Below are 144179 nucleotides of genomic sequence, written 5' to 3'. Positions count from 1 at the left end.
GTGCTCCATACAGTATAATGAGCCCCATATAGTGCTCCATATGGTATAATGAGCCCATATATTGCTCCATACAGTATAATGAGCCCCATATATTGCTCCATACTGAACAATGGGCCCCATATAATGCTCCATACATAATAATGGACCTCATATATTGATCCATACAGAATAATTGACTCCATATAATGCCCCATACAGTGTAATGGCACCATATATTGCTCTATACAGTATAATGGGCCCCATGTAATGCTCCATACAGAATAATGGGCCTCATATAAAGCTGGACCATCATTGTAAATACATCATTGTAAATATACACCTGTACTTTGTATCTCCCCCACCTCATTGTAAATTGTAAGCTTTCACGAGCAGGGTTTTTTTATTTTGCTTTAATCATAATATTATTGTTAATGCTTTTACTTATGACTGTTGTGTTTGAAACTGTTTAACTGTAAAGCGCTGTGGAATATGTTGGTGCTATATAGATTATTATTATTATTATTATTAATGCACTATACAAAATAAAGGACCCCATATAATGCTCCATACAGAATAATGGACCCCATACAATGGTTCATACAGTATAATGGCCCCATATATTTCTCTATACAGTATAATGGGAACCATATAATGCTCCATGCAGAATGGTCTCAATATAATGCTCCACACAGAATAATGGGCCTCATATATTGCTACATACAGAATAATGGACTCCATATAATGTTCCATACAGAATGGACCCCATATAATACTCCATACAGAATGGGCCCCATATAATGCTCCATACTGAATGGGCCCCATATAATACTCCATACAGTATAAGGCTGTGTGCCCACGTTGAGTTCTTTATGCGTTTCTGCTGCGCTTTCTGCCTCAGCGGAATCGCTAAAAAACGCTTAAAAACACATTCCCATGCCATCCTATGGGATTCCGCAGTTGCTGTGCCCATGCTGCGGATTTTCCCGCTGCGGAATCACATAGTCGTAAAATCCGCAGCATGTTCATTATTTCTGCGGAATCGCAGTGATTCTGCAGCCATAGGATTGCATTGAAATGCTCACCTTACGCATGTGGCTATGCTGACCATGCGTAAAGTGAGCGCTTCATGTGCAGATGGTACCCAGGGTTTGGAGGAGAGGAGACTCCTCCAGGCTCTTGGTACAATATCCCTGTAAAAAAAAAGAATGAAAATAAAAAATAGGGATATACTTAACTTCTGATGGCCCCCGGAGTCCTCCCGGCTCTCAGCGGTGCACGCGGCGGCTTCCGTTCCCAGGGATGCTTTGCGCGAATCACCTGGGATGACGTCGCGGTCACGCGACCGTGACGTCACAAAGGTCCTTCGTGCAAAGCATCCCTGGGAACGGAACGTACCCGGAGTGCCGCTGAGGAGATTGGGGGCCGTTGGAGGGTGAGAATAACCATATTTTTTATTTTTTTAATTATTTTTAACATTCTATCTTTTACTCTTGATGCTGCATTGGCAGCATCAATAGTAAAAAGTTGGTCACACTTGTCAAGCACTATGCTTGACAAGTGTCACCAACCTGTCAATCACTTTTCCAAGCGATGCTTCAAATCGCTTGAAAAACGCAAGCATTCTGAAAGCTAAAAACGCTTGCTAAACGCTTGTGTTTTGTGGGAAAACTCATGCGAATTCCGCATGTGTTTAACCCGCGGCAGGGAGTTGCGGAAATGCTGCGGACATTTCCGCAGCATTTCTGCAATGTGGAGACATAGCCTAATAGCCCCACATCATACTCCATACAGAATGGGCCCCATATAATACTCCATACAGAATGGGCCCAATATAATCCTCCATACAATATAATGGGCCAATATAATGCTCCATAAATAAAAAAATAAATAATCAAATACTCACATCTCCGTGTTCTGATCTCCTCAACGTCTTATGACTATCTGCACTGGTCAGCAGAGGGCGCACTGTAGTGACATCATTGCGCTCTCTGTCCTGAGATGTCACAGAGAGTCATAAGATGTAAAAGAGACTGGAGCTGCTGAGGAACAGAGAGAGGTAACTATTTCAAACAGATTGAAGTACGATGGGGGCCCCAGCGCCAGAGCCCACACTGGCATCACGCCCCCCTGACTCACGGGCCCCATAGCATGCCAGTGTCCCTGACAGCGAGTGGGCCCCCAGCATTTGCCTGAGTACGCCAGGTGGTGACGCCGGCCTTGGGTTCAGCTACATATGTATATGTGAGCCATGTATAATCATTCTAATGAGGACTGTGAGCTTTTAGCCTTAAAATTAGCTCTAGAGCAGGGATAGGGAATCTTTTTTCTGCCACTTGCCATTTAGATATTTATACCACCCTTCGAGGCCGTACAAATTGAGTGCTAACTCTATCCACAAAGTATGTCCTGACACCAGTGCCAGCATCTTTTATTAAACGTGCCTCAGAGTTCAGTAGTAAATACTGTGCGCGCATGCTGACAGAGCAAGAACGAATGAATGGGCCGGCGGTCAACAAAATACAGCTGCCAGCGCAAGGACTGCGGTCTGCGGGAATCTGCCTGGGGAGCGGATAAAAGGTCATCGAGGGCCATTAACGACCTGCTGGCCTGAGGTTCCCCACTCCTGATCTAAAGGAATACGACATCTACTTAAAAGGGATAAGTTCCCTGTGATCATCTACACTGATATTAAAAATCTGGTTATTTTCAGTCAGTGTGTACGCTAAATCCCTGTCAAGCACAATGGTCTCTCTTTATATCACAGTTTCACCTACCATGCAGCTGAGAAAAATACACAGAGCTGATGGCGTCTCTAGGTTGGCATCACACATATTGTACCTGAAGCAGTAGCGTAGCTACCAGGGGGGCAGAGGGGGCGGTGGACCCGGGCCGCGCACTCTGAGGGGCCCACCCGAAGCTACGCTATGTAACTGTATCGGCGTGCAAAGCACGCCGATACAGTTACATTCTGCATAAGAATAGGGAGACACCATCTCCCTGCTCTGCTGCCCGGCCGCTGTGCAGCCCCTGAGGAGGTGGTGGGGGGCCCTGTGCCAGCAGTGGGCCCCCCGCCTGTCATCGCAGGGTCAGCTGTATCAGCTACAGCTGACCGCATTGATGAGCGAAGGAGCGAACTCTCCTACCATCATCCCCTTTTCAGCGTCTGACGTCACCGACACCAACACTAACAGGGGGTTGCGATGACGTCACTACCCAGCTCCACTGTCTGGAGATGAGCGGGTGCTCAGAGAACCGCGGGAACAACAAGGAGGAAGAGAGGTGAGTATTAGATTGTTTTTTCTTATCGGGTGCATTATACTGTACTGGCTGCCTAACGGGGGTGCATTATACTATACAGACTACCTATGGGGGTGTATTATACTATACAGACTGCCTAATGGGAGTGCGTTATACTATACAGACTGCCTAATGCCGGTACATTATACTATACAGACTGCCTAATGGGGGTGCATTATACTATACAGTCTGCCTAATGGGGGTGCATTATATTGTACTGGCTGCCTAATGGGTGCATTATACTGTAGGGCTGCCTAATGGGGGTGCATTATACTCTACTGGCTGTCTATGGGGGTACATTATATTGTACTGGCTGCCTAATGGGGGTGCATTATACTATACAGACTGCCTATTGGGGATGCATTATACTATACAGACTGCCTAATGGGGGTGCATTATACTATGCAGACTGCCTAATGGGGGTGCATTATATTATACAGGCTGCCTAATGGGTGCATTATACTGTACTGGCTGCCTAATGGGGGTGCATTATACTCTACTGGCTGTCTATGGGGGTACATTATATTGTACTGGCTGCCTAATGGGTGTGCATTATACTATACAGACTACCTATTGGGGATGCATTATACTATACAGACTGCCTAATGGGGGTGCATTATACTATACAGTCTGCCTAATGGGGGTGCTGTTGTGAATTCTGTGGCCAAGCTCCCTCCTGTAGTCGAGAGTGGTACTGCGGCTTCTGAGTTTCCTTCCTCAGGTGATGAGGTTAAGTCGTTAGGTGCTGCTCTATTTAACTCCACCTGGTGCTTTGATCCTGGCCTCCAGTCAATGTTCTAGTATTGGTCTTGCTTCCTCCTGGATCGTTCCTGTGGCCTGTCTATCCTGCATAAGCTAAGTTTTGCTTGTGTTATTTTTTGTTTGCTATTTTTTCTGTCCAGCTTGCTATATTGGTTTTTGCTTGCTTGCAGGAAGCTCTGAGACGCAGAGGGAGCACCTCCGTACCGTTAGTCGGTGCGGAGGGTCTTTTTGCCCCTCTGCGTGGTTGTTTGTAGGTTTTTGTGTTGACCGCAAAGCTATCTTTCCTATCCTCGGTCTATTCAGTAAGTCGGGCATCACTTTGCTAAATCTATTTCATCTCTGTGTTTGTATTTTCATCTTACTCACAGTCATTATATGTGGGGGGCTGCCTTTTCCTTTGGGGAATTTCTCTGAGGCAAGGTAGGCTTATTTTTCTATCTTCAGGGCTAGTTAGTTTCTCAGGCTGTGCCGAGTTGCATAGGGAGCGTTAGGCGCAATCCACGGCTACCTCTAGTGTGGTGTGTTAGGATTAGGGATTGCGGTCAGCAGAGTTTCCACGTCTCAGAGCTCGTCCTTTGTTTTTGGTAATTGTCAGGTCACTTTGTGTGCTCTGTACTTCTATGTCCATTGTGGTTCTGAATTACCTGTTCATAACAGGGTGCATTATATTGTACTGGCAGCCTAATGGGGGTGCATTACACTATACAGACTGCCTAATGGGGATGCATTATACTATACAGGCTGCCTAATGGGGGTGCATTGTACTGGCTGTCTATGGGGGTACATTATATTGTACTGGCTGCCTAATGGGGGTGCATTATACTATACAGGCTGCCTAATGGGGGTGCACTATATTGTACTGGCTGCCTAATGGGGGTGCATTATATTGTACTGGCTGTCTAATGGGGGTGCATTATACTATACAGTCTGCCTAATGGGGGTGCATTATATTGTACTGGCTGCTTAATGGGTGCATTATACTGTACTGGCTGCCTAATGGGGGTGCATTATACTCTACTGGCTGTCTATGGGGGTACATTATATTGTACTGGCTGCCTAATGGGGGTGCATTATACTATACAGACTGCCTATTGGGGATGCATTATACTATACAGACTGCCTAATGGGGGTGCATTATACTATGCAGACTGCCTAATGGGGGTGCATTATATTATACAGGCTGCCTAATGGGTGCATTATACTGTACTGGCTGCCTAATGGGGGTTCATTATACTCTACTGGCTGTCTATGGGGGTACATTATATTGTACTGGCTGCCTAATGGGGGTGCATTATACTATACAGACTACCTATTGGGGATGCATTGTACTATACAGACTGCCTAATGGGGGTGCATTATACTATACAGTCTGCCTAATGGGGGTGCATTATATTGTACTGGCAGCCTAATGGGGGTGCATTACACTATACAGACTGCCTAATGGGGATGCATTATACTATACAGGCTGCCTAATGGGGTGCATTATACTGTACTGGCTGTCTATGGGGGTACATTATATTGTACTGGCTGCCTAATGGGGGTGCATTATACTATACAGGCTGCCTAATGGGGGTGCACTATATTTTACTGGCTGCCTAATGGGGGTGCATTATATTGTACTGGCTGTCTAATGGGGGTGCATTATACTATACAGACTGCCTAATTGGGGTGCACTATACTATACAGACTGCCTAATGGGGGTGCATTATACTATACAGACTGCCAAATGGGGGTGCACTATACTATACAGACTGCCTAATGGGGGTGCATTATACTATACAGACTGCCAAATGGGGGTGTATTATACTGTATAATGGATAATAAAAATCATAAGAATGAATGTCCTTTCATAAATAGAATTATTCTTACATATGCACTTGATCCCGCTGATACAGCCTGGTTGCCCCCCCCACACACACACCCCTCTTTTGTTGGTCACATCAGTTTTGGAACTCTGTTAGATATTGGCGTGGGTTCCCCTTTTTCTCTTTCCCCCCCCTTTCCTTTTTGGGACATATGAAATGAAATAAAAGAAAATCTTTCCATTGCATGGGTGGTGTCAACACCCCTATCACAGGTCTAGGTTCCCCTTTTTACATTGTACATGGGGTTCGCTAAATAAATAGGGACTTGGTGTATCTTGGATTGGCTCGTATGGATTGGATATATTTTGCCCGCAAAAGAACTGTACCAAATGATCTGCACTAACAATATTTATCAGTGATGCGTCCTTATCGGTTATCTGTATAAGTATACTTCCTTTCATCAGGTTTGCATATTCTGCAATGTGGTTGGGGACATGAGCATGGCACAGGGTGACATTGTTACCTTTTACGCTGTTAGGCAAGACTTGTGTATTCACTTTCCGGACCCCAAGTGCTTTCTCTATGGTAATTTGGGCGCCTGCGCATGACAATTTGTGTATTATAATCTATGTGTCGTGTACATGCGGCGTGAATGAGGTGTAATACTGTTGTTTGTCCATATCTTGGGTAACGCTCTGTACTTTCATTATGTATGCCTGGGCATCCTCGCCATGGCAACTTGTGCGCCTGCGTATAAGCCCTAGGGCTTTTTGTAAACTAGATTAATGTCCATTTCATGGACTGTTGCAGTGCGTGCGCAGTAGAACATGGTATACCGTGGTGAGAAGACTGGTGCATCTCTACCACAGGTCCGAGTTCCCCTGGGGGCGATCACTGATATGGGCTTTATACCTGCGTCTCTGAACAGGCTTGCATATTTTGCAATCATGGTTGGGGACATGAGCGCGCATGTGTGGGCGTCCTCTCCATGGCAATCTGTGCGCCTGCGCAGAAGCCCTGGGGCCATCGCAGAGGAATCAGTGTCCATTCTATGGACTGATGCGGCGCTTGCGCAGTAGAACGCCATATATCTGAATAAGCAGGCTGGCGCACAGGTGCTCAGGGGTGTCCTCCGTTTGCGCATGACCGGAAGCTTCCCTCAGCGCCGCACGCCAGTAAGTCAGCACAATGCCGCCGTCAGCCTCACAGGTGATGTTAATTTTTGTTTAATTATGTCTTGCATTTAAGGGGCATGTTTGGGGAATTATCCTTACTACCTTCCCCTGACGAAGACGCTCTAGTAGCGTTGATACGCGTGGGGCCGCCATCCCCCCTCTTGGACCTCCTTTGTCTCGGGCTCACTCCCTTTACACCCCAGTTGCGCCTAGAGGCACACGTTCTTTTTGTGCCTGCTAGCCTCTATATCCTTCCTGAGGGCATATCTATCATTCCTTGCCAACAGCACACGGGCTCCTCAGTGGTTAGGATTCTGCTCCTTATTTGGTAACGTATAGAGTGGGGTGTCAGCATTAAGGAAGGCTGTAGGCCGGTTAAATTATCTATATGTGTGTGGTCTAGCATTTTATTGAGTCCCTTTGGACAACTGTATATACCTATTCCATGCCTGCTTGTTTGAATTAGGAGAGCCGGTTATATGTAGGATCTGGGACATTTGGGACTGGTTCAGCTGGCAGCACAGGGTATTAAGCATGTGTATTACTATTGTATTATCTTGCTGCTAGATTTGACGTCCTCTGCATACATTTTTCTGCACATATTTTGTGTACCAGTACATGGATCCTTGTTATTGTATCTTGGGGGATGAGGGTTGGTCCATTTAGTTTTTAGATGTTTTTAAATGTTTGTTTCCCCCTTTCTTGCCTCTATGTGTAGTGACATGTTATGCCTAAATAAAATTTATTACATATGGTTGATCCCATTGCGTGCATATCTTTTTCTTTTTGTTTTTTTTCTGGCATTCTATATATGCACGTGGCTGATCCCTGTTTCTATATTGTGTGCAGTGCCTGCCTTCTCTTGCTTTTGTAATATACTGTACTGACTGCTTATGGGGGTGCATTATATTGTATTGGCTGCCTAATGGGGGTGCATTATAATATACAGGCTGCCTAATGGGGGTGCATCATACTATACAGACTGCCTAATTGGGGTGCATTATACTATACAGGCTGCCTAATGGGGGTGCATTATACTATACAGGCTGCCTATGGGGGTGTATTATATTGTACTGGCTCCCTAATGGGGGTGCATCATACTATACAGACTGCCTAATGAGGGTGCATTATACTATACAGACTGCCTAATGGGGGTGCATTATACTATACAGGCTGCCTAATGGGGTGCATTATACTATACATGCTGCCTAATGGGGATGCACTATATTGTTCTGGCTGCCTAATAGGGGTGCATTATATTGTACTGGCTGCCTAATGGGGGTGCATTATACTAAACAGACTGCCTAATGGGAGTGCATTATACTGTACAGACTGCCTAATGGCGGTGCATTATACTATACAGAGTGTCTAATGGGGGTGCATTATACTATACAGACTGCCTAATGGGGGTGCTTTATACTATGCAGACTGCCTAATGGGGGTGCAGCATACTATACAGGCTGCCTATGGGGGTACATTATATTGTACTGGCTGCCTAATGGGGGTGCATCATACTATACAGACTGCCTAATGGGAGTCCATTATACTATACAGACTGCCTAATGGGGGTGCATTATACTGTACTGGCTGCCTATGGGGGTGCATTATACTATGCAGGCTGCCTATGGGGGTGCATTATATTGTACTGGCTGCCTATGGGGTGCACTATACTGTATTAGCTACCTGATGGGGTGCATTATATGTACAGGCCTATGGGGAGTGCATTATACTATACAGGGCTATAGGGAGTGCATTATACTATACAGGCCTATGGGGAGTGTATTATATTATACAGGCCTATGGGGAATGCATTATACTATACAGGCCTATGGGGAGTGCATTATACTATACAGGCCTATGGGGAGTGCATTATACTGTACAGGCCTATAGGGAGTGCATTATACTATACGGGCCTGTGGGGGGTGCATTATACTATACAGGCCTATGGGGAGAGCATTATACTATGCAGGCCTATGGGGGTGCATTATACTATACAAGCCTATAGGGAGTGCATTATACTTTACAGGACTATGGGGAGTGCATTATACTATACATGCCTATGGGGAATGCATTATATTATACAGGCCTATGGGGAGAGTATTATACTATACAGGCCTATAGGGAGTGCATTATACTATACAGGCCTTTGGGGAGTGCATTATACTATACAGGTACAGTAAGCTACTACACCGCATCAGGACACGTCTCATCTTTGAATCAAGCCTCCTGAGGAGCCCAATGGGGTGAAACGCTTAGAGGCGCCGTGGATCTGTATGGCAAATGGCAGGCAAAGGGAGATAAGTGCTTGGATCTAGTGCTTCTTATGCTGGATTATCTGTTGCATAGACATTTGAGAGTATGTGGGGTATTGAAATTGGCTCATCCATAACAAGTGTGATGGCCCTATGAATATTGGTGCCAATACTCCCTCGCCAGTATGCCAATATTTTGCCTTCTATATTCTACTTATGCTTATGTTTTTATGTGTAGGGATCTAGGGTTCCTTTAGTGTAGGAATATCTCTGTATAGTTACAGCGGTTTCCTTAGTCTGTGGGTAGTGGACTTTCCCAGGGGGATATAGGGCCCCTAGGGATAGCCACCGTGGAGTGGGGCACCATATCGTTTCCCCTCATAGGGTGCCAACCCCCGCAGGCAGGTAGGTGCGAGGATAGCACACATCAGGGACACCCAGGTACCCCATTTTTAAATTTAGTGTTTATATGTGAGCACAGTGTATGTTCAACATTTTTTGTCATTTTTTTGTGGTGTGAACCAATGTGTAGGTTCAGGATATCAATAAAGATTAATTCTTTTAGGGATTTGAATACGATAAAATAATTGAGACCCTGGATACAATTGATTTTCTTTAATATTGTGCTGATAGACACCATCAACCTGTTCCCAACATCTGTCCCAGAGTTAAGGTTTGGCTTTTCAATTAAAAACATTCTTTTCAAGACCTGTTGCAAAAGTTGGCTCTTAAATTCATAGGCACATTGCAAATTGATCAGCAAATTAATCTGGTCACTTTCCGTCTGAAGCTGCCACCCATGTTAAAAATTACAATGTCAAGCTAGTCCTGCAGCCAGTCCTGCTGCTCTCTGACTCCTTTCGGATATAGTTACGTTTGATGGAGGTGAGAGTGAATGAAAGTGTCAGGTGCAAGACTCGTGTGACATAACAATGTCACGCAAGCCACGTTATAGCAGGCACTGACATGATTGGAATGTTGTCGGCTCTGCAGACGAGTATAGCTGTTATTATTTTACATGGGGGATATATAGTGATTGAAAAGGGGGTGTCCATGTAGTGGACAATTTGTTTAATATTAGTATCTTATAAAATGTGTTCAAAAACATTTATATGCCTAGTTAGCGGCTGCAGTATTTCTAGGCTAAGAGGCTACATATACATCATGGAACACTGTAAAACTCCAAAATCAAAATTCACAAGACAGCCTTCCCGACATGTTTCACTATGAGAAATATTATAAGTTGGGGCGTAACTATAGTAAGGCGCAGAGTTTGCAGTCACACCTGGGCCATGAAAACTAAGGGGCTCAAACTGTCACTTTAGCCTACATGAAAATACTAATGCTATTATAGATGATGATATGTAGGGGCCTTGTTATTGATTTTGCATTAGGGCTCAAGAGTTTCAAGTTAAGCCACTGGTTATAGGGAGTGTGACAGGGTCACTGGCACTGTATGTGAGGGGAGATATGTGTCATGGAGATTGCTTTCCTCCGTGATCTAGAAACCCATACATTTCTTTTCAGCATGCTATGTTCTGAAGGAGTTAAGTGCCATGTTATGGGTGGGTTTTTAGGTGAGTAGGTAAGAGATGGGCGGGATGCCTACTCACCATATCTCCACCTCAAGGGTGTGGCTGGGGAAATAAATGTACAGCCAGTTTTTTTTCCTGTCTGTGTTGTATGGAGGCGAGGAAGTCTCCATACTGAAGCCCTTGAGAGCTGCTATATGTGTTGTCCCAGAAGTACTGGGCAGGACTCTGTTTGAACTGTTTACTTTCCTTTGAGCCAGAAAGGCTGTTTTACTGTTACCATTTAGGCTATGTGCACACAATGCGGATTTACTGCGGATCCGCAGCATTTTTTTCCGTGAAGAAACGCTGCAGATCCGCAAAGTGATTTACAGTACAATGTAAATCAACAGGAAAAAAAATGCTGTGCTGATGGTGCGGAAAATTCCGCATGGAAAATGCTGATCAACAGAAGGAGCATGTCATTTCTTTTGTGCGGATCTGCAGCGTTTCTGCACCCTTCCTTTATAGAAATCCGCAGGGGTAAAAAACGCATGAAATCCGCACAAAAAAACGCATGAAATCCGCACCTGCGTTTTCTGCCAGGAGATGCAAATTTTGTGCAGAAAATTCTGCACCCCAATCCGCAACGGGTGTGCACATAGCCTTTGGGTTTATGATGCAATAAACCACCGAGAAATTTTAACCCCACGTGTGCCTGTATCTACCTCGAGGAGCAGCTAAGTGAGCCGACCTTCCACAAGAGTTTAATGCCTCTTAAAGATAACTTGGCTCCTGTGTGAATGCAGCTTTGGACATATAGCAATGTCACTATATACCACTTTATTCCCAGTTATAAGCTACGTATAAATGGCTGCAAATATATATGGAAATAAAAGTGAAGGTGTCTGTTATGGCGGTGGGTGTGGAATCACTGCGCCACAGGCCAGTCTTACCCTGGAGGGGCATGGCTAAGTGACAACCTGGTTTTTGCTAGAAACTCTGTAGGTGAGGATAGGCTTGGCCACAGGTAATCACCAGGTGTCACTCCAGGGCAGTCCCTGCCTGGACCTGCAGCAGCTGACCACAGGTCAGTAACAGGAGAGATCAGACAAAACACTAGACTGAACGCTGGAGACGAACATGTTAGAATCTGTTTTGTTTTTGACCATCCTGCTGGTCTTTTTCCCCTGGTGCTGGGTTGCCTTAGGTCAGATGATTGTATTACCCTTTATTACCCAGCACCTGCCTCCCATTCCTTGCTGGACAACAGTGTTAATCCGCTAGAGTTCTGGCTAGGTGATTTGATAGCTTTCTGTGTTTGACATTGTGCAGTTCTGGAATCTCTGGTTCTGCTATCTTTAGTTTCTGTTTTCAGTTGGTTTCTGCAGCCGTCTCTGTGTTTTCTATTAGGAGGTAACCTGTTTTTATACCCAGTCCTTAGATCTTTCAGGGACCTCCTTCGCCCTATCTATAGGTTTTTGCTGAGATTATCCTAGGTTCGTTGGTGGGTCTATTCGCAAGGAATAGGTCGCCCACTCCATCGTAGGGTATCAGCCTAGTCTCAGTGCAGGGTCAGCTTTCCCCCTTCTATCCTAGTTCTGTGTTGCAGTTCTGTAACAGAACAGAGACAGAACCCTCTGGCAGAGAACAGGAGGAGGAGCAGCCTATTATAGCTCTTGCTAGCAGGGGATAGGCTAGTAGGATTCTTGTAGGATCTGGCAGCACCTCCCTTTAGCCAGCTGGAGACTACAGGAATAAGCAGCAGAGTTTAAAGTGCTGTATGAGGTACTCGGCAGGGCGGCCTGACACAGGGAGGAGCAGAGCATTAAATGCAGTCCAGCAATGTTTTACACCTGCCCACTTCAAGAAGGCTATTGCAAAGTTCTTAAGGACATGCAGGTCTCCAAACTCGACATCTCTTTTAATGTGTACATTGATTATTGTTTAGTGAGATTATTTTTTATTATGAGACATTTTAATATGCAAATATCCTCTTCAGAGAGGAAGTGTCATGAATGTGCCGCATGTGGGACCTGTGATACATCTGATGTTAGAAGAACACGGCATTTAGCTGAGCACAGATCCTCTTTAAATCTACATGGCCATTCATGAGTTAACAGGTTTCTTGTGGCATGGAAACTCGTTAGAGTTCCTCGTGGCCTACAGGCTGTGCTGCTTATTGGAACCAAATCCTTCCATTATAGAAACCTGTGTCTGGCTTCCTGTTGTGAATTCTGCTTTTGGGCTCCCTCCGGTGGTTGTAGGTGGTAATGCAGTTGTCCCTGGATTGCAGTCCTGGTCAGGTGTATCTGCTAATTGCAGTTCTGACTGGGGTATTTAGGTTTGCAGGATTCATTAGTCCTTGCCAGTTGTCCATGGTTGCTGGGAGGTTTTAGACCTCTGTCTGGTTCCTCCTGCCTTGCTGCCAAATCAGCAAAGATAAGTGTCTGGTTTTGTTTCTGTGGCACACAGGCTGTGTGCTTGATAATTCAGTGCTATTTATTTGTTTTTTTTCTTGTCCAGCTTAGATTGTGTCAGTATTTTCTCAGTCTTGTTGGATTCTCAGGAGTTGCAGATATACGTTCCACGTCTTTAGTTAGATGGTGGAATTTTTGTATTATCTGCTGTGGATATTTTTGGAAGGGTTTTAATACTGACCGCTTAGCATTCTGTCCTATCCTTTCCTTTTTAGCTAGAGTGGCCTCTTTTGCTAAATCCTGTTTTCTGCCTGCGTGTGTCTTTCCTCTCCTTCTCACAGTCAATATTTGTGGGGGGCTGCCTATACTTTGGGGTTCTGCTCTGAGGCAAGGTAGAATTCCTATTTCCATCTATAGGGGTATTTAGTCCTCCGGCTGTGTCGAGGTGTCTAGGGTTTGTTAGGCACACCCCACGGCTACTTCTTGTTGCGGTGTCAGTTCAGGATTTGCGGTCAGTACAGGTTCCACCTACTCCAGAGAAAGTTTCATGCGGCTCCAAGGTCACCGGATCATAACAGCTTCCCTCCATGCAAGCAATAGAATCTTCATTCTGTTCCTGGCTTCTGTGGAAAAAGTGTTCTGGAGAGTCGCTGTAGTTGTCTTGAGATTGTTGCATGTAGTTTTAGTTAATACTTCTATCTTACCCATCTGGTGTTCATTTGTGTTGCTTTTCTACTTCTTTTCTGTGTATCCATTTTCCCTTTGTATTTTATCCTGTGTGTCTGTTGTTTGATTGTTCCTTGTTTTCCCTGTCTGTCTTGCTGGTGTTACCCTTTTACTCCAGCACCTTTACTCTCTGGGGGGAAAGGAAGGAGTTGTGTAGGATTTTGTAGGAGCTTAGAGAGGTTAGAGACCTCTGCATCTCCACCTTCAGGTGTAAAATTGGGGTTAGGGATAGACTAGGGCCCCTCTAAATTAAGAGACAGTATAGGGTCCATCCTCCCCGTCTTTCCTATGGTCACAGAGTGACAGGAAGAGAACTTGAACTCTAGCACCAACTATTGGATGTAGCAATCTTAAAAGTCAATATTGACTCTTAAGGCCCCGTCACACATAGCGAGATCGCTAGCGAGATCGCTGCTGAGTCACAAGTTTTGTGACGCAACAGCGATCTCAGTAGCGATCTCGCTATGTGTGACACGTACCAGCGATCAGGCCCCTGCTGTGAGATCGCTGGTCGTGTCGGAATGGCCTGGGCCATTTTTTGATCGTTGAGGTCCCGCTGACATCGCTGAATCGGCGTGTGTGACGCCGATTCAGCGATGTCTTCGCTGGTAACCAGGGTAAACATCGGGTAACTAAGCGCAGGGCGGCACTTAGTAACCCGATGTTTACCCTGGTTACCATCCTAAAAGTAAAAAAACAAACGCTACATACTTACCTATCGCTGTCTGTCCTCGGTGCTCTGCTTCTCTGGTCTGGCTGTGAGCGCCGGTCAGCCGGAAAGCAGAGCGGTGACGTCACCACTCTGCTTTCCGGCCGCTGTGCTCACAGCCAGACCAGAGAAGCAGAGCGCCGAGGACAGACAGCGATAGGTAAGTATGTAGCGTTTGTTTTTTTTTTACTTTAACGATGGTAACCAGGGTAAACATCGGGTTACTAAGCGCGGCCCTGCGCTTAGTTACCCGATGTTTACCCTGGTTACCGGGGACCTCGGGATCGTTGGTCGCTGGAGAGCGGTCTGTGTGACAGCTCTCCAGCGACCAAACAGCGACGCTGCAGCGATCCGGATCGTTGTCGGTATCGCTGCAGCGTCGCTATGTGTGACGGTACCTTTAGGACAAGAACCTAAACCAAACACTCTATTTAATGGATTTATCTCAGATGCTGTGTAAATTAAAATTATCATACAGTACTTATATCATGAAGAACTAAGTTAAGTCCAGGTAAGATACTAAAAGCATCCCATAAAGTGATGCTAACAGTGGGATTTTCACAGAGGAGCTGATGTTTACACTATCTAAAGCTTCCCAGATCATAATTACAAATCTTTCTACTGTGCTGTGCTTGAAGGCGAAGACGCTTCACTCTACATATTGTGTATAGTGAACTACTGACACCTGCTGTTGAGTTATAGGAACTGTTAATAACACATCTACTATATAAAGCTGAATGTGTGTGTGTGTGTGTGTGTGTGTGTGTATGTCCGGGATTGGCATCTGCACCGTCGCAGCTACAGCCACAAAATTTTGCACAGTCACACGTCTGGACCCCGGGAGCGTCATAGGCTATGTTGTGAGGCGAAATTTTAACCCCGCGCGTTCCAATTCACCAAACAATTTTGCCCCTATCTACATAATGGGGAAAAAAGTGAAAGGAAAAGTGTTGGAAGCATCGCAGCTACAGCAACAAAATTTTGCACAGTCACACGTCTGGACCCTGAGAGCGTCATAGGCTACGTTGTGAGGTGAAATTTTAACCCCGCGCTTTCCAATTCACCAAACAATTTTGCCCCTATCTACATAATGGGGAAAAAAGTGAAAGGAAAAGTGTTGGAGGCGTCGCAGCTACAGAAACAAAATTATGCACAGTCACACGTCTGGACCCTGAGAGCGTCATAGGCTACGTTGTGAGGTGAAATTTTAACCCCGCGCTTTCCAATTCACCAAACCATTTTGCCCCTATCTACATAATGGGGAAAAAGTGAAATGAAAAGTGTTGGAGGCGTCGCAGCTACAGCCACAAAATTTTGCACAGTCACACGTCTGGACCCTGAGAGCGTCATAGGCTATGTTGTGAGGTGAAATTTTAACTCCGCGCTTTCCAATTCACCAAACAATTTTGCCCCTATCTACATAATGGGGAAAAGTGAAAGGAAAAGTGTAGGAGGCAAATTGACAGCTGCCAGATGTGAACAAGGGGGACTTAAAGAATGAGAGCGATGGCGCCAAAGAGTATATACCGTACAGTTGCTAAGGTGGGGCCCCGACATGAGATACTCACCACACATGGGGATATGAACACACACACAAAATGCGCCACACACTACCACGTGCTTGAACACATATACCACCCTCATCACACATTTCACCACACATACACCAACCTCGCCACATAAAAGTCGAAACACAAAAGTCGCCGCTCAAAACTCACCACGCGCAAAACTCGCCACATGCAAAAACTAGGCTCACGCAAAACGCGCCACAAGTGCAAAACTCACCTCATGGAAAACTCGCCAAACGCAAAACTTGCACACGCGGAAAAATTGCCACATGCACAAAATTTGCAACACATGCAAAAGTTGCCTCACACAAAACTTGCACATACTCAAACGGCACGAGACATAAAACTCACCACGCGCAAAACTTGCCATGCGCAAAACTTGCTGCACACAACTTGCTACCCTAACCTGTCACATGCAACTCGACACACAAAAAGTTGCTACACGCATGTTGCCACACAAAACTCATCTCACAAAACTCGCTACATGCATGTCGCCACACACAACTCAACACACACAACTTGACAAACGAAACTCTCCCTAAAACAAACACAAGTCTGGTATTAGCCTTCAAAAATAAAAATCTGATTAATAAGCAGACAAACTACAAGAGCAACAAATGTACCATATAGGAAATACGGCAGCTGTCAGTCACATGACCTGTCTATTATGTGTATGTGTGAGCTAATATATACTGCCAGGGGGGAGGGCTTCCTGTTGGCTGGGGATCAGGCTGCCAATTTATCTTACAAATACTGAGGTAAAAATACTGAGCAAATAACGTGTGAACGAGGTCTAACACAGGAGATCACACAGGTATATACTATATACAGGGGAGATGACACACAGATATATACTATATACAGGAGAGATGACACACAGGTATATACTATATAGAGGAGGAGATGACATACAGGTACATACTATATACAGGAGGAGATGACATACAGGTATATACTATATACAGGAGGAGATTACACACAGGTATATACTATATACAGGAGCAGATTACCTACAGGTATATACTATATACAGGAGGAGATGACATACAGGTATATGCTATATATAGAAAATGACATACAGGTATATACTATATACAGGAGGAGATGACACACAGATATATACTATATACAGGGGAGATGACACACAGGTATATACTATATACAGGAGGAGATGACATACAGGTATATACTATATATAGAAGGAGATGACATACAGGTATATACTATATATAGGAAGAGATGACATTCAGGTATATACTATATATAGGAGGAGATGACATACAGGTATATACTATATATAGGAGGAGATGACATACAGGTATATACTATATATAGGAGGAGATGACATACAGGTATATACTATATATAGGAGGAGATGACATACAGGTATATACTATATACAGGGGAGATGACACACAGCAGGTATATACTATATACAGGGGAGATGATATACAGGTATATACTATATACAGGAGATGACATACAGGTGTATACTATATATAAGGGAGATGACAAACATGTATATACTGAGGTGAAAATGAGAGGTGTGAGGTGAAAATGAAAAGGTGTGAGTGCAAAATGAGAGGAGTGAGGGAAAATAGTGTAGTGATCGGAAAATGACAGATGTGAGGTCGAAATGACAAGTGTTAGGCGGGAATGAGAGGAGTGAGGGAGAAAATGAGAGGTGTGAGGGAGAAAATGAGAGATGTGAGGGGGAAAATTAAAGATGTGATTGGGAAAATGAGAGGCGTGATGGGAAAATAAGAGAAGTGACGTGCTATAACTAACCACAGATATTTACTATGCCCAGGCAACGCCGGGCTCTTCAGCTAGTACCACATAAAGAAGTAAAGTGTTCTTGTTTTCAATGCTATGCATATATTCAACATTATAATCCTCAGTTATTATCTATCTATTGTGTCAATTACACAACCTAGGAAAAACAGTTTTAACAGTAGAAGTCAGCAAGGCAGAAGATTGGGCATTCACAAAAAGTAAATTGGCACTAACCATGTAACATAGTAAAAGAATCAGTTTATTTGTGAACTTCATATATAATTGGGTGGTATACACAAGGAAACCAATCGATAGCCTATGGCCATTTCACACACAAAATTCTTTCTCAAGGCGCCTTAAGAATGCTCATTGTGGGTGAAAAAGCCATGGGCTACCAACTGGTTTACTTGGTATACCACTAAACTATGTAATAAATTTACAAATAAACTGGTGCTTTTAATCTACATCTACATGGTGAGTGACAATTTACTTTTTTGGGAATAGATTATTGGACTCTGTCTTTATTGAGCACCTGTCACGCCGTAAACGGCGATATAAGGGCAGGACGGCGTATTGGGACCCGCACCTGTCACTGACTCTAATAAGGGGACCTGACTTGCCCTTATCTCAGGGGTAACTATAATGGTTATGAGGCCTGAGCCGCCAGCGTGTCGCTGTCTCCTGTGTAGACCCTATCAATGGCCTCCTCTCCCCCCCAGGAAGGAGGATTGCACAAAAATAGCAAAATGAGAAAATATACAGGGAATTCAGACAAGGTAACTTAAATAGCAAACACCCTGAAAGCTCACACAAGAGGAAACACTGAGTAGGAAAAAGGGGAGCAACAAAAAAAAGGAGAGTAAACAGGTTAAACATGCAATTAAATAAGCAGACAACAATCTAAGTAGATAAACTTCCAAGCTCCAACACTACGCTCCTTCACACTCCAAGCCAGGCAGCTGAACTGATCACTGACAACAGTTGTAGTCAAAGCTAGGTCTATATAGAGGATGAGATTACAAAATCCAATTCAGCTGAGAGACCAAGCTCTCAGCAACTTCAGCAACAAGGTTAACTCCTGCACTGCTGGCACAAGGCAGCCAGGTCAGAATTCAGGAGAAGAGCTTCTGTTTACGGTGTGTGAACGAGGCCCAGAGAACTGCAGTTCTCTGAAGCCTCTTAGTTGCGGTAGCCCCGTGACAGCACCATAAATGCGGAGACCACCATAATGCTTATGAATTGATCCAGTTTATATTAGCGGTGCCGACCAAATGTTCTATTTCTCTATTGTTGTTGCTCACTCATTGATTGTACAATGTAAATCGGAATTACCCGTATATACTAGAGTATAAGCCGACCCGAGAATAAGCCGAGGTGCCTACTTTTGCCACGGAAAACTGGGTAAGCTTATTGACTCGAGTATAAGCCGTGTATGCATTGTCCTCTCATCCCTGTCCTGCTATGCGTGGCTGCTCCGTCCTGTCCTGATATGTGGCTCCCTCGTCCTGTCCTGGTATGTGGCTCCCTCGTCCTGTCCTGGTATGTGGCTCCCCATGTCCTGTCCTGGTATGTGGCTCCCCATGTCCTGTCCTGGTATGTGTGGCTCCCCCTTTCCTGTCCTGGTATGCGTGGCTCCCACTGTCCTGTCCTGTCCTGGTATGCGTGGCTCCCCCTGTCCTGTCATGGTATGCATGGCTCCCCCTGTCCTGGTATGCGTGGCTTCCCCTGTCCTGGTATGTGGCTCCCCCCGTCCTGGTATGTGGCTCCCCCGTCCTGTCCTGGTATGCGTGGCTGCCCCGTCCTGTCCTGATATGTGGCTCCCCCATCCTGTCCTGGTATGTGGCTCCCCATGTGCTGTCCTGGTATGTGGCTCCCCATGTCCTGACCTGGTATGTGTGGCTCCCCCTGTCCTAGTATGTGGCTCCCCATCTTTTCCCGGTATGTGTGGCTCCCCCTGTTGTATGCATGGCTCCCCCAGTCCCGCATGGCTCAGCTCCCCTGGTCCGCATGGCTTGGCTCCCTCGGTCCCGCATGGCTCGGCTCCCCCGGTCAGCATGGCTCAGCTCCCACTGGTCACGCATAACTAGGCTCCCCTGGTCCCCCATGGCTCGGCTCCCCTTGTCCCATGGTTGTGTATGCATGGCTCACCTCCCACCTCCCCTGTCCTACTCACCCTCCGTGCGGCAGCTCTCCTGTGCTGAGCGGTCACGTAGTACCGCTCATTAAGGTAATGAATATGCGCTCCACGCCTATGAGAGTGGAGATGTGTACATATTCATTACCTTAATGAGCGGTACCATGTGACCGCTCAACACAGGAAAGGAAAGCTGCCGACACCGGGACAACGGAGATGCAGGCACGGAGATGCAGCGACGGAGTGTGAGTATGATGTCTTCTGTTAGCCGGCGGCTGCAGCTGTCACTGTGCCACAGCCGCCATCTCCTGCCACTGCTACGCCGTTCCCCCTCCCCCAGCGTTCTGGACAATTGACTCGTGTATGAGCCGAGGGGAGTGTTTTCAGCACAAACAAATGTTCAGAAAATCTCGGCTTACACGAGTATATACGGTACATGAACAAATAGAGTGAACAACTTGAGTGATAACATTATCCAAAATGAACAATTTCTTATATAATCAATGTGACATGTAACACTTGTCTGGCATTATGCACTGATCGTTTATTATTATCGAATCGCTAATAGTTTACATGATTATCTACTGGTCTAAATGAACCTTTAATCTTTCACCAAGTTACAGATTTCTTAGAACGTTAGAGGGGAAGAATTTTACAACCGTAATCAAACACTGATTGTGTAGAAAATAAAGCAAAGTGGGTACTAACTCCTACAAAATTTTTCACATTTTTAGGTTATTATCTAAACATGAGTGACTTTCCATGGAATTCCTTGGGTGTCACTGAAAGAGGGGAAGTGTCTTAAAGCTGCTTTGTAAGTTTAATAGAAAAAGTAACAATGTTCTAAAAAAAACAGTCCTGGTTCATTGGCACCACACGCAATTATGGCCGGGTTCACATTAGCATTTCTGTGCGCAGCGTATGATCCGCATACATCCGCATGCCTCATGCGTACATCTTTAACAAGATGCGGATGCGTTCGCATGCGGATGCGTACACATGCGTCATTTCGCACTGTGCGGCGGTATCCGGCGAACGCAACATGTTGCATTTTTTGAGGCCTAAAATATTGTGAAATTGTCCACATACAAACGATTGTGGATGATTGTTTAAAAAAAGCATTACTGTCTATGGGAACGCATTGGTACGCAAGTACATGCGTACGCATGCGTACTTCACAATAATCATGTCCAGGAAACTATGTTACCACCGGCAAAATCACTGATGTATAAAAGGGGGTTTGGAGGAGGTACCTGCTCTCTCGGATTTTTCAGATGGCGAAGAGGCCAGGGCCTCCACCCTTGCCTTATCTCCTGAGTTAGGCCTCCATCTGTTCTCTTCCGCCACCAAGGGGGAAGAGAAAATGTGGGACAAGATGGCACATGGGGCAGGATGGGAGTTCATATGCAGCAGGATGGGAAAACATATGGGGCAGGATGGGAGATCATATGTAGCAGGGTGGGTAAACATATGGGGCAGGATCAAGGCTGTGTAGTTGGAGCCCATTTTGGTGGAGCTGGAGTTGGTATAAAATGTACCGACTCCTAAAATATATAATAAATTGGGTACAGTAGATCAATCCAGTTTGTGGGGAATATTGTTTTTCATAAGAATTTGGGAAAGTTATGAAATGTCCTATAAATGTCTGTCTTATTCCTGATCTAAGGTCTAGACTTTTAGCTGAGATAAATCTGTGCTGCAGTTTATGTTCATGATAAGTAGTGAAGCTTCTCCTCTACAGATAATAACAAACACACAGGGAAGGAAAGCCTTACATTCATCTCAGAAGTTCTGGAGTGAACAGGAAAGCAGGATCTAAACTTTCAATAAACTGTGCATAAATGAATAGTTCAGTATATGTTGTCTCTGCATGCTTGATGTTTAAAGTTTGTTTTTCCTCTCAGCTCATGTTTGGAGAAATTAGATGCTTCGATGACTTATATACACTGTACATAGAATATAAGGGAAACACTGTTTTCTAACATCTCAAATTCGGAAATACAGTAACAGGATCGATGAGGATGTGTGTGTGTGTTCTGGAATATGATTCAGCACAAATATGCTCCCTCCCTCATCCCCTCTTCATAGACTGTGAAGAAATATGATGTGAAGCATTGTGAGCTGTACTCTGATACAAGCTTGTTCAGAGTAAAGCTAAAGGTACCACAAAACGCCACGCTTTTTGTGACGTAGCAACGATCCCGCTAACGATCTCGTTATGTGTGACAGCGACCAACGATCAGGCCCCTGCTGGGAGATCGTTGGTCGTTGGGGAATGATCAGGACCTTTTTTTAGTAACCCGATGTTTACCCTGGTTACTCGGGGACTTCGGCATCGTTGAAGACAGTTTCAACGATGCCGAAGTCTTTCCCCTGATCATTGGTCGCTGGAGAGAGTCCCAGCTACCACACAACGACTTACCAACGATCACGGCCAGGTCGTATCGCTGGTCGTGATCGTTGGAAAGTCGTTTAGTGTAACGGTACCTTTACAGCATATTTTACAAACTTAATACTTATCATGTGTTCTATTGATTTATGCAAAGATTGCTTTATTTCTATCCTAAATTATACAGTGCATGATTCCCTATTCTTGCAAGAAATACGATATAGCTTACTTTTTTTACAGGACAAAATTATTTTGAGAGCGAATTTACATAATTACAAAATGTCTAAGAAGCATCTTTTGAAGTCAGCTGTATTTGAGCATTTCACAGTGACTCAAGATAATAAACATTTTGTGTGTCACTGTATACAGTAAGTGACCCAGATGAAAACAAATGCTGTGATGCCAAAATCAGTGCATACTCAAGCAGTGGTAAAAATGCTCCCTCAAGAGCTTTCAATCTAAAAAGACATTTATAACGCTGCCACCCAGAAGTTTACAAAGCTGTAATTGAAAAAGACCACAGCAGCACCAAGACTGCTTATTAATTTGATAAACAGAGAAGGGCAAATACAAGTCGGACTCAAAACGGACAAAACGGACTCATCGCTAAAGGTCCCGTCAGTGACCGCCAGGCGAGCAAGCCGATGAGCTGTTATAAACCTTTACCTCCTCTACACTACCGCTGTGATGTAATAACAAGAATTATTATTTTTTTTTTTTTGTGGAATGTTTTAACAACCGTAGCGCAGTACATTCATGAGTATATGAACCCGGCACCTGAATTTAACCCCGAAGGTGTGGCCGGACGCTCCTTCCTATTTCTTCCCGTTGGTCAGTTGGGCATCCCAGTTATGACGTCACCTGGGGAGTAGTGGGAGGGGGAATTGGGCACTGCACAGAGTTTACTTCTAGCTTTAACCCTAAGGGCTCCACAGTCAGAGGCACATTCCTTAATCAATACCGTGCCTGCCAGACTGCAGAGACCCGTGTGTCGTAAACAGTGCCTTCTCCCCTTCCCACCAATCCCGTAATGAAACGCAGACAAGCCTGGATGGGTTGAACAGGTCGGTCACAGTTTATTTGATAAGCAGAGAAGGGCAATTACAAGTAATAACGGACTCATCGCTGAAGGCCCCCTCAGTGACCGCCAGGCGAGCAAGCCGATGAGCGGTTACAAACCTTTACCCCCTCTACACTACCGCCATGGAGGATCATGTGTATGACCTACACAGGACTCCAACCCCCACCCACCAACATTAGGGCCTGTTCAACTCCATCCTGCAAACCTGACAGAAATATGTTGAGACCAATGTCTGAGAGGTGAACGCCGTCCGGTCTCAGTAGAGCCGAGTTATTTCCTTCCAGCTAGTGGTGTCTTACAACGATGCTATCTTTCCCTTTTATAAATTTTGCCATCCCTGCGTTGATCCTTCTTCTTGTTTTCTCGGTGGCATTTGCCAATACCATATCCAGTAATAAACAGGTAAAATGCTCTATGTCTGCTTATATCACTGTACAGAGCTCAGCACCTTTCTACTTGCTCCGATCATTGTCTCCAGCATGTAACACTAATATCCCAGGCCATTTGGCCCTCTTATCGATGTTGATTATCTCCGGGAACACATGTTGCCATTGGAAACCTCTGATACCTCTCCAGTTGACCGTTAGTCCTGAGGAGCCTAGATCTTTTCCTCCCGGCCGAAGTTTGGCTCTTTTGCTCGCCCAGTAGACATAAGACTGGCTTAATGCCCGAATTGCGGGCTTACGGACACCTGTAAGTGACAAGATGTGTTACTCGGGCAAATTAGGTGATCTATCTGGCGAAACATGTGGATTTACGGCGCCCATTGTCTGCACTTCGGCCTCCGATAGCTTCGGCCGCGCTGCTTTTATTAGGAAAGAATGTGTCGTCTTCCTTTTGGATTGGTGACGGATTTTTTTTTGTGGCACTGTTTATAAGTTTGCTTGAAATTGATACTTGATAAGAGGGGACTTGCCTGTATGTAAGAGAAAAATCTGCTTGTATTTATTATTACCGCGTAGTGTTTGACTATTTTTAGCGGGCATATTGATCCATCGGATGAGTTAAATGGGACCCATGTGCCTCTACCAGCAAGATCGCATTTGGGTTTGAGAACGCAAATGCGCAAAGTGTTGCTGCAAATGACTAAGTCCTCGTTGATTAAACCACCTTCCGACGCTGTTTTTAGACCGCTGTAACAAATCACTAATGCGCAGTGTGCTAAAAACAAAGCGATAGCGAGGGCTGCTGATATGAGGATCGACCGATGTTGCGACTTGCCACTGATAAGGAGATTGTGATAATGTTGTGCAATAGTCTCAGTGATATAGGGCGAAGGCATTCCAGACTGGTTGACGCCTTCTCCAGCCTTTAACGGCTTGTTTGATAAAAGTGGATTTAGTAACGTTGGCCAAGCCCATTAAATTGAAATAAAAGGCTATTCTCGATAAATGCCTTTATCCGATCTGCCTCTTTTCCTGAGCTGGTTCAAATATTCTACGCACACCTTGTATCTCGCTCGATCACACTTATGGACCGGCCTACCTTGAATTAGAGAGCACCACTCTTCTCACACCTTACCGTAGACTTGCGAGGTAGCCGCTGTAACTGAAGCGCAGATTATGGGCATCAGTGATTGACCACTGTGTTCCATGGGGGTGGAGGACATTGAATACCTGAGGGTTGCGCCTTGGGGAGGACTTTGAAGGCCATCTACTCGGAAGATACATATGAGTTAACAAGATTATCGTCTATGTCCGACTTTACTCTGGCTCGACACCAGATGTTGAGATTCAAGCATAGTAGAGCTAGCTGGCGTCAGAGCCACTAAAGGTGGGAATGCAGAAGACATATTTTGTAAGGTGTTTTAGGTTCCAGGACCTTTTGTTAAAATCGGACATTTGTGTTTTCCAACAGAGTACCCCGTAGCTCTACTGAAGATACTATTGCAAAAATTTTCTAACAGGGCTGTATTTTGGCCCCGGCTTGCTGTTGCACATAATTACGGCTAGCAGCCTTTGTGACATTGGTTTTTGTAGATTGCTGCAAAACAGCTTTTGATACTTCCCCCTACCGTGAGTCCTAGGTCTTGGCGTGACGTTTCTTGTGCTGTGATGCAGGTATGGCCCTTGTAGGATTAAAGGAAACTAATGTTTTCCAGACTAGTAAGTCTGCTTTCAAGGAGCGAGTGACTCTAATTAATGACCTTCGTTGCCAGTGATAATCATGTAGAGAAGGCTCTGCCGAAAAATATAATTTAATTTATATATCTGCCTTTCACATTTGATCAGGGACTCCCCTATGAGACTACGAGAACTCACATCTCCACATTCATAGGCTGTTGCTTTAGCGAATATATTTTTTAGGTTATTTTTTAGGAATTATGTCTAATGGAGAGATTCTTAATATTTTTGAATGGCAATGATTGAAAAGGGGCCTACACTCTACCTAGTTAAACCGATTGTTTGATCTTTTGATGTAATATTTCGTGGAATTCACATGCAGAATTTAGGTTACTGGATATTTTTAGTGTTTGACTCAATTTGCAGTGGATGAAACAACCGTATGTAAAGCCGCAGTTTAATTGACGACTGCTATATTCTGGATAGAAATATGTGAAGCCCATTAAAATTCTCATTTTCCTGTCCTCTGAGCTCTCCCCAGGGACCTGTATTCCGCTGTCCGCTGAGTCTGCTTCAGGACCCCATATTCCACCATCCACTGAGCCCATCTCAGGGAATATGCTAAATAGAAAACACTCACGTCTATCTGATTCTGGCCGAGTAACTTCGGTTGATGGAACTCTGGCTCTTGTTGGACTGGCTCTGGTAGCCCTGGGTGAAGATTCACTCCGGCTGTCAGTGATGGAGCACGTGACGTCTGATCTCAGCCGTATGCCTGAGCCCGAGATGGTAGATGCTAATTCGCTCTATTTTCCATCCTATGCTGTGTATGGCGTGGCGCTCGCTGAATTCAAAACACTCACCGTTGTCAGACGCAGGCCGAGTGTCTCCCGGGGTGGAGGGACTCCGGCTCCCACCTTAGCGATCACTTGCTGATATCAAAACACTCGCCGTTGTCAGACGCAGGCTGAGTGTCTCCCGGGGATGGAGGGCCTCCGGCTCCTGCTGTAGCGATCACTTGCTGAATTCAAAACACTCACCGTTGACAGACGCAGGCCGAGTGTCTCCCAGGTATGGAGGGACTCTGGCTCCCGTTGTACTGATCACTTGATGTTGGCGAGGTGGAGGTGAGGCTCCCTGACCGGTAGCCAATGGCGCAGCACGTGGTTGTTGGAGACAGCTGTGTGCCTGGGCGAGAGTAACTCCTCAGGCGTCCATTGTAGTGGTGCTTCGGATATGGCCTGGGGAGATGAAGGTGAAACTCCCCAGCCGGCAGCCAAAGACGGTGCAAGGCCTCGTCGTGCGCCTGAGCCTGAGCGGTTACCGCAGATGGTGTCGCTCCGGCCCTGGTATGGTTGTCGACGTCAATGTGTCTTTGGGATCTTGGGGGCGTGGTCCTCTACGGTACCGCCTTTCTTGGCTCTCTGTACCGTCGGACCATCCTGATGTGGATGGGGAACGCCATCTAGCGAGTCGGCACCTATGTGTGCTGCGTTTGCGTCGATCGGGGGCATGGTGGGAATTAGAGGGACAGCGAACGTGATGTCGGGAGTCTTCGGAGGAGGATGGGAACGGTCTGCGGCGTATGAGCCTGCGACTGTCAGGGTTGGAAAATGTGTTGGGGGATTTATTTCTGGACTAAGGGGGGGAGGTTGCGCTGGCTGTGGGCCGTGACTTGGGGTGTGGGGTGTGATGATGGCGTTGGCGCTAAAGCGCCGAGACTAGCCACATGTGGTGTGCTTGAGTGGATGGGGGAGGGTGCATTAAAATGGACATCAATTTGAGTCTGAGTGTCTGGGGGTGTTGGCGGTGCACGGTTTATTACTGAAGTGTTAGTGTTGCGTGCGACTGTGCGCTTGTTTGTTTCATACTGAAATGGTTGTGGAGCGCACTGGTCAGTCAAGTTGGACCAGACAGTGCCCTCTGTGACCGCGTTGATGCTGTACCACCTGACGACACGGCCCCCCCGTGCAGGCATTGCATCTATGCCTGCATGAGGGACGTTGCGGGTCAGGTCGTGACTGACTGGAGGCCTACGCTGCTGGGGTGGTGGGTGGGATAGAGGGGGCTGGGACCTACGGGAGCTAGCTGTGGGGACTAGGGAGTTCGGAGGCCTTGAGTAGTGGGCTGGAAGTGGGCGGAGCCTTCCGAGGCCGCGCCGATCGGAGGGGGGCTCCCCGGGGCTGCTGGTGAGATGAGTGTGCAGATCGGTCACACAGGACTGACTAACGTGCTCTGCAGCAGCCTTGTGTTCTCTAAGTCCTGTCTCAGCATGGATGCGCCTGCAGAAGGGACGGTTTGGACTGTGACAGGGCTCATTAAGTTAGTGGTGTTTGGTGCAGTGACATTGTAACATGAGTGAAGCTGAAGAGCGCGCTCATCGGTCGGGTAGCACCTATCAGCGTGCTCTGCACCTCTATACAGCTTCCTGTCCCTGTCCCCCCTGCATGCAGTGAGGTTATGCCTGCATGAGGAACAGCACTGGACAGGCATAGGAAGTGATGTGAGAGATGTGGACGGGGCTTCACAATGACACGGTGGAAGTGGGCGAGGCCTTGCGATGGCGTGAAGTGAGTGGGCGGAGCCTCACGGTGATGCGGCAGAAGTGGGTGGAGCCTCACGGTGACGCAGCGAAGAGCAGGCCCAAGCCGGGGCCTAAATTTGAATGTTGCTGACACGAAGCCACCGCGTGGACCGCCTGTCCCCCCCCCCGCACCGAAAACAGTGGATGACAACGAGGGGCGACGTGCGGCCCGGGCATACCCATGCCGAGCAACAAGTCAGGTGGGTCAATGTGTGGGATCACAGAGGGGAGGAGGCGCGGGGTCTTGGGGACGCCAGGAATCCAGGCGCAGGGCAGGCCATCAGGGCCGTGGATAATTTCAGCCGATGGTGCCCCGGGGAGGAAGGCCAGCAGACGCACATATGGCAGGGGGTCAGGAGAGGGCACAGGGAGGTGAGCGCTGAGGCCAGTAATAAGGGCTTGAAGCCAGTCTCACCTTCCTGTGCTGCTCTTCGCCGCAGTGCATCGACCAGGGGATCCGACATAGCTGTAGGGGGCCGCAGGAAACAACAGCTTCCATTGTCAGCCGGGGAGAAAGAGGAAAACATTGACCCCGGCACCTGAATTTAACCCCCGAGGGTGTGGCCAGACGCTCCTACCTCTTTCTTCCCGTTGGTCAGTTGGGCGTCCCAATTATGGGGTCACCTGGGGAGTAGTGGGAGGGGGAATTGGGCACTGCCCAGAGTTTACTTCTAGCTTTAACCCTAAGGGCTCCGCAGTCAGAGGCACATTCATTAATCAGTACCGTGCCTGCCAGACTACAGACACCAGCACATCCCGCCAGGCAAAGTAGGAGGAAAGAGAGTCTCACACATCAGTTACACGATATTTTGTAAGTGACAAATTTACTGCAACAATGACAGTAGATGTGTTTAAAAGACAGCTCATCGAGCTTGTTGTGAAGGACGGTGTACCATTACCATTATTTGCAGGACCAGCTTTTACAGCTCTTAATGGAGAAATGGTCTGCAAACTTAGTGTTTCTCTGGAAAGAGAAAGTATTAGAAAATTAATGATTGAAGAAGCCCTTAACCAAAAGGAAGATCTTAAAAGGACTCTCAAGATACGCTTTGTGTTTCTTAAAATGGATGCTTGCACATGTCACAGAGTAAACTATTTTGTTATCAACGCTCAATATGTTTGTGACAACAAAAAAATTGTTACTAAGACGCTGGTAGTAAAAGATACTAATGCTTATCACAGCTGCCAGTTTCTCCAGACCTTAGTGGAAAAAGTCCTGCAAGATTATGAACTCAAAAAAGAACAAGTTCTTGCTATTGTAACTGATAATGCTTCAAACATGTTAAGTTAGATGATCTTGTTGAAGCTGCTTCACACCTCTTTCCTATTCATTACATGCGCTGTGTTGTGCACACGCTGTAGCTGGCAATAAGAGATAATCTGCAAGAGGGACATGCTGGAACTCTGATTAGCATAGTGAGGAAATTGGCTATTGCTGCCGGAACCCCTAAAATTGATTCCATCTTGAAAAGACATGCTGGAAAAGGGGCAATTGTGGATCAAGCCACTCGGTGGGGCAGCACCTATTTAATGATTGAGCAATTGGTTGAGCTGAAACCCTTCCTTGTAGATATGGCCAACCCTCAGGTAACACTACATGAAGGTCAATGGACACATTTGGCAGAATTGAAGGCATTGCTTCATCACTCATTTACAGTGACTAAAAAGTTATAAGCTGAGGATTTAACTTCTGGTATTTTTATGAAGGAGTGGAAGAACTTGTTGTTTAGCCTGTCCCAAAGAGGAGGTTTAATCGCAGATGGCATTGCTACTTCAATTAAACAGTGAGAGACACTGCTATTAGAAAATAAAATTCTTCTGGCAGCTGTTTATGTGGACCCGAGTCATCGTATATTGCTGGATGATCAACAGCTTACTAAAGGAAAAGAAGCTCTGATTGAGGTAGGTTAGGAAGAGTGGGCTACAGGACAACCAAGAGCAAGAGGACTTGGGCCAGTGCTGCTGCTGCCGTTTCTTCATCCTCATGAGATGATGAGTTTAATTTCGAAAAGTATTTGGACGACATGGACCAGGCAAAGCGTTGCCGCAGGGAAAAAGATTCCACTCCCATAGAAAACAGATTGACCATATTTCAGCAAAATTTTTCACCTGCTCTCAAAGAAGTAGAAGAGTTCAATCGTTCATAAAAACTAACTGTGCATGAGGCAATTCCTTTATACCCTGAAATTGATAGAGGTGCTGCCCATGTGGTTACTGCTTTGCCACCAACCCAAGTTAGTGTAGAGAGGTTGTTCTCTAGCCTTAAAATAATTACAGTGGGTCAGATTTGAGGTCATCTATGAAGGAGGATCTGATAGAGGCGATACTATTTCTCAGAACAAATTAATAGACTGCACAAATGTTATTCGGTATGTTCTCGTTGAAAACAGTTTTTTTTCCACTTACTGCATAGTGTATAATTTGTAAATATGCAAAAGTTTTTTGTTCTAAAGTTGTATTCCAAGAAATATATTTTATGTTCTATCTAAATGGCTTGATTATTGTATCATAATAATGATTAAAAGCCTGATGTTACCATTTTACTACAGTAAATTTATCACTTAAACTTAAACATGAGCCATGTATGAGGGAGTCGGATTCGTGGAGTCGGAGTCAGTGTCATGGAAATTGAGGAGTCAGCGGTTTTGCTTACTGGCTCAACAGCCCTGAGCATGATGGGAGAACATATGGGACAGGATGGGGACACATAGGGCAGGATAGATCATATTGTCACGGGGTTACAGCAACAGAGAGGAGCCAGAAGACCGCAGCGTCTGATTGCTCCTACTCCTGCTGTGATAACAGGCACTTCACCTTCTTTTTAAATTATGTTAATTTCTTTAGGCAAAACAGGACTTAATCGGCCATGTTGGGTGCTTTTTAAGAGTCTGAGCTCTCAGCTGAGTTTGGTTAGCCACTCCTATCCCATTTATAATTTGGGTCCTGATTGAAACACATTGTCAGATCTAGCTTATGCTGCATGGCTTGGAGGAGAGGTGTTTTGATGGTTATGAGAAGGAGTTTGGAGTTATCTGTGACTGTTGCATGGGTTTTTAAGTGTGATAATTCCCTTCCCTCCTCTTAGGCTATGTGCACACGTTGCAGATTTGACTGTGGAATTTTCTGTGCAGATTCTGCATTTCTTGGCAGAAAACTCAGGTCAGAATCTGCGCCTTTTTTTGGTATATGCACACGTTGCAGATTTTTGTGCGTATTTCTTTTTTTACCCCTGCAGATTTCTATTATGGAATGGGTGCAGAAATGCAGCAGATCTGCAAAAAAAGTGACATGGTCCTTTTTTTTGAATCTGCTGTGTTGTGCAGATTTTTCTGCACCATTAGCACAGCATTTTTTTTTGCCATTGATTTACATTGTACTGTAAATCACTTGCGGATCTGCAGCGTTTCTGCGCGGAAAAAAAGCTGCAGATCTGCAGGAAATCTGCAACGTGTGCACATAACCTTACTTTGGTTTTTCCCTGTCTTCCACTCTCCGATGCATTCCTCTGTTATATGTGAGTGAATATTTGTATGCCTGGTATTTTCAATTACCGTTGTTCATTGGGTTGGTATACTGTTGTGCATGACAACGCCCCTCCTCCCTTGGTGGGGGAAGAGAACAGATGGAGGATTGATGCAGGAGATAAGGCAAGAGTGGAGGCCACGTCATCTTCCCCTTCAGAAGTATCCAGGGAATAGGGCGAGCTAGGGCATCCCCTATAGTTAGGGACAGGGAAGGAGCCCCTGGTCCCAGTTCACCCGACAGCTGTGTCATGACACATATGGGGCGGGATGTGAAAACAAATGAGGCAGGATGGAGACACATGGGGCACAAAGAAGACATATGGGGCAAAATGGGAGATCATATGGGGCAGGATAGAGAACACACGGGCCAGGATGGAAACACAGGGGGCAGGATAGAGATACATGGTGCAGGATGGGAGAACACATGGGTCAGGATGGGGACATATGAGGCAGGATGGGAGATGGTATGGGGCAGGATAGATAATATAAGGGCAGGATGGGAAAACATATGGGGCAGGATGGAGACGCATGGGGCAGGATGGGAGAACACATGGGGCAGGATGGAGACAAATGGGGTAGGATGGGAGAACATAGGGGGCAGGATTGGAGAATATATGAGGCTGAATAGAGACACATGGGAGTAAGAAGGAAGAAGGAGAATATATGAGTCTGAATAGAGACACATGGGAGCAGGAAGGAAGAATATATGGGGCCAGGAATGAGATGCAAGGGGCCAGGATGGGGGACATAATTACAAGAAGGGGCCTGGATGCGGGACATTATTATTGTAGGGGTTAATTAATATTATTATTGCTGTGATGTATTTTATTTTTCATGGTACTGTTTTCAGTGGGGGGTCCTGTTACTGTACAGGGGGGTAGTATGTCGCTTTTTTTTCTTCATCTGGTGTGTTGTAGAAGTTGGGGAAAAATTGGGGAATGTGCTCTGGAAGCGAGCTCTAGATAGCCGTGTTATTTTCTGCAGAGATGAGTTCTGAGTGGAAGCAATTATGGCGTCAACTAGCGAAGTCACTAGTGAGCCAGTGCGTTCCCTGTATACTGACACTATACACTGTATACAGAGCTCCTGTGTATAATGTTACTTATAATAATTTTAACTACACAATGAAATCCATAGAAATGTGGGAGGGCACCAAAAACTAGATAGTTTATATGAATCACAACAAGAAAATGTAGTATAAGGTGCCAATAAAAATAATGTTTATTTAAATATAATTAAAAACCATGAAGTAACATACAAGGTTACTGCATTCCAAGCAGGAAAAAAACCATTACACAGAATGTAATCCCACATGTGCTTGCAGATAATAGTATAAATAAAGCCACTAAGAAGTAACACCTGTAAATTGTGGGATATACTGTTCCCTAGGAGGATCTGGCTATAATGACATAGTAATTCGCAGCACTTACATCAATGAGGAGTCTGTGTATGGTGTCCCCCGCTGCCCCAACGCACGTTTCGCTTTCTTCGTCAGGAGACGTGTGTTAGGAGAAGGTGGAAATGTATAAATAGTGTGTGTAGCCAATCAGAGATGGCGGTTATAGAGGTGTGTCGGTCATGTGTCTACTGTGCCGTGCGCATGGATAATGAATGTCGTAACCTGTTCCGCTATATAGCGCGCATGTGTTGCTGACATCATCCCTTCATGAGACGCATGGATTTGCGGCCCTGGAAAGCAAGTCAACATGGGCGGTCTGTGAGACGGTGCATGCGCCAGGGCTCCTGAGCGGCCACTCATCCAGCCGTCAAAGGGTGAGAGACCGTTTCATGCGTCACAACGGAGGTTAGAGATCTAACTGTTTTGCCATAGAGCGTGTGGACATTGGCTTGTGTTGGCAGTATGGGTGAATATGGTGCAAAAATGGTGCAGTGGATAAGAATGACTAATTATACTTAGTGATAAACTATAGTACTATGTATATAAACTGGCGTGTGTTGAGATGTGATCGCGCGCAGTGAGGTGCCAGAGAAAATATATAATCCAAAAGGATATGTTCTAATGACTGTGAAATTAGCATGTATTATGCTAATCAGGTGTATAAATATTAATTATTAGAATATTAAAATGTGACGTTTACAAATAAATTACTAGAATGAGTGTGAATTTTGAACACCGATGTCACATAGATACAAAAGTAATAAATATAAAAATAAACAATATAATTATTATTATTTATTATTATAGCGCCATTTATTCCATGGCGCTTTACATGTGAGGAGGGGTATACATAATAAAAACAAGTACAATAATCTTGAACAATACAAGTCACAACTGGTACAGGAGGAGAGAGGACCCTGCCCGCGAGGGCTCACAATCTACAAGGGATGGGTGAGGATACAGTAGGTGAGGATAGAGCTGGTCGCGCAGTGGTTTGGTCGATCGGTGGTTACTGCAGGTTGTAGGCTTGTCGGAAAAGGTGGGTCTTCAGGTTCTTTTTGAAGGTTTTGATGGTAGGCGAGAGTCTGATATGTTGTGGTAGAGAGTTCCAGAGTAGGGGTGATGCGCTAGAGAAATCTTGTATGCGATTGTGGGAAGAGGAGATAAGAGGGGAGTAGAGGAGATCTTGTGAGGATCGGAGGTTGTGTTTAGGTAAGTACCGGGAGACAAGGTCACAGATGTATGGAGGAGACAGGTTGTGGATGGCTTTGTATGTCATGGTTAGGCTTTTGTAATGGAGTCGCTGGGTAATGGTGAGCCAGTGAAGCGATTGACAGAGGGGAGAGGCCAGGGAATAGCGGGGGGACAGGTGGATTAGTGGGGCAGCTGAGTTTAGAATAGATTGGAGGGGTGCGAGATTGTTAGATATAATAAAATACTAAATTGTACACATATCGCTCTATTTGATTGTGGTTACCATAATGGGCACCCCATGGCAAAATAGATCTGCAGTTATTAGGAAAAAAAACTGGTACATAGCACTACAAAAATTCTTCTCCATGGCAAAAAGTTGTGCATGGGCCATCAACGCGGAACTTGATTACCTCTTGCAGGCCACAGAGGAGTTTAAATTGTCATTAGATCTTCATATAGATGTTTTGAATATTCATTATAGAGTTCTTTTATGGAGACCGTGTTTTGTCAATGGAAACACCGCAGTGGACGTTATCCGCCAAAACGATTATATCTCAGCCACAGGCACGGATCAGTACTAGTATACCGCAAGACAAACCAGTAGATGTATAATAATTTTAGTATTTTTTTTTTTTTTCAATTAATGATCGGTATTGTAGAATTCGGTCACTATGTGGTGGTATTATGGGGTCTGGTCATTGTGTGGTGGTATTTGTCCCTTGTATGTGATATTATTCAGTCACTATGTGGTGGTAATAAGTCATCTTGTCATGATATAGCGGTGCTTATCTCTGTATGTGGTATTACCTGGCCACTATGCAGTGGTAATATGTGGACTGGTCATAGTGTGGCGATATTTGTTCCTTGTATGTGGTATTATTCAGTCACTATATGGTGGTAATATGTAGTCCGGCCATGGTGTGACGGTATCTGTCCCTTGTATGTGATATTATTGGTCATTTAAAAAAGTGCGTAACACATTCCCTTACAGAAAAATATATCTAAAAAGAGTACTTGATCTTTTAAGAAATGTTTAAAAGAGTAGAATAGAGTAGGGCCTGGTCAAAAGGGTCTCCTTGTCATGGTGGCAGGCTGAAAAAATCTTTTGTCCAAAACAAAAGCTGCTGGCTATGTACAGTGCAGACCAAAAGTTTGGACACACCTTCTCACTCAAAGCTTTTTCTGTATTTTCATGACTATGAAAATTGTACATTCACACTGAAGGCATCAAAACTATGAATTAACACATGTGGAATTATATACTTAACAAAAAAGTGTGAAACAACTGAAAATATGTCTTATATTCTAGGTTCTTCAAAGTAGCCACCTTTTGCTTTGATTACTAATTTGCACACTCTTAGCATTCTCTTGAGGAGCTTCAAGAGGTAGACACCGGAAATAGTCTTCCAACAGTCTTGAAGGAGCTCCCAGAGATGCTTAGCACTTGTTGACCCTTTTGCTTTCACTCTGTGGTCCAGCTCACCCCAAACCATCGCGACTGGGTTCAGGTCTGGTGACTGTGGAGGCCAGGTCATCTGGCGTAGAACCTCATCACTCTCCTTCTTGGTCAAATAGCCCTTACACAACCTGGAGGTGTGTTTGGGGTCATTGTCTTGTGAAAAATAAATGATGGTCCAACTAAACGCAAACCGGATGGAATAGCATGCTGCTGCAAGATGCTGTGGTAGCCATGCTGGTTCAGTATGCCTTAAATTTTTAATAAATCCCCAACAGTGTCACCAGCAAAGCACCCCCACACCATCACACCTCCTCCTTCATGCTTCACGGTGGGAACCAGGCATGTAGAGTCCATCCGTTCACCTTTTATGCGTCACACAAAGACACGGTGGTTGGAACCAAAGATCTCAATTTTGGACTCATCAGACCAAAGCACAGATTTCCACTGTTCTAATGTCCATTCATTGTGTTCTTCAGCCCAAACAAGTCTCTTCTGCTTGTTGCCTGTCCTTAGCATTGGTTTCCTAGCAGCTATTTTACCATGAAGGCCTGCTGCACAAAGTCTCCTCTTAACAGTTGTTGTAGAGATGTGTCTGCAGCTAGAACTCTGTGTGGCATTGACCTGGTCTCTAATCTGAGCTGCTGTTAACCTGCGATTTCTGAGGCTGGTGACTCGGATAAACTTATCCTCAGAAGCAGAGGTGACTCTTGGTCTTCCTTTCCTGTTAGCGGTCCTCATGTGAGCCAGTTTCTTTGTAGCGCTTGATGGTTTTTGCCACTGCACTTGGGGACACTTTCAAAGTTTTCCCAAATTTTCGGACTGACTGACCTTCATTTCTTAAAGTAATGGTGGCCACTCGTTTTTCTTTACTTAGCTGTTTTTTTCTTGCCATAATACAAATTCTAACAGTCTGTTCAGTAGGACTATCAGCTGTGTATCCACCAGACTTCTGCACAACACAACTGATGGTCCCAACCCCATTTATAAGGCAAGAAATCACACTTATTAAACCTGACAAGGCACACCTGTGAAGTGAAAATCATTTCTGGTGACTACCTCTTGAAGCTCATTAAGAGAATGCCAAGAGTGTGCAAAGCAGTCACCAAAGCAAAAGGTGGCTACTTGGAAGAACCTAGAATATAATACATATTTTCTGTTGTTTCACACTTTTTTGTTAAGTATATAATTCCACATGTGTTAATTCATAGTTTTGATGCCTTCAGTGTGAATGTACAATTTTCTTAGTCATGAAAATAGAGAAAAATCTTTGAATGAGGTGTGTTAACAAACTTTTGGTCTGTACTGTATGTGTGATCTGGTGTTCGATGGGAACTGATAGGGTATGTTTCCACGTTAAGGATTCGTTCAGGATTTGCTGTTGATTGGACACTGCGTACAGCCGCAGCATCCAGATGTTACAGCATAGTGGAGGGGATTTTATGAAATCCTGTCTCCACTATCCGTGCGGCCCTGCGTAACTGGACATGCGGTGCATCTTTACAGACGGCATGTCTATTTATCTTGCAGAGATGCTCCGACTCCACAACATAAATAACAGTCTATGAATATGATGCGGTGATTCCGGATGTGTTCAATGAACACATCCGGAATCGCCGCGCATACAAAAGGGGTGGCGCTGTGTCCAAAGCTCAGAGATTACGCCCTGTGGAAACATAGACTTAATGTGTGATTGTGAGGATGTGGTGCAGAAGTGGAACTTTTCCAAGAGTGGGCGGTGGGACTGTGGAAAGTTCTAGGGGTGGTGGCAGTAGCGTAGCTACCAGGGGGGCAGAGGGTGCGGTCGCCCCAGGCCCCTTGCTCTGAGGGGGCCCACTCAGAGTTACTGCAGCTGTTAACTATGCCGGCTTATGCAGCACTCCGATGTAGTTCTCTCCACTGTAGTGTGGGGAAACATAATCTCCCTGCACTACCACTGTCTGTTCTATAGCACACTCCCCCATTGCACCCTGTGTGTCTGCACGAGAGACTGCACGAGAGACTGCACGAGAGCTCAGAGCACTGGCTGCTTCTTCCGGCTGGAGAGGAGCAAGACAAGGTGGTGCTGTGAGTATTTAGAGCTTGGGTTGCTGCGTGCAGGGGGGGTTGTGTCTGTGCAGTGAGGAGGGGGCAGGACGCTGCTCCCCTCCTTACAAGTCCTGGATTGTTTATTTTCTTGTAGTGGTCTTGTATCTGAGGCAGGGCACCATTGACAAAATAAAAAAAATAGTGTTTTAGTAGCCCATTGGGGCTCAGCCACATGTTGGTTCTACTGAGAACCATTATCCAGGAGAACCAAAACTGTTTTTTCATTTTTTTTGCTGCTACATTGAAGATCGGTAAATGCCTGGAATGTTTGGGTGTAGCAGCTGTATATTACACACTGTTTGCTAGTGCTGCTTTAAAGTCTCACTCTCTATCTATCTATCTATCTATCTATCTATCTATCTATCTATCATCTATCTCATATCTATCTATTATCTATCTATCTATCATCTATCTCATATCTATCTATTATCTATCTATCTATCTATCATCTATCTCATATCTATCTATTATCTATCTATCTATCATCTATCTCATATCTATCTATTATCTATCTATCTATCTATCTATCATCTATCTCATATCTATCTATTATCTATCTATCTATCATCTATCTCATATCTATCTATTATCTATCTATCTATCATCTATCTCATATCTATCTATTATCTATCTATCTATCATCTATCTCATATCTATTTATGTCTTACCGCTGTCTCTAACATTATGTCCTCCCTCTATCTGAAACTAAACCTGTCAAAAACTGAACTCCTCGTGTTCTCTCCCTCTACTAACCTACCTTTGCCTGACATTGCCATCTCCGTGTGCGGTTCCACCATTACTCCAAAGCAACATGCCCGCTGCCTTGGGGTCATCCTTGATTCTGACCTTTCATTCACCCCCTACATCCGATCACTGGCTCGCTCTTCTTATCTGCATCTCAAAAACATTTCTAGAATTCGCCCTTTTCTTACTTTCGACTCTGCAAAAACTCTGTTTCACTTATTCATTCTCGTCTGGACTATTGTAACTCTCTACTAATCGGCCTCCCTCTTGCAAAACTCTCCCCGCTCCAATCTGTCCTGAATGCTGCAGCCAGGATCATATTCCTCACCAACCGTTACACCGATGCCTCTACCCTGTGCCAGTCATTACACTGGTTACCCATCCACTCCAGAATCCAGTACAAAACTACTACCCTCATCCACAAAGCACTCCATGGCTCAGCACCACCCTACATCTCCTCCCTGGTATCAGTCTACCACCCTACCCGTGCCCTCCGCTCCGCTAATGACCTCAGGTTAGCATCCTCAATAATCAGAACCTCCCACTCCCGTCTCCAAGACTTTACACGTGCTGCGCCGATTCTTTGGAATGCACTACCTAGGTTAATACGATTAATCCCCAATTCCCACAGTTTTAAGCGTGCCCTAAAAACTCATTTGTTCAGACTGGCCTACCGCCTCAATGCATTAACCTAACGATCCCTGTGTGCCCTATTTATAATAATAAAAAAAAAGGTTCCTCGCATCATGTTCTCATTCACTTTATGCAGTATTAGCCCTCTGTGTCTGTACTGCTACATACTTAGGCAGTTAACTGGTTCATGCAGCTTTACATGAACACCTGAGCCTTACACTATAGCTGGTCCGAATAACTAAAGCAATTGTTACCATCCACCTTTCGTGTCTCCCCTTTTCCCCATAGTTTGTAAGCTTGCGAGCAGGGCCCTCACTCCTCCTGGTATCTGTTTTGAACTGTATTTCTGTTATGCTGTAATGTCTATTGTCTGTACAAGTCCCCTCTATAATTTGTAAAGCGCTGCGGAATATGTTGGCGCTATATAAATAAAAATTATTATTATATTATCTATCTCATATCTATCTATCATCTATCTATCTATCTCATATCTATCTATCTATCTATACACACACACCCTGTGACTTGGTCCTGTAGCCGGGGTGAGGGTCCTATCATCTCATATTGTAAATCCAGGGTGGCAAGCATGAAAACCCAATTATATAAGTTTTTATTAAAAAAAATAATCCCCACAAAGTTAAGGATGAATATATATATGATAAAAGAGCCAAATAGAAGAAAATACAAACAGTCAGTAGGTGCGTATAGATGATCACATATAGACCCCTGAACGTATACTCAGTCTGGACATCAAGACCCCCCCAAAGGCAGAAAAGGGAATAAAAGAGAAGACTTTCCACGAGTAATATTTTACCTCTCTCTCTTCTGATTCCCTCTTTCTTTCCGGTCCCCTCTTTGGGGTCTTGTCCAGACAATAGTATTTCTTTTAGGGTTACCTGGGTACATTAAGGGAGCTATTCACATATGCTGGCCTCTATACACACCCACTGGCTGTTTCTGTTTTCTTCTATTTAGCCCTTTGTCATATACGTCAGGACTGTGCAAGTTGTAGCCCACAAATAGGGACCGACAGAGACCAGAATCAAAGGCATGGGAGGTACAGCGGGGGCCATTATACAGTGTTAGAGCTAATTCGGGGGTCATTATACAGCGGATGAGCTAATGCGGGAGCCAGTATACAGCGTGAGAGCTAATGCATGGGTCATTATACAGTATGGGAGCTAATGTGGAGCCAGCATACAGCATGTTAGCTATTTTTGGGACCCATCATACAGTGTTAGAGCTAATTTGGAGGCCATTATACAGCAGATGAGCTAATGCGGGGGTCATTATACAGCATGGGAGGAAATGTAAGGGTCATTATACAGCATGGGATCTAATGCGGAGGCCATTATACAGTACAGTTTAAAGGGAACCTGTCACCCCCGTTTTTTGAGATTGAGCTATAAATACTGTTAAATAGGGCCTGCGCTGTGTGTTCCTATAGTGTATGTAGTGTACCCCGATTCCCCATGTATGCTGAGAAATAACTTACCAAAGTCGCCGTTTTCGCCTGTCAATCAGGCTGGTCAGGTCGGGAGGGCGTGGTGACATCGCTGGTTCTTCCCCAGCTTTACGTTGGTGGCGTAGTGGCGTAGTGGTGAACAAGCAGCGCGCGATCTGCGCTGTAATCCCTTGCATCGGTGGGGGCGGCCATCTTCCTGGGGCCGCGCGTGCGCAGATCGAGTGCTCTGCTGCACGGGGCTTCAGGAAAATGGCCGCGGGATGCCGCGCGTGCGCATTAGAGATCGCGGCGGCCATTTTCCCAAAGCCGAGATGCAAACTCGGCTTTGGGAAAATGGCCGCCCCGATCTCTAATGCGCACGCGCGGCATCCCGCGGCCATTTTCCTGAAGCCCCGTGCAGCAGAGCACTCGATCTGCGCACGCGCGGCCCCAGGAAGATGGCCGCCCCCACCGATGCAAGGGATTACAGCGCAGATCGTGCGCTGCTTGTTCACCACTACGCCACCAACGTAAAGCTGAGGAAGAACCAGCGATGTCACCACGCCCTCCCGACCTGACCAGCCTGATTGACAGGCGAAAACGGCGACTTTGGTAAGTTATTTCTCAGCATACATGGGGAATCGGGGTACACTACATACACTATAGGAACACACAGCGCAGGCCCTATTTAACAGTATTTATAGCTCAATCTCAAAAAACGGGGTGACAGGTTCCCTTTAAAGGCAACTGTGGGGGCCATCATACAGTATGGGGACCTATATACAGTGTGGGGGCTACTGTGAGGGCACAAAAGAGACATTCTACTTTGTAAATGTCCCAATGATGGCATTATTATGTGAGGCAATATGAGCAGCATTGCTTTTGTATCACACAGCAGGAGCAATAGTAGGGACACATGCAACAGCAGTGGCTCAGTATTGGGTTGAGTAGTTTGTGCAGGTTGGAGATAGATGGGTACTGGGCTGGAAATGTGAAAGAGGTCAAATGTGTCTTTGTTGTTATCTCTGCAGAGGAGTCCTGGCTGGAGAAGTCGTCATATTGGTCTGAGTAAGGTGTAAAAGTGAATGATTATCAAAAAGAACATCACCTGTAAGTTATTGTCTGTAACTGTATTGTAAACTCTTGTATATTCTGCAGCACTGGTATCCACCATTATGACGTCAACATATGGCGGTAATATCAGTATTGTTTTTTGTATAGAGATTTTTTCAGTTCCAGCACTGTAATCTGCTGAGGTTCTCCTATAACCACAAATAGAGTGCGCCACCTCAGTTGAAATCAGGGCTACTGGTTAGGGGCCCACTCAGATTTTTCGCCCCCCCTGAGCTGAACCCCTAGCTACGCCTCTGGGTGGTGGCGCTGCTGGGGTGGAGCATTACTGGAAACACGCAGCTTTCATTTGACCAGAGCAGCGTAAGAAATGAAAGCTGAGCTCTGATTGGTTGTTGTTGGCTTATGTCACCGTGAGAAAGAGCCCCTACATTTACCAACTACCCTAAACACACATCCTCCTCACGTTCTGAAGACCCTCAGGAGCAGGACATACTGTGGTGAGAGTATCTGCAATAGTTTGTTATAAGAGCATAGTATGCATAATGCAGGTAAAGTCGTCATATACTTTTTTACATTATGCCCTCGCACTGTGTGTTTTCCTGCATTCAAAGATGGACGTGCGCTGCCTTTCAGAAAGTTCGAGAGCCTCCCAGCTTCTCTCCGCCTCCTCCACGCCGCCAGCGGCTTCCTTTCTGTTAGCGCGCATGCGCAGTGGGTAGGGGCGGGTGGAGGAGGACAGTGCGTGCTGCACAGCTGAGTGTTCCATTGGAGCGTGACGTCACGGCGGCTGTAGAACAGGTCGGGACAGTGTTGAACATAAACAATAAGAAGCGCGGGCGGGCGGTGCAAACAGTCGCCTCTCGGAAGCGGGCGGGCTTGGTAAAAAAAAAAAATATACATACACTGTATATCCTCTCCAGCTGTGAGAAGACGGCGGCGGCGGCCACAGCCGGGTCCGGCATCAGAGCAGAGGCATGGAGAGTCCTTTCAGCCTGCGGGTGAGTGTGTCCTCGGACCAAGGCGGCAGGAAGTACATGGAGGACGTCACCCAGATCTTACTGGAGCCGGAGCCCGGAGAGGGCGAGCTGTCCTGGGAAGAGGAAGAAGACGAGGACTGTGCGGAGCGGACGGGCGCCCGGGCCAGCGGCAGGAGCGGCCGGTGTGTGGGCTTCTTCGCCGTCTTTGATGGGCACGGAGGCCGGGAAGCCGCTCACTTCGCCAGGGATCACCTATGGGGCTTCATCAGGAAGCAGAGGGGCTTCATGTCCCGGGACCCGGAGGAAGTGTGTGCCGCCATCCGCAAGGGCTTCGTCGCCTGCCACCATGCCATGTGGAAGAAGCTCCGTGAGTATGAGCTGCCAGCCCTGCCATGTAGGATGAGGGGGCAGGGGATTAATGGCCTTTGTTTTGGTAGGATATGCAGATTGGTGGTGCGGAGCAGGATTCAGCCAGTTCTGTGCCCATAGAGGTGGCAGGGGTGCCCCAAGCCGAGGGTGGCAGAAGGCTTGTCTTATTATACCCCAGTGTAGCTGGAGGTACCCAGGAAGCTGATGTGTGGCCCGCGGGGTGAGGTGCCGGCCATTGTTCCTGCTGTCAGGATATCTTTGGGACTGGGCTTCCCCTGACTGTCGGCGGTCCGGTCTGTCCTCCTGGTCCAGCCGCTACATGGCAATGTGCCCCCCTGGCTGGTGTCCTGTACCCTAACCCTTCAGCCTGGTCCTCTTTTGTCTGCTGATCTATTGACCTGCCTAAAACCTGTCCGACTTGGTCCTGACTGGTAGCAGTGGCCCGTGGGGTGAGGTGCCGGCCATTGTTCCTGCTGTCAGGATATCTTTGGGACTGGGCTTCCCCTGATTGCTGGCGGTCCCGTCTGTCCTCCTGGTCCAGCCGCTACATGGCGATGTGCCACCCCGGCTGGTGTCCTGTACCCTAACCCTTCAGCCTGGTCCTCTTTTGTCTGCTGATCTATTGACCTGCCTAAAACCTGTCCGACTTGGTCCTGACTGGTAGCAGTGGCCCGTGGGGTGAGGTGCCGGCCATTGTTCCTGCTGTCAGGATATCTTTGGGACTGGGCTTCCCCTGATTGCTGGCGGTCCCGTCTGTCCTCCTGGTCCAGCCGCTACATGGCAATGTGCCCCCCTGGCTGGTGTCCTGTACCCTAACCCTTCAGCCTGGTCCTCTTTTGTCTGCTGATCTATTGACCTGCCTAAAACCTGTCCGACTTGGTCCTGACTGGCGGCAGTGGCGCCCCAGAAATCAAGGAACCATTGCTGTCAGTAGTGGCGCTTGCTAGGTAGCATCCGCACTATACAATCTAATGTTTGTAATAATCAAGCACCTTTACCCCATAGACGAGATCTGGCCACGCTTTTGTTTTTGGGTTCAGATGTCTGTTTTTGGAGTATTTTGTTGCCGAGCGCTGCACCAGAAAGGATCCGTGTGAAACGCGTTGCTACCTTTTAGTATAAATACTTGCTGGTACCACCTGTAATCTGTATTCCCGGCCCTTAGTAAAACTTGTGAGTAATCCATGAGACACTTGCCCTTGTCACTTCCCAAGCAGAATCATTCATCTGGGTGTAGGCTATTGACGAAGTTCCTCCTATATGAACTAGCAGATGATGTGTTCTCCCTTTGATGCCTCATGAGTAGGTGCGTCTGTTCCCAAAGTGTACAGATTAGAAAATCCCACCCAGGCATGGAATGAATGCAAGGGGTGGCTCCTTCCATTAGCTTCTATGGGAGTTATGTAAACAGCGGAGCAAGCCTGGCAATACCACTCTCATAGATGAGAATCTGGGGTAAATGATTCATTCATGTGGCCTTTTTTCACTTTTTTTTTTTTTTGAGGACCAAATCTTGCTAAAAAGAAATATAGATGATGTTCGCCAATCCAGTGATCCAAGCTACAGATTAAAACTTGTCCATTCAAAAGTCGGGCACTACACACATAAGAGAGGCGATGTGCCACACAACACTGGCTGGCGTACTCCTCCCCATGCCCTTGCGTTCTCATGGTTGTAGGGAACCCAGTAGTTAGATCACCACTAATTATGAGTCCATAGCAGAACAGAAGTGTTATCTTGCATAAAAAAGCGTTTTCAGGGAGAAATGGGAATGATTGATTTATGCTTTGCTTGTATACCGCTACCTTATTCCGCAGCGCTTTAGACGTCATCGCTGTCCCCATTGGGGCTCACAATAGCTTCCCCATCAGTATGTCTTTGGAGTATAGGAGGAGACCCACACAAACATAGAGAGAACATACAAAGTCCTTGGAGATGAAACCTAGAGTAGCAGTACAAGCAATGGGATCCAAACTCTCAAGCAGATATAAAATGTATGGAAATACAAAATTGCATAATGCAATAAAATGGTGAACTTGGAGAGGTCACCAAAATGTACAGAAAAGAAGTAATGAACTGGAAACCGAAGCACGGGGATAAATGGTGCATCCTAAACAAGCATTCGTGAAAAAAAAAAAAACAACCCACTAAGTATACGTGTATACAGTCCATATGGCTAATATGCCTTTAAATATCACACACAATGTTATCGTGTAAATCATTAGGACAATAGCCTGTTGAAAAAATACTGTGTATATCAGAAATGCAGAGCCATATAAACATATTAGGGCTAGAATATTTGTATATGGAGGCAGGAACAAATTTATGACTATAATGGTCTCTGAAAAGCCTATGTATATAACCTCAAAGCCATCAGTGAAACACAAGTGATACCGAAGTAAAATACTTGTAGCTAATAGATTAAGCTGATGAGGCAGCAGGTAGGCGGTGAAACGTGCGTCGAGGTGTGCAGCATCCCTTCCCTCAAACCATGGCTACAGGTAACCATTACTCTATTACTGGTAGCTAAATTGTTACTTAGTTATCACTTGTGTTCCACTGATGGCTTTGAGGCTATATACACAGGCCATTAGTCATAAATTTGTTCCGGCCTCTGTATACAAGTACTCTATCCTTACTATGTTTATATGTCTACAGTTAAAGGGCCACTGTCACCCCCTCCAGCCGTTATAAACTAAAAGAGCCACCTTGTGCAGCAGTAATGCTGCATTCTAAACAAGGTGGCTCTTTTGGTTTTTGTTTCTGTTATTCCCACAATAAATGTATTTATAATTTCGCTGAAATAACTATCTTTGTCCATGGAGGCGGGACAGAAGCCTCCTCTTAGAAGCGCCCAACTGCCGTCAGTCATCTCTTGTGTAGATTTTCGCCGCCCCCCTCAGCGCTGTTATTGTGTGAATTCTGGCACCTGCGCTCTGCTCTTCTGCCTTGCGCAGGCGCATAGAGCATTTGCCGTCCTAGCGCTGGTGCCGGGTTCCGTTCTGCGCTTGTGCGGGCAGTGCGGCCACCCTGTTACTGAATCCCCGCCCCGGACTGTGTTATGCATTATGCACAGTGCGGGGCTGGGATTCCTGGGCATGCGCACTGCGCTTCTCAGACGCTCCCCAGGTCCCCCGCCTTTCAGCGTTGCCGGAATATACAGGTATCCTTGCCGGCGTTTGGAACAGCCGCACAGAACAATGCTGGAAGGCGGGGGATCTGTGGAGCGTCTGACAAGCGCAGTGCGCATGCCCAGGAATCCCAGCCCCGCACTGTGCATACTGCATAACACAGTGCGGGGCGGGGATTCAGTAACAGGCTGGCCGCACTGACCGCACAGGCGCAGAAAGGAACCCGGCACCAGCGCTCGGACGGATAATGCTCTATGCGTCTGCGCAAGGCAGAAGAGCACAGGCGCCGGACACAATAATAGCGCTGAGGGGGCGGCGAAAATCAACCCAACAGATGACTGACGGCAGTTGGGCGCTTCTAAGAAGAGGCTTCAGACCCGCCTCCATGGACAAAGATAGTTATTTTTGAAAAGTTTCTAAACGCTTTATTTTAGTAATACATGAACACAAAACTAAAAGAGCCACCTTGTTAGACTGCAGCATTACTGCTGCACAAGGTGGTTCTTTTAGTTTATAACGGCTGGAGGGGGGGTGACAGTGGCCCTTTAAGTCCATATATATTTGGACAGAGACAACATTTTTCTAATTTTGGTTCTAGACATTACCACAATGAATTTTAAACAAAACAATTCAGATGCAGTTGAAGTTCAGACTTTCAGCTTTCATTTGAGGGTATCCACATTAAAATTGGATGAAGGGTTTAGGAGTTTCAGCTCCTTAACATGTGCCACCCTGTTTTTAAGGCTATGTGCACATGTTTAGGATTTCTTGCATAAATTTCTTGAGCAAAACAGGACATTTTCTGCAAGAAATCCGTATGCGTTATTTTGCGCGTTTTTACCGTGTTTTTGGTGCGTTTGTTTGTGGATTTTTCCAGAGGTTCCCAATGCAATAATATAGTAAGAAATCTGCAAAATATCCACAAAATTAATGAACATGCTGTGTTTTTTACCGCAATGTTTTTTTTTCCGTGGTAAAAAACGCATCATGTGCACAAAAATTGCGGAATGCATTCTAAATGATGGGATGCATAATGTATGTGTTTTTTTTGCGTTTTTATATATAAAAAGATGAAATCTGCAACGTTTGCACACAGCCTAAAGGGACCAAAAGTAATTGGACAGATTAAATTTTAACCCCTTCATCCCCGGAGCTTTTTCATTTTCGTTTTTTGCTCCCCTCCTTCCCAGAGCCATAACGTTTTTATTTTTCCGTCAATATGGCCATGTGAGGGCTTATTTTTTGCGGGACGAGATGTACTTTTGAACGACACCATTGGTTTTACCGTGCCATGTAACAGAAAACGGGAAAAAAATTCCAAGTGGCAAAAAAAGTGCAATCTCACACTTGTTTTTTGTTTGGCTTTTTTGCTAGGTTCACCAAATGCTAAAACTAACCTGCCATTATGATTCTCCAGGTCATTACGAGTTCATAGACACCTAACATGTCTAGGTTTTTTTTTAACCCCTTTACCCCCAAGGGTGGTTTGCACGTTAATGACCGGGCCAATTTTTACAATTCTGACCACTGTCCCTTTATGAGGTTATAACTCTGGAACGCTTCAATGTATCCTGGTGATTCTGACATTGTTTTCTCGTGACACATTGTACTTCATGACAATGGTAAAAATTATTTGATAGTACCTGCGTTTATTTGTGAAAAAAACGGAAATTTGGCGAAAATTATGAAAATTTCGCAATTTTCCAACTTTGAATTTTTATGCAATTAAATCACAGAGATATGTCACACAAAATACTTAATAAGTAACATTTCCCACATGTCTACTTTACATCAGCACAATTTTGGAACCAAAATTTTTTTTTGTTAGGGAGTTATAAGGGTTAAAAGTTGACCAGCAATTTCTTATTTCTACAACACCATTTTATTTTAGGGACCACATCTCATTTGAAGTAATTTTGAGGGGTCTATATGATAGAAAATACCCAAGTGTGACACCATTCTAAAAACTACACCCCTCAAGGTGCTCAAAACCATATTCAAGAAGTTTATTAACCCTTCTGGTGCTTCACAGGAATTTTTTGAATGTTTAAATAAAAATGAACATTTAACTTTTTTTCACAAAAAATTTAATTCAGCTCCAATTTGTTTTATTTTACCAAGGGTAACAGGAGAAAATGGACCCCAAACATTGTTGTACAATTTGTCCTGAGTATGCCAATACCCCACATGTGGGGGTAAACCACTGTTTGGGCGCATGGCAGAGCTCGGAAGCGAAGGAGTGCCATTTGACTTTTCAAAGCAAAATTGACAGGAATTGAGATGGGACGCCATGTTGCGTTTGAAGAGCCACTGATGTGCCTAAACATTGAAACCCCCCACAAATGACACCATTTTGGAAAGTAGACCCCCTAAGGAACTTATCTAGAGGTGTGGTGAGCACTTTGACCCACCAAGTGCTTCACAGAAGTTTATAATGCAGAGCCGTAAAAATAAAACAAAATTTTTTTCCCACAAAAATTATTTTTTTAGCCCCCAGTTTTGTATTTTCCTGAGGGTAACAGGAGAAATTGGACCCCAAAATTTGTTGCCCAATTTGTCCTGAGTGCGATGATACACCATATGTGGGGGGGAACCACTGTTTGGGCACATGGGAGGGCTCAGAAGGGAAGGAGTGCCATTTGAATGCAGACTTAGATGGAATGGTCTGCAGACGTCACATTGCGTTTGCAGAACCCCTAATGTACCTAAACAGTAGAAACCCCCCACAAGTGACCCCATATTGGAAACTAGACCCCCCAGGGAACTAATCTAGATGTGTTGTGAGAACTTTGAACCCCCAAGTGTTTCACTACAGTTTATAACGCAGAGCCGTGAAAATAAAAAATCTTTTTTTTTTCCCACAAAAAATGTTTTAGCCCCGAGTTTTGTATTTTCCCAAGGGTAGCAGGAGAAATTGGACCCTAAAAGTTGTTGTCCTATTTGTCCTGAGTACGCTGATACCCCATATGTTGGGGTAAACCCCTGTTTGGGCACACGGGAGAGCTCGGAAGGGAAGAAGCACTGTTTTACTTTTTCAACGCAGAATTGGCTGGAATTGAGATCGGACGCCATGTCGCGTTTGGAGAGCCCCTGATGTGCCTAAACAGTGGAAACCCCCCAATTATAACTGAAACCCTAATCCAAACACATCCCTAACCCTAATCCCAACAGTAACCCTAACCACACCTCTAACCCTGACACACCCCTAACCCTAATCCCAACCCTATTCCCAACCGTAAATGTAATCTAAACCCTAACTGTAACTTTAGCCCCAACCCAAACTGTAGCCCTAGCCCTAGCCCTAACCCTAGCCCTAACCCTAGCCCTAACCCTAGCCCTAACCCTAGCCCTAACCCTAGCCCTAACTCTAACCCTAGCCCTAATGGGAAAATGGAAATAAATACATTTTTTTAATTTTTCCCTAACTAAGGGGGTGATGAAGGGGGGTTTGATTTACTTTTATAGCGGGTTTTTTAGCAGATTTTTATGATTGGCAGCCGTCACACACTGAAAGACGCTTTTTATTGCAAAAAATATTTTTTGCGTTACCACATTTTGAGAGCTATAATTTTTCTATATTTTGGTCCACAGAGTCATGTGAGGTCTTGTTTTTTGCGGGACGAGTTGATGTTTTTATTGGTAACATTTTCGGGCACGTGACATATTTTTTGATCGCTTTTTATTCCGATTTTTGTGAGGCAGAATGACCAAAAACCAGCTATTCATGAATTTCTTTTGGGGGAGGCGTTTATACCGTTCCGCGTTTGGTAAAATTGATGAAGCAGTTTTATTCTTCGGGTCAGTACGATTACAGCGACACCTCATTTATATCATTTTTTTATGTTTTGGCGCTTTTATATGATTAAAACTATTTTATAGAAAAAATAATTATTTTTGCATCGCTTTATTCTCAGGACTATAACTTTTTTATTTTTTTGCTGATGATGCTGTATGGCGGCTCGTTTTTTGCGGGACAAGATGGCGTTTTCAGCGGTACCATGGTTATTTATATCTGTCTTTTTGATCGCGTGTTATTCCACTTTTTGTTCGGCGGTATGATAATAAAGCGTTGTTTTTTGCCTCGTTTTTTTTTTTTTTTTCTTACGGTGTTTACTGAAGGGGTTAACTAGTGGGCCAGTTTTATAGGTCGGGCCGTTACGGACGCGGCGATACTAAATATGTGTACTTTTATTGTTTTTTATTTATTTAGATAAAGAAATGTATTTATGGGAATAATATATATATATTTTTTTTTCATTATTTTGGAATATTTTTTTTTATTTTTTTTTACACATTTGAAATTTTTTTTTTTTACTTTGTCCCAGGGGGGACATCACAGATCAGTGATCTGACAGTTTGCACAGCACTCTGTCAGATCACTGATCTGACATGCAGCGCTGCAGCCTTCACAGTGCCTGCTCTGAGCAGGCTCTGTGAAGCCACCTCCCTCCCTGCAGGACCCGGATCCGCGGCCATCTTGGATCCGGGGCTGGAGGGAGCAGGGAGGGAGGTGAGACCCTCGCAGCAACGCGATCACATCGCGTTGCTGCGGGGGGCTCAGGGAAGCCCGCAGGGAGCCCCCTCCCTGCGCGGTGCTTCCCTGCACCGCCGGCACATCGCGATCATCTTTGATCGCGGTGTGCCGGGGGTTAATGTGCCGGGGGCGGTCCGTGACCGCTCCTGGCACATAGTGCCGGATGTCAGCTGCGATAAACAGCTGACACCCGGCCGCGATCGGCGGCGCTCCCCCCGTGAGCGCTGCCGATCGCATATGACCTACTATTGCGTCCTTGGGAAGTAAAGCCCACCCCACATGGACGCAATAGTACGTCTAATGGCAGAAAGGGGTTAAGTGGTGAAAAAAAAACTCCAAAGTTCGCTTAAAAAAAAAAAAAAAAAAATTGCGCGATTTTCCGATACCCGTAGCGTTTCCAATTTTCGTGATCTGGGGTCAGGTGAGGGCTTATTTTTTGCGTGCCGAGCTGGCGTTTTTAATGATACCGTTTTGGTGTAGATACGTTCTTTTGATCGCCTGTTATTGCATTTCAATGCTATGTCGCGGCGACCAAAAAAAACGTAATTTTGGTGTTTTGATTTTTTTTTTCCTCGCTACGCCATTTAGCGGTCAGGTGAATCCTTTGTTTTTATTGATAGATCAGGCGATTCTGAACGCGGCGATACCAAATATGTGTATGTTTGATTTTTTTTTTTTTTAATTTTTTAAATTGTTTTATTTTGATTGGGGCGAAAGGGGGGCGATTTGAACTTTTATATATTTTTTTATTTTTCTTTATTTTTAATCACTTTTTTTTAACTTTTGGCATGCTTCAATAGCCTCCATAGGAGGCTAGAAGCATGCACAACTCGATCGGCTCTGCTATATAGAGGTGATGCACAGATCACCTCTATGTAGCAGAAATGCAGGGTTGCTTTGAATGCCGACCACAGGGTGGCGCTCAAAGCAATCGGCCATCAACAACCATAGAGGTCTCAAGGAGACCTCTGGTTGTTAAGGAAATGCACTGCTGACCCCCAATCATGTGACGGGGGTCAGTAGTGCGAGCACCTGCGGCCGGGAGCGCTAGTTAAATGCCGCTGTCAGCGCTTGACGGCGGCATTTAACTAGTTAATGGGCGCGGGCGGATCGCGATTCCGCTCGCGCTCATTGCGCGCACATGTCAGCTGTACAAAACAGCTGACATGTCGCGGCTTTGGGGTGGGCTCACCGCCGGAGCCCACCTCAAAGCAGGGGATCTGCCAGCTGATGTACTATTCCGTCAGCTGGCAGAAAGGGGTAAAATAAAATGTTCATTTTTAGTACTTGGTTGAAAACCCTTTGTTGGCAATGACTGCCTGAAGTCTTGAACTCATGGACATCACCAGACGCTGTGTTTCCTCCTTTTTGATGCTCTCCCAGGCCTTCACTGCGGTGGTTTTCAGTTGCTGTCTGTTTGTGGGCCTTTCTGTCTGAAGTTTAGTCTTTAACAAGTGAAATGCATGCTCAATTGGGTTGAGATCAGGTGACTGACTTGGCCACTCAAGAATATTCCACTTCTTTGCTTTAATAAACTTCTGGGTTGCTTTGGCTTTATGTTTTGGGTCATTGTCCATCTGTAGTATGAAACGACGACCAATCAGTTTGGCTGCATTTGGCTGGATCTGAGCACACAGTATGGCTCTGAAGACCTCAGAATTCATTCGGCTGCTTCTGTCCTGTGTCACATCATCAATAAACACTAGTGACCCAGTGCCCCTGGCAACCATGCATGCCCAAGCCATCACACTCCCTCCGCCGTGTTTTACAGATTATGTGGTATGCTTTGGATCATGAGCTGTACCCGCCTTCGCCATACTTTTCTCTTTCCATCATTCTGATAGAGGTTGATCTTTCATCTGTCCAAAGAATGTTCTTCCAGAACTTTGCTGGCTTTTTTAGATGTTTGTTAACAAAGTCCAGTCTCGCCTTTTTATTCTTGATGCTTATGAGTGGCTTGCACCGTGCAGTGAACCCTCTGTATTTACTTTCATGCAGTCTTCTCTTTATGGTAGATTTGGATATTGATACGCCGACCTCCTGGAGAGTGTTGTTCACTTGCTTGGCTGTTGTGAAGGGGTTTCTCTTCACCATAGAGATTATTCTGCGATCATCGACCACTGTTGTCTTCCGTGGGCGCCCAGGTCTTTTTGCATTGATGAGTTCACCAGTGCTTTCTTTCTTTCTCAGAATGTACCAGACTGTAGATTTTGCCACTCCTAATATTGTAGCAATTTTTCGGATGGGTTTTTTCTGTTTTCGCAGCTTAAGGATGGCTTGTGTCACCTGCATGGAGAGCTCCTTTGACCGCATGTTTACTTCACAGCAAAACCTTCCAAATGCAAGCACCACACCTCAAATCAACTCCAGGCCTTTTATCTGCTTAATTGAGAATGACATAACGAAGGGATTGCCCACACCTGTCCATGAAATAGCCTTGGAGTCAATTGTCCAATTACTTTTGGTCCCTTTAAAAACAGGGTGGCACATGTTAAGTAGCTGAAACTCCTAAACCCTTCATCCAATTTTAATGTGGATACCCTCAAATGAAAGCTGAAAGTCTGAACTTCAACTGCATCTGAATTGTTTTGTTTAAAATTCATTGTGGTAATGTCTGTAACCAAAATGAGAAAAATGTCATCTCTGTCCAAATATATATGGACTTAACTGTATATGGCTCTGCATTTCTGATATACACAGTTTTTTTTTTTCAACAGGCTATTGTCCTAACAATTTACACTATACTATTCTGTATGATATTTAAAGGCATATTAGCCATAGACTGTATACACTTAGTGCATTGTTAAAACGTGCACCCTAAACAAAAGTTTATTTTGTGCTTCTGTTTCCAGTATATTACTACTTTTGTGCACATTTTGGTGACCTCTCTATTTTCACCACTTTTATTGCAATATATAATTTTGTATTCCAATAAACTTTGGTATGTTTGAGATCTTGGATTACATTGCTGAGATGTATGTATGTGTGTTTCTAAACTGCTTGCAGATTTTGTCCTTGGTGGGATTTGAACACTGCTAACCACTGATCCACCATGATGTGGTGATTGGAATAAGTTTATATGTGTGCTGGAATTGCACCTTACAGCATAGCATTTGAGACCTGGGGAAAAACTGCTGTTTCTTTTCCAAAGACACAGGTGGTTTACAATGACGAACAGGAAAGTGTCTCTCATAGCAACCAATCACAGTACAGCTTTTATTATTCAAGAACACTGCAGGACATGCGAGCTGTGTAGTGATTGGTTGATACGGCGACAGTTCTCATAAAACTCTCACATTCTCTCACATTCTCTCTCACATTCTCTCTCACATTCTCTCTCTCTCTCTCTCACTCTCTCTCTCTCTCTGTCTCTCACTCTGTCTCTCACTCTGTCTCTCACTCTCTCTCTCACTCTCTCTCTCTCACTCTCTCTCACTCTCTCTCTCACTCTCTCTCTCTCACTCTCTCTCTCTCACTCTCTCTCTCACTCTCTCTCTCTCACTCTCTCTCTCTCACTCTCTCTCTCACTCTCTCTCTCACTCTCTCTCTCACTCTCTCTCTCACTCTCTCTCTCACTCTCTCTCTCACTCTCTCTCTCACTCTCTCTCTCACTCTCTCTCTCACTCTCTCTCTCACTCTCTCTCTCACTCTCTCTCTCACTCTCTCTCACTCTCTCTCTCACTCTCTCTCTCTCACTCTCTCTCTCACTCTCTCTCTCACTCTCTCTCTCACTCTCTCACTCACTCACTCTCTCTCTCACTCTCTCTCTCTCTCACTCTCTCTCTCTCTCTCACTCACTCTCTCTCTCTCACTCATAAAAAATCGTGATATTCTTACCTTCCAGCGTCACCAGCAGCGTTCCCGATGCTCCTGTTCCCAGTGATGCATTGCGGCAATGACCCCAGATGATGTAGTGGTCTCGCAACACCACTACATCATCGGGTTATTTTGCAAGGCATTACTGGGAGCGTCACGAGCATCGGGAAGGCTGCGGGTGACGCCGTAAGGTAAGAATAACACTTATTTTATTTTATTTTTTAACATGGATTATATGCATTTTATGTGTGTAACGCATACATTAACAGGTGCACATAGCCTCGACGGGTCTGTCAAAAAAAACCCTGTGCATATTGTAAAAACAGAAGTGTGAAAGAGGTCTTACATTGCTGGTTAGTCCCCTCCTGTGATAAGCAGCTCACTGTCTACGGATTTTCTACATAGTCTGGTGTGGGTGGGGTTAGCTTTCTCAGCTCTGCTTCATTCTAAATTTTAAAAGCTGTGTCAGAACTGCACCCAGTAATCTAAGTGATACATTGTTGGATTCAGGGTTTCTTTGCCTAAATCAGGCTGCTCTCAGATGAGGGAGCAAAAACCTGCTGACAGATTCCCTTTTAAGGGTCTCTGTCAGCACAGAATGACTACTCAAACCAAGTACAATTGCTCTGTGCTTCTTGGTGGGGCCAAACACTTAAAGGGAACCTGTCACCCCCAAAATCGATGGTGAGGTAAGCTCACCGTCATCAGGGGCTTATCTACAGCATTCTGTAATGCTGTAGATAAGCCCCCGATGTTACCTGAAAGAGGAAAAAAAGACGTTAGATTATACTCACCCAGGGGCGGTCCCGCTGCGGTCCGGTCAAATGGGTGTCTCAGGTCCGCTCCGGGGCCTCCCATTTTCATTCCATGACGTCCCCTTCTGGTCTTCACGCCGCGGCTCCGGCGCAGGTGTACTTTGTCTGCTCTGTTGAGGGCAGAGGAAAGTACTGCAGTGCGCAGGTGCCGGAAAGGTCAGAGAGGCCGGGCGCCTGCGCACTGCCGTACTTTGCCCTGCCCTCAACAGGGCAGACAAAGTATGCCTGTGCCAGAGCCGCGGCGTGAAGACCAGAAGAGGACGTCGTGGAATGAAGATAGGAGGTGCCGGAGCGGACCTGAGACACCCATTTGACCAGACCAGCAGCGGGACCGCCCCTGGGTGAGTATAATCTAACGTCTTTCTCCTCTTTCAGGTAAAGGCCCCTTCACATTTAGCGACGCTGCAGCGATACCGACAACGATCCGAATCGCTGCAGCGTCGCTGGAGAGCTGTCACACAGACCGCTCTCCAGCGACCAACGATGCCGGTAACCAGGGTAAACATCGGGTAACTAAGCGCAGGGCCGCGCTTAGTAACCCGATGTTTACCCTGGTTACCATGCTAAAAGTAAAAAAAAACAAACAGTACATACTTACCTACAGCAGTCTGTCCTCCAGCGCTGCGCTCTGCTTCTCTGCTCTCCTCCTGTACTGTCTGGGAGCCGGAAAGCAGAGCGGTGACGTCACCGCTCTGCTTTCCGGCTCACAGCCAGTACAGGAGGAGTGCAGAGCACAGCGCTGGAGGACAGACGGCTGTAGGTAAGTATGTAGTGTTTGTTTTTTTTTACTTTTAGCATGGTAACCAGGGTAAACATCGGGTTACTAAGCGCGGCCCTGCGCTTAGTTACCCGATGTTTACCCTGGTTACCAGTGAAGACATCGCTGGATCGGTGTCACACACGCCGATCCAGCGATGTCTCCAGGGAGTCCAGCGACGAAATAAAGTTCTGGACTTTATTCAGCGACCAACGATCTCCCAGCAGGGGCCTGATCGTTGGTCGCTGTCACACATAACGATTTCATTAACGATATCGTTGCTACGTCACAAATAGCAACGATATCGTTAACAATATCGTTATGTGTGAAGGTACCTTAACATTGGGGGCTTATCTACAGCATTACAGAATGCTGTAGATAAGCCCCTGATGACGGTGAGCTTACCTCACCATCGATTTTTGGGGGTGACAGGTTCCCTTTTAAATACACCTTCCCACCTGCTTGTTTTCCACCTATCTCTTCAGTCATCCTGTGCTGACAGTCCCTTGTTTATCAGATTGCATTTACACCTTGCAATTTTGAAAAATCGCAGAAAGACTATGCGCTGTGTGAATGCAGCCTTAAAAGCTTTAGTAGGACAGACACATTCGGAGAACAGTTAATTTGATTTCAATTTGTGTTATTCTATAGTCCTGTTGGCGATTTCGCTTTTAGGGAGAATCGGGAAGATACATTTTCTCATCTACATAAGCATGTTTGTCAAAGCTAATGATCTTTATTGCAAATGAATTCAATTCTTATCAGCATAAGAAAGACTGCTTCTGTGTGTGATTTGCAAATGGTTATGTGGAATAAATATTCTCGCTGCCGCACATTCCTGGTTATAGAAGCAGGTAGTAAATGTCTCTGACGTCGGCCATGGATCAGGCTGTACCTAGTCTGCTGTGTGGTAGCAGTGGACTGACGGTCAGGTTTCTTGCCGGGACATGTCCATATGAGCGTTTTCATAACAAGTTCCTGAAGAATCCTAGCCCAGGCTTGTCCACCCGTGTATAACGCAGCTGTCATTCTTTCTGCCTAGCTGTCATTGTGCTTCACTCTGTTTATCTGCTATTACTCCTTTATTGGGTCAAACAGTGTGATCTTTTGTTAGCAACTAAAAAGATTTGTCCTAGTTTATGCATAAAGTGGAAGATTATGTAGCATACTACGGTACCAGGAATGTATATACAATTTTTACAAATTTCATTAAAACCTGTGTTTCGTACGCCAGTCTTAATGAGGGGTGTACAACAATAAAATGGCCAAATTCATGAAGAGGTGCACACCACTTAACCCCTTCCCGACCTGTGACACAGCGTATGCGTCATGAAAGTCGGTGCCAATCCGACCTGTGACGCATATGCTGTGTCACAGAAAGATCGCGTCCCTGCAGGCCGGGTGAAAGGGTTAACTCCCATTTCACCCGATCTGCAGGGACAGGGGGAGTGGTAGTTTAGCCCAGGGGGGGTGGCTTCACCCCCTCGTGGCTACGATCGCTCTGATTGGCAGTTTCACTTTCAACAGCCAATCAGAGCGATTTGTAATATTTCACCTAAAAAAATGGTGAAATATTACAATCCAGCCATGGCCGATGCTGCAATATCATCGGCCATGGCTGGAAATACTAATGTGCCCCCACCCCACCGATCGCCCCCCCAGCCCCCCGATCTGTGGCCCGCTCCCCTCCGTCCTGTGCTCCGCTCCCCCGTCCTCCTGCCCGCTCCCCCCGTGCTCCAATCACACCCCCCCGTGCTCCAATCAAACCCCCCCGCACTCCGATCCCCCCCCCGTGCTCCGAACCACCCCCCCTGCACACCGATCCACCCCCCCTGCACACCGATCCACCCGCCCGCACACCGATCACTCTCCCCCATGCTCCGATCCCTCCCCCCCGTGCTCCGACGCCCCCCCGTGCCCTGATCTCCCCCCCCTGTGCCCTGATCTCCCCCCCTTATACTTACCGATCCTGGCGGGGTCCCGTCCGTCTTCTTCCCCGAGCGCCGCCATGTTCCAAAAAGGCGGGCGCATGCGCAGTGCGCCCGCCGAATCTGCCGGCCGGCAGATTCGTTCCAATGTGAATTTTGATCACTGTGATATAATCTATCACAGTGGTCAAAATAAAAAAACAGTAAATGACCCCCCCCATTTGTCCCCCATAGATAGGGACAATAATAAAATAAAGAATTTTTTTTTTTTTTTGAACTAGGGGTAGGGTTAGGGGTAGGGTTAGGGTTTCGGTATGTGCACACGTATTCTGGTCCTCTGCGGATTTTTCCGCAGCGGATTTCATAAATCCGCAGTGCTAAACCGCTGCGGATTTATGGCAGATTTACCGCGGTTTTTCTGCGCATTTCACTGCGGTTTTACAACTGCGATTTTCTATTGGAGCAGTTGTAAAACCGCTGTGGAATCCGCAGAAAGAAGTGACATGCTGCGGAATGTAAACCGCTGCGTTTCCGTGCAGTTTTTCCGCAGCATGTGTACAGCGATTTTTGTTTCCCATAGGTTTACATTGAACTGTAAACTCATGGGAAACTGCTCCGGATCCGCAGCGTTTTCCGCAGCGTGTGCACATACCTTTAGAATTAGGCTATGTGCACACGGTGCGGATTTGGCTGCGGATCCGCAGCGGATTGGCCGCTGCGGATCCGCAGCAGTGTTCCATCAGGTTTACAGTACCATGTAAACCTATGGAAAACCAAATCCGCTGTGCCCATGGTGCGGAAAATACCGCACGGAAACGCTGCGTTGTATTTTCCGCAGCATGTCAATTCTTTGTGCGGATTCCGCAGCGTTTTACACCTATTCCTCAATAGGAATCCGCAGGTGAAATCCGCAGTAAATCCGCAGGTAAAACGCAGTGCCTTTTACCCGCGGATTTTTCAAAAATGGTGCGGAAAAATCTCACACGAATCCGCAACGTGGGTACATAGCCTTAGGGTTAGGGTTGGGTTGGAATTAGGTTGTGGTTAGGGTTAGGGGTGTGTTGGGGTTAGGGTTGTGGTTAGGGGTGTGTTGCGGTTAGGGTTGTGGTTAGGGTTACGGCTACAGTTGGGATAAGGGTTAGGGGTGTGTTGGCCTTAGAATTGAGGGGTTTCCACTGTTTAGGCACATCAGGGGGTCTCCAAACGCAACATGGCGCCACCATTGATTCCAGCCAATCTTTCATTCAAAAAGTCAAATGGTGCTCCTTCCCTTCCGAGCCCCGACGTGTGCCCAAACAGTGGTTTACCCCCACATATGGGGTATCAGTGTACTCAGGACAAACTGGGCAACAATTACTGGGGTCCAATTTCTCCTGTTACCCTTGAGAAAATAAAAAATTGCTTGCTAAAACATCATTTTTGATGAAAGTAAAATGATTTTTTATTTTCACGGCTCTGCGTTGTAAACGTCTGTGAAGCACTTGGGGGTTCAAAGTGCTCACCACATATCTAGAGAAGTTCCTTTGGGGGTCTAGTTTCCAAAATGGGGTCACTTGTGGGGGGTTTCTACTGTTTAGGCACACCAGGGGCTCTGCAAACGCAACGTGACGCCCGCAGACCATTCCATCAAAGTCTGCATTTCAAAAGTCACTACTTCCCTTCTGAGCCCCGACGTGTGCCCAAACAGTGGTTTACCCCCACATATGGGGTATCAGCGTACTCAGGAGAAACTGGACAACAACTTTTGGGGTCCAATTTCTCCTGTAACCCTTGGGAAAATAAAAAATTCTGGGCTAAAAAATTATTTTTGAGGAAAGAAAACGTATTTATTATTTTCACTGCTCTGTGTTATAAACTTCTGTGAAGCACTTGGGGGTTCAAAGTGCTCACCTCACATCTAGATAAGTTCCTTTCGGGGTCTAGTTTCTAAAATGGGGTCACTTGTGGGGGGTTTCTACTGTTTAGCCACATCAGGGGCTCTGCAAACGCAACGTAACGCCCGCAGAGCATTCCATCAAAGTCTGCATTTCAAAATGTCACTACTTGACTTCCGAGCCCCGACATGTGCCCAAACTGTGGTTTACCCCCACATATGGGATATCAGCATACTCAGGAGAAACTGTACAACAACTTTTGGGGTCAAATTTCTCCTTTTACCCTTGGGAAAATAATAAATTGCAGGCTAAAAAATCATTTTAGAGAAAATAAAATTTTTATTTTATTTTCATGGCTCTGCGTTATAAACTTCTGTGAAGCACTTGGAAGTTCAAAGTCCTCACCACACATCTAGATTAGTTCCTTTGGGGGTCTAGTTTCCAAAATGGGGTCATATGTGGGGGATCTCCAATGTTTAGGCACACAGGGGCTCTCCAAACGTGACATGGTGTCCGCTAATGATTGGAGCTAATTTTCCATTTAAAAAGCCAATTGGCGTGCCTTCCCTTCCGAGCCCTGCCGTGCGCCCAAACAGTGGTTTACCCCCACATATGGGGTATCAGCGTACTCAGGACAAACTGGACAACAACATTTGCGGTCCAATTTCTCCTATTACCCTTGGCAAAATAGGAAATTCCAGGCTAAAAATCATTTTTGAGGAAAGAAAAATTATTTTTTATTTTCATGGCTCTGCATTATAAACTTCTGTGAAGCACCTGGGGGTTTAAAGTGCTCAATATGCATCTAGATAAGTTCCTTGGGGGGTCTAGTTTCCAAAATGGGGTCACTTGTGGGGGAGCTCCAATGTTTAGGCACACAGGGGCTCTCCAAACGCGACATGGTGTCCGCTAACAATTGGAGCTAATTTTCCATTCAAAAAGTCAAATGGCGCGCCTTCCCTTCCGAGCCCTGCCGTGTGCCCAAACAGTGGTTTACCCCCACATATGAGGTATCGGCGTACTCGGGAGAAATTGCCCAACAAATTTTAGGATTCATTTTATCCTATTGCCCATGTGAAAATGAAAAACTGAGGCGAAAAGAATTTTTTTGTGAAAAAAAAAGTACTTTTTCATTTTTACAGATCAATTTGTGAAGCACCTGAGGGTTTAAAGTGCTCAATATGCATCTAGATAAGTTCCTTGGGGGGTCTAGTTTCCAAAATGGGGTCACGTGTGGGGGAGCTCCAATTTTTAGGCACACGGGGGCTCTCCAAACGTGACATGGTGTCCGCTAAAGAGTGGAGCCAATTTTTCATTCAAAAAGTCAAATGGCGCTCCTTCCCTTCCAAGCCCTGCCGTGCGCCCAAACAGTGGTTTACCCCCACATATGAGGTATCAGCGTACTCAGGACAAATTGGACAACAACTTTCGTGGTTCAGTTTCTCCTTGTACCATTGGGAAAATAAAAAAAATGTTGCTAAAAGATAATTTTTGTGACTAAAAAGTTAAATGTTCATTTTTTCCTTCCATGTTGCTTCTGCTGCTGTGAAGCACCTGAAGGGTTAAAAAACTTCTTGAATGTGGTTTTGAGCACCTTGAGGGGTGCATTTTTTAGAATGGTGTCACTTTTGGGTATTTTCAGCCATATAGACCCCTCAAACTGACTTCAAATGTGAGGTGGTCCCTAAAAAAAATGGTTTTGTAAATTTCGTTGTAAAAATGAGAAATCGCTGGTCAAATTTTAACTCTTATAACTTCCTAGCAAAAAAAAAATTTGTTTCCAAAATTGTGCTGGTGTAAAGTAGACATGTGGGAAATGTTATTTATTAACTATTTTGTGTCACATAACTCTCTGGTTTAACAGAATAAAAATTCAAAATGTGAAAATTGCGAAATTTTCAAAATTTTCGCCAAATTTCCGTTTTTATCACAAATAAACGCAGAATTTATTGACCTAAATTTACCACTAACATGAAGCCCAATATGTCACGAAAAAACAATCTCAGAACCGCTAGGATCCGTTGAAGCGTTCCTGAGTTATTACCTCATAAAGGGACACTGGTCAGAATTGCAAAAAACGGCCAGGTCATTAAGGTCAAAATAGGCTGGGTCATGAAGAGGTTAAAGTGATATATGTGTGTATATGTATGTATGTATGTATTTATTTTTATTTTTATTTTTCTCCTAAATCAATAGCGCACATGAAAATAAGCAACTTTGTAATATATATCTTACTAGCTATTGAACCAGTTCTATGCCCGGGTGGCGAGCATTTATATTGGTATATGGTCTCCATCCTGGTATGTGTTGCTTCCATCCTGCGCCCCCATGCTGTCATGTACTGCTCCCATTCTATGCCCCAGTTCTGTCATGTGCTGCTCCCATCCTGCGCCCCCATCCTGTCATTTGCTGCACCCATCCTGCGCCACCGTTCTGTAATGTGCTGCTTCCATCCTGCGCCACAGTTCTGTAATTTGCTGCTCCCATCCATATGCCCCATACGCTGCCCCATAAATGTTGATGGCCCCATAAGATGCTCCATTGTATTATATGCCCCGTATGGTGTGTGTGTATATATATATATATATATATATATATATATATATATATATATATATATATATATATATATATATATATATATATATATATATATATATATATATATATTCGCCTATGGGCGCTGAGTGCTGGGGGGCCTAAGCAGGCAGGGACACCGGCGCGCTGTGGGGGTCAGGTGCCGGAATCACCGCTAGCTCAGGCCCCCGACACTTGCTATGGTCACCTGGCCCTGATCCAGTGCTGCGTGCCTCTCCGTCTTCCGGGTCCTCTAGCTGTGACTGTTCAGTCAGAGGGCGGCGCGCATTAAGCGCATCATCACGCCCTCTGAACTGAACGTCACAGGCAGAGAACGCGGAAGACGGTGGTGGAACGGGGACAGGTGAATATAGCATACTCACCCTCCTGGCACGTCCCTGCTTCTCCGTTGGAGATCGCGGTGTGCGTTCAGTGCTTACGCATACCGCGATCTCCTGGGCTGCGTCACTCTGTGGGGTCCAGACTGCGCCAGCGCTTGCGCAGTCTATAAAGGCTTCGGACAGAGTGACGCTCCCAGCGTTATAGATCTGAGATATCTGCTTTCTCCTCCTGGATTGATTAATCCTCAAAATTCTCAGTTCTGAAGTAGTCTGTTTTCAGTGAAGACAGCATATTCCTTTAGGCGATGGCAACTGCTATGGACATAATTCCAGAAATGATGCTACTCCAGTCATGAATTAGAGCAGACCTGGGCAAGATGCGGGCCGCATCCGGCCTGCCTGATTTTAAACGGCCCGCCAGCTAGCTGTCACTTCTGACAGGCGCCGCTCGGCCAGCCGCCAGACGCTTCTGAGGAGGACCGCTGGCGGCTGGAGTGAAGGCCCCGAGCTCATCCACACGCTGTCGGAACAGTAGCTGTCGGAACAGTATGCGCTTGCAGCGCATACAGTTCCAGGGTCAGGATGTGATTGACACAGCATCAGGAGCCATTGGCTCCCGGCTGTGTCAGTCATTCTTGTGACCGGATTCTAGCATATCAGAGTCCTGGAAATCTGGAGCTCCGCCCCTAATCATGTGACCCCCCCTCCCCATGTGACAGATCACATGACTGTGACGTCACACAGGTCCTGTCCGCACACAGCGGGGCCGCTCTGCTGCAGGAGGAGGTATGTGTGTGTGTTTCTGTCACTCTTTTATATGGCGTCACCATAGTCCTCAGCGCTGTACAGACATTATCACAATCTAATTCCCTATCAGTCTTTGGAATGCAGGAGGAAACACGGGGAGAACAGACAGACTCTGCACATGTTGTCTTCTCCTATTAGTGCGGATGACTTGTTTTGTATGACATGGCCTCAGTGTGGCCCCTCCAGTCTCCTGTTCCTTCCTCTTTATGACATGGCCTCAGTGTGGCCCTTCGGGTCTCACTCTGCTACCAGGACCAGGTCTGTATTGGCCCCATGTCTTCAGTGTCTCCGTCACACCGGTATTCTGATTGTGTAACAACTCACAGGGGTAAATGGGTAAAACACTAGAAACTGCAACTGACCCTGCCGATGCCTGTACAGCAGAGTTAATTATATTAGTCCGGCCCTCTAAAACCATCCCAATTTCACATGCGGCCCCATGGCAAAATTAATTGCCCACCCCTGGATTAGAGTATCACTTCTGACATAAGAATAGCCAGCACCGTTGCTGAATTTGCCTCCCCCGTTCTGTATTCTGACAACGCTCTGCCCATGTTGCTGGAGCAGTTTGAAACTCCATGTTGCATGACAATTTTGTGACTTATCAAAGTGTCTACAAGAGTTTGCCAGAAACACGTCATATTTTAAGTATCCAGCATGTTAATTACTCCTCTGGCTTTTAGGCTGTGTGCACACATTCAGGATTTTTTGTGGTTTTTCCGCTATAAAACCGTGAAAAAAATGAATATATTAAGCATCCTATTATTAGAATGCAATCTGCAATTTTTGTGCATATGGTGTGTTGTTTTTTTTTTTCCGTGGCAGAATCGCATTCCGGAAATTAACGCAGGTTCATTCTTTGTGCGTAATCGCGGGGATTCTGCACACATAGGAATGTCATCTGGGGTCATTGCCACGAGGCATTATTGGGAACGGGAGCATTGCGAGGGGCGGAAAGACTGCGGGGGACACCGGAAGGTGAGAATATCACGGTTTTTTAAAAATTATTTTTAACATTAGATCTTTTTACTATTGATGCTGCATGGGCAGCATCAATAGTAAAAAGCTGGTCAACACTTGTCAAACACTGTTTGACAAGTGTGACCAACCTGTTAGTCAGTTTTCCAAGCGATGCTACAGATCGCTTGGAAAACGCTAGCATTCTGCAAGCTAATTACGCTTGTAAAACGCTAGTGTTTAGCGGGAATACCCGTGGCACAGTTGCGGAATTGCAGCGGAAATTTCCGCACCAATTCCATACGTGTGCACATAGCCTTACTGTAAATTTCAACCGTGGCAGTATAGAGGGTGAAATCTGCCACGCACCCACCTCCGGGTGGGAGATATTTTCCACTTAATTTAAGTCTCGAGGATGAACCGAGGCTGAATTTCTAAAAAAGGTTCTGTGGTCCCAAGGTTACTTATGAGGATAGGTCATGAATTTCAGGTTGGTGGGAGTCTGACAACTGAACCTTTTATTCTAATCATCTGTTAGGCCAGTCTCACACGTCCAGATAATTCCGGTACCGGAATTATCCGTGTCCGTGTGCCCGTGCGTTTATGTGGCACATCAGTGGGTACCACACGGAGCGTGCAGGAGACAGCGCTAGAGATAAGCGCTGTCCCCTGCATCTGGTGCTGAAGCCGCCATTCATATCTTCTCTCCAGCAGCGTTCGCTGCGGAGAAGATATGAAAAATCCTTTTTTTTAATTTTTTTTATTTGTTTGTGTTTAAAATAAAGATCCCTGTCCCCACCCCCTGTGCGCCTGCCCGCTGTTAATAAAATACTCACCCGGCTCCCTCGCAGCGTCCTCTCCTGGCTGCAGCTTCTCCTGTATGAGCGGTCACGTGGGGCTGCCCATTACAGTGATGAATATGCGGCTCCACCCCTATGGGAAATTAAACCATTTCTGACTGTCAAACATGTTGCCAGCTGGTGGTCATTTACACTGCATGAAGGCCCAGTGACAAGGGTCCATTTACGCTGCTCTGTTTACATAGGAGAATGAGCTACTAAAAAATATGATCTCTTCTGCAAACGAATAGTTTCACTAGACGAACAAACATTTTGTTTGTTCTTCAGTTAAATAAGCAGCCTGGTAAGGGTACTGTCACACAGTGGCATTTTGATCGCTACGACGGCACGATCCGTGACGCTCCAGCATCGTAACAATATCGCTCCAGCGTCGTAGACTGCTGTCACACTTTGCAATGTACGACGCTGGAGCGATAATTTCATGACGTATGTGCGATGTAGAAGCCGTTGGTTACTATGCGCACATCGTATACAATATCGTGCACACCTTTGTCACACCATGCAATCATGCTGCCACAGCGGGACACTAGACGAAAGAAAGTTTCAAACGATCTGCTACGACATACGATTCTCAGCGGGGTACCTGATTGCAGGAGCGTGTCAGACACAGCGAGATCGCTGGAACGTCACGGATCGTGCTGTCGTAGCGATCAAAATGCCACTGTGTGACGGTACCCTTAGACCACATGATTATCATGAAATGAGCGTTCCTAGAAACTTATTTACACTATTTTATAGGGTAAATATTTAGTGTCTGGCCTCAGTGTAAAGTGACTAGAGCCCTTCCCCAAATAGACATGCTGAGCTTCTCCACTGCTGTCCTCAGACTGGCACAAACACTGAAGGATTGGCCTTGTTTAAAGGGAATCTGTCACGCCAAAAATCGTATGAGCTAAGGCCAACTGCATCAGGGGCTTATCTACATATTTATTTATTTATTGAGGAACACCACAGTGATCAATAAAGTATTGAGGTAACGTTTCTACCCCTTGATGGGTCTTTATCAAACCTCACTGAAAAAAACATAAATATACAATATATTAGAGATAATGTGGCCAAAAAAAACAAAGAAAAATATGGCAAAGTGCAAAAATGATACAAACATAATAAAACAGTATGGTGCATGAGCACCAGGTGGGCATCCAAAGTCGTGATGTATACGTACAAAAAAAAGGTTAAAACATACAAATATAGACAGCCAATAATTTACATACTGTATATACTCGAGTATAAGCCGAGATTTTGAGCCCACTTTTTTGGGCTGAAAGTAACGCTCGGCTTATACTCGAGTCATACCCAGGGGTCGGCAGGGGAGGGGGAGCGGAGCTGTGTAATACTCACCTGCTCCTGGCGCGGTCCCTGCACGTCCCTGGTTCCCTGGCATCGGCAGCTTCTTCCTGTACTGAGCGGTCACATGGTACCTCTCATTATCATGTCATTGTCCCAGGGAGAGCGGCGGCTGTGACATACTCACTCACCTACTCCTGGCATGATCACTGCATATCTGAAGCTGACAGCTTCTTCCAGCGTTGAGCGGTCACATGGTACCGCTCATTACAGTAATGAATATGGACGCGACTCCACTCCCATAGGGGTGGAGCTGCATATTCATTACTGTAATGAGCGGTACCGGTGACCGCTCAACGCTGGAAGAAGCTGTTAGTGCCCGGATAAGACCATCAGGGAAGCTGACAGGGACCATGCTGGGAGCAGGTGAGTATACTTGGGAGGGTGAGCAGCATTGCGTGATATTGACCTGTCCTCGTTCCACCGCCTGGCTCCATCTTCCGCTTCCTTTGCTGTGACGCTCATGTCAGAGGGCGCGATGACGTGGTTAGTGTGTGCCCTCTGCCTGAACGTCAGTGCTGAAGACGGAGCGGCGCCCGGCAGTGGAACGAAGACAGGTGAATATTGCAAGTGCCGGGGGCCTGAGCGACGAGAGGCGAGTATGTCTGTTTTTTTTTTTTTTGTAATCGCAGCTACAGCATGTGGGGCAAATATCTCTATGGAGCATCTTATGGGGCAATAATCAGCATTTCTGCAGCATTATATGGGGCATATTTTGTATGGAGCATCTTATGGGGCCCATCATGAACTGTATGGAGCATTATATGGGGCTCCTGATTCAATATGGATATTCAAAAACACTTAACCTACTGATACCTACTTTTATTGGTACTTATTTTTATTTTTGAAATTTACAGGTAGCTGCTGCATTTACCACCCTAGGCTTATACTCAAGTCATTAAGTTTTCCCAGTTTTTTTTTTTTTTTTTGGCAAAGTTAGGGGTCTCGGCTTATACTCGGGGTCGGCTGATACTCGAGTACATACGGTATAAAAAGTGTGTTTTTATCGGGTGTTCAACATTGTCTTGGTTTTCTTGTCTTTCTGCTGCTAAAGGAGAAAGAACATATAACAATACATATCTGTGTGCCTTGCTCTAAAAAGAATAATCTGTCCTAGGTGGAAAGTTGTGTTCTGTGGTGATAGGCTATGTCAATCGTAGCATGTTACGGTCTCTGCAAAGAGAATAAGATTTCGGAAGTCTCATGCACACGTGGCTTATGTTTTCTTTGCAGATTTGAAATACTTAGTTTGCAGCAAGTCAATTCTTCAAGTGTGTTTTCAACATTTTTCACTTATTTTAATGAATCCAGAAAACACTGGCATTTTACACAAAATTTTTCCTTCCAATATGTCAGTATTTGCAGTAGAAATTTCATTCCCTAAGGGTACCGTCACACTATACGATTTACCTACGATCACGACCAGCGATATGACCTGGCCGTGATCGTAGGTAAATCGTAGTGTGGTCGCTGGGGAGCTGTCACACAGACAGCTCTCCAGCGACCAACGATGCCGAGGTCCCTGGGTAACCAGGGTAAACATCGGGTAACTAAGCGCAGGACCGCGCTTAGTTACCCGATGTTTACCCTGGTTACAAGTGTTAAACTAAAAAAAAACAAACAGCACATACTTACATTCTGGTGTCCGTCAGGTCCCTTGCAGTCTGGTTCCCGCACTCAGTGACTGCCGGCCGTAAAGTGAAAGTGAAAGCACAGCCGCTGTGCTCTGCTTTCACTTTACGGCCGGCAGTCACAGTGCTGGAAGCAGACGGCAAGGGACCTGACGGACACCAGAATGTAAGTATGTGCTGTTTGTTTTTTTTTTTAGTTTTACGCTTGTAACCAGGGTAAACATCGGGTTACTAAGCGCGGCCCTGTGCTTAGTTACCCGATGTTTACCCTGGTTACAAGCGAACGCATCGCTGGATCGCATCGCTAGATCGCTAGATCGGTGTCACACACACCGATCTAGCGATGACAGCGGGAGATCCAGCGATGAAAGAAAGTTCCATACGATCTGCTACGACGTACGATTCTCAGCAGGATCCCTGATCGCTGCTGCGTGTCAGACACAGCGATATCGTAACGATATCGCTGGAACGTCACGAATCGTACCGTCGTAGCGATCAAAATGTTATAGTGTGACGGTACCCTTAGGGTAGTGATAAATTTGATCTAGCTGTTCATATAGAAGCCACTCTCAACCGATGGTGGTAGATCAAAATAATCTATTTAGAATTCTTAATTAGGCGCAAGATCAGATTGCTATTTTTTTTTTTCTTTTCTGTAAAGCATAAGTAGATTTTCAAGATGGATAATAGAAAAGTACCGTAATTACTGTCCTGAAGTCCAGTCTACCTTTTATTTAAAGGGTAACCGTTAATTTTTTTTTTTTTCATAAATCAGTAGTTCACGTGAAAATGAAAGTTTGTAATATGTTTTATCTGCTTCTTTACTCTCAAGAACAAATCATTTATTTTTATATTTACTGAGATAAAGGGGGAGTAGGAGTTCTGCCTCAAGCTCCTCCCCTCTACATAGAGCGTGACTGTTCCAACTGAAAGGGTTCTCTCTCAGTAATATAGTAATCTTCTTTTATTGAACACAAACTTTACCTGGGAATTGAGAATGAATGATCAGTCAGTGGAGATTGAAGACTTTCCCTGATGACATATTACAAAGTTGCTTATTTTTATGTTTACTGTTGATTTATTAATTCAAAATTAAGTCACCTGTTGCTCCTTTACTGAAAAAAAAAAATTGTTAAAAATTAAATGCTAGCAATAGGCAAACATATTACAAACTGTTAATGTAAAATTAATTTCCATTTCATAACCAGTGACTTTTTTTTTTTTTTCTCAGCTGAATGGCCAAAAACTATGACTGGTCTCCCAAGCACCTCAGGAACTACCGCTAGTGTCATTATAATTCGTGGAAATAAGCTCTATGTGGCCCATGTTGGAGATTCTGGCGTTGTATTTGGATTACACAATGGTCCTAAAGAGATGCTGAAGGCCCTAGAAGTAACCCAAGATCACAAACCGGAGCTACCCAGAGAAAGGGAGAGAATTGAAGGACTTGGTGGCAGGTAACATTCACTAGTGGGGAATGTGATGTAACCACTGAGCCCAATGTTAGTGGCAGATTTCTGCTCGTAATGAATGCTGATGGATGATGTAAGTTGGTCAGTGATCGATAAAGCGATTTTGTGCCCACAAGGAGATGGTAAGTCGCTAACAGTGACCTTTATTCCCACATGTACTATTCAGTCAGCTGGTTGTTACTTTCCCGCAGTTCCTCGCAGTGTCCCCGTACAACTTGAGCTGTACTGTACAGTTTTTTAATCAGGGCTGTAGAGTCGGTAAGCCAAACCACCGACTCCTCAATTTCTCGGACTCCAACTCCCGACTCCCTCATACATGGCTCGTGTTTAACCCCTTCATGACCCAGCATATTTTGACCTTAATGACCTGGCCGTTTTTTGCAATTCTGACCAGTGTCCCTTTATGAGGTAATAACTCGGGAACGCTTCAACGGATCGTAACGGTTCTGAGACTGTTTTTTCGTGACATATTGGGCTTCATGTTAGTGGTAAATTTAGGTCAATAATTTTTGCGTTTATTTGTGAAAAAAATTGAAATTTGGCTAAAATTTTGAAAATTTCGCAAATTTTCAAATTTTGAATTTTTATTCTGTTAAACCAGAGAGTTATGTGACACAAAATAGTTAATAAATAACATTTCCCACATGTCTACTTTACATCAGCACAATTTTGGAAACAACATTTTTTTTTTTTGCTAGGAAGTTATAAGGGTTAAAATTTGACCAGCGATTTCTCATTTTTACAATGAAATTTACGAGACTTTTTTTTTTTAAGGACCACCTCACATTTTAAGTCAGTTTGAGGGGTCTGCATGGCTGAAAATACCCAAAAGTGACACCATTCTAAAAACTGCACCCCTCAAGGTGCTCAGAACCACATTCAAGAAGTTTATTAACCCTTCAGGTGCTTCACAGCAGCAGAAGCAACATGGAAGGAAAAAATGAACATTTAACTTTTTAGTCACAAAAATTATGTTTTAGCAACAACTTTTTTATTTTCCCAAGGGTAAAAAGAGAAACTGGACCCCAAACGTTATTGTACAATTTGTCCTGAGTACGCTGATACCTCATATGTGGGGGGGGGGGGGGGGGGGTAACCACTGTCTGGGCGCACGACAGGGCTCTGAAGAGAAGGAGCGCCATTTGACTTTTTCAATGAAAAATTGGCTCCAATCTTTAGTGGACACCATGTCGCGTTTGGAGAGCCCCTGTGTGCCAAAACATTGGAGCTGCCCCACAATTGACCCCATTTTGGAAACCTAGACCCCCCAAGGAGCTTATCTAGATGCATAGTGAGCACTTTGAACCACCAGGTGCTTCACAAATTGATCCGTAACGAAAAAGTACTTTTTTTTCCCACAAAAATTATTTTGGCCTCAATTTTTTTTCATTTTCACATGGGCAACAGGATAAAATAAATCCTAAAATGTGTTGGACAATTTCTCCTGAGTACACCGATACCTCATGTGGTCACAAACCACTGTTTGTGCACACGGCAAGGCTCGGAAGGGACGGAGCGCCATTTGACTCTTTGAATGAAAAATTAGCTACAATCGTTAGCGGACACCATGTCGCGTTTGGAGAGCCCCTGTGTACCTAAACATTGGAGCTCCCCCACATGTGACCCCATTTTGGAAACTAGATCTTCCATGGAACTAATCTAGCTGTGCGGTGACCACTTTAAACCCCCAAGTGCTTCATAGAAGTTTATAACGCATAGCCGTGAAAATAAAAAATCATTTTTCTTTCCTCAAAAATTATTTTTTAGCCTGCAATTTTTTATTTTCACAAGAGTAACAGGAGAAATTCGACCCCAATAGTTGTTGCCGAGTTTGTCCCGAGTACACTGATACCCCATATGTAGGGGTAAACCACTGTTTGGGCTCGGAAGGGAAGTAGTGACTTTTGAAATGCAGACTTTGATGGAATGGTCTGCAGGAATCACGTTGGATTTGCAGAGCCCCTGATGTGCCTAAACAGTAGAAACCCCCCACAAGTGACCCCATTTTGGAACCTAGACCCCCAAGGAACTTATCTAGATGTGTGGTGAGCACTATCAACCCCCAAGTGCTTCACAGAAGTTTATAACGCAGAGCCATGAAAATAAAAAATAATTTTTCTTTCCTCAAAAATTGTTTTAGCAAGCAATTTTTTACTTTCTCAAGGGAAACAGGAGAAATTGGACCCCCAATAGTTGTTGCCCAGTTTGTCCTGAGTACGCTGGTACCCCATATGTGGGGGTAAACCACTGTTTGGGTGCACGTCGGGGCTCGGAAGGGAGAGAGCACCATTTGACTTTTTGAATGCAAGATTGGCTGGAATCAATGGTGGCGCCATGTTGCGTTTGGAGACCCCTGATGTGCCTAAACAGTGGAAACCCCTCAATTCTACCTCCAACTAACCCCAACACACCCCTAATCCTAACACTAATCCTAACCCTAACCACAACTTTAACCCCAACACACTCCTAACCCTATCCAGAACCCTAACCACAAGCCTAATCTTAACCCTATTTCCAACCCTAGCCCTAATTCCAACCATAACCCTAAGGCTATGTGCCCACGTTGTGGATTCGTGTGAGATTTTTCCGCACGATTTTTGAAAAATCCGCAGGTAAAAGGCACTGCGTTTTACCTGCGGATTTCCAGTGTTTTTTGTGCGGATTTCACCTGCGGCTTTCTATTGAGGAAAAGGTGTAAAACGCTGCGGAATCCGCACAAAATTGACATGCTGCGGAAAATACAACGCAGCGTTTCCGCACGGTATTTTCCGCACCATGGGCACAGCGGATTTGGTTTTCCATAGGTTTACATGGTACTGTAAACCTGATGGAAAACTGCTATGAATTCGCAGCGGCCAATCCGCTGCGGATCCGCAGCCAAATCCGCACCGTGTGCAAATGCCCTAACTCTAACCCTAGCCCTAACCCTAGTAGAAAAAGAAAAAAAATATATTTTCTTTATTTTATTATTGGCCCTACCTATGGGGGTGATAAAGCGGGGGGGTCATTTTACTATTTTTTTTATTTTGATCACTGTGATAGGTTATATCACAGTGATCATAATATACCTGGAACGAATCGGCCGGCAGATTCGGCGGGCGCACTGCACTTGCGCCCGCCATTTTGGAAGATTCCGGCGCCCAGGAAAAGACGGACGGACACCGGGAGGCCCGGTAAGTATAAGGGGGGGGAGATCTGAGCATGGGGGATGGATCGGAGGCATCGGAGCACGGAGGGAGCGGGCAGGAGGACGGGGGAGCAGACAGGATGGTAGAGGGGAGCGGAGCACCGGACAGAGGACCGGGGAGGAGATCGGTGGAGAGGGCGGGGTACACCAGTGTTTCTAGCCATGGCCGATGATATTGCAGCATCGGCCATGGCTGGATTGTAATATTTCACCAGTTTTTTTAGGTGAAATATTACAAATCGTTCTGATTAGCAGTTTCACTTTCAACAGCCAATCAGAGCGATCATAGCCACGGGTGGGGGGGGGAAGGGGGTTTAGGGGAAGCCACCCCCCTGGGCTAAAGTACCACTCCCCCTGTCCCTGCAGATCCGGTGAAATTGGAGTTAACCCTTTCACCCGATCTGCAGGGACACAATATTTCTATGACGCCACATAGGCGTCATAGGTCGGATTGGCACCAACTTTCATGACACCTACATGGCGTCAAAATATATATATGTATAAATTTGTTCTGAGAAATGGCATCGCCTTCATCCGATCCTCCTTTATAGATTACCTCAAGTCTGACCTAATTATTTTAAGCCTGAATGAGCGTCAGCCAGAGCACGGGATATAGGAGCTGCAGTCTGCTGCAGAATCACTATGGAAGGTGAAGCGCCAGAGGAGAGGCACAAAGCCTGCGGGGAGTAACGGCGCTGGATCCTGAGCGCTAGTAGTGCAGAGCACTACCTGAAACTATCCAAAAACTCACAAGTTCAGTGGTGGCAGAATTGTGAAAGTGCTTTCAAAGAAGGACCAATTTGTGAACACTTAAACTGGTTAAGATGCTTTTGATTTCCGTAAATGCGACCTCCTAATGCTGCAAATTGAACAAATGATCATTTTCTGTTCTTTAATTCTATAAAATGTTTGAAAACTGGTGTGCATGACCTTTCACAGACAAGGGTCTCCTTTTTGGGTATCTGGACTGAATGGATTCTATTTAAAGATTCTGCTCGTTTCCCTGACCTGTTTACCTGAATACACCTGTCTATTCTACAGTCGATTACTATGCTACTCTTCCTTTCTTTTCGTGTTCTTATTTTATATTTCTTTTCTTGAGCCCCACCCAGTTGGGCTCCCCCCTCTATTTCCTCTTCTTTCAATCTCCCCCCTGGGTGAGCTGTTCACCTTCCACCAGCTCGGTGTGATAGGTCTATTCCATGATTTATCATTTACTTTTATAATGATACTATATAATGATTGCATGTCTCGCTCTAGGGGACATGGGCGAACTGATTTTAGGTATGCTTTATTTTATTCACGGTAAGGAAAGTCCTCGCCTGTTGTGGGGGCAAGGAGTTATTGCTTATATGTTAAAGATACCGTAGTCATTCTAGAGGGTTTACTCCCTCTAATTTTATTTTTTTTATTCTTTCTCTCTTTTATGTAAGATTTATGCAAGGTTTGTGAACGAGTGTTTTTTGTGTTACTCTTCTCGAATTGTATATTATAAGAAAAAGTACTTTGATCATTGATGTAGTTTTCAACTACTGTTTTTCTTGTAAAATTCTCTTCTCTTTAATAAAAATATATTTAACCAGAAAACTGGTGTGCATAATAATTTGGAACAGTGCACTTATTTTCTTAGTTTTGAGAAAATTCCAGTTATCATTGGGAGGTTTGTCCAATAAAATGTACCGTAATTTATAATCGAATGATTGATTTGAACATAATACTGACTCCCTTTCATCGGCCACTTGGGAAAGTCAGTTAAAAATAGCATTTGCTTAATTTGAAACACTGTATTGTTGATGTGTATAGCAGAAGTGATCAGATGATTACAGGTTCATGTCTCATAAGGGAACCACATACAGTAAAGTTTAAAATAAAATATGAATAAAATCACTTATCTCCCTTATTTAAAAAAAAACAAAAAACAAACCCTCAATACACATGGTATCTCCACATCCTCAAAACTCCTATCTATCAAATCAGTACACAGCATAAAAAGAAAAATCAATCCATCAGAAATGTGGTTTTCCGCCTGCAACAATGCAAAAAAAACAAACAAAAGAAGTGGCTAAAACATCGAATCTACCCCAAAATGGTATCCGCAAAAAAAGGTGGTCTCAGGGCACAAAAAAAACAAACTGTTATTAATTGTGTACCTTGAATCACAGTGCATTAACCCCTTTACCCCCAATGGTGATTTGCACGTTAATGACCGGGCCAATTTTTAGAATTCTGACCACTGTCCCTTTATGAAGTTATAACTCTAACGCTTCAACGGATCCCGATGATTCTGACATTGTTTTCTCATGACATATTGTACTTCATATTAGTGGTAACATTTCTTTGATAGTACCTGCGTTTGTGTGAAAATAATGGAAATGTGGCGAAAACTTTGAAATGTCGCAATTTTCCAACTTTGAATTTTTATGCCCTTAAATCACACACATGTCGCACAAAATACTTAAGTAACATTTCCCACATGTCTACTTTACATCAGCACAATTTTGGAACCAACATTTTTTTTTTTTTTGTTTTGTTAGGGAGTTATAAGGGTTAAACGTTGATCAGCAATTTATAGTTTTTTACAACACTTTTTTTTTTTTTTAGGGACCACATCACATTTGAAGTCACTTTGAGGGGGGCTATATGATAGAAAATACCCAAGTGTGACACCATTCTAAAAACTGCACATCTCAAGGTGCTCAAAACCACATTCAAGAAGTTTATTAACCCTTCAGGTATTCACAGGAATTTTTGGAATATTTTTAAAAAAACACCTTTTTTTCACAAAAAATAAATAAATAAATAATTTACTTTAGCTCCAATTTGTTTTATTTTACCAAGGGTAACAGGAGAAATTGGACCCCAAATGTTGTTGTCCAATTTGTCCTGAGTACGTTGATACCCCATATGTTGGGGTAAACCCCTGTTTGGGCACACGGGAGAGCTCGGAAGGGAAGGAGCACTATTTTACTTTCAATGCAGAATTGGTTGGAATTGAGATCGGACGCCATGTCGCGTTTTGGAGAGCCCCTGATGTGCCTAAACAGTGGAAACCCCCCAATTATAACTGAAACCCTAATCCAAACACACCCCTAACCCTAATCCCAACCCTAACCACACCCCTAACCCGAGCATGCCCCTAACCCTAATCCCAAACGTAAATGTAATCCAAACCGTAACTTTAGCCCTAACCCTAATGGGAAAATGGAAAGAAAAACGTTTTTTAAATTTTATATTTCTCTAACTAAGGGGGTTTGATTTACTTTTATAGCGGATTTTTGATTGGCAGCTGTCACACACTAAAATACGCTTTTTATTGCAAAAATATATACAGTGGGGCAAAAAAGTATTTAGTCAGTCAGCAATAGTGCAAGTTCCACCACTTAAAAAGATGAGAGGCGTCTGTAATTTACATCATATGTAGACCTCAACTATGGGAGACAAACTGAGAAAAAAAAATCCAGAAAATCACATTGTCTGTTTTTTTTAACATTTTATTTGCATATTATGGTGGAAAATAAGTATTTGGTCAGAAACAAACAATCAAGATTTCAGGCTCTCACAGACCTGTAACTTCTTCTTTAAGAGTCTCCTCTTTCCTCCACTCATTACCTGTAGTAATGGCACCTGTTTAAACTTGTTATCAGTATAAAAAGACACCTGTGCACACCCTCAAACAGTCTGACTCCAAACTCCACTATGGTGAAGACCAAAGAGCTGTCAAAGGACACCAGAAACAAAATTGTAGCCCTGCACCAGGCTGGGAAGACTGAATCTGCAATAGCCAACCAGCTTGGAGTGAAAAAATCAACAGTGGGAGCAATAATTAGAAAATGGAAGACATACAAGACCACTGATAATCTCCCTCGATCTGGGGCTCCACGCAAAATCCCACCCCGTGGGGTCAGAATGATCACAAGAACGGTGAGCAAAAATCCCAGAACCACGCGGGGGGACCTAGTGAATGAACTGCAGAGAGCTGGGACCAATGTAACAAGGCCTACCATAAGTAACACACTACGCCACCATGGACTCAGATCCTGCAGTGCCAGACGTGTCCCACTGCTTAAGCCAGTACATGTCCGGGCCCATCTGAAGTTTGCTAGAGAGCATTTGGATGATCCAGAGGAGTTTTGGGAGAATGTCCTATGGTCTGATGAAACCAAACTGGAACTGTTTGGTAGAAACACAACTTGTCGTGTTTGGAGGAAAAAGAATACGGAGTTGCATCCATCAAACACCATACCTACTGTAAAGCATGGTGGTGGAAACATCATGCTTTGGGGCTGTTTCTCTGCAAAGGGGCCAGGACGACTGATCCGGGTACATGAAAGAATGAATGGGGCCATGTATCGTGAGATTTTGAGTGCAAACCTCCTTCCATCAGCAAGGGCATTGAAGATGAAACGTGGCTGGGTCTTTCAACATGACAATGATCCAAAGCACACCGCCAGGGCAACGAAGGAGTGGCTTCGTAAGAAGCATTTCAAGGTCCTGGAGTGGCCTAGCCAGTCTCCAGATCTCCACCCTATAGAAAACCTTTGGAGGGAGTTGAAAGTCCGTGTTGCCAAGCGAAAAGCCAAAAACATCACTGCTCTAGAGGAGATCTGCATGGAGGAATGGGCCAACATACCAACAACAGTGTGTGGCAACCTTGTGAAGACTTACAGAAAACGTTTGACCTCTGTCATTGCCAACAAAGGATATATTACAAAGTATTGAGATGAAATTTTCTTTCTGACCAAATACTTATTTTCCACCATAATATGCAAATAAAATGTTAAAAAAACAGACAATGTGATTTTCTGGATTTTTTTTTTCTCAGTTTGTCTCCCATAGTTGAGGTCTACCTATGATGTAAATTACAGACGCCTCTCATCATTTTAAGTGGTGGAACTTGCACTATTGCTGACTGACTAAATACTTTTTTGCCCCACTGTATATATATTTTTAAAGTTTTGGCGCTTTTATACGATAAAATCTATTTTACATAAAAAAAAATAAAAAAATTATTTTTTCCAGTTCACCACCTGACAGCCCCATTGGAGGACGTCCTTCTTACCCTCAGTGGGACAGGAACAACAAGCGGTTAAAAGGACCCTCCTCACTCCACCCACCAGTGTTTTTCCTGTCCCACTGCGGATGGCAACGGCAAGCGTATCCTCCGATGGTGCTGTGCAGATGGTGGGGATCGGGGGGCCCAGCCTTTCCCTTCCCTGCCGCAAGTTATCTGCGGCTGATACCTGTGATGGGGGGTCCCTCAGCCTCCCCAGTGTAGCGCTGCTCCTGGGATCGGATCTGTTCCTCCATACTGGGGGCTCTCGGTCCGGGCGCCTGTCTGCTGGGGGGGTGTATGTGGGGACCATCTTCAGACGGCGGTCGATCCCAACAGGCGGCCGCGTCCATTTCCGGCGAGCGCTCTCTGCACGGCAGCCGATTCTGGCTCCAGGACCTGCGGCCGCGTCACTTACGGACGCGCCACTTCCGGTTGCGACGAGCGCCGAATGGAGGGATGACTGCGCCGGTCTCAGGAGAGGCCTCCCAGCACAGTCCGACCGCATGGGACGCGGTAAGGAGGGCAGGATCAACCAGGTAAAAGGCAATATAAAAGGGGGTATGTGGATTTAGGTCCCGCCGGCCATCCTGATAGGAGCACCTGGCTATTGTGCTAGTATAATGGAGGAATCTGTCAGACCTGAGGGGCCAGAGCTGTCACAGGGGTAAGTGAGTAGGCTATTCAAAGCCATGCTACAATGCCTCCTGCCTATCCCTACCCCCCTATTCGATGATCTCTGTACATTTTAGGGAGAATCTCCCAACCCTGCACCAGGAAAGGAAAAGGCTGGGAAGAATAAATGTCCCATTTGTGCAGCTAGATTTCATGAGAACTGGCGGAAACCGCTCTGCAAATCATGCACATCTAAGATCGTCGGCAAAGAACAGACTTCATTATTGTCTAATATGAGAACAATGATACGTCAGGAGGTTCAGGCATCCATCTCAAGCCTGAATCTTTCCCAGACCAGCCAGACAGAACCGCAAACATCGCGGAAAAGACTGAGGGAGTCCAGCCCTTCTGACCAAGAAGATACGGAGGGATCAGATAAAGAAGAAAGGGAAGAACCTTTACGAAGAGGAAAGAAATATCTTTTCTCGGCAGCAGATACGGATGAACTCCTACATGCAGTACATAACACCATGCAGTTACAGGACACTCAGGAAGAAACCTCAATTCAAGATGAGATGTTTGGCGGTCTGCATGCTCAACTCACGAAAGTTTTCCCGGTTAATAATCATATCCGTTCCAAGATATTAGAGGAATGGCAGGAGGCGGTGAAAAGGCTAGTGGTGCCTAGAGATTTTAGACTCCGTTTACCTTATAATCCATATGATATTAAGGTTTAGGATGAAGTTCCTAAAATAGATGTGCCATTAGCAAAAGTGGCAAAGAACATGGCGATCCCGTTTGAAGACTCCTCCGCTTTGAAGGACCCGATGGATCGCAAAGCAGATGGACTGTTGAGGAGAACTTGGGAATCCTCGGCTGCTATAATACGTGCTAATATAGCAGCAACCTCAGTAGCCCGGTCCATGCATTTGTGGATGGACGATCTGGAGGAACATCTCAGGGCTAAAACTTCTAGAGATGTTATCCTCAAATCCCTACCTTTATTAAAACTGGCAACAGGTTTTATGGCGGACGCTTCGGCGGAATCGGTACGATTCGCCGCCAGAAGCGAATCTTTATCCAATGCAGCCAGAAGAGCAATCTGGCTAAAGACTTGGTCAGGCGATATTCAGTCGAGAAATAAACTTTGTTGTATTCCATTTTCAGGGGGTAAAGTGTTTGGGCCAATTCTAGATGACCTATTAGAAAAAGCCTCAGACAAAAAGAAAGGGTTCCCTGAGGAAAATACTAAAAAATACCAGCCCTTTCGTAGATCCCGACCTAGTCAGAAGACAGACTACAGGGGGAAAGGGGAGATGGTCCTATCCCAAAGGTGGAAAAGGTAGAGACTCCATCTTCCAAGGTTCAGGCTCAGGGAAACCGAATAAATTACATCAGAGTGGGAGGTCGATTACAAAGGTTTCTGGGGGGTTGGCCGAAGATATCCAAAAACCCTTGGATTCTGCAGGTGATTGCTCATGGTTACAAATTAGAATTCACCAATCCTCCTTCCAGAAAGGTTCGTAGTAACCAGACCTTCTTCCCTCTCAAACTCTGTGGCCAGACATCCAGGAGTTGTTAAAAATAGAAGCAATCGTCCCAGTACCCATCTCAGAGAGGAAAGGACCATTATTCTCACCTATTTTCAATAAAAAAAACATCGGGAAATTCCCGGACGATTATAAATCTGAAACCCCTGAACAAATGGATAAGGTACAGGAGATTCAGGATGGAATCCATAAAGTCCACAATTCCTCTCATAGACAAGGACATAGTGATGTGCAACTTGGATTTAAAGAGTGCATACTACCATGTCCCAATACACGCTTGTTACCAGAAGTGTCTGAGATTCGCCCTAACGAACAGAGGGGTAGTTTATTACTTTCAATTCAAGTGTCTCCCCTTCGGCCTAGCCTCGGCTCCAAGGCTATTTACCAAACTAATGTCGGAAGCAGTCGCCTATCTAAGGAATCAAGGTATTGCCATAGTACCATACCTGGACGACTTTTTGATAATGGCAAGGTCAGAGAATCTCCTCAATCGACCGCGACTTCACACTCCATTCTACAAGACCTGGGGTGGATTGTGAATTACGAAAAGTCATGCCTAGTTCCAAATTCCAAAATAAAATTTTTGGGGGTCATATTGGATTCCAACACTAGAACATCTTTCTTGCCAGAAAAAAGACAGAAGTCGCTAATCGAGAACGTATACCGGTTCAGGAAAAGCATTCCCTCTGTAAGGGAAGCAATGAGAGTCCTAGGCTTAATGATTGCCTGTATTCCCTGTGAGAAATGTAGCCAATTTCACTCACGGGGGTTACAGAAGCAAATCCTAAAATCTTGGAACAGAAGGCAAAATTCTCTGGAGAAGATGATGGGTCTTTCTCCTTCAGTAAAGAAGTCCCTAACCTGGTGGACCGTCCCGGAAAACCTGAAGGTAGAAGTTCCATGGATCCTTTATCCCTGTGTCACCGTTACCACAGATGCCAGTCAGTACGGATGGGGCGGACACATAGGAAGGACATACTACCAAGGGAAGTGGAGTCCAGAAGTGTCGGCCAAGTCATCAAGCTTAAGAGAACTGTAGGCAATTTGGAAAGTGCTCTACCATGCCCAGTCTCAGGTCAGAGACAGACACGTGAGGATTGTCTGACAACGTAACAGCAGTGGCATTTCTAAGGCACCAAGGAGGGCCAAGACATCCATCTCTACAACACTTGGCAGACCAGATTTTCAGTTGGGCAGAAAAATCCGTCAGGTCCATCTCGGCAGTTCACCTGGAGGGTGCCAAAAACCAGGTAGCAGATTTTCTAAGCAGAACGACAGTAGATCCCAGAGAATGGGAATTAAATCCAGAAGTGTTCAGCAATCTGTGCCAGAGGTGGGGAACACCTCTAGTGGATCTCTTTTCTACCAGATCAAATGCAAAGACCAGAGCATTTTTCTCTCTCAATCCTTTAGAGCAGGGGTGTCAAACTGCATTCCTCGAGGGCCGCAAACCATGCGTGTTTTCAAGATTTCCTTAGCTTTGCACAAGGTGCTGTAATCATTGTGTGTAGGTGATTAAATTATGACCTGCACAGTACAAGGAAATCCTGAAAACATGACCTGTTTGCAGCCCTTGAGGAATGCAGTTTGACACCCCTGCTCTAGAGTGAGCAGCGGGAGTCGACGCACGGTCTCAGCATTAGGGAGAAGGTCTTCTGTACGCCTTTCCACCCCTGCCACTGATCCTGAGAACACTCAGGAAGAGCAACTGTAATCTTGGTCATTCCATTTTGGCCCAAGAGGAGCTGGTTTTCTCTTCTATCCAGAATGACGACAGAAACGCCTATTCTCCTGCCGAAGAGGCAGGACCTTCTGTGCCAAGGTCCAGTGTTACACAGCAATCCAGATTCACTACAGCTCTCTGCCTGGATCCTGAACGCCTAACTCTAAGATCCAGAGGCCTGTCAGAAGAGGTTATCACCACACAGGCAAGCAGGAAACCAGTAACTTGAGCGATCTATAATAAGATCTGGAAGCGGTATTGTTCCTTTCTAGGAGAGGTTCCTACAGATACCTCAAAACCAGACATTCCTAAAATTCTTGACTTCTTACAACTTGGTTTTTAAAAAAGGCCTCCGAACTAGTACTTTTAAAAGTACAGATTGCGGCCCTTAGTGTGTTTTTTGACTCATCATTAGCCTCCCATCCTTGGATAGCAAGATTTGTCATACAAAGGATGAGACCTCTTGTGAGGAAATCGACCTGAATTTGGTCCTTAATGCACTGTGCAGATCCCCATATTTACTATCAGAGGACATGGACATTGCCAATCTCTTTTTTAAAACAGCCTTCCTAGTGGCCATCATTTCAGCTAAGAGATTAGGGGAAATGCAGGCTCTATCTATTCAGGATCCGTACCTCCGGATCTTTGACGACAGAATAGTCTTAAGACTTAATCCAGCCTTTCTCCCCAAGGTAGTCTCATCTACAAACATAAACGAGGAATTAATTCTTCCCTCTTTCTGCCAACACCCTAGAAACTCAAAGGAAGGGGTCTTATCATAACCTTGACGTTAGAGAGACAGTTCTGAAATACCTAGGGGTGACTGAAGGTTGGAGACGAGACACGAACCTGTTCTTACAGTATGGGGGACCAAATAAAGGTTGTAAGGCAGCGAAGTCAACCACTGCTAGGTGGATTAAGACTATGGTAAACCTAGCGTATACAGCCCAAGGGAAGGATCCCCCAGATATCCTTAGAGCCCACTCGACCCGAGCTATCGCTACATCATGGGCAGAGAAAGGGGGAGCTTCAGCAGAGCAGATCTGTAGGGCTGCGACTTGGACTAATCTTTCTACTTTTGCCAGACACTATAAATTAGATGTCTCATCAGAACAATTAGCTTTTGGTAGAAAAGTATTACATGCAGTAGTCCCACCCTATGTCTCCATTCTTTGGTATTCCTCCAATGGTGCTGTCAGGTGGTGAACTGGAAAATGGTAATTGGACATACCGGTAACTGTATTTCCAGGAATCCATCCAGACAGCACTACTAGTTCCCTCCCACTGCAAATATGTATTAATAAACTAATGTGATGTAACATTGGTATAAATTTGTTGAATAAACTTTTTTGCATCCATCCAGATGTGGTACTTGGAAAATCACTGGTGGGTGGAGTGGGGAGGGTCCTTTTAACCGCTTGTTGTTACTGTCCCACTGAGGGTAAGAAGGACATCCTCCAATGGTGCTGTCAGGATGGATTCCTGGAAATACAATTACCAGTATGTCTAATAACCGTTTTTTGCATTGCTTATTCTGAGGGCTATAACTTTTATTTTTTTTTGCTAATGATGCTGTATGGCGGCTGTTTTTTTGCGGGACAAGATGATGATTATTTCAGCGGTACCATGTTTGTTTATATCAGTCTTTTTGATCGCGTGTTATTCCACTTTTGTTAGGTGGTATGATGATGCGTTGTTTTTTTGCCTCGTGGTTTTTTTCTTTTCTTAATAGTGATCACTGAAGGGATTAACCGGTGGGGCAGTTTTATAGGTCGGGTCTTTACGGACGTAGCGATACTAAATGTGTACTTTTATCATTATTTTTTTTTTTATTTAGATAAAGAAATGTATTTAGTGAAAAAAAAATATATATATATATATATATATATATATATATATATATATATATATATATATATATATATATATATATATATATATATATATATATATATATATATTTCTATCCGCCAATAATCACTCCTACCATATATACCAAAGTTGGCGTATAGTAAAAAACTATTAACTAATAACCAGGCTATGAGGAGAACAGGTAAATGTATTAGTTAATATATACACATGTATACAAATGCATGGAAGCTCAGTCTCCCCAACCTAACTGTATTAGGGACCAAAATCTTGTCTCCATATATATAAAGGTCCCAATGTGCGGTATGACGCTAACAGACCATCATTGTACAATAGGAGTAAGTGTGCAAATACTGCAACATAAGGTGCCGAAAGTGACAGTCTCCTGTGACGGACAAACTTGCCATAAGTTGATGAGTGACAATAAGTGGTGCCAATAGGTAGACCAAATGTATGGGAGAGCTTACCACAAAAAGTATCCTGCGTCTGGTGTCCTTCCCTCCCGCCAAATGGGTGCCGTTTCGCTGCTCGCTTCTTCCGGGGGAATACTTTTTGTGGTAAGCTCTGCACTTCACATTTTTTTTTATATATTTTAAATCTTATATGAAAAAGTCATGTGTTGCCAATATGTACTTTTTGTTTTCATGCAGTGTTATTAATAAATCTGGAGTAAACCGAGTTGTATGGAAAAGACCCCGTTTGACGCACAATGGACCTGTGAGGAGAAGTACCGTAATAGACCAGATCCCTTTCCTTGCTGTTGCTCGTGCACTTGGTTAGTGTTTTACCTTGCATGAGTTGTCATCTATATATCAATATCATAATTGTATTTTAGTGGGGTGTATGGTATTTTCTTTTATATTGATTTGTATTGATTTCCAATTTTGCTTTCTGATTTATATACGGATACATAGTGAAATCCTGGGGGTAAAACAAACAAACAACTTTTGCATTGTTAACAAAAGGGGAATAAAAAAAAAACAAAACAAATGCCACTATACTTGCCTCCTCTTTGCCCGGTCCTCTGTCACTATACAACCGGGCCTCCTGTGTTGAAAGCGACCGTTGTGCTCGATCACGGGCCGCATCAGTCACATGGAATCATCAGTCTGTAGGATGTACCATTTGAGGGGGAGGAAGGAGCTTAAAGGGAAGGTGCCACCAGTTTTCTTGTATTTTGTTTTTTTGTGAAATTAAGCTTAAAATAGTAATTAAAATGTATTAATGCAATGTTTGCAAACATTTCTATATGAAAAATATTATATATTTTTCTACAAATATACATATTTACCACTAGGGGGAGCATTTTCCGTTTTAGACCTCAAGCAGCTATAGTAAGATTTAGCAGCTCTGCCCCAGGGATATTAGACCACCCAAAAGGGGAGGGAAATGGTGATGTCAGCAGTTACTGCCCCAATTTTGCTGCTAACAGTAAGAATGAAGAGCAGCATCACAGGGCAGCACCATTTTGTGTGTGACTGCCCTGTGACCTGCTATCACCAGCAGTTACTGCATCAGAGGCACAGCTTGTTTACAGAGGAGCAGAACATAGTGGACTCAGCAGCATTTTTTGTGAATAACATTCTTGCCATCCCCCTTCCCCCACCTTAATCCCTGTCCTGTCAGCTGCCCTGCTCTCTCTCTCTCTCCAGGTGTCACCTCCCTCTCTGCAGGTTGTGAGTGCAGCTTACCAGAGATCACAGGGACTGTGTGTGAGGGGGAGGGGGAGACATGGCAGGAGAAGCACACAGGGCAGCGTGTGAGGAGCAGAGGATGTGCCTGCTTGGAGTACAGAGGAGCAGTGAGGGCTTCTTCTGTCCTGCGATAGAGAGCACAGGGCTATAATAAAATGGCAGCTAGTCACACCTACAGCAGTGAGTTGTGCAGCCCACAGAGGGGTGCCCAGCTCACTGCTAATGCTGCTGCAATGTTACAGATAGGGTCCTCGGCGGTCTATTATCTCCTATGTCCATGGGGTGCCGTAATCTGACACTGATAGTGCCCTGCTACTGCTGCAAAACCAAGATGTCAGCCCCCAGTGCCTTCTTTAAACTCATATAACACATGAAATCTGTTTCACATGCATTTCAAACTTGCTTAACCCTGCTGTTCTGTTTAGATTTCACATACACTTGTACTGTTCCCGGTCATTTTTGACCGTCCTTATAAAATAATAATTTTTAGCTAATCTAAGTGGTTTTTTTAAACAGTTTTTGCACTATTATATTGCTTGTGAAGATGGTTGTTCAAATACCAGAAAAAAAAAAAAATACAAAGCTTGTTTTATATTTTTTTTTTATATCCAAAAGGGAACATGGTATTTTTTCGATTTTTGTAAAAATTGATTATTTTTGCAGATAAAAAAAAAATCTTGATCTAAATGTTAACTATAAGTAATAATATCAAACATTATGTAGATATACTTTTTTCAAAGGCAAAAAAAAAAAAAAAAAGCTTTTTTTCTCTATAAAATGGCAAAAAACTTTGTTTTTTTATACACTTATACTGTTCCCGGTCATTTTTGACCGGACCTAACAAAGTTGTGATTTGTACCTAATTCAAGTGTTATTTGATTACCTGTTGCATTGTTTTAGTGGACTCTCCATATGATTTGTATACTCCAGCTAATAGAAGTAACCCGATGTAAGCATTCATAGCCGTCACATCGAAGTTCTTCCATTTATCGCCATAAACCTTTTTTCCCTCAATGTTTGTCATTTGGATAAGTATATTTTGCATGGCTATATTTATGAATAATAGGAATGCCGATTGAATGTCATCAATTCTAGCAATTGCATATCTAGTGGGACCTGGAGTATCTGTGATGACATTTGATGAAGACCTTCTACCAGTCGGAGCAGGAGGCTGTAATTTCCAAACGACATCTTTGTTTTTTGAATTGATTTCTTGCGTCAGACCGGTTGTCGGGGTTTCCACATCAGATTCACCCTCAGAATCCGAGTTCTCGGCAATATCTTCATCCTCACTAATGTTGTCCTCTTCGGAGACATTTTCAGGTGGGACATCCTCGTCTGTATCGGAGTCGTTTATAAACTCCTCCAATTCAGCTTGGGTGAAGTGTCTTCTTCTCATGCTGTAAGGCATCACTGTTGAATGAAAAAATAAAATATATCCATAAACAATGAATGAAAAAAAAAAAATCAAAACAATTTCGCAACAATACACACAATAACGTCCTGTCACACATTGAGATATGCCCTGTGATTATGGTGCTGGAGCGTCGCAAACAAAAATGAGGCATGCACTCATTCTATCACAGCAGTGAGAATATGTACTCATAAGCAGACATTGAGTCTACACAACCCTAATGCTAACCCCCTATCATCCATTTTATCACAGCAGTGAGAATATTGAATAATTTTAGAATAAAAGAATAATTTATCTGTAACATACCTGTAAAAATGGGACTTCAGAGCTCTGACGTCTGAACCTCTGCTCACTCTGTGTTGTCTCCAGCTGAACTGAAACTCTACACTGCTATGTTATCTGTCTACAGATAAGATCAGAGCAGACACCACCCTGCAGCAGGAAAAAGCTCACAGTACAACACTTTAGGTGAATTCTGCTTAGGACAGCATTGCACAGTGTAATACTGTACAACCAGCAAACACATGGAAAATCAGAAAATCATGATTTACAATATGAAATGTTGACAACTGAATGGAACTAGATCTACCGTATATACTCGAGTATAAGCCGACCCGAGTATAAGCCGACCCCCCTAATTTTGCCACAAAAAACTGGGAAAACTTATTGACTCGAGTATAAGCCTAGGGTGGAAATGCAGCATTTACCGGTGAATTTCAAAAATAAAAATAGATCATTATTTCCCCATAGCTGTGCCATATAGTGCTCTGCACCGTTCATTATTTCCCCATAGCTGTGCCCCATATAGTGCTCTGCACCGTTCATTGTGCCCCATTGCTGTGCCCATATACGGTGCTCTGCACCGTTCATTGTGCCCCATTGCTGTGCCATATACGGTGCTCTGCACAGTTCATTGTGCCCCATTGCTGTGCCATATACGGTGCTCTGCACCGTTCATTGTGCCCCATTGCTGTGCCATATACGGTGCTCTGCACCGTTCATTGTGCCCCATTGCTGTGCCATATACGGTGCTCTGCACCGTTCATTGTGCCCCATTGCTGTGCCATATACGGTGCCATATGCTCAATGCATGTCCCACATATATACACAGCTCTGCCGCCTGCATGTCTCACATATATACACAGCTCTGCCGCCTGCATGTCCCTCATATATACACAGCTCTGCTCCCTGCATGTCCCACATATATACACAGCTCTGCTCCCTGCATGTCCCACATATATACACAGCTCTGCCGCCTGCATGTCCCACATATATACACAGCTCTGCTCCCTGCATGTCCCACATATATACACAGCTCTGCTCCCTGCATGTCCCACATATATACACAGCTCTGCTCCCTGCATGTCCCACATATATACACAGCTCTGCTCCCTGCACCGTTCATTGTGCCCCATAGAAATCTCTGCCGCCGCTGCTGCAATAAAAAAAAAAAAACACATACTCGCCTCCCTTGATTGCAGCTCCCGGCGTCTCGTTCCGGCGCCTCCATCTTCCCGGCGTCTCTGCTCTGACTGATCAGGCAGAGGGCGCCGCGCACACTATATGCGTCATCGCGCCCTCTGCCTGAACAGTCAGAGCGCAGGCGTCGGGAAGATGGAGGCGCCGGCCGGGAAGATGGAGCGACGCCCGGCGGCTGGAACGAGGACAGGTGAATATGACTATGAATATGTTCTGCTGTAATGTCTATTGTCTGTACAAGTCCCCTCTATAATTTGTAAAGCGCTGCGGAATATGTTGGCGCTATATAAATAAAATTATTATTATTATTATTATTATATGACATACTCACCTAGTCCTGGCGATCCTCGCGCTGTCCCTCTGCCTGGTCTTCGGTGCCGCAGCTCTTCCTGTCAGCGGTCACCGGCACCGCCGATTAGAGGAATGAATAGGCGGCTCCGCCCCTATGGGAGGTGGAGCCGCTTATTCATATCTCTAATGAGCGGTCCCACGTGACCGCTGAAGAGAGGAAGAAGCTGCAGCACAGAAGACGGGGAGGAAGGCAGGGACAGCGCGAGGATCGCTGGGATTAGGTAAGTATACCTCAGCGCCCTCACCCCCTCACCCGCCGACCCTGCCACCCACATTGACTCGAGTATAAGCCGAGAGGGGCACTTTCAGCCCAAAAATTTGGGCTGAAAATCTCGGCTTATACTCGAGTATATACGGTATATGAACAGCAGGGTAAATAAAAACCAGTGAAATAAATTGCGCATAGCTATACTGGAAGCGAATCCGTCGGCTGTATCGCAACTTGAAAATGTTGGTATGTGTAAATCTTTTCTGACCAAAAGTAGTCAGATACATTGATAAATAGTAGTAGATGCAATATATAGTTCAAAATGAGGTGATAGCACCTTTATTTTTGTCAGAAATTGTCTGGAGAGCTGAATAAAGGCCTATCGGTCATTTTTGACCGAACAGTACAAGTGTAAAAAAAATTGTACCAAATAAAGTAAACAAAAATTAAAAAAAAAAAAAAAAAATTCCCAGAGTACCCCCCTAATGACGAAAAGTCAGGGAGCCTCAAGTCTCAGAATCACACGCTGAATTTTTATAACATTATAGAATTTCAAAAACGGTCATTTTTGACCTAACAGAACAGCAGGGTTAAAGCAGCATGTTGTGCTACATTACAGTGATTTATTAATGACCTACAAACGCGGTACCTTCCCTTTAAAGGGAACATGTCACCATAAAAAAAAAAAAAAAAGGGGGGTGTGGTTTGAGCGCTGATGTGGTAGGAAGCAGGAACCCTGAGCTCCCTCTAAACCAGAGAATAATCGACAAAAATCGGACATTTAACCCGGATTCCTACATCGGGAGACTTTCCTAAGGGAACCTAGACCTGCTGGAAGCAGGTTCCAGAAGATTTTTAACCTCAACTGTGGATATAATTAACTTTAAACGAAAGGACACCTGCGTGTGAGAGAGGCGGAGGGATATACCTCACACACTCCAACGTGAGGAGAAAAAGAAACAGAGACTTGCCAAACGGACCCCAAGGTACTGTGAACCTCATCCCAATCCATCAGGGGACCCCCAGAGGCACATTCAGGAGAGGCACCACTCTTTTTTCCCCCCCAAACCAGACACTCTTTAGAGCACAGGATCGCTCATACAGAGCAGCTGCATAGGGGAAAAAATAGTCCCTGCAACAGCACAGATCTAAAAGGCACAGCTACAGATAGTGTGCCACTAAATTCAGCCTGCGGGGCAACTTTATTTGTGCTACATATCCCCAGCGATCCCCCTTCTTCCCCACCATAGGAGGCACACAAGTGGGAGAGCTTAAAATCAGGGGCGGACGCATACATCACTGCAAGTGGCAGCGGTGGAGTGGTTCTGGCCGCACTTTAACAGCGGAGCTCATTACTCTGTGCAGGGCGGAGGGATCTTAATTCCGGCCACACACCTGCACTCCCATACAGCCGGCACATAGTAAAAAAGAGGCGAAAAAGTTCCGGCCGCTCAGCTTCATCAGCAGCCGACGTCTAGTGCAGGGCGGAGGGATCCGCAGCTCCAGTCATTCCCCTGCACTGCTTACATCTCCGAAACGTCCCACCAGCAGCACTGTGTGCAGGGCGGAAGGACACGCACTCCTAGCTGCGCGCCTGCACTACCTAACGCTGCCAACTAACTAACAACAGCGTGGTAGTCTCACCTGCATTGGAACCCCGGCGATTAGTGTGCAGTGAAGAGCAGAGGGACCAGCAGCCCAAGTCATACCCCTGCACTATTTTTTACTCCCAGGAGTCTCACCAGACTGCATTAGAACAGATGCTGCAGGCACCTCGCACTATATACAGGGCGGAGGGATACAGAGTGTAACCAAGCAACAAAATTGCACACAGCTTAAAAAAGCAGCAACAGGCTGCTCTGCTCCAACACTGATTAACCCCGGCGCTCCCACGCTCCATATTCCACATCTCAGGCCCTATTGACGTCCTGGGAACGCGGTATTGTTAAACAGCAGAAAGCAGCAGACTGCAAAGTCGTAACTGGGGCTGACCACACTTAACACCGTAACAGTAGCTCTCGGACTACACCGCTACCCCCGGTATACAACTCATCCCGCAACTAAGTGAAGCGAGTTAGGAGATAAAACCCTATTGATGGGGCGCATGTGCGGAGTACGGCAATGACAGACATGTTGTGCTGAGCTCTGCTGCCCGACGGACCCCATTAAACCCTCTCCAGCGACCGGAGCGCAGTAAAAATTCTCCCTCCCTGGGGACAGCACGCCTTTAAGAGTGGGACGATCCGCAATGCCAAAAAAGGGAAGCGCGACACAGCCAGCGGGCCGCACCATTTCAGATCTCCTTATGAGCAGCACCCCTTCCAAAATGGCTGCAGTAACTAATCCCCCACCAGCCTCTGCAACTCATGGCGATGGGAGCACAGAGCAGGATGACATTCCCCCACAATCGGAAGCGATGATCTCAACGGCTGCCCTCACGAGATCACTGCAGGAGACCTTTAGAGAGGAACTTACCACCGCTATGCAGGGTATCTCTTCCCAGTTGCAAGATCTAGCGCAGCGCACAAACAACTTGGAGGAAAAAATGGATGTCGTCTCAGATGCGCTGGAGGATGATCAGGAAACTCTCAAGCTGCATACTGACCGCATCACTGAGCTAGAATTAAGATGTGAGGACTATGAGAATAGATCCAGAAGGAGCAACATACGGATCAGAGGTCTTCCTGAACATGTTGTTGCCCTCAAAGATACAGCAGCAGCCCTCTTTACGGCCCTTCTACCTGACCTGGACCCATCCCTACTTCATATTACAAGAATACACAGGGCACTGGGCAAGCCACGATTTAATGATATGCCCAGAGATGTAATATTAAAGATGCATTACGAGGAGACCCGTGATCAGATCTTGCTGGCGGCTAGAAACCATCCTATCTTACCCGGCCTGCCAGACTCAGTGCACATTTATGCAGACATTGCGCCCACCACACTGGCCAGGAGAAGGGCCCTCAGGTCAATTACGACCTCTCTACAGGAGGCCCAGGTCAAATACAGGTGGGGCTTCCCATTCGCCCTCATCTTCACATACAAATCCCAACTCTATACCTGCCGATCCCTAGAAGAAGGAACTCAGGCACTAATTAAGGCTGGTATCACACTATCTTCAGAGGCCTCCTCGCTCCCACAGAGAAAAACCAGGCCTGTAAGGGAGTGGAGGAACCCTCCCAGAACAAGAAGCCAAAACACTCAGGTCACTTGACTTGCATAACCCAGGATTTGGCATCTTCAAAAGGTTATATGTAACTTTGAGTTTTGTTGTGGGGCCAGTTGTTGGTTCTGCCCTGCTCTGAAACTAGGTCATCTACCTAGCAGTTAACTCTCGGTCCATTTACAGTTGAACTATCTACTATTACGTTAGCAAGTACCCTTTTCCCCACCCCCCTTTCTTCATTATTCCCCCCCTTATCACCCCTCCCCCCCCTTTTTTTTTTTTTTTTTTTTTATTCTCTCTCTTTTCCTTTTCTCATCTCTCTATTTCTCCCTCCCTCTCTTTCCTCTTCCCCATATTGTAAGGTCAACCTTATATGACTCAAGGGTTGGGGTCCTCGGGGTTGCAACATGCTGCCCAACCTCGGCGAATTTTGGTGTCCTTCTTAATATGGGACCCCAGATCGCCGCATCTTGTGGGCTCAATGCCCTTTGGAAAACTTATGTTATGTTCTATGTCGACGTCTCCCCCCTGTTTGTCTCTTTCCTTTCGTTTCCACATAGAGATTATTGCTGTGATGGTGAATTTGTGGGTCAAGGTTGGGTGGAGGGCGATGGTTTGCCTCTTATTAGCAGTGTCCACTTAACTAAACATGTGTAGAGTGCTCTCCCATAATGTGCGGGGCTTCAACTCACCTCTAAAACGTAAAAAGGCCTTCCTCGATTATCAGAAGCACAACCCAGACGTAATCTGCCTTCAGGAAACCCATTTCTCCAATTCTTCCCACCCCAAATTCCTGGATGCACATTATACGAAATTCTTCCTTTCAACCTGGGACCGCAAAACGAGGGGCGTGGCTATACTAATTAATAACAACCTTCCATTCCAACCCACTAACACGTATACAGACCCTGAGGGCAGGTTCATTATCCTGATGGGAACCTTGCAGGGTCTAAATATATGCATTGTTAATAGCTACCTGCCAACTGCCACTCAGACTCGAGTCATACGTCTAATCCTATCAAAATTAGCTTCACTCTCATATCACCATCTTATATGGTGTGGTGACTTCAATCTCACTCTGAGCCCGTCACTTGACAGCAGCTCACTGAATCGAGCAGACATATCAAAAACAGATAGGAAAAAAATCCTACAAATGCTGAAAGTAAATTGTTTGGCAGATATCTGGCGAGAGCTAAACGGCCCTCAGAGAGGATATACATATTTTTCCCCCGCACAAAAGTCCTATTCCAGAATTGACTTACATCTCACCTCTTCCAAAACACTCCCCTCGGTTCTATACTCCCGACATATAGTATCATCTTGGTCAGACCATGATGCCGTCCTTTCTGCATTTAACTTTAACATTACCACTTCTAGGCTGTTCAGGTGGAGACTGAACGAGTCCCTACTAACAGACCCAACGGTCTGATCTACAGTAAAGGACGAGCTGAACCTATATTTCCAAACTAACAATACCACTGACGTGTCCCCGGGAACTGTGTGGATGGCACACAAAAAATTTATAACAGGGACCCTGATCAAAATTGCCTCTAACAAGAAAAAGCAAAGGTCTGAGCTACAATTGCAATTAGAAAATAAACTCTCAAAATTAGAACAGGCAAACCAAAACCTCCCTTCACTTTATCTAATCAAGAAAATTCGGGATATTAAATTACAACTCAATACCATTTTAACAAATAGATCAGAAAAGGCCCTGACATGGACTAAATCTACTTTTCACAAATATGCTAACAAACCAAGCAGCATGTTGGCCCGTAAACTTAGGAGTAGAGAGCTCCTGAATAATATTGCCTCTATTAAAGATCCTACAGGTCGTATTACTGCCCACCCAGATGTAATATATAAAATGTTTCAGCAATATTATCAAAACCTATACTCCCTCCCGCAGCCCCCTTCCCCGATCCGCATTCAGAACTTCCTCAAAGATCTGACACTACCTAAAGTCCCAGACACAGACACAGCTTATCTCCAAGCACCAATCAACTCTGACGAAATAAAAGCAACGATAAAAAATTTGAAAAAAAACAAGGCTCCTGGGCCTGATGGACTCACAGCACAGTACTACAAAAAATTTGACAGCTTACTCATACCTCACATACAGAGCTTCTGTAATGCTCTACTAAACGGAACTCAAATGCCACCTGAATTTTATATTGCCCACGTAACTGTAATTCCAAAACCGAAGAAAGATCACCTTTACCCCAAGAACTATAGGCCTATTTCATTGCTAAACATAGATTTAAAAATTTTTACATCCATAATCACGGCCAGAATCAATAAAATACTACCCATCCTGGTTCATCGAGATCAGGTAGGGTTCATCCCCAAGAGACAGGGCCCTGACAATATTAGGAGGAACCTTAACTTAATACATTCAGCTAATCACTCCAAGCAATCCTTACTCTTGTTAGCACTCGATATAGAGAAGGCCTTTGACTCGGTATCATGGTCATACTTATTCGAAGTCCTCACTAAGTTTGGCTTCCCAAGAGGTATTACCTCTTGCCTTAAACTGCTATATGATCGCCCCACGGCCTATCTGAAATTACCTTCAAACCAGCCTACCCCTATTAACATACAACGTGGTACCAGGCAGGGATGTCCGCTTTCTCCGGCCTTATTCGCATTAGCCATGGAACCCCTAGCGGAAGCTATCAGAGCCAACCCCAACATTAATGGACCTATAATTAGAGACGATCAATACAAGGCTAGCCTTTTTGCAGATGATCTACTATTATCCATAGTCAACCCCGCTATTACACTCCCAAATCTCTTTGTCGCTCTCCATGAGTTTGAACTGGTTTCTGGTCTCAAAATTAACGTTGACAAATCTGAAGCCCTATTTATTAACACCCCCAGAGACATACAAAACAACATAACACAATTTAAGTTTACCAGAAATGAGCAGTACTTAACCTATCTCGGCATCAATCTAACGCCCCATAGGTCGACTTTATTTAAATGGAACTATGCCCCCTTAATTAAAAATCTCAAATCGGATCTTACCAGATGGTCATCTATGCCCTTATCCTGGTTAGGTAGGCTACACGCCATTAAGATGGTTTCCTTACCACGATTTCTGTATGTTTTCCGATCTTTGCCCATCCCTGTCCCTGCCAAAACGTTACTAGATATTCATAGCACGATCTCAAAATTTTTATGGCAGGGAAAAAGACCTAGGATAAGACTTAAAACCATGTTTATTAGTAGAAGACGAGGAGGTATGTCTCTGCCCAACTTCACTTTATACCATAGAGCGGCCCAACTAGCCCAGCTAATAAGTGCTAATGCGGACAACCATAGCGCACCCAGATGGGTGAATCTCGAATCTCACTTCCTGACCCCATTCACTCTACCAGGCCTCATGTGGTCGTTGCAAAGACTTCCAAAAGGGATCCATGTATCAGCTCCATTCACAGCACACTCCCTGATGTTATGGAGGAAGGAAAGATTTAAACACTCCCTACAATCCAAAACTTCCTTAATGACGCATATTTTTCATAATCCAGCTTTTCCACCAGGGTTGGAGCCCCGCCCTTTCCATTGGTGGGTGTCTAGAGGTCTAAATACCCTTAAACATCTTACTTCGCCATTTAATATTCTACTCACCAAACAAGAGTTCATCCAAAAGTACTCTCCACCTAGCTCTGAAATATTGCGTATCATTCAAATTTTTCACTTTGCTGAACAGATCCTGGGACATGGTGTCACCCACCGCCCATCGGGTTACGAGCAAATATGTTTAAATGACCCACTGGGCAGGGGAGCCATCTCTTTGATTTACTCAAACCTAAACGCAATATCAGAGGATGTAAAACTCACATATATGATACAATGGGAAAGAGACCTTAATAAGATAATGTCCCCATTGGAGTGGCAAAAGTGCTGCTGCACCCTCTCTAAGGGAAGTCTTCAAACCTCTTTAGTTGAAACATCCATCAAGCTCCTACATAGGACATATTTAGTTCCGAGCAAATTACATGCCATCTACCCAAATCTATCAGATCGGTGTTTCAGGGGGTGTGGAGCTCTGGGAGATCTAAAGCATACGTGGTGGGATTGTCCGGTCGTTTCCACACTCTGGTCAAAGATCAAATCTATTGTAGAGGAGCTTTATGGTGGAACGATTCAGTTAGACGCAACGGTGTTCCTGCTGGGAGCTAGATACCCGGGCTTCTCCAACAAACTCCATATTCTAGTCAATCAGCTGTTCCTCACCGCTAAGCTACACATTGCAACAAAATGGAAAACAACTACCCTATCTCTTTCCTCAGTAATTGACAAGATGAACACTATCATGTTATGTGAACGAATACAAGCTACAAGAGAGGACTCATGGGAGCCTTACTATCAAATATGGAGACCGTGGATTGAAAGGAACTCTAGCAGTAATCTTGACCAAGTCCTAACACTATCTCTATGAGGCCAATCTGGTGTTAAATTGCCTTCCTTTGATTGGGTCCTTATACCCGACCATTGATAGTACTCTGACGCAGTAATGGATCTCTTCCCCCCTTCCCCCCCCCCCTTGTCTTTTTCAACCACCTGTCTTTGTCTCCGTGTTTAACTGTATTGTTTAATTACCATCAAGGTTAATTTAGAATTTGATAATATTCATATATACTCCCCTGCGAGGGATTTTGTTGTGAAACTTTCTTGGTTTTTTGTTGAAAAATAAAAACTTGTTGAAACAAAAAAAAAAAAAAAAAAAAAAATTAACCTGCAAATATGCGGTTAATCTGCAGGGTAATTGCGTAACTAACTAGTTATTGAGCAAACCTGTTTGAATAAGGTGTTATCTGGGGTGTCATCGGTGCGTCGGCATGACAACCAGAGGTCTCCTTGAGACCTCTATGGTTGTTAGTGCCGGATTGCTATGAGCGCCACCCAGTTTTCAGCGCTCATAGCAACTCGGCAATTCAGCTACATACAGGCGATGTGAACATCGCCTGTATGTAGCTGAGCCGATCAAGTTGTGCCAGCTTCCAACCTCCTTTGGAGACTATTGAAGCATGGCAGAAGTAAAAAAAAAAAAAAAAAAAAATGTGTAAATCTCCTCCCTTTTTGCCCCATTCAAAATAAAATAAAAATCAAACCTACACATATTTGGTATCGCCGCGTTCAAAATAGTCTGATCTATCAATATAAAAAAAATTATCCTGATTGCTAAAAGGTGTAGCGATAAAGTAAAAAACGCAAGAATTACACTTTTTTTTTTTTTTTTGGGTCGCCGCAACATTGCATTAAAATGCAATAACGCGCAATCAAAAGATTGTATCTGCACCAATTTGTTATAATTAAAAACGTCAGCTCAGTGCGGGAAAAAATAAACCTCAACCAACCCGAGATCACAAAAAATGGAGACTCTACGGTTATTGGAAAATTGCACAAATTTTTTTCTTTTTCTTTTTTCTTTCGCAAAGTTTGGAATTGTTTTTTTTTTCACCACTTAGATAAAAAAAGAACCTAGACCTGTTCGGTGTCTATGAGCTCGTAATGAGCTGGAGAATCATAACTGTGCAAAAAAGCAAGTGTGAGATTGCCCCTTTTTTTTTTTTGCAATTTCACCGCACTTGGAATTTTGTTTCCCATTTTCTAGTACACAACATTGTAAAATCAATGGCGTTGTTCAAAAGTACAACTCGTCCCGCAAAAAAATAAACCCTCACATGGCCATATTGACGGAAAAGTAAAAAAGTTATGGCTCTGGGAAGGAGGGGAGCGAAAAACGAAAGCAGAAAACAAAAAAAAAGGTTGTCATAAAGGGGTTAACAAACTATTTATAGCCGTTATATTTTAATGAAAACCCTCTGGCACTGTATCGATTTTCAGGTGACCTATGGAGTTATGATTTCTTCAGTGGCGAGTTTGTGGTATCTCCAGAACCAGACACAAGTGTGCATACAATTGATACACAAACGCACAAGTTCATCATTATTGGCAGCGATGGTCTTTGGAACATGGTAACTGCACAGGATGCGGTGTCACTGTGCCAAGAGCAAGAGAAGTCCTATGTTAATGTGAGTATGAGAATTACAATGTGGCTAGTGTGTGTATCCAAATGTAATTTTTCAGTTGGGTGTGTGTTTTTTTTTTTTTTTTTCTTCTATAACCCCTTTACCCCCAACCGTAGTTAGCACGTTAATGACCGGGCCAATTTTTACCACTGTCGCTTTTATGAGGTAATAACTCTGGAACACTTCAGTAGATCCAGGTGATTGACTTTTTTTTTTTCTGTGACATATTGTACTTCATGACGGTGGTAAAATTTGTTTGAAATGACTTGGGTTTGGGGGGAGAAAAAACTACTACTTTACGTCAAATTTGGAACCAATTTTTTTTTTTTTTTTTCAGTTAGGAAGTTAGAAGGGTGAAAAGTTGACCAGCGGTCAAAAAAGACCTGTTCCTTGTGTGGTACAAGTGATTAGGCGACTTTATTCAGGTTGGTGCGATTACAGCGATACTAGATTTATATCGGGTTTTTATGTTTGGCAGCTGTTACACACTAAGGCTACGTTCACATATGCGTTGTGCGGTGCTGCGTCGGCGACGCAACGCACAACGCAAACAAGAACGCATGCAAAACGCATAGTTTTGTGACGCATGCGTCCTTTTTTGGCCAGATTTTGGACGGAAAAAAAAATGCAACTTGCTGCATCCTCTGCCGCATGCGCCAAAAAAGATGCATGCATCACAAAACGCATGTTTATTCGCCCCCATGTTAAATATAGGGGTGCATGCGTCGCCGCGGTTGCGCCCGACGCAGCCCGGCAGAACGCTAATGTGAACGTAGCCTAAAAGACGCTTTTTATTGCGAAAACTAGTTTTTGCATCACTACATATTGAAATCTATAGTTTTTCCATATTTTGACCCAGATAGTCACGTGACGGCTTTTTTTGCAGGACCGAGATCTGCTACTGCGCAAGCGTGGGGCGGCGCCATCTTGGGGAAGGATATTTTTTATTTCTTCTGGGTCATTCCATGTCAAGTGAACCAATGATTTTTACCACTATATTTTTAATTCTTTTGAGATTTTGTTATTTGGTAATAGTGTGTCAGAGAAAGCAAAATATGAAGAAAAAAATTCTAGATTTCTTTTTTATTTTTATTTTAATTGATTTTCAAAGTTTGGAAAAAGTGTGAATTTCGGTGTTGCCTGCCTTTACATTTCTCCTCATAACTCAGGCTAGAAAAAAGATAGGGAAACAAAATAAACAATATTCTACTCAGAACTGTACAGGCTTTCACCAGATATGTCACAAGAGTATCTTTGATAATATTTTACCCATGCAAATGCTAAATTTTATAACTCCTTTCCGAAAAAAGTGTTTAATTTCAAAAACTGTACATGTGCCTGCTCTGCTCCTAGCCACATCTGTACCAAAATACAAGTTGGGATCGTGATGGGATCAGATTTCAAAAAATAAAACTATTACAGTCTCAATTTGAAAATCTCCAGTTCGGCTCTGTTCAGCCTGTGGTCTAACAGTGTGGGGTCTGTATTTACCAAATAATCCATGATTTTTAGATATTACTGTATTATTTTATTATGTTACCACTTAGAAGCAGGCGAGGACAGAGGAGAAAGCTTTGTTAGGGCTGAGAATGAGCAGGGGTAGACGGTGACTGCAGAGCAGATGAACGGCCGGCAGCTCGGGCCTCCAGAGGCCGTATTCACACCAAATCTTATCATCCAGGCAACTAACCAAATGGAGGGAGAAAAATATTCTTAGCATCCAGTTCATGTATTGTACGAACCAGGACTACGAAGCGGAGGAGAGTTTGTGAAAATCTCGGTTACAGGAAGCAGAAAGGGGACTCGGCAATACCGCACTGTCATCCCAGGTAGTGAACCAGAAATAAAGACAGTGACGTCCATGACGTGGTAGAAGGCGGCACAGGATCGGCAATGGATGACGTAACTGGTGATGTAACCTGTGAATATGATCGGCGCTGGCGGCTACTGTACTCTCCAATAATTTTGAAAATGAAGACGTAGAAAGAACTTTTCTGCAGCTTCTGGTCCAGCGCCGTCCTTTGTGCATCCAAGAAAACCAGACATTGTAAAAGTTACAAAAATCGGATATTAACTCAGGTGGAGCCGAGCACCATGACAGGCCGCACATACTCTGACACAGAAGGAAACGGCCATTGCTAGTAAGCGCTTATGGACAAGATTACATTTCACACACTAGAAGGGACACATTGATGATAACAGGCCAGTGTAAAAACCTACTATTGTTTGATTAGTTCATATTTTATAAAACGAGGATTTAACTACTGTACTATTCTTCTTAAACACTTCATAAATGACATGATTAGTGATGGAAAAAAATTGTTACATGTATAAATTGGTGGTAAAAATATTGGTTCTTTTAATCTTGTTTTTAACATATAATTAGGATGAGACTGTATTTAGAAAATCACACTTGAGGATATGATCACCTTTTTTCTTTTGGCTTGTTCAATGCATTCAGGTTGAAAATGCTGAGCAAGTTTTGATGGATTAAGATATACTTATTCTGGCACTTTGGTATTTGTTTTTGTGTTTCTTTATTGTTGCATATAAATGTTGAATTCAATAAGTTGTAATTTGAAAAGCAAAAAAAAAGAAACTCACACAAACATAAAATCAGATGATTCAAGGCCTAAAAAAAAATACAAATTTGATGGGTCCCAAGTTGAGTCCCTGTACAAATATGCATGTGTGTTACCTGTGTCCTTGTTTATGTTTTCACAATTTTAAAACATTTGCTTTTTTCACAATTGCGCATCAAAATTTTTAATTTGATTTCTCCAAAACAAAATATAAAGAAACATAGTCTGATGACATATCAAATGAAAGCCGGTACTGTTCTGAGAAAAATGATGCCTCTCCCAACTCTTTATCTTAATTCTAGCCCGAGATATGATAACAAATGTAAAGCCATACCAGACCAAAATCTGCGCTTTTTCAAAACGTTAGAAATCTGTAAAAAATTAACTGATGAAGAAGAAAATTCAAAACTTTTAATTTGTAATTGACTAAAGTTGTACTTCATAAAAACAAAAAATAAAAATTCATATTTGGATCACTTGATATGGAGTAACCCTTCTCTAACAAGCTGACACATGCGCAATAGCAGCTATCGGATCTCTATAAACACCAATAGCTGCTACTGCGTATGCGTGGCGGGCGCCATTTTCAAATTGATTTTTTTTTTTGTACTTGATCAATAATATGAACAGTTATTACTAGGACACTAAACATGTGATTTATGCTGCAGTGCAAGTGCCACGGCTGACACCTGCACTGCAGAAGGTTTTTGTTTTTTCTTCATTATGTACAGGTATTCATTATGTAAACTACGGGGCAAGTCAGTGAGTGATCAGTGACCTGTCGGCAGTCTGCATTATGAATATCTAATCAGAGCACCATTTGAAGACCCCTGAAGCACGAGCATATCATTAACTCAAAACTGAAAATGAAGACTAAACAACAACCACAAGACAGAATTCATCAAGCAACGTATCATTGTAATCAGTATAACTGCACCGACCTGACACTGTCTATAGGTTACTGGGCACAATCCTGCTGAAAGGTTCCCTTTAAAGACTGTTAACCATCGGGAAGGTGTTAAAAAGAAGAAAAAAAATCTAGCGACTTCTACATTCCCAAATGCACACTCCTTCTGAGCTCCTCAATGTGTCTCAACTGTAGTTCTCGTCCACATGTTTGACATTACTCCAAAAAGGGAGAAACCACTTAATTTATGGTGTGTGTGTGTGTTTCCAGCAAGACAAGCTGGACAGAATGAATGGGCAGGAAGCTGGCATATTTGTAGACTTCACTCTGCAACACCATACGCATGCTTGTGTAATTCTCAAAATGGGGTCTTGACTGAGGAGCTTTTGTTTCAGAAAACACCAATCCCTTCAAATGTGAAGTAGTCATTATTTACAAAAATATTTTTGTGCATTTTGTTAAAAAAAAAAAAAAAAAAGAAGAAAAAGAAAAGAAAATGTGCTGTTAAATGGGTGATGAGTGAGCGTGCTTGGGCATCGTATTATCAGAGCATGCTCAGGTGTTATGAGTAGATCAGGCGTGCTCGAATGATATGTTGAAGTTGCCACTGCTGCCTGATTCGTGGCTGTTAGGCATCCTCAACACATGCTAAACTTTTAACTCTTGTAATATCCAATAAAAAAACTTTTAGCAAATGCTTATATAAAGTAGATGCAGTGGGGGAAATGGATATTTGACCCCTTGCAGAGTTTGTAAGTTTGGCCAGTGACAAAGACATGAACAGACTAATAATTTTAAGGGAACGTTAATTTTAACATTGAGAGAGAGCGAGAATATTATAAATAAAATCCAGAAAATCACATAAAATCCAGAAAATTCATTGTATAACATTATTTGCATTTTGCAGTGAGAAATAAGTATTTAATCCCCTACCAACCATTAAGAGTTCTGACTCCTACAGACCAGTTAGGCTATGTGCACACGTTGTGGATTGGCCTGTGGTATTTTCAGTGCGGATTCTGCATCTCTTGGCAGAAAACGCAGGTCAAAATCTACGCGTCTTTTATGCGGATTGTGTGTATTTCATGTGTTTTTCCTATAATAGAATGGGTGCAGAAACACAAAGAATTGACATGGTCCTTTTTTTTTTTTTTAAACCGCTGCGGATTCCGTGCGGAATTTTCCACACCATTAGCACAGCATTTTTATTCTCCCATTGATTTAGATTGTACTGTAAATCACTTGCGGTTCTGCAGCGTTTCTGCACAGAAAAAAACGCTGCGGATTCGCAGTAAATCCGCAACGTGTACACATAGCCTTAGACGCTCCTAATCAACTCGTTACCTGCATTACAGACAGCTGTCTTACATAGTCACCTTTATAAAAGACTCCTGTCCACAGACTCAATTAATCAGTCAGACTCTAACCTCTACAACGTGGGCAAGACCAAAGAGCTTTCTAAGGATGTCAGTGACAAGATCATAGACCTACACAAAGCTGGAATGGGCTACAAAACCATAAGTAAGACACTGGGTGAGAAGGAGACAATAGTAAGACAATGGAAGAAATACAAAATGACTGTCAATCAACATCTTTCTGGGGCATCATACAAAAACCACCTCGTGGGGGTATCCTTGATCATGAGGAAGTTGAGAGATCAGCCTAAAACTACACGGGGGGGAAGTTTATAATCTCAAGGCAGCTGGGACCAGAGTCGCCAAAAAAAACAAAAAACATTGGTATCCCATTACGCCGTAGAGGTGTAAAATCCTACAGTGCCCCCAAGATCCCCCTGCTCAAGAACGCACATATGCAGGCTCGTCTGAAGTTTGCCAATGAACACCTGGATGATTCTGTAAGTGATTGGGAGAAGGTGATGTGGTCAGATGACACAAAAACTGAGGACTTTGGCATTAACTCAAGTCGCTGTGTTTGGAGGGAGAAACCAGGGATTCAAGCTTCAGGAGGCTAATTTGCATATTCCAGGTGCCTTCTGGGAGAAGCGAAGTCTCCCTAAGCTAGAAGATCGTTGGATACAGCCGGGACCAGCTGCTTCGAAAGCATCACCAAACCAGGGATTCAAGCTTCAGGAGGCTAATTTGCATATTCCAGGTGCCTTCTGGGAGAAGCGAAGTCTCCCTAAGCTAGAAGATCGTTGGATACAGCCGGGACCAGCTGCTTCGAAAGCATCACCAAACCAGGGATTCAAGCTTCAGGAGGCTAATTTGCATATTCCAGGTGCCTTCTGGGAGAAGCGAAGTCTCCCTAAGCTAGAAGATCGTTGGATACAGCCGGGACCAGCTGCTTCGAAAGCATCACCAAACCAGGGATTCAAGCTTCAGGAGGCTAATTTGCATATTCCAGGTGCCTTCTGGGAGAAGCGAAGTCTCCCTAAGCTAGAAGATCGTTGGATACAGCCGGGACCAGCTGCTTCGAAAGCATCACCAAACCAGGGATTCAAGCTTCAGGAGGCTAATTTGCATATTCCAGGTGCCTTCTGGGAGAAGCGAAGTCTCCCTAAGCTAGAAGATCGTTGGATACAGCCGGGACCAGCTGCTTCGAAAGCATCACCAAACCAGGGATTCAAGCTTCAGGAGGCTAATTTGCATATTCCAGGTGCCTTCTGGGAGAAGCGAAGTCTCCCTAAGCTAGAAGATCGTTGGGTACAGCCGGGACCAGCTGCTTCGAAAGCATCACCAAACCAGGGATTCAAGCTTTAGGAGGCTAATTTGCATATTCCAGGTGCCTTCTGGGAGAAGCGAAGTCTCCCTAAGCTAGAAGATCGTTGGGTACAGCCGGGACCAGCTGCTTCGAAAGCATCACCAAACCAGGGATTCAAGCTTTAGGAGGCTAATTTGCATATTCCAGGTGCCTTCTGGGAGAAGCGAAGTCTCCCGAAGCTAGAAGATCGTTGGGTACAGCCGGGACCAGCTGCTTCGAAAGCATCACCAAACCAGGGATTCAAGCTTTAGGAGGCTAATTTGCATATTCCAGGTGCCTTCTGGGAGAAGCGAAGTCTCCCTAAGCTAGAAGATCGTTGGGTACAGCCGGGACCAGCTGCTTCGAAAGCATCACCAAACCAGGGATTCAAGCTTTAGGAGGCTAATTTGCATATTCCAGGTGAATTTTTGCCTGTAGGACATTATTGCAAGAGAGCTTGGCTGAGTAGATTACACAAGAAGGAAAACACACAGCAAGTCAGCAGGATCTAGGAGCAACATGGCAGATGTGACAACCTACATGGTGAGCTGCAGCATGTGCTACATGTTCACAGATCGACCAGAAGAAGAATCCAATTTCACCTGTCAGAAGTGTAGACTAGTGGCCCTTTTAGAAGAAAAGGTGCGGGGTCTGGAAGAAAGAATAGCAACTTTGAAACTCATCAAAGAGAATGAAGACTTTCTAGACAGAACAGAAGCATCTCTACTGGTCACAGAAGGTGCAAAAAGTGTCAGAGAACCTCCAAAAGCAGATGAGTGGAAGCATGTGACCAAAAGAAGCAAGAAGACCATGGAGAAATCACCAACCACACAACTGAAGAACCGATATCAAATCTTTGTAGAGGATGAAGATGGCACACCTAAGAATGAAGCAATACCAGCAAGCAAAAAAGAAAAGGGCACACAGCAACAAGTGACAGCAAAAAGTACAGCCAAGAAGCAACGAAGAGTGGTGGTGGTGGGAGACTCACTACTGAGAGGCACCGAAGCAGCCATCTGCAGACCGGACATAACTGCAAGAGAAGTATGCTGCCTTCCAGGTGCGATGATCAAGGATGTGACCGATAGGATACCAAAGCTCTTCAGCTCCAAGGACGTCCACCCATTTCTTCTGATACATGTTGGCACCAATGACACGGCAAGGAAGGACCTACCGACAATCTGCAAGGACTTTGAAGAGTTGGGGAAGAAAGTAAAGGAACTGGATGCACAGGTAGTTTTTTCTTCTATCCTTCCAGTAGACGGGCATGGCACCAGGAGATGGAACAGGATCCTTGATGCAAACAACTGGCTAAGACGATGGTGCAGACAACAAGGATTTGGATTCCTGGACCACGGTGTGAATTACTGGTATGATGGACTCCTCGCCAGAGACGGACTACACCTCAACAAACCTGGGAAACGCACATTCGCCAGAAGACTCGCTACACTCATCAGGAGGGCGTTAAACTAGAAGAAGAGGGGACGGGAAGAAAAACATTAGACTCGAACAAAGACGACCCAGGAAAACATACTCAGAAGGGAGGTAAGAACATTTCTAAAACAATCCACAGTGAGGAGATTGGAACAAAACAAAATCCTCTAACCTGCATGCTCGCAAACGCCAGAAGCCTGACAAACAAGATGGAAGAACTAGAAGCAGAAATATCTACAGGTAACTTTGACATAGTGGGAATAACCGAGATATGGTTAGATGAAAGCTAAGACTGGGCAGTTAACTTACAGGGTTACAGTCTGTTTAGAAAGGATCGTAAAAATCGGAGAGGAGGAGGGGTTTGTCTCTATGTAAAGTCTTGTCTAAAGTCCACTTTAAGGGAGGATATTAGCGAAGGGAATGAGGATGTCGAGTCCATATGGGTTGAAATTTCATGGAGGGAAAAATGGTAACAAAATTCTCATTGGGGTCTGTTACAAACCCCCAAATATAACAGAAAGCATGGAAAGTCTACTTCTAAAGCAGATAGATGAAGCTGCAACCCATAATGAGGTCCTGGTTATGGGGGACTTTAACTACCCGGATATTAACTGGGAAACAGAAACCTGTGAAACCCATAAAGGCAACAGGTTTCTGCTAATAACCAAGAAAAATTATCTTTCACAATTGGTGCAGAATCCAACCAGAGGAGCAGCACTTTTAGACCTAATACTATCTAATAGACCTGACAGAATAACAAATCTGCAGGTGGTTGGGCATTTAGGAAATAGCGACCACAATATTGTGCAGTTTCACCTGTCTTTCACTAGGGGGACTTGTCAGGGAGTCACAAAAACATTGAACTTTAGGAAGGCAAAGTTTGAACAGCTTAGAGATGCCCTTAATCTGGTAGACTGGGACAATATCCTCAGAAATGAGAATACAGATAATAAATGGGAAATGTTTAAGAACATCCTAAATAGGCAGTGTAAGCGGTTTATACCTTGTGGGAATAAAAGGACTAGAAATAGGAAAAACCCAATGTGGCTAAACAAAGAAGTAAGACAGGCAATTAACAGTAAAAAGAAAGCATTTGCACTACTAAAGCAGGATGGCACCATTGAAGCTCTAAAAAACTATAGGGAGAAAAATACTTTATCTAAAAAACTAATTAAAGCTGCCAAAAAGGAAACAGAGAAGCACATTGCTAAGGAGAGTAAAACTAATCCCAAACTGTTCTTCAACTATATCAATAGTAAAAGAATAAAAACTGAAAATGTAGGCCCCTTAAAAAATAGTGAGGAAAGAATGGTTGTAGATGACGAGGAAAAAGCTAACATATTAAACACCTTCTTCTCCACGGTATTCACGGTGGAAAATGAAATGCTAGGTGAAATCCCAAGAAACAATGAAAACCCTATATTAAGGGTCACCAATCTAACCCAAGAAGAGGTGCGAAACCGGCTAAATAAGATTAAAATAGATAAATCTCCGGGTCCGGATGGCATACACCCACGAGTACTAAGAGAACTAAGTAATGTAATAGATAAACCATTATTTCTTATTTTTAGTGACTCTATAGCGACAGGGTCTGTTCCGCAGGACTGGCGCATAGCAAATGTGGTGCCAATATTCAAAAAGGGCTCTAAAAGTGAACCTGGAAATTATAGGCCAGTAAGTCTAACCTCTATTGTTGGTAAAATATTTGAAGGGTTTCTGAGGGATGTTATTCTGGATTATCTCAATGAGAATAACTGTTTAACTCCATATCAGCATGGGTTTATGAGAAATCGCTCCTGTCAAACCAATCTAATCAGTTTTTATGAAGAGGTAAGCTATAGACTGGACCACGGTGAGTCATTGGACGTGGTATATCTCGATTTTTCCAAAGCGTTTGATACCGTGCCGCACAAGAGGTTGGTACACAAAATGAGAATGCTTGGTCTGGGGGAAAATGTGTGTAAATGGGTTAGTAACTGGCTTAGTGATAGAAAGCAGAGGGTGGTTATAAATGGTATAGTCTCTAACTGGGTCGCTGTGACCAGTGGGGTACCGCAGGGGTCAGTATTGGGACCTGTTCTCTTCAACATATTCATTAATGATCTGGTAGAAGGTTTACACAGTAAAATATCGATATTTGCAGATGATACAAAACTATGTAAAGCAGTTAATACAAGAGAAGATAGTATTCTGCTACAGATGGATCTGGATAAGTTGGAAACTTGGGCTGAAAGGTGGCAGATGAGGTTTAACAATGATAAATGTAAGGTTATACACATGGGAAGAGGGAATCAATATCACCATTACACACTGAACGGGAAACCACTGGGTAAATCTGACAGGGAGAAGGACTTGGGGATCCTAGTTAATGATAAACTTACCTGGAGCAGCCAGTGCCAGGCAGCAGCTGCCAAGGCAAACAGGATCATGGGGTGCATTAAAAGAGGTCTGGATACACATGATGAGAGCATTATACTGCCTCTGTACAAATCCCTAGTTAGACCGCACATGGAGTACTGTGTCCAGTTTTGGGCACCGGTGCTCAGGAAGGATATAATGGAACTAGAGAGAGTACAAAGGAGGGCAACAAAATTAATAAAGGGGATGGGAGAACTACAATACCCAGATAGATTAGCGAAATTGGGATTATTTAGTCTAGAAAAAAGACGACTGAGGGGCGATCTAATAACCATGTATAAGTATATAAGGGGACAATACAAATATCTCGCTGAGGATCTGTTTATACCAAGGAAGGTGATGGGCACAAGGGGGCATTCTTTGCGTCTGGAGGAGAGAAGGTTTTTCCACCAACATAGAAGAGGATTCTTTACTGTTAGGGCAGTGAGAATCTGGAATTGCTTGCCTGAGGAGGTGGTGATGGCGAACTCAGTCGAGGGGTTCAAGAGAGGCCTGGATGTCTTCCTGGAGCAGAACAATATTGTATCATACAATTATTAGGTTCTGTAGAAGGACGTAGATCTGGGTACTTATTATGATGGAATATAGGCTGAACTGGATGGACAAATGTCTTTTTTCGGCCTTACTAACTATGTTACTATGTTACTATGACCCAAAGATCACCATCCCCACTGTCAAGCATGGAGGTGGAAACATTGTTTTGGGGGTTTTTCTCTATTAGGCACAGGACTACTTCACCACATCAATGGGATAATGGAAGGAGCCATGTACCGTAAAATCCTGAGTGACAACCTCCTTCCCTCAACCTGGACATTAAAAATGGGTCGTGGCTGGGTCTTCCAGCAAGACAATGACACAAAACATATAGCCAAGGCAGCAAAGGAGTGGCTCGAAAAGAAGCACATTAAGGTCATGGAGTGGCCTAGCAAGTCTCCAGACCTTAATCCCATAGAAAACCTATGGAGGGAGTTAAAACTCCGAGTTGCCAAGCAACAACCTCAAAATCTTAATGATTTAGAGATGATCTGCAAAGAGGAGTGGACCAAAATTCCTCCTGACATGTGCGCAAACCTCATCATAGACTACAAAAAAACTTCTGACTGCTGTGCTTGCCAACAAGGGTTTTGCCACCAAGTATTAAGTCTTGTTTGCCAGAGGGATCAAATACTTATTTCTCACTGCAAAATGCAAATTTATAAAATGTATACAATGTGATTTTCTGGATTTTATTTTTGATATTCTACCTCTCAATGTTAAAATGACCCTACCCTTAAAATTATAGACAATTCATGTCTTGTTCAGTGGGCAAACTTACAAAATCAGCAAGGGATCAAATACTTATTTCCCCCACTGTAAATATTGTTCATGAAATGGTTAAGGGCATAACAATTTTAAAATGTATCAAATTTCCACAAAATAGAATTGACCGTGGCCATAAGATAAATGTGTGAGCAATATCCAATTCCAGAATCGCTGAGATACATAGTCAGTAGAACCATGCCAGAGTTATTACCACGTAAAGTGGATTTGAATAATTTTGCCAGGTCAGGAAGGTGAAAATTGCCTTGAGAGGGAAGAAAGGGGTATAATATAAACTTAGCATTTTAATGTGTCTCTCTCCCCCCCCCCCCCCCCACTGTTTTCTAAATATTACTTTTGGATTTCAGGGAGAGTGCAGACAGTCTTTTGCAAAAATGCTCGTGAGCCGAGCACTTACCCAATGGAGACATCGTATGCTACGAGCAGACAACACTAGTGCCATTGTCATTTGTATCTCCCCACAATCGGAAAAGCAAAGATGTTGTACTAATGAAGAGCTAGTGATTAACTTATCTGACAGTACGCACTACAACAGCCAGGACACGCACCTCGTGTCAACATCGCGATGTTCCACCCCACCAATCAAGGTAAAACCCGTAGAGATCAATTTTTCAACTTGAAGGGAAAAAAAAACCAGCTTCTTCTTACAGACTAAAATATTTTTGGCTTGTGTTTTATCCTTTTTAGATTTTATACTTCAACTTTAATAGCCAACTTTTATTTTATTTATCGATTCGACTTGGGATTTTAATTATGGATTTACTTATTTAAGATTTGCGATGTGTTTTTTTTTTTAAAGGGGTTCTTCAGGATTGAATATAAAATACTACTTTTAGTAATGTATCACTGTTTTAAAAATTAGCAAATCCTAAATAGGGATGTAATAGTTGAAAAATTAAAATGACTGCTGTGAGGCCATGTTTACACAACCGTATCTTTCAGCCGAGTTCTGCCCATGAGAAAAAGAGTATCTCATTATAAATATCCAGACTTCTCTTACCATACATGAAGAGTGGGCAGAGCGTCTACTGCACATGCTCCGTCACCTGGCTAAACATGCTATGATCGCTTTGTCAGTATAACAATGGGGCAGTCATTAATTCTGTAGCTAATTGCAATTGCTTTGTGTAGGAGGTAAAGTATATATGAATTTAGTTATGACATTTAACTTGTTCTATTCCTGAAGAACCCCTTTAATCTTACGTGTATTCCATTAATCTGTTGCTTATGCGGTGAACGTACAATGGTATTTAAAGGGAACCTGTCACCTGAATTTGGCGGGACTGGTTTTGGGTCATATGGGCGGAGTTTTCGGGTGTTTGATTCACCCTTTCCTTACCCGCTGGCTGCATGCTGGCTGCAATATTGGTTTGAAGTTCATTATCTGTCCTCCATAGTACACGCCTGCATAAGGCAAGATTGCCTTGCGCAGGCATGTACTATGGAGGACAGAGAATGAACTTCAATCCAATATTGCAGCCAGCGGGTAAGGAAAGGGTGAATCAAACACCCGAAAACTCCGCCCATATGACCCAAAACCAGTCCCGCCAAATTCAGGTGACAGAGTCCCTTTAATGTTTTTAAATGGTGTTTGGTGTGCCTGCCTTACTGATTTTGCTCTTGTCCTGATTTTTCCTCGATCCCTCCATTCCTAATGAAACCTCACATGAGGATGACAGCCATTGTGCGCAGGGGTGATATTCCATCTACAGTGAAAAGTGCAGTGGGGCAGATCACCGGCTGCAGAATGTCACATGCCATCTATGCCTTATGGATATCAAAGCTTTATAGTGTTAGAGAATCTGTCACCAGGTTTTTACCACTTAATCTGAGAGCTGCATAATGTTGAAAAAGAGATCCTGAATCCAATGATGTGTCACTTACTGACTGCTTGCTGTAAGTTAACTAAAATCAGATTTGAGCAGGAGATTATCACTTCGAGGACTAGTAAGCCTGCTGCCATGTAGTCTTCCGTATTCATGAGTTCTGTATAACCTCACCACTGATTTGTAGCTTTCTGAGAACTGGTAGATCTGCAGCCAATTAATACAAGGATTTCTAAAAAGTACTGCAAGCTGCTCAGTAAGTGGCACATTGCTGGAATCAGGGCCTGTCGCTGCATTATGTTACACTCAGATTAGGTAGCAAAAAGATTCCCTTTTACGTTAGGATGTGCAGTTTTTAAGCCAATTATATACAGTACTTTTAAGCACATTTTTAATTTCAGGATGGTCATAGAACGGGAGTTTTTTACTCAAATTTCTCTAAATTAATTCCAGTAGACATATTTTGAATTTATATTCTCCCTACGTAAACACTATTGCTAGTTGTGTTTTTGTTTTTTATGAAACTTAAAATCCATAGTATTTTTTTCTAGAAACTACTGCAGATTTGTTGCAATATTTAACAAACTAATCACAAACCGGGATATTTGGCTTTCAGGTAAAATTTCAGTTTGATTCTAAAAGCACTCTAATCCTTTTCATGTGAACTTAGACCATCCCTGAACACTTGGACATGTGTACTCAAAAGTTTAATGTTTCATTACTTGCTGTTCTCTAACAAGTAGTGAATTTCACAACAGGTGTTTGCTCCATGAATCTGCCAATAAATTTCAGGCTTCAGTTTAAAGAGGTAGTCGGATCCAAATCGATAAGTCTATAGTCACTGTGATTACAGACTTATGAATCCCCCCAGTACACAGTGTGCTGCAGGAATTCACTGGTTTCTGACCCAAGGCCGTTGAGTATGTATGCGTCATACATAGTCTAGGCCAGGGTCCGTCTAGTAGTCGTGGCCTCGTTTACCTTTTAGTGATTCGGCCATCCAGTGGGCCTGGCCAACTAGAGGGTGCGGCCTTGCTCCACACAGGTGTATGGACTGGAGGCTGCGCCCAGTTCCTCAGAGGAGAATGTATAATGCATTCATATTCTTTTGATCCGACGCAGAAACTGGTGAATCCCTGCAGCGGCCAATGCATGTGCTGGGGAAGGGACTTAAAGTCAGCAGTCACAGAGTGACTGCAGACTCATCAATTTGGACTGGACAAAGCCTTTAAATAGTCACCCTCATCATGCTGTTCACATTTTGACATCATGAGACCAAGACGACACCTTACAAATAATAATCAACAGTGCCTCGCCGTAGTGAAGCTTCCAGCAGGATTTTCTCAGATTCAAGTGGCCACTGAGCTTAGTGTCATCAGCAGGTTGCAACCCATACAGAGCTAGTCTGGAAGAGTCACAGAAAGGTAGAGAAGTGGACATCCTTTGGCCACCCTGATGCCTGCTGCATTGTGAACAATGCCCTTTGGAACAGGATGATGGGTTCCTCTTAACTCATTTAAATGTGCCTGGAGTTGTGAGGCATTCAAGTGTCATGTCGGGCCTTTCAAAACCATTTACATCACCGTGATTTGCGTGCTAGACGACTTGCAAGGGTATCTGACCATACCACCAGGCACAGGTGTAATCATCTTGCATGGGCCAGGAAGCATCTACAATGGACAGGAGACCAGTGGGCCTCAGTGCTGTTCATTGAAAGTCGATTCACTCTGAGCAAAGATGATGGACACCAACGTTGTTGGAGATGTCCAGGAGAGCGCTATGCATCAGCCACTGTTGTCACCAGATGAACCTTGGCTGGTAGCGTTAGTGTGGGCAAGTGGTTAGTCAATACAGAACTGGCCTACACTTTGGGAATGGTAGTGACAAGCCCCTACTAGTTAAGTAACATTAATCCAGTCATTGTGCCTCTGCTTGAACAAAACAGGCCTAATTTTTTTTCTTCTTCAATAGTTTGAGATGAGGAAATCATCATTGCCTGCTTCTACTTAAATTCATTACTTTCATGATAAAAAGTTCAGTTTACTTTTTCCATTAATTTCACCCGAAAGCCAAATATCCCTTTTTATGAGCAGTGTACATATCATGCCCTATGTGTTGCAGATTTCAGCTTTACTGCATGTTATACATGTAGATTTTTTTGACTTTCAAATTGGAAACAATAAAGTGGTATAGAGGATTGCGTGTTTCGGACTACCATTAGTATTATCTACCCAACATATTATAATGTTTGCCTATACAGAAAGTGTCTGATTTATGTATACAATTTTTTTTTTTCCACAGTACTGTATTTTTTGGGCTATAAGATGCACTTTTTTTCCTTCAAAAATGTAGATAAAAATGGGGGGTGCGTCTTATAATCCGGATGTACCGGCTTGGGCAGGAGAGTGGCCGCAGGTCACAGGCAGGAACGGTCTGCTAAAGAGAAATGAATATTCACTGCAATCCATGCCCATGGGAGTGACCGCCTGCAGCTGCAGGATGGCTTGGCTGGCACTTTGCTCGGTATTGGGGTATGTGCACACGTTGCAGATTTGGCCCTGCTGATCCACAGCAGTTTTCCTTGCGGTGTACAGTACCATGTAAACCTATGGAAAACCAAATCTGCTGTACACATGCTGTGGAAAATTCCATGCATAAACCAGCCGCAGCATTTTACCCCTATTCCATTATAGGAATCCGCACGTGTAAAAACACATGCAAAATCCGCAGGTAATTTTACCTTCAGAATCCGCATGGAAAAATCCACAATGGAATCCGCAACGTGTGGACATACCCTTAAAGAGCAATGAATCCTCACTACTCTCCATGCATAGCAGAGCGTATTTCGGCAGCTGCCCTTTGGCTTGCAAGTAGCACATGACATGGAGTCTAGAATAATTTTATGTTTTGTTCTGAATTTTAGATACTGCTGCTTATGTTCATGCAATAATTGTACATTTATATACTGCAATATATTAGTATTGCATTATAATAATGAATAAGGTCTCTTACAGCCCAGGTTCACCTAAGGATAAAGAGTTGCCCGATCTGCTATAACAATTGATCCCCTGTGATTCTGTCGTACTCAGCCACACACCCCAGCAATCACACTATTTAAATGCTGCGATCAGAGACTATACAACAGTACTTGGTTTCCTTTTGTTTAGTCACATTGTGTTGGTATATGTAAGGGATATACCACAGTAATGTTTTATTGACCCTGTTGTGAACTTTTTTATTTTGTAGACTTATTGCCTTTTACAACCAATGTGTCTCTTATTTTCTGTTGGAGTATTGAAAGTAATGTCATGTGAAAAACTGCAAAATAAGAGGCTTTTAACAAATTATTTTTGGTTGCACGTTTCTATAAAGAGTAGTGAATTGAACACTTCTAATATTTTATTTGTTTTAGATACTGGATGAAGATCCATGGTGGAGACTTTCTGTTTCTGAGACTCTTCCGCCTCTTATCCGCTGCAATGCCTTCTCTGATGGCAAGTGGGGCTCTGAGTCCGGGAAATCCAAAGCATTCTGCACCCATTCCCTAGGAGATTTGGGAACAGCTGAAGAAACTGGCAGTCATTTGCAATGGGACAGTAGCTCTTCAAGCCTCTCTCCTACCTGTCTTTTTCCTGAAGGCTCAAATGTTGGTGCAAAAGGTTCTAAAACACGAGGTGGTAATCCAAAAACTGACATGGAAAAATTGGCATTAAAACGAACATTGGAAGAATCAAACAGTGGGCCTGCTGTGAAAAAACCAAGGCGGACCTTTACCAGAAGTGGGGGTGTACCCGAGATCCCATCTACTACCCCAAACAGGAGAAGTACCGACAGGGTAATAATGAGACGCAGTCTTAGAGGGCAGAAGAAACTTGGACATCCTTTATTACATCAGCCGCGCAAAAGTATATGTGTGTGTTAAATGCTTTCCTGTCTTGTCTGGGTTTTCTGGTAACCAGTGACTCCTATGTAACTTGAGGGTTTTTTATGTAACTCACCTTGCCGTCAACAAGCACTTCACATTCAAGACGTGATTCAGTGATTTTAATTCTGCACAATATGACATACTAGTCTACTTCCAGCGGCAGGCTTATGGTCCTCCAAAGCGGTAGATGCTAGGTGCTATTAATAACGTGTTACTTCTATTTTACTTAATATTTTTATATATTTAAGTATTCCAGTTTAGGATCACTTGCCTAATCTGGTAATCTATAATTTTGATGTATATAAATTAATGTGATTATCTTATTGTATAAATTAATTTTATATCCATTTCTTAAAGTCAACCATCATAGTATATTGGAATAGTAATCTATTATTGAAATATTGCTTTTAATTTGATATTGTCTTCTCATTGCTAAATGTTTCATATTAATACATAATGGTGCACCAATTTGTCTATAGTATGGAAATGGCTAGTGGCAATAAGGTTTTTGTGCGAGCCATTTGTAAAAGGTATGATTTTATTCAATTTATTTAAATAGCTCTTTATCTACATTGGGCATTCGTTCTCTCCTGAAGAGCTGCTACCTAAATAAATCAAAGATCCAAGAAATAAAGGAGTACAGAAGAACTGTGATACCTTTTTGGGAGTGATTACGTCAAATAATGTAGATTAGTTAACCACTCCTAAATTATCCTTGTTCCTCTGAAGCCTGGCCCTATGTGGATGTTGGGATATTATGTTAGTGTTGGGCACTTGCTAACCTTCAACTACCCTACGCCCAGCAAAAAACAAAAACGCTTAAAATTAAGGGGTTTATTTTCTGCATATGTACCGGAAATGCTCCAGGACAAGAACAGGCACCGAAGAAGAATGCAGTGTACTACACCATGATATAAGGTTGCATATGGTGGGACATTTTCACACCATGTATGTCACCACATTCACCAAATATGGTTATTATCATAGTAACATAGTTAGTAAGGCCGAAAAAAGACATTTGTCCATCCAGTTCAGCCTATATTCCATCATAATAAAACCCCAGATCTACAGAACCTAATAATTGTATGATACAATATTGTTCTGCTCCAGGAAGACATCCAGGCCTCTCTTGAACCCCTCGACTGAGTTCGCCATCACCACCTCTTCAGGCAAGCAATTCCAGATTCTCACTGCCCTAACAGTAAAGAATCCTCTTCTATGTTGGTGGAAAAACCTTCTCTCCTCCAGACGCAAAGAATGCCCCCTTGTGCCCGTCACCTTCCTTGGTATAAACAGATCCTCAGCGAGGTATTTGTATTGTCCCCTTATATACTTATACATGGTTATTAGATCGCCCCTCAGTCGTCTTTTTTCTAGACTAAATAATCCTAATTTCGCTAATCTATCTGGGTATTGTAGTTCTCCCATCCCCTTTATTAATGTTGTTGCCCTCCTTTGTACTCTCTCTAGTTCCATTATATCCTTCCTGAGCACCAGTGCCCAAAACTGGCACAGTACTCCATGTGCGGTTTAACTAGGGATTTGTATCCTAATTATTTTATAAACCAGGAATTTCAACGCCAATCCCAGTATTGGTGTGTTTATTCATTTTTCTCCACCTGCACACAGTTTCATTGATCCACACACGATATTTTAAAAATGGATCCATATCTCTGGTTTGGACCATGTTCTATTCTCACCTATTTTGCGGACTCTATCAATAAAGTCTATGGGAATCTGTATAAAACAGATGAAGTAAAACATTTATATTCCACTTTTTCTATTTATTTTTAACTGATCCATTGCTGAGAATCAATGAATAAAAAGTTACTGTTTTGATGGAAAAAAAAAATGCAGCTAGGAGAAAGTCATCCTCTCTTGGATGGTGACACCAATGTATGTGTTAATGTAGGCTTAGGATGGAATCTCTGGCTGCAGCGTCTGCTTTTGGCACTGTCCTATTTTTCTGAATGGAACCTACAGAAATCCATGTTTTTGCCACGGAAACAATCCATTGAGATGAATGCAGCAAAACCTGTCACGTGTGAATTTACAACTATAGTAAACCCACAACTAAGGGGTTGTTCAGGATTTGAAAGAAATAACAAAAAAAAAGACTTTTCTTCCAAAAACTGCACTACACCACAAGTTTTCGGTGGTATTGGAGCGCAATCCTATTCTTTTTTAAAAAGAAACCTGTCTGATGAATCATGCTGAACGAACTACAGGCAACACAACTTGCAGCCTGGTATATTATTCTGTAGAACAGTGTTTCACATAAAATATACTTTGTTCTGGCTGGAAGCCAGACTAGTCTGACTCTACTACAGGCCGACTCTTCCCACCGACACTGCAGATCATTGACAGGCTTCACTTGCGAGGGACAGACTTGTCTATCGTTTCTAGTAGTACTGGCAGAAGCCGGCCAGGGCAGAGAGGACTAGTGTAATCCCTAATTGTATTTTTGTGTGAAACCAAATTGCCATAATAATGCAGTTCTCTTTATAGGTTTATATGAGACAGAAACACAATCAACCGTAAAACAGTTATTCTTCCAGCCGCTCTGGCTACTAAGTTTACCAGGAGCAGTTCACCACTTATGCATCACTATCACAACTGATTTAATTTAGGAAGCACCTGGAATTAATTACATTTGTCTGATACCATTGTGTATTTCATACAAGTTTGTACTTTACCTTGTAACTGTCTTTTTATGCAGCTATATGAATAGTTTGTTCTATTTGTTGCCACTGGTTGGTAGACTTTTGGTACGTTAAACATTTAAATTGTGATTATTTTAAATGTAATTTTTGAGTTTTTAAACCCCTTTAAAAACTGAGTTGTATATACTTCCTTCAAGACAACCATGAATTTAAGTTATTTAACACTGCAGGAATGGGCGATGACACGTATACAAAGATTTGTACAAAATCTCAAATAAAAATCACTGAACCAGTTCTGCTCTCATTGTACCCATTTTTTTTTTTATTAGCTCTTTCTAAGTCTTCCCAAAATTGTTACTTGTAGATAAAGTGAAAGATATTGGCAAGCAGTCAGTGTTCCATCTATGATGCACAAATTAGCTGCTGGTCTCTGGCCCAAACCCAACAACCTCATACAGTGGCTTGTAAAAGTTCGGGCACCCTTGGTCAAAATTACGGCTATTGCAAACTGTTAAGAAAATTGAAGATAAAATCATCTCTAAAAGGGGCTAAAGATGAAGCGAAAGTTTCCTTTGTATTTTAGGCAAAAGGTCATATCTTTTAAATTTAAAAATTATAAAAAGGAAAATGGGATGATGCAAAAGTTTGAGAACCCTGCATGGTTAGTGCCCTAGTAGCACCCCATTTTACAAGTACCACAGTTTGTAAATGCGTTTTGTTGCCAGTCTAGAGTCTTTCAGTTCTTGTTTCGAGGGATTTTCATCCATTCTTCCTTGGAATTTTTTTCAGCTCTGTGAGATTCCTGGGTCGTCTTGCATGCACTGCTATTTTGAGATCTAGGCAAAGATCTTCAATGATGTTCAGATCTGGGGACTGTGAGGGCCATTTTAAAAATCTTCAGCTTGTGCCGTTTAAGGTAGTCTATTTAACCTTCGTCAGCTCCTTCGTCAGGCTGCAAAATTTTACAACGTTAACAGGCTGCAGAGGTACAATTGTACCTTCCTATATATATTTTATTGAAATTTGGCCAATATATTCTGGACCAAAACTGCAGAGATGTCACGAAATTTCAATCCTCTACGGCTTTTCAAAAAAAAAAAAAAAAAAGTTATTGCAATTTTAAAACTGAATAGTTACAATTGTACCTACTCAGCCGGACGAAGGTTAATTATCCGTTTGTAGAAGCCATCTTCTTTCGACTTTTTTTTTTCACAGATCGTGTCATATTTGCAACAAGAATTTGTTGAAATTTAATTGAATCCATTCTTCCCCCTACCCGAGAAATGTTCCTCGCGCCATTGTTTGCAGTGCAACCCCAAAGCACGATTGATCTACCTCCATGTTTAATGGTTGGCAAGATGTTCTTTTCCTGAAATTGATCATTGTGGCTTAAGAGTTTGAATTTAACCTCATTGGTCCATGTTAGGCCTGTCCCACATGTCCAGATAATTCCGCTACCGGAAAAATCGTGTCCGTGTGCTCACGTGGCACATCAGTGTGGCACACGTGAGGCAGCCATGTGCCGACTGGGTACCACACGCACCGTGCAGGAGACAGCGCTAGAGTTAAGCGCTGTCCCCTGCTTTGGGTGCTGAATCCAGAATTCATTCCTTCCCAGCAGCGTTCGCTGGAGCGAAGGGATGAAAAATCATCATTTTTTTTTGTTAAAATAAAGTTCCTGGTAATCTCCCCCCTCCCTCCCCCTGTGTGCCCGCCCGCTGGCATTAAAATACTTACCCAGCTCCCCCGATGCTTCCTCTCAGCGTCGCAGCTCTTCCTGTATGAGCGGTCACGTGGTGCCGCTTATTACAGTGATGAATATGCAGCTCCACCCCTATATAGCTTTGGTGTCGGAGCTCTGAGCTGCGTGTGGGAGACTCCGCCAGCATTTCATCAAGGCCCGGAAGCCCCCGCAGCTCCGTTGCTGCGACGCGGTGGCCTCCAGAAAGATGGCCGCCAGGGGTGGCACACGCATGCATGGATTAAAATCTCGGCAATGAGATCTTGTCTCGAGATCTTGGGACGAGATCTGAATCTGAGCATGCACTGTCCCCGGCGCCCATCTTTCCAGAGGCCTCCATGTCAGAGCTGCTGGGGCTTCTGACTAGGGTTGAGCGACCTTGACTTTTTTAGGGTCGAGCTGGGTTTCGCGAAACCCGACTATCTCAAAAGTCGAGTCGAGTGAAATCGGCCGATTATGGCGAAAAGTCGAGGATCGACCGAAACACGAAACCCAATGCAAAGGCAATGGGTTCTTCTTCTTCCTTCTCTCTCTCTCGTCCCTGAACTGAAAAGCTGGTGTTACACAGTGCAAATCGCTACAGCGCACAAGCGACAACATGGCGATAGGCGTCCACGCCCCTAAGACCTATGTCATCACTCTGCCCACGCCCCTTCATTGGCTGAAAAAAATGGCGCCAAGCGCGTCATACGAAACGCGACTTTGCCAAAAGTCGGCGACTTTTGAAAATGAACGATCCGTTTCGCTCAACCCTACTTCTGGCGAAATGCCGGTGAAGTATTGATGAAATACGTGGTTTTTCAGTTTTGAGTCAGACACTTTCGTGCTTCGGGGTGGGGTCTTCATGTCATGCTTATGTATTCATACTTAACCCTCAGTGACCTGTCCCCTATTTTACATACTGATTACCGGTCTATGTATTGGGAAGAAAAAAAAAACCTTCAGCAGGCAGGCGCCTGCACTGCAGCATGATCGAATGTATAATGTGCATTAAATTGTTTTATTTAGGGCAGAGACACACTGCCGTATTTGTCCTGCGATAATTGCATCGCACTGCACGGACTGGCCGGCACCTCTCCTGACCCAAGCATGACAGCATGATGGATTACTATGCAGCTGTCAAGTTCAGGTCAGGAGAGCAGACATCCAATACAAGTTCAGCCAGTACAAGTTTTATGATGCGATTCTCACACGAGAAATACGGCAGTGTGTCTCTGCCCTAAGTCATACACAAAGATTTATTTTTTTCCTTCTCTCAAAATGGCGACTGCACAGTAGCATCTATTAGATAGATGCTACTGCCCAGGAGCCACCGTCTTGGAGACTTTTTTTCCTTCTAGGAAAATGGCACAGCCTGCGCAGTTGCATTTATCGGATCGCCATTTTGAGAATTTGTTTTCTTGGGACTTGCGTTTGTATTGACCACCTGAGATCTCTCATTCACCTAGGGAACCTTCTCGATAAGTTAGTGAAATCCAATCACTGAGGAAGGGATTTCTTTGAAGATGGAGATAGTCATCTTTCCTTCCAGGTGCCCCCCTTCCTTAAAGGAAGTGTCGTTGCTAGTGATGAGTGAGTGTACTCGTTGCTTGGGTTTTTCTCACGCATTTATGACTGCTCGGAGATTTAGTTTTCATCTTAGCCAGCTTGATTACATGTGGGGATTCCCTAGCAACCAGGCAACTGCCACATGTACTCAGCCTGGCTCGTAGCTGTAAGTCATTCAGCTGCCGTGATGAAAACTAAATCTGCAAGCAGTCAAATACTCAGAGGTCACCCGAGCAACGAGTACACTCGCTTATCACTAGTCGTTACTTAAAACATCCCATTGTAAAGCTCTAGTATGGAATTGGGCCCACAGGACAGTTGGAATGCAAGAAGGCTGTGAACCCAGAAGGCACATAGCAGCACTTCTAAGGAACATGGTGGGACACGTCACGGCTCTCAACACCTGGTATTGGATGCTATCTATTTTAAATGTCCTGGAGGTGACAATCCTGTACCTCTGAATCCAGCAAAACCCCAAAAAATTCCTGTACCCTTAGGGGCTCTAATCGTGATTTTTGAAGGTTTAATAACCACCTCTATCGCTCCAAAGTGGGTATTACCCCTTCTATTTGTGTAGTGCAATGTACGGCTGAACTGCCTACCACTAGAAAATCATCAAAATAGGGGACAATACATTTTTTCCCATAGATGGACCATGACCTATGAGACTACCTTGGTAAAGACCTAATGGGCAATAGCAAGGTCAAATGGGAGGGCTCTAAACTGGAAGTGTCTAATTGTACCCCAAAAGACTACTGAAACTCTGAGGAACTGCTGATGATCTACATGTATAGGCACATGGTGGAGAACATCCTTCAGATCTGAAAAAGGCCAAGAAGCAATTTTTATGGAGTAATTTTTTTGCAGATCTTACAAATTTATTATGGTCCTAAAGGAACCATCCGGTTTCTTCAGGCCATGTTCACAAATTGCGTTTTTTTCTGCGGAACCGCAGCGTTTTTGCCGCTGCGGTTCCGCAGCTGTTTTCCATGCAGGGTACAGTACAATGTACCCTATGGAAAACAGGAACCACTGTGCACATGATGCGGGAATCGGGGAAAAAAAGCCGCGCTGAATAGCCGCGGTAAAAAAGAAGTACCATGTCACTTCTTTTTTCGGAGCCGCAGCGGTTCTGCACCCATAGACCTCCATTGTGAGGTCAAACCCGCAGTAAAACCCGCAGATCAAAAATATATCTGCGGGTTTTATTGCGGTTTGTGGTGCCGAACCGCTGCAGCAGGAAGTGCTCCCCCCCTTATACTTACCCGGCCTCCCGGTGTCCGTCCGGCCGTCTTCTCCCTTGGCGCCGGCCGGCAGATTCGTTCCAAAGTGCATTTTGATCACTGAGATATAACCTATCTCAGTGATCAAAATAAAAAAAAATAGTAAATGACACCCCCCCCTTTGTCACCCCCATAGGTAGGGACAATAAAAAAATTAAGAATTTTTTTTTTTTTTCCACTAAGGTTAGAATAGGGTTAGGGGTAGGGTTAGGGTATTTTCAGCCATTTTAACCCTAAAAAACTTCCTAGAAAACACACAGACTCTGCATAGAAAACTGCATAAAAAAACGCATTAAAAAACGCACCAAAAAAGCACCAAAAAAAGGACCTGCGTTTTCTGCAAAGAGCTGCGGTTTCAGTCCTGAAAAAAAAAGGAGGGAAATCAGGAACGTGTGAACATACCCTAAATCAGAAAGAGGGGAATAAAATCCCTTGCCCATTTCTAATAAGGGAACCTCCAAGAGGACTGCCTTTTGTAACAGCTCTAAGGGTATGTTTCCACGTTAAGGAAACCTTCAGTATTTGCTGCGGATTGGACATTGCGTACAGCCACAATGTCCAATCCGCCGCGTCCAGATGTTACAGCATAGTGGAGGGGATTTTATGAAATCCCATATCCACTATGCGTGCAGGGCCGCATCCGGCGTCCCTGCATAACCAGACATGCGATGCATCTTTATAGACCGCAGCATGTCCATTTATCTTGCGGAGACACTCAGTCTCCACAAATAATAGTCTAGAAATACGATGCGGTGATTCCATGTGTTCAATGAACACATCCAGAATCACCGCGTGTACAACGGGGCTGCGCTTTGGGCGGAGTGGGGTATCCGCTGCATCCAAAGCGCTGGGATTCCAGAACGTGGAAACATACCCTTCTGCCTCTAGGGCCTGTTGCTCCACTGTGGAGGACTGAGAGGGAGTTACCATGAACTTCTTTTGTGGTAGTGAAGGGAACTCTATCCATAGCCCAGATCTTATTAGGTTATAAATCTAATCACTCCCTGATAGCAATTCCCAGGAAGGGAAGAAGGCAGCCCCCCCCCCCCCTCCCGGGGCCTGAAGTCATTGCCAGGTTTGTTTTAGGATCTTGGGAGGAGGTTCCAAACATGAAACCTCTACCTTTACTCTTCCCATCATCCCACTTGATACGATCTCTGGAGGGCTTCCCTTGGGCAAACCTTTTAGTGAAGGAACGCTTGTAGGATGGGACAGAAACTAAGAAATCTCTTCATCACTCGCCTTTTCTAGAAGTTTGTTCAAAGCTGGCCCAAACAGCTTTAATCTGGCCTGAATGTCCCTTGGCCAGCACTTCAACCATGGCCTTCGGGCCATGTGTGAGAGGGCCGCTAAACAGACCAAGTGTGCTGTGGCACCGGATAACAAAAATAAAAAAAATAATCTACGGCTCCTTGCATCAGCAGGATAGTGGACAGTATGCAGTCTCTAGAGGTCTTATCCTTTAGTTGAGAGTCCAACCAGATCAATAAGGGCCTGGCAGTACACAAATCCGCCACCGTTGGCTTTAGGGCCCCTGCCAACATCTTCCAAGTGCCTTTAAAAAGGTATCCACTTTCTAGTCAAGTGGGTATTTTAAACTTCCCAGGTCCTCAAAGGGTAGAGAGGATCTCCTAGAAGACTTCGACATGGCCACATCCAGCTTTGTGGCTTTATCCCAGCATGATGAGGAAGACTCATCAAAGGAATGTCTTCTCTTAAATGCCAGGGTAAGGGGAGCCTTTCCTCTTAGGTTTTTTCCATTCCCTTTATATCAAGGCGCAGATCCTTTCATTTGAGGGAAATGACCTGCGTCTCTTTCGGTCCAATCTCCCAAACCTGATGTCCTGGACAACCTTTCCAGCTTGCACTATACTATCCCCAAGGTATTTCTAACCGCTTTAATAAGCTTGTCCATCTGGTCTACAGGGTAAAAAAACGACTTGACTTGTCTGAAGATGAGGAAGCTGATGAAGAGGATTCAGAGTCCCCATTTTTTTCTGAGCCACTACACACCTCCGACTGGGGACGTAGCTCTTCTATTCTTTCCCCTATGGGCCACTTCCTGGGAAAGGGATTTCAGTGAATCTCTAACCTCAGCCCTGATGATAAATCTTAAGTCAGTGGCAAAGCTAGGGGTCTCTTCCGCTACAGTATGCTTAATACATGACTAGTATGTTCTAGTAAGAGTCAAGTAATAGGGCCCTGCAAAGTGCACCCTTTTTATGTTTAGACTTCTTTCCCTAGCAAAAAATTGGGAGAAAGAAGGGGAAGACTACATCACCAAGAGAACTTTCACTTAGATCATTTACCAGTGTGAGGCAATTGAATGGTACTGTATTATGAGGGGTACACATCTCAGCCGAAAGACCATCTCGGGAGGCTGATGACTCGTTAATTCTGCTGGACTCCTTTGACTGTATCTACCTGCAGAATCTGATCTCTCACAGACACGGCTGCCTCCAGCACCGCTACGAGATCAATGGCAGTTTGCTTGCTGCTGAAGATCCCAATAAGTTGCTGTTGTACAAGCTGCTGCTCAGGTGACTCAATTCTCCTGGAGGGGGATCATGGGCAAGGAAGCACAGGGCCATGTCCCGGCCAGTTTTTAAATGCCAGGCCGCTCCCCCAATCCAGTACTCCCCGAAACTTCCGGGTCTGTGCCTCCTTCGGGCACATCCCACTCCTGGAGCACCCTTTTTTGTCCATACTCCTCAGCAACCATCTTTTCGGCACATCACCCAGGCGTGCCCCAGCCTCGTCACAAGGGCACTCCCCACAACCACGCTACCAGGACATGCCGGACTGCGTCTGAGTATTACCTCCTCCTTCAGCGCCCACAGACCAAGACAGAACTGTCGTGAGATCCCACTGGACCCACCATGACGCTTCCAGGGACCCGGTGCTGGCCGAGGCACGGAACCCCCGCTGCCTGAACCGATCAGACCTGGGAAGCAACACCATCTTCTGCAGGTATGTCTGTAAGAGGTTCACTTATTTAGGACAGGAAACCAACTGATGCGTTGGAGAGACTGCACTGTAATGTCTGCAGGTTTCCAGTCTTTGAAGGGCGGATCCCCTCTCTCATGTTGCTGTGAGGGGTGATCAATAAACTCCCCACCCTCTTTTACCCAATTAATGTAGAAATATAATAAAAAAAAACTTCACCTGTCTGCCGATAATCCATACATCCCAATGACGTGTTTCAACTCAGCTATAGCAGGATGCATTGCTGAGCAGTGGCATGATGCAACTGATCAGCCCTGCTTACAAAACACACCTGGCATAGTGTGAGAACACGGCTGCATGTGACTGGCGATGACGTCATTAGGTCACTGCTGGTCACAGGCAGAGCCTCTCACGCTCCGCTCAGTGTGTTCCGGCTGGTGTGGAGAGCTGTCGGATTACTGAAGTGACTGCTCTCCAAACCATCCGTATCGTTGTGGAACATGGCCATTAATAGATTATCCGCTGAAAGGAGATTATAACTTTGCTTTTTTTATTTTAATTTTTGATGAATAAATGGATAAAAAGTGTTGGGGAGATTTTGCATAAAATAAGACGTTATTGTCTTTATTACATTGGACTATCGGGTTAGTAATGGGGGCACCTTATAGACTGCTTTCCATTACTAACTTGTGAGCTTAATATCAGCAACCATAAAACAGCTGACATCAACACCACAACTATTACCCCACTTGCAAATGCACCAGGGCAAATGAGAAGAGCTAGGCAAAGCGCCAGAATTGGTGCATCTAATAAATGCATCTTTTCTGGGGTAGCTGAAAGCTGCTATTTTTACGCTGGGTAGAACAAATTATCTATGACCCCTTCCCAGTCTGGAATACCAGCCCCCAGCTGTCTGGTTTAGCTTGGCTGTGCGTCAAATAAAATGTGAGGGGGGGGGGGGGGGGGTTAAGGGGGAGAACAACCTTTAAAAAAAAATAAATAAAAAAAACAGCGTGAGGACCCCTCTATTTTAGATAGAGGATGATTGGGAATAAGGCTGTAGCTCCCTCCAGAATCGTAAAATCTCGGCGGTCTCGGCTACTGGAGAATATGATCAGGGCTGGATTTTACAGTGCCCAATCCAGTACAATGTATAACGGCGATCATAAAAAAAAAAAGCGTTCCCGCCGTTTCAATGATTTTCCTCTATTCAGGGCCAGACATACTGCTGATGCAGCTGCACAGGGGACCTAATCAAGTGCTGAAATGTTTTGTTCTCTTAGGATTTGTGCACTATTTGCCCACAAAGAATAAATTTATCAAAGGTAAATAAAATGAAGTACAAGAGTAAATGTTAAAATATAATTTATTGAACAAAATTAAAATTAGAAAGGTGCTAGGACAAAAAAAGAGGGATCTAATTCCAAGGTGTGAACAAAATCCAATAGCAGTAAGACCCCCTCGTCTATTCCGATTCAACTCAAGAAGTGTCTCTAAACACAATGCCTAACTGACAATAGAAAGGTGCATTGGTGCTATAGGGTTAGTAACCCAGGATCTGAATGAAACAATCAGAGAGCCTGACAGGTATTAATTAAGCAACATTGTATTGAGCTCCCCCCGCCCCCCCCCAAAAAAAAACCTGTACTAAAACACCAATAATGCCATCACTACGAAGAGTCATAAGGTTACGATGCAGGATAATAGGCTACAAATAAATAACATGATCGTTTTATACCTGTTCAGGCTCAACTGCTGCGCAACACGATGGGGTCCCTCTGTCCCAACGCGCGTTTCGGGATCATCACTTATTCTCCACCAAATTTCACAGTGGGTGCAAGACACTGGCTTGTACGCCTCTCCAGGTCTCCGTCTAACCATTAGACGACCAGGTGTTGATCTGGGGATGCTTCAGCAAGGCTAGAATTGGGCAGGTTAATCTCTGCAAAGGACGTATGAATCAAGCCGCTTACAAGGTGATCCTTGATTCTTCAACTCTGAGAACTGGTTTTTTCCAGCAGGACAATGCACCATGTTACACAGCTAGGTCAATCAAGGTGTGGATGGAGGACCACCACATCAAATCCCTGTCATGGCCAGCCCAATCTCCAGACCTGAACTACATTTAAAACCTCTGGAATGTAGTCAAGAGGAAAATGGATCGTCACAAGCCATCAAACAAAGAACTGCTTTAATTTTTGTACTAGGAGTGGCATAAGGTCACCCAAATGCAGTGTAAAAAACTGGTGGTAAACATGCCAAGACACAACAGCTGTGATTAAAAATCATGGTTATTCCACAAAATATTGATTTCTGAATTCTTCCTGAGTTAAAACATTAGTATAGTTGTTACTAAATGATTATGAACTTGTTTTCTTTGCATTATTTGGAGGTCTGAAAGCACAGGTTTCACCCCCCGCCCCCAAATTTGTCCATTTTTCTTTGTCAGAAAAAAATACAAAATTTATTGCTTGGAAATCTGGAGACATGCTGTCAGAAGTATATAAACTAAAAGAACAATTTACATTTTATTAAAAAATATATGGTATATACTTGAATATAAGCCGACCAGAGTATAAGCTGGGACCCCTAATTTTGCAACAACAAAATGGGAAAACTTATTGACTCGCGTATAAGCCTAGGGTGGGAAATGAAGCAGCTACTGGTAAATTTCAAAAATAAAATAAGATACCGTATATACTCGAGTATAAGCCGACCCCCCTACTTTTGCCACCAAAAACTGTGAAAACTTATTGACTCGAGTATAAGCCTAGGGTAGGAAATGCAGCAGCTTCCGGTGAATTTCAAAAATAAATGCTCCATACCGTTCATTATTGCCCCATAGATGCTCTGTATAAAGCTGTGCCACATATAATGCTGCATACCGTTCATTATTGCCCCATAGATGCTCCATATAAAGCTGTGCCCCATATATGCTCTGCACCGTTCATTATTGCCCCATAGAAGCTCCATATAAAGCTGTGCCACATATATGCTCTGCACCATCCATTATTGTCCCATAGATGTGCCATATAAAGCTGTGCCATATAGTGCTCTGCACCGTTCATCATTGCCCCATAGATGTGCCATATAAAACTGTGCTATATAGTGCTCTGCACCGTTCATTTGTGTCCCATAGATGCTCCTTATAAAGCTGTGCTACCGGTATATATAATGCTGCAATAAAAAAAAAATCCCATACTCACCTCTCTTGCTTGCAGCTCCCAGCGTCTCGTCCAGACGTCTCTCCGCTCTGACTGTTCAGGCAGAGGGCGCCCTCTGACCTGAACAGTCAGTGCGGAGAGACGCCGGGAAGATGGAGCGGCGCCCGGTGTGTGGAACGGGGATAGGTGAATATGAGATACTTAACTGCTCCCGGCGTCCCGCTCCTTCTCCCGGACAACTGGTCTCCGGGTGCCGCAGCCTCTTCCTCTATCAGCGGTCACCGTTACAGCTGATTAGAGAAATGAATATGCGGCTCCACCCCTATGGGAGTGGAGTCCATATTCATTTCTCTAATGAGCGGTCCCACGTGACCGCTGAACAGGGGAAGAGCTGCAGCACCCGAAGACCGTGGGACTGCAGGGACAGCGCCAGGATTGCCGGGACTAGGTGTGTATGCCTCAGCCCTCTCTCCCCCTCACCCGCCGTGACTCGAGTATAAGCCGAGAGGGGCACTTTCAGCCCAAAAATTTGGGCTGAAAATCTCGGCTTATACTCGAGTATATACGGTACCAATAAAAGTAAAATTAATTGAGACATCAGTAGGTTAAATGTTTTTGAATATCCATACTGAATCAGGAGCCCCATATAATGTTCCATACAGGTCATGATGGGCCCCATAAGATGCTCCATAAAAAAAACTATGCCCCAAATAATGCTGCACAAAGGATGATGGCCACATAAGATGCTCCATAGCGTAATATGCCCCATATGTGGCTGCAATAAAAAAAAAAAAAAAATTAAAAAAAAAAGGGGACAAGACTCACCTCTCATTGTTGGGTGCCAGGTGCCGATGTCCTGAGCAGGTGGGGACACCGGAGCGCTATTGGGGCCTGGTGCCGGTGTCGCCGCTGGCACAGGCCTCCGGCACTTGCGATATTCAGCTGTCCCCGTTCCACCACTGCGCGCCGCTGTGTCTTCTGGATCTCTGCAGTGACTGTTCAGGCAGAGGGCACGCACTAAACACGTCATCGAGCACTCTGACCTGAACGTCACAGCAAGAGGACGCGGAAGACAGTGCGGCAGTGGAACGGGTACAGGTGAATATCGCATGGCTCACCCTTCCCCGTCATACTCACCCCCTCCTGGCACGGTCTCGGCTTCTCTGATTGTGTCCGGCAGCTTGTTCCGGTGTTCAGCTGTCACATGGTACCTGTTGTGAATTCTGCTCTTGGGCTCCCTCCGGTGGTTATGAGTGGTAGTGCTGCTGTCTTTGGATCGCAGCATTTATCAGGTGTGTCCACTTATTGCAATTTGGACTGGGCTATATAGTCTTGCTTGATCCTTTAGTCAGTGCCAGTTGGCCATTGTTTTTGGAGGATTCACATCCCTACCTGGTCTCTCCTGTTTTGCTGTTCTTTTCAACAAAGATAAGTTCTGGCTTTGTTTTTGCTGTCCACATGCTGTGGGCCTTATAGTTCAGTGCATTTTCATGTTTTGTCTTGTCCAGCTTTGTCTGTGTAGGGATTTTTTGCAGCCAAGCAGGATCTCTGGAGATGCAGATATACCCTCCATGTCTTTAGTCAGATGTGGAGATTTGTATTTTCTGTGGTGGATATTTTCTAGTGTTTTTATACTGACCGCATAGTACTCTGTCCTATCTTTTTTTTTAGCTAGAAAGGCCTCCTTTGCTAAATCCTGATTTTAGTCTGCATATGTCATTTCCCTCTCCTCTCACAGTCAATATTTGTGGGGGGCTGTCTATCCTTTGGGGATTTTCTCTGAGGCAAGATAGTCTTCCCGTTTCTATCTTTAGGGGAAGTTAGTTCTTAGGCTGTGTCGAGGTGTCTAGGGAGTATTAGGTACATCCCACGGCTACTTCTAGTTGCGATGCTAAGTTCAGGGTCTGCGGTCAGTACAGGTACCACCTTCTCCAGAGTACGTCTCATGCTGCTCCTAGGCCACCAGATCATAACAGGTACCGCTCATTAAAGTAATGAATATGTGCTCCACGCTTATGGGAGTGGAGTCGCGGCCATATTCATTACTTTAATGAGCGGTACCATGTGACCGCTGAACACAGGAAGTGCTGCGGGCTCCGGAGACCATCTGAGAAGCAGGGACGTGCAGAGAAAGCGTGGGGAGGGGGCGAGTATGATGTGAAAGCCACCGCTCCTCATCCCCCACCGACCCCTGGGACAATGACTCGAATATATGACTGAGGGGCACTTTCAGTCTAAAAAAAAAATGGGCTGAAAATCTCGGCTTATACTTGAATATATATGGTACCTATAAAAACAAATCAGACAAACTGAACATTTTGCAGTGGTCTCTTAATTTTTGCCACAGCTGTATATGAGACAAAAAAAAATTATAGATATGTATATTTAGGACCTCACAGCTCTCCATGTGCTTGCCAGAGGTAGCCTGACTGCCATTAGGTACCAAGATGAGATCCTCAGACCCCCTGTGAGACCATATGCTGGTGCGGTTGGCCCTGGGTTCCTCCTAATGCAGGAAAATGCCAGACCTCATGTGGCTTCAAGATGAAGACATTGAAGGTACCGACTTGCCCACCCGTTCCCCAGACCTGAATCTGATTGAACACATCTGGGACATCATGTCTCGCACCATCCACCAACGTCACACCACAGACTGTCAAGGAGTTGATGCATGCTTTAGTCCAGGTCTAAATCCGCCGCCTCATTAGGAGCATGCCCAGGCGTTGTAGGGAGATCATACAGGCAAATGGAGGCAACACCCACACCACTGAACATCATTTCCTTGTTTTGAGGCATTTCCACTGAAGTTGGATCAGCCTGTAATTTGACTTTCCACTTTGATTTTGAGCATCATTCCAAATCCAGACCTTCATGGGATATTCATTTTGATTTACATTGATCATTTTTATGCTTTATTCCACTATATAATGAATAAAGATTTGCAACTGAAATATTTTATTCAGTGATATCTAGGATGTGGTATTTTAGTGATTCCTTTATTTTCTTGAGAAAATCTCTCTCTTTCTCCATAAAAGGATGGGGGCCCAAGCCGTCTGTCCACCCTTCTGAAAAGCAGACAAGTGGTAAATTATATTTATGACTTGCGTTTATTTTTGAAAAAAACAAGTTTGGGAAATTGTCAAAAAGTGTTGCCAATTTTCAAACTTTGAATTCTTATGCCCTTAAAATCAGCGATATGTCACACAAAATAGTTCATATCAAAGAATTTTTACCACCAGTGGTCATAATTGTAAAATCTGGCTTGGTCATTAAGGGGTTATACAATGTATTACATAAAAATCCTGTACGATATCAGGCATCGACACCTCTGACATTCTGAACAGTTCATCCAACAGGTTTAGACTGAACGGTGAACAATTTAACCCTTTTCTGCCATCCAACGTACTATTCCGTCTATGTGACCTGGGACTTAATCCGCATAGACGGAATAGTACATCATTACCGATTGGCTGCGCACACGGGGGATGTGCGGCCGGATGTCAGCTGATTCTCACAGCCGACACCCGGCACTTAGTGCCAGGACCCCGAAACACTCCGGAGCCAGCACAGAGGTCGAAAGCCCCTTTGGATCGGAGACCCCACGGCAGGATGCGAGGTCCCGATCGCTGCCATGGAGACCAGATGTCGTTATAATGACATCCGGGTCTCCAGAGCTGAGAGATTTCCTGGCATGCACAGTGCATGTCAGGAAGCCTCTAAGGTCAGTGTGCAAAATGTGCAGCGCTGACAGCTTCTATAGCATGTAGATCTGCATGCTATAGAAGCCATCAGCCTGCAAAAAATGAGTGTCCCATAGAGGGAAACAGTGTAAAAAAAGAATGAATAAAAATAAAAAAATGATTCTATCAATAAATAAATATTTGAGTGAAAAAAGTTAAGTATGCATATTTGTATCCCCGCCTCTAATGGCCCGCCCTATAAAACTGTCCCAATAGTTAACCCTTTTAGTGAACACCATAAAAAAAAGGCAAAAAAACAATGCTTTATCATACCACCGAACAAAAAGTGGAATAACACGCAATCAACAAGACCGATATAAACATGGTACCGCTGAAAACGTCATTTTGTGCAGCAAAAAACAAGCCGCCATATATAGCTACATCATCCGGAAAAATAGAAAAAGTTATACCTGTCAGAATAAAGAGAAGCAAAAATAATCTTATGTAAAATAGTTTTTATTGTATAAAAGCCTCACAAAAAATCGTAATAAAAAGCGATCAAAAAAATGTCACGTGCCCGAAAATGGTACCAATAAAAACGTCAACTCGTCCCACAAAAAACAAGGCCTCACATGACTGGGGGCGAAAATATGGAAAAATTATAGCTTTCAAAATGTGGCGATGCAAAAACTATTTTTTTTTTTTTTTAAATAAAAAGTGTCTTTTAGTGTGTGACAGCTGCCAAACAAAAATCCGCTATAAATAGTGAATCAAACCCCACTTAATCACCCCCTTAGTTAGGGGGGGAAAAAAATGATTTATTTATTTCCATTTTCCCATTAGGGTTGGGGCGAAAGTTAGGATTACGGTTGGGATTAGGGGTGTGTTAGGGTTAGGTTTGTGGTTAGGGGTGTGTTGGGTTAGAATTGGGGGGGGTTCCACTGTTTAGGCACATCAGGGGGGTCTCTAAACGCAACATAGCATCTGATCTCAATTCGAGCCAATTCTGGAAAATTGAAAAAGTTAAACGGTGCTCCTTCCCTTCCGAGCTCTGCCATGCGCCCAAACAGTGGTTTACCCCCACATATAGGGTTTCAGCGTACTCAGGACAAATTGCACAACAACTTTTGGGGTCCAATTTCTCCCGTTACCCTTGGGAAAATAAAAAAGTTGGGGACTTAAAGATCATGTTTGTGGAAAAAATATATAATTTTATTTTACCGCCCGGGCGTTATAAACTTTATTGAAACACCTGGGGGTTAAAGTTCTCACCACACATCTAGATAAGTTCCTTGGGGGGGTGTAGTTTCCAAAATGGGGTCACTTGTGGGGGGCGATTTCCACTGTTTAGGGACATCAGGGGCTCGCCAAACGAGACATGGCGCCTGAACAATTCCAGCCAATTTTGCGTTGAAAAAGTCAAACGGCGCTCCTTCCCTTCCAAGCTCTGGGTATCAGCATACTCAGGACAAATTGAACAATAACTTTTGGGGTCCTGTTACCCTTGGGAAAATTAAAATTGGGGGTGAAAAGATCATTTTTGTGGAAAATGGAAATTTGGTGAAAACTTCGCAGTTTTCCAACTTTTAATTTTCATGCCCTGAAATCACACAGATGTCACACAAAATACTTAACCCCTTCCCGACCTTTAACGCATACGCTGCATCATGAAAGTCGGTGCCATTCCGACCCATGACGCAGCGTAAGCGTCATGGCGGAATCGCGTTCCTGCAGGCCGGGTGAAAGGGTTAACTGTAATTTCACCCGGCGTGCAGGGACAGGAGGAGTTGTACTTTAGCCCGGGGGTGGTGGCTTCACCCCCCCCGTGGCTACGATCGCTCTGATTGGCTGTTGAAAGTGAAACTACCAATCAGAGCGATTTGCAATATTTCACCTAAAAAAACTGGTGAAATATTACAATCCAGCCATGGCCGATGCAGCAATATCATCGGCCATGGCTGGAAACACTAATGTGCCCCCACCCCACCGATCTCCCTCCCAGCCCTCCGACCTGTGGTCCGCTCCCCTCCGTCCTGTGCTCCGCTCCCCCGTCCTCCTGTCCGCTCCCCCCGTGCTCCAATCCCACCCCCTGCACTCCGATCCACCCCCTCACACTGCGATCAACCCCCCCGCACACCGATCCACCCCCCGCACACCGATCCCTCCCCCCCCATGCTCCGATCCCTCCCCCCCGTGCCCTGATCTCCCCCCCCCCTTATACTTACCTAGCCTCCCGGGGTCCGTCCGTCTTCTTTCCTGGGCGCCACCATCTTCCAAAATGGCGGGCGCATACGCAGTGCGCCCGCCGAATCTGCCGGCCGGCAGATTCGTTCCAGAGTGAATTTTGATCACTGTGATAAAACCTCACAGTGATCAAAATAAAAAAAAAAGTAAATGACCCCCCCCTTTGTCACCCCCATAGGTAGGGACAATAATAAAATAAAGAATTTTTTTTTTTCCCCCCACTAAGGTTGGAGTTAGAACTAGGGGTTGGGTTAGGAATGTGCACACGTATTCTGGTCCTCTGCGGATTTTTCCGCAGCGGATTTCATAAATCCGCAGTGCTAAACCGCTGTGGATTTACCGCGGTTTTTCTGCGCATTTCACTGCGGTTTTACAACTGCGATTTTCTATTGGAGCAGTTGTAAAACCGCTGCGGAATCCGCAGAAACAAGTGACATGCTGCGGAATGTAAACCGCTGCGTTTCCGTGCAGTTTTTCTGCAGCATGTGCACAGCGATTTTTGTTTCCCATAGGTTTACATTGAACTGTAAACTCATGGGAAACTGCTGCGGATCCGCAGCGTGTGCACATACCTTCAGAATTAGGCTATGTGCACACGGTGCGGATCCGCCTGCGGATCCGCAGCGGATTGGCCGCTGCGGATCCGCAGCAGTGTTCCATCAGGTTTACAGTACCAAGTAAACATATGGAAAACCAAATCCGCTGTGCCCATGGTGCGGAAAATACCACGCGGAAACGCTGCGTAGTATTTTCCGCAGCATGTCAATTCTTTGTGCGGATTCCGCAGCGTTTTACACCTGTTCCTCAATAGGAATCCGCAGGTGAAATCCGCACAAAAAACACTGCAATCCGCGGTAAATCCGCAGGTAAAACGCAGTGCCTTTTACCCGCGGATTTTTCAAAAATGGTGCTGAAAAATCTCACACGAATCCGCAACGTGGGCACATAGCCTTAGGGTTAGGGTTGGAATTAGGGTTGTGGTTAGGGTTGTGTTGGGGTTAGGGTTGTGGTTAGGGGTGTGTTGGGGTTAGGGTTGTGATTAGGGTTATGGCTACAGTTGGGATAAGGGTTAGGGGTGTGTTGGAGTTAGAATTGAGGGGTTTCCACTGTTTAGGCACATCAGGGGGTCTCCAAACGCAACATGGCCCCACCATTGATTCCAGCCAATCTTGTATTCAAAAAGTCAAATGGTGCTCCCTCACTTCCGAGCCCCGTCGTGCGCCCAAACAGTGGTTTACCCCCACATATGGGGTACCAGCATACTCAGGACAAACTGCGCAACAGTTACTGGGGTATAATTTCTCCTGTTACCCTAAAAAAATACCCATAAAAAATTGCTTGCTAAAACATCATTTTTGAGGAAAAAAAAATGATTTTTTTTTTCACGGCTCTGCGTTGTAAACGTCTGTGAAGCATTTGGGGGTTCAAAGTGCTCACCACATATCTAGATAAGTTCCTTGGGGGGTCTAGTTTCCAAAATGGGGTCACTTGTGGGGGGTTTCTACTGTTTAGGCACACCAGGGGCTCTGCAAACGCAACGTGATGTCCGCAGACCATTCCATCAAAGTCTGCATTTCAAAAGTCCCTACTTCCCTTCTGAGCCCCGATGTGTGCCCAAACAGTGGTTTACCCCCACACATCGGGTATCAGCGTACTCAGGAGAAACTGGACAACAACTTTTGGGGTCAAATTTCTCCTGTTACCCTTGGGAAAATAAAAAATTGCGGGCTAAAAAATCATTTTTTGAGAAAAGAAATTTTTTTTTTATTTTCATGGCTCTGCGTTATAAACTTCTGTGAAGCACTTGAGGGTTCAAAGTGCTCACCACACGTCTAGATTAGTTCCTTTGGGGGGTCTAGTTTCCAAAATGGGGTCATTTGTGGGGGATCTCCAATGTTTAGGCACGCAGGGGCTCTCCAAACGCGACATGATGTCCGCTAATGATTGGAACTAATTTTCCATTTAAAAAGCCAAATGGCGTGCCTTCCCTTCTGAGCCCTGCTGTGCGCCCAAACAGTGATTTACCCCCACATATGGGGTATCTGCGTACTCAGAACAACCTGGACAACAAAATTTGTGGTCCAATTTCTCCTATTACCGTTGGCAAAATAGGAAATTCCAGGCTAAAAAATCATTTTTGAGGAAAGAAAAATTATTTTTTATTTTCATGGCTCTTCGTTATAAACTTCTGTGAAGCACCTGGGGGTTTCAAGTGCTCAGTATGTATCTAGATAAGTTCCTTGGGGGGTCTAGTTTCCAAAATGGGGTCACTTGTGGGGGAGCTCCAATGCATAGGCACACAGGGGCTCTCCAAACGCGACATGGTGTCCGCTAACAATTGGAGCTAATTTTCCATTCAAAAAGTCAAAAGGCGCGCCTTCCCTTCCGAGCCCTGCCGTGTGCCCAAACAGTGGTTTACCCCCACATATGAGGTATCGGTGTACTCGGAAGAAATTGCCCAACAAATTTTAGGATCTATTTAATCCTATTGCCCATGTGAAAATGAAAAAATTGAGGCTAAAAGAAATTTTTTGTGAAAAAAAGTACTTTTTCATTTTTATGGATCAATTTGTGAAGCACCTGAGGGTTTAAAGTGCTCACTAGGCATCTAGATAAGTTCCTTGGGGGGTCCAGTTTCCAAAATGGGGTCACTTGTGGGGGAGCTCCAATGTTTAGCCACACAGGGTCTCTCCAAATGTGACATGGTGTCCGCTAAAGAGTGCAGCCAATTTTTCTTTCAAAAAGTCAAATGGCGCTCCTTCCCTTCCAAGCCCTGCCGTGCACCCAAACAGTGGTTTACCCCCACATATGAGGTATCAGCGTACTCAGGACAAATTGGACAACAACTTTCGTGGTTCAGTTTCTCCTTTTACCATTGGGAAAATTAAAAAATTGTTGCTGAAAGATCATTTTTGTGACTAAAAAGTTAAATGTTCATTTTTTCCTTCCATGTTGCTTCTGCTGCTGTGAAGCACCTGAAGGGTTAATAAACTTCTGGAATGTGGTTTTGTGCACCTTGAGGGGTGCAGTTTTTAGAATGGTGTCACTTTTGGGTATTTTGAGCCATATAGACCCCTCAAACTGACTTCAAATGTGAGGTGGTCCCTAAAAAAATGGTTTTGTAAATTTCGTTGTAAAAAATGAGAAATCGCTGGTCAAATTTTAACCCTTATAACTTCCTAGCAAAAAAAAATTTTGTTTCCAAAATTGTGCTGTTGTAAATTAGACGTGTGGGAAATGTTATTTATTAACTATTTTGTGTCACATAACTCTCTGGTTTAACAGAATAAAAATTCAAAATGTGAAAATTGCAAAATTTTCACCAAATTTCCGTTTTTATCACAAATAAACACAGAATTTATTGACCTAAATTTACCACTAACATGAAGCCCAATATGTCACGAGAAAATCTCAGAATCGCTAGGATTTGTTGAAGCGTTCCCGAGTTATTACCTCATAAAGGGACACTGGTCAGAATTGCAAAAAATGGCAAGGTCTTTAAGGTCAAAATAGGCTGGGTTATGAAGGGGTTAAAGTAACATCTCCCACATGTCTACTTTACATCAGCACAATTTTAGAACCAAATTTTCTTGTTAGTAAGTTATAGCGGTTAAAAGTTAAACAGCGATTTCTCATTTTTACATAACTTTTTTTTTTTTAGGGACCACGTCACATTTGAAGTCACTTTGAGGGGCCTATATGATAGAATGGTGTCACTTTTGGGTATTTTCAAAAACCTGCACCCCCCAAAGTGCTCAAAACCACATTCAAGATGTTTATTAACCCTTCAGGTGCTTCACTAGAATTTTTTGAATGTTTTTATGAAAAAAAAAAAAAAAAAAAAAAGAGTATTTAACTTTTTTTTACAAAAAATTTAATGCAGACCAAAATGTTTTTATTTTATCAAGGGTAACGAGAATTTGGACCTCAAAAGTTGTTGTGCAATTTGTCCTGAGTACAGAGCTCGGAAGGGAAGTAGCGCTATTTGAATTTTTCAACCCAAAATTGGCTGGAATTGAGATCAGACGCCATGTCGCTTTTGGACTGCCCTGATGTGCCTAAACAGTGGAAACCCCCCACAAGTGACACCTTTTTGGAAACTAGACTCCCCAAGGAACTTATCTAGATGTCTGGTGAGCACTTTGAACCCCCAAGGGCTTCACAGAAGCTTAGAACGTAGAGCCTTAAATAAAAAAAAACACTTTTTTTTCACAAATAAACGCAAGTCATATCAAAGAAATTTTTACTATTAACATGAAGTACAATATGTCATGAGAAAACAATGTCAGAATCACAATGCTCCATGGAAGCATTCCAGAGTTATTACCACAAAGGGACAGTGGTCAGAATTGTAGAAATTGGCCTGGTAAATAACATGCAAACCACCTTTTTAGGCCGGCGTCACACTCGGCGTAAGACAATACGGTCCGTAATGTACGGCCGTAATACGCAGAAAAGTCCCCAAAATAGTGGTCCGTATCTCCTCCGTAGGCAGGGTGTGTTAGCGTATTTTGCACATGGCATCCTCCGTATGTAATCCGTATAGCATCCGTACTGCGAGATTTTCTTGCAGGCTTGCAAAACCAACATACGGACATACAATGGATCCATGTGCTCAAAAAAATCATAAAAACATATATATATTTTTCCTCCAGCGCGAGATGGCTTTAAAGCCGGTAATTCAATTGCCGGCTTTTGCCATTTCCTTCCTAAACCCGACATGATATGAGACATGGTTTACATACAGTAAACCATATCATATCCCCATTTTTTTTTTTTGCATATTCCACACTACTAATGTTAGTAGTGTGCATGTGCAAAATTTGGGCGCACTAGCTATTAAATTAAAGGATTAAATGGCGGAAAAAATTGGTGTGGGCTCCCGCGCAATTTTCTCCGCCAGAGTAGTAAAGCCAGTGACTGAGGGAAGATATTAATAGCCTGGAGAGGGTCCATGGTTAAATGCCTCCCCCCCCCCCCCCCGGCAAAAAACATCTGCCCCCAGCCACCCCAGAAAAGGCAAATCTGGAAGATGCACCTATTCTAGCACTTGGCCACTCTTCCCATTCCCCTGTAGTGGTGGGATATGGGGTAATGAAAGGTTAATGTCACCTTGCTATTGTAAGATGACATCAAGCCAGATTAATAATGGAGAGGTGTCAATTATGACACCTATCCATTATTAATCCAATTGTCTGAAATGGTTAAAAAATACACACACACATTATTACAAAGTCTTAATGAAATAAAGACACAGGTTGTTGTAATATTTTACTAGACTCTTAATCCACCTGAAGACCCTCGCTCTGTAACAAAGGAAAAATAAAACAACAACAATATCTCATACCTTCCGATGATCTGTCACGTCCCACAATGTAAATCCATCCGAAGGGGTTAAAATATTTTACACCCACGAGCTCTTCTAATGCAGCTGTGCTCCTGGCTGTAAAACCCCAGCGAATGAATGGAAAGTAGGTCAATGACCTGTAGTTACCTTCAGTTGCGTTGCGGTGATGCGCCCTCTGCTGGTTGTCCTCATATGACCTCGAGGCTGGGAAAATATTCTGAAAAGTTCCCACGCTCGAGGTCATATGAGGACAACCAGCAGAGGGCGCATCACCGCGAATGAAGGTAACTACAGGTCATTGACCTACTTTCCATTCATTGGCTGGGGTTTTACAGGCAGGAGCACAGCTGCATTATAGCAGAGCTCCTGCCTGGAAAAAATGTTAACCCCTTCAGATGGATTTACATCATGGGACGTGACAGATCATCGGAAGGTATGAGATAGTTTTTTTATTTTTCCTTTGTTACAGAGCGAGGGTCTTCAGGTGGATTACCAGGATAATAAAATATTCCAACAACCTGTGTTTTTATTTCATTAAAAGACTGTGTGTGTGTGTTTTTTAACCATTTCATACAATTGGATTAATAATAGATAGGTGTCATAATTGACGCCTCTCCATTATTAATCTGGCTTAATGTCACCTTACAATAGCAAGGTGACATTAACCCTTCATTATCCCATATCCCACCGCTACACGGGAATGGGAAGAGAGTGGCCAAGTGCCAGAATAGGCGCATCTTCCAGATGTGCCTTTTCTGGGGTGGCTGGGGGCAGATGTTTTTAGCCGGGGGGGGAGGGGGGGGCCCATTAACCATGGACCCTCTCCAAACTATTAATATCTGCCCTCAGTCACTGGCTTTACTACTCTGGCGGAGAAAATTGCGCGGGAGCCCACGCAAATTTTTTCCGCCATTTATCCCTTTAATTTAATAGCTAGAGCGCCCAAATTTTGCACATACACACTACTAACATTAGTAGTGTGGAATATGCAAAAAAAATGGGGATATGAGATGGTTTACTGTATGTAAACCATGTCTCATATCATGTCGGGTTTAGGAAGGAGATAGCAAAAGCTGGCAATTGAATTACCGGCTTTAAAGCTATCTAGCGCTGTATGAAATATTAATATATATACATATATGTGTCTCAATAACATATATACCTATTCTATGTGTACACATTTATTCTACCTATTCTATTGTAAGCTGTCAGTGTGATTTTACTGTACACCACACTGAATTGCCGGCTTTTCTCTTTAACACCGCTGCGTATTTCTTGCAAGTCACACTGCTGGTCCGTGTGTAATCCGTATTTTTCTCGCCCCCATAGACTTTCATTGGCGTATTTTTTGCGCAATACGGTGACAAACGCGGCATTCTGTGATTTTCTACGGCCGTAGAAGACCGTATAATACGGATCCGTTAAATATGGCTGATAGGAGCAGGGGCATAGAGAATCATTGGGCCGTGTGTTGTGTATTTTACGGATTTTCTGTGCTCATACGTCCGTAAAACTCGCCAGTGTGATGCCGGTCTTATTAGCAATCATTCACCCTCCCCGGGTCCAGTGCAGAGTCTACACCACTGCTGCAGTCTGTTTGCCTGCAGCAACACAGTCAGTGAGCTCTGCCATGTTGCCATAAACCGAGCCATTTTATGCAGTTTTGTTTATATCACGTCAACGATGCAAATAGTAACAGACATCGAGAGCAGCAGGAAAGACTCAATGATGGACCTGGGGAGGATGAGTAAAGAACCATTTGATATTTTTTTAGCGTTTTATAAAAAGGGTACACACATTTAAAAGGGAACCCATCATGTCCTTTTTAGCATGTAAACTGTCCTCAGTGCGTTGGTCATGATGCAATGTGCATCACGAACACTTTTTCCCACTAAAACAGCGCTGTAATCATGTGCAAAAAGCACTATAGTTAAAGGGACTCTGTCACCTGAATTTGGCGGGACCGGTTTTGGGTCATATGGGCGGAGTTTTCGGGTGTTTGATTCACCCTTTCCTTACCCGCTGGCTGCATGCTGGCTGCAATATTGGATTGAAGTTCATTCTCTGTCCTCCATAGTACACGCCTGCGCAAAGCAATCTTGCCTTGTGCAGGCGTGTACTACGGAGTACAGAGAATGAACTTCAATCCAATATTGCAGCCAGCATGCAGCCAGCGGGTAAGGAAAGGGTGAATCAAACACCCGAAAACTCCGCCCATATGACCCAAAACCAGTCCCGCCAAATTCAGGTGACAGGTTCCCTTTAAGATTGTACCTGCTCATTTAGACATAAGGGTGTGCTTCATTTCATTCAGGGTTGTCGTCCTCCACGCAATTTGAATTATGTTCCCGGAGTTGCACTGACATCACTCAAATACGCTTTGAAAAATCCAGCACTTGTGCTCTGGCCACACAGTGAAGCTTGGCACTATACACAGCATCAGTACACAAGTAGGGAGCCACTCATCATGGCGCAGGCACAACTCTACAATACACTGCACAAGTGCAGGATTTTTCAAAGCGGATTTTGAGTAATGCTGACGCAACGCGGGGATCATCATACTAACTGTGAGGGTGACGACAACCCTGATTGAATGAAATGATGCTGCCTATAAACACAGCGCTGCCTTATTTCTTCTTCCATACTTTGCGGCCCGATACACGTGTATGTTTGATAAAAGTCTTTACTGGCCAAAACGTCACGTCTGATACACAATATCTAAATGGCCGCTGTAAGGCCATGTGCACACGTTGTGGATTGGGGTGCAGAATTTTTTCTGCACAAAATCCACTTCTGGCAGAATCCACAGGTGCGGATTTTTTGCGGTTTTGATGCTGAATGCAGATTTTGTGCGGTTTTTACCAATGTGGATTTCTATAATGGAAGGGTGCAGAAATGCTGCAGTTCCGCACAAAAGTAGTGACATGCACTTTTCAATCCGCAGCGGATTCAGTGCGGATTTTTCCGCACCAATAGCACACCTCTTTTTTTCCCCCCAATTGATTTACATTGCACTGTAAATCACTGTGCGGAACTGCGTTTCTGCGCGGGAAAATCCGCAGCGGATCCGCACAAAATTCCACATCGTGTGCACACAACCTTATAACAGGCTCATTTTTTCCCACTATACTCACCTCAGAAGGAAAATAAAAACCCCTGACTAAACGAGCAGTAGGCTATAACTATACAAAGCATTTTTTGCACATCATTACAGCCCCATTTTTAATGAAGAAAAAAAAAAAAGGGGGGTTAGTGATGCACACTGTACTGGGGACACGACATTCACTTTACTTCACCATGGAGAACGCTGAATACAGTGCCCCTTTCTGTTGATCAGTACAGCCCCTCACCTAGCTATATGCTGTGGATGACGTGTGTGCAGCCCCCCACCTAGCTATATGCTGTGGATACCGTGTGTGCAGCCCCCCCACCTAGCTATATGCTGTGGATACCGTGTGTGCAGCCCCCCACCTAGCTATATGCTGTGGATACCGTGTGTGCAGCCCCCCACCTAGCTATATGCTGTGGATGACGTGTGTGCAGCCCCCCACCTAGCTATATGCTGTGGATACCGTGTGTGCAGCCCCCCACCTAGCTATATGCTGTGGATACCGTGTGCAGCCCCCCACCTAGCTATATGCTGTGGATACCGTGTGCAGCCCCCCACCTAGCTATATGCTGTGGATACCGTGTGCAGCACCCCACCTAGCTATATGCTGTGGATACCGTGTGTGCAGCCCCCCACCTAGCTCTATGCTGTGGATACCGTGTGTGCAGCCCCCCCCACCTAGCTATATGCTGTGGATACCGTGTGTGCAGCCCCCCACCTAGCTATATGCTGTGGATGACGTGTGTGCAGCCCCCCACCTAGCTATATGCTGTGGATACCGTGTGTGCAGCCCCTCACCTAGCTATATGCTGTGGATGACGTGTGTGCAGCCCCCCACCTAGCTATATGCTGTGGATACCGTGTGTGCAGCCCCCCACCTAGCTATATGCTGTGGATACCGTGTGCAGCCCCCCACCTAGCTATATGCTGTGGATACCGTGTGCAGCCCCCCACCTAGCTATATGCTGTGGATACCGTGTGCAGCACCCCACCTAGCTATATGCTGTGGATACCG

General features: G+C 44.3%; 1 protein-coding gene across 2 annotated transcripts; it reads left to right on the top strand.

Annotated features, from left to right (window-relative positions):
• The first annotated feature begins 37660 nt into the window (after positions 1–37660).
• On the top strand, positions 37661–118396 carry PPM1D (protein phosphatase, Mg2+/Mn2+ dependent 1D). 2 transcript variants are annotated; one of them, XM_069757225.1, is made up of 6 exons: positions 37661–37871; positions 69740–69965; positions 84625–84749; positions 98143–98330; positions 110036–110275; positions 114927–118396. In XM_069757225.1, the coding sequence occupies exons 1-6, from the start codon at positions 37676–37678 to the stop codon at positions 115434–115436; spliced, it is 1485 nt and encodes a 494-aa protein (XP_069613326.1). In that variant the 5' UTR covers positions 37661–37675; the 3' UTR covers positions 115437–118396. The 2 variants fall into 2 exon arrangements, with proteins under 2 accessions (XP_069613326.1, XP_069613325.1); XM_069757224.1 differs by lacking the exon at positions 37661–37871 and adding an exon at positions 42502–43131.
• Positions 118397–144179: the final 25783 nt, after the last annotated feature.

The sequence above is a fragment of the Ranitomeya imitator genome, chromosome 3 (genome assembly GCF_032444005.1).
Source record: "Ranitomeya imitator isolate aRanImi1 chromosome 3, aRanImi1.pri, whole genome shotgun sequence".
In the NCBI taxonomy this organism is placed as follows: domain Eukaryota; kingdom Metazoa; phylum Chordata; class Amphibia; order Anura; family Dendrobatidae; genus Ranitomeya; species Ranitomeya imitator.
Note: the sequence above shows the minus strand (reverse complement) of the source record. Positions and strands in the feature narration are given on the sequence as shown.

Bases quoted from the DNA above. Each gene is read 5' to 3' on its own strand.
- PPM1D (XM_069757224.1), top strand. From the start codon at position 42,762: ATGGAGAGTCCTTTCAGCCTGCGGGTGAGTGTGTCCTCGGACCAAGGC. The intron at 84,750-98,142 runs GTTAGTGTTTTA...ATCGATTTTCAG, and splicing joins TGCTGTTGCTCGTGCACTTG to GTGACCTATGGAGTTATGAT. The intron at 110,276-114,926 runs GTAAAACCCGTA...TATTTGTTTTAG, and splicing joins GTTCCACCCCACCAATCAAG to ATACTGGATGAAGATCCATG.